This window comes from Pelmatolapia mariae, linkage group LG5 (assembly GCF_036321145.2).
Source record: "Pelmatolapia mariae isolate MD_Pm_ZW linkage group LG5, Pm_UMD_F_2, whole genome shotgun sequence".
NCBI classification, from domain to species: Eukaryota; Metazoa; Chordata; class Actinopteri; order Cichliformes; family Cichlidae; genus Pelmatolapia; species Pelmatolapia mariae.
The window spans coordinates 22046847-22190500 of record NC_086231.1 but is presented as its reverse complement, the minus strand read 5'-3'; the positions used below and the strand labels follow the sequence as shown (position 1 = coordinate 22190500).

General features: G+C 40.5%; 9 protein-coding genes across 12 annotated transcripts in view; 6 read left to right on the top strand and 3 right to left on the bottom strand.

The window, feature by feature from the left end:
• The window catches only part of c1ql4b (complement component 1, q subcomponent-like 4b), a 17722-nt gene extending 4802 nt beyond the window's left edge, over positions 1 to 12920 (top strand). The window contains exon 2 of the mRNA XM_063474218.2: positions 10290 to 12920. Coding sequence (XP_063330288.1) covers positions 10290 to 10469 — 180 coding nt within the window. The 3' untranslated portion in view covers positions 10470 to 12920. The remainder of the gene's footprint in view (positions 1 to 10289) is intronic.
• Positions 12921 to 19739: 6819 nt separating this feature from the next.
• Positions 19740 to 30408, top strand: smarcc2 (SWI/SNF related, matrix associated, actin dependent regulator of chromatin, subfamily c, member 2). 2 transcript variants are annotated; one of them, XM_063474215.1, is made up of 26 exons: positions 19740 to 19870; positions 20498 to 20617; positions 20715 to 20800; positions 20928 to 21003; positions 21531 to 21623; positions 21718 to 21787; positions 21874 to 21943; positions 22118 to 22193; positions 22674 to 22918; positions 23042 to 23166; positions 23275 to 23328; positions 23506 to 23543; positions 23632 to 23762; positions 23930 to 24001; positions 24087 to 24200; positions 24289 to 24442; positions 24522 to 24638; positions 24756 to 24818; positions 24937 to 25195; positions 25601 to 25762; positions 25889 to 25950; positions 26140 to 26260; positions 26348 to 26511; positions 26619 to 26753; positions 26878 to 27241; positions 27931 to 30408. In XM_063474215.1, the coding sequence occupies exons 1-26, from the start codon at positions 19760 to 19762 to the stop codon at positions 27993 to 27995; spliced, it is 3147 nt and encodes a 1048-aa protein (XP_063330285.1). In that variant the 5' UTR covers positions 19740 to 19759; the 3' UTR covers positions 27996 to 30408. The 2 variants fall into 2 exon arrangements, with proteins under 2 accessions (XP_063330285.1, XP_063330284.1); XM_063474214.1 differs by having other exon boundaries at positions 20922 to 21003.
• Positions 30336 to 35011, bottom strand: myl6 (myosin, light chain 6, alkali, smooth muscle and non-muscle). The gene is made up of 6 exons (XM_063474216.1): positions 34748 to 35011; positions 34453 to 34480; positions 33382 to 33525; positions 32508 to 32681; positions 32268 to 32345; positions 30336 to 30629 (listed from the first exon to the last, which is right to left on the bottom strand). Exons 1-6 carry the CDS (start codon positions 34748 to 34750, stop codon positions 30601 to 30603), a joined length of 456 nt encoding a protein of 151 aa, XP_063330286.1. The 5' UTR covers positions 34751 to 35011; the 3' UTR covers positions 30336 to 30600.
• A 1466-nt stretch (positions 35012 to 36477) lies between these two features.
• On the bottom strand, positions 36478 to 42159 carry tsfm (Ts translation elongation factor, mitochondrial). 2 transcript variants are annotated; one of them, XM_063473074.1, is made up of 6 exons: positions 42042 to 42159; positions 41614 to 41766; positions 41383 to 41511; positions 41146 to 41268; positions 39668 to 39749; positions 36478 to 37092 (listed from the first exon to the last, which is right to left on the bottom strand). In XM_063473074.1, the coding sequence occupies exons 1-6, from the start codon at positions 42087 to 42089 to the stop codon at positions 36701 to 36703; spliced, it is 927 nt and encodes a 308-aa protein (XP_063329144.1). In that variant the 5' UTR covers positions 42090 to 42159; the 3' UTR covers positions 36478 to 36700. The 2 variants fall into 2 exon arrangements, with proteins under 2 accessions (XP_063329144.1, XP_063329145.1); XM_063473075.1 differs by having other exon boundaries at positions 42035 to 42143.
• Positions 42160 to 73574: 31415 nt separating this feature from the next.
• LOC134627814 (neurogenic differentiation factor 4-like) lies at positions 73575 to 77617 on the top strand. Its single transcript, XM_063474211.1, has 2 exons — positions 73575 to 73786; positions 75813 to 77617. The coding sequence occupies exon 2, from the start codon at positions 75819 to 75821 to the stop codon at positions 76806 to 76808; it is 990 nt and encodes a 329-aa protein (XP_063330281.1). The 5' UTR covers positions 73575 to 73786; positions 75813 to 75818; the 3' UTR covers positions 76809 to 77617.
• A 7163-nt stretch (positions 77618 to 84780) lies between these two features.
• On the top strand, positions 84781 to 113288 carry LOC134627139 (zinc finger protein 385A-like). 2 transcript variants are annotated; one of them, XM_063473072.1, is made up of 8 exons: positions 84781 to 85256; positions 100738 to 100883; positions 104807 to 104917; positions 109944 to 110124; positions 110306 to 110635; positions 111142 to 111329; positions 111421 to 111507; positions 111627 to 113288. In XM_063473072.1, the coding sequence occupies exons 1-8, from the start codon at positions 85244 to 85246 to the stop codon at positions 111858 to 111860; spliced, it is 1290 nt and encodes a 429-aa protein (XP_063329142.1). In that variant the 5' UTR covers positions 84781 to 85243; the 3' UTR covers positions 111861 to 113288. The 2 variants fall into 2 exon arrangements, with proteins under 2 accessions (XP_063329142.1, XP_063329143.1); XM_063473073.1 differs by lacking the exon at positions 84781 to 85256 and adding an exon at positions 89112 to 89498.
• A 784-nt stretch (positions 113289 to 114072) lies between these two features.
• On the top strand, positions 114073 to 115266 carry LOC134628210 (G-protein coupled receptor 84-like). The gene has a single exon (XM_063474980.1). It carries the CDS (start codon positions 114073 to 114075, stop codon positions 115264 to 115266), a length of 1194 nt encoding a protein of 397 aa, XP_063331050.1.
• An 11136-nt stretch (positions 115267 to 126402) lies between these two features.
• LOC134627138 (G-protein coupled receptor 84-like) lies at positions 126403 to 128664 on the top strand. Its single transcript, XM_063473071.1, has 2 exons — positions 126403 to 126459; positions 127330 to 128664. The coding sequence occupies exon 2, from the start codon at positions 127341 to 127343 to the stop codon at positions 128562 to 128564; it is 1224 nt and encodes a 407-aa protein (XP_063329141.1). The 5' UTR covers positions 126403 to 126459; positions 127330 to 127340; the 3' UTR covers positions 128565 to 128664.
• A 3240-nt stretch (positions 128665 to 131904) lies between these two features.
• On the bottom strand, positions 131905 to 141605 carry stat2 (signal transducer and activator of transcription 2). Its single transcript, XM_063474210.1, has 24 exons — positions 141437 to 141605; positions 140949 to 141080; positions 140717 to 140861; positions 140217 to 140312; positions 139537 to 139629; positions 139371 to 139449; positions 139132 to 139211; positions 138901 to 139052; positions 138632 to 138790; positions 138443 to 138532; positions 137631 to 137690; positions 137473 to 137493; positions 137283 to 137376; positions 136982 to 137029; positions 136802 to 136885; positions 136550 to 136648; positions 136292 to 136427; positions 136048 to 136100; positions 135763 to 135848; positions 134992 to 135128; positions 134691 to 134879; positions 134554 to 134608; positions 134275 to 134366; positions 131905 to 132693 (listed from the first exon to the last, which is right to left on the bottom strand). Exons 2-24 carry the CDS (start codon positions 141077 to 141079, stop codon positions 132464 to 132466), a joined length of 2409 nt encoding a protein of 802 aa, XP_063330280.1. The 5' UTR covers position 141080; positions 141437 to 141605; the 3' UTR covers positions 131905 to 132463.
• Positions 141606 to 143654: the final 2049 nt, after the last annotated feature.

Sequence of the window (143654 nt, the reverse complement as noted above, 5' to 3'; positions counted from 1 at the left end):
TGGTTTGTCACATGTTGTTCTCTAAATGGAACCAGTATTTTCATGCTATAGTTAAAAAGACCTAAAACTAGAGATGAGATGATCGTTGATCATAAACTCATTAAGAAAGTGTTTACTGAGGTTATAATTCAAATAAACAGTAGTGTATTGACTTCTATACAGCCTGACATGTTTTTTAGCCTGAAAATCTGTCCCCCCTTGTCAGTTAAAAAGAACATAAGGTTGAGGCTTTTTATTTAAGCTTTACTTTCCAGAGGCTACTTTCTTTAAACCAGCATTATTACTGAGTAATAAGTAGAAAAAGTGACTGAAGTGTTTTTACTTTGCTCGGCTCTGTTTTTAAAGCCCATCAAAACCCATTTGTGGGTAAGGCCATGTATCACTGATGAATATACTTATCCATTTTTATTAAAGTGTGCTTCAGCTATAACCCCATAACTTCAGCTATAATGAAGCTATAACGTCATTAGCATCAGGCGTCCTATAGACACTCTGCACTTGCAATTTGTCTCTAGTCATTGTTTACAGAGCATCACACAATACATTTGGTTAAAGTAGACATTTATACATTTTATTCAGATGTTTTGCAGATTTTTGTTTTTACTCTGTGCTAATTGAACACTTTAAAAAAACAGATAAAATCTGATCTCACTGGCAGCTGGGTCCAACTGCATCCTTGCTGTACTGAAGGGGAAAAAAATGCATTTCCTTTAAAGTCTGCCTTTAACATATTTCACAGCATGAGGTGACTTGTGTGCGTGCGTATGTGTATGTGTGCGCGCATGGGCCTACGACAATCGTCAGACTGACGGGCACAGTGTTGATCCACTTCTTGTCAAAGGGAGCAGAGCACAAGACACATCCTGGGGAGAGATCACTGCAGAGCAAGACAGAACACAGACGAGCGGGCTGACAGGGAGACAGAGATGGATGGATATTCACAGGAGAATGGACAGAGGTTCTCTAAATTAAGACATGAGCTGAAGACTAACCACAAAGCAATGCAGTCAGCCAGACAGTATATGACAAAAAAATATCAGACCGGTTCTTCATCTCAAACAATGGCTAATGAATTATGTAGCTGATAAGCTTACGCCACGTTTGCAGAGATTAAGCACTCAGTGCAAAGAATCTTCTTCCCTCGCTGCGTCCCATAACTCATCAAGAGATTGGTGTTGAGGTAGATGACCTTTTCAATGGATATATAATTCACCACCAATATGTTCTTTGCCCTTTCAGTGATGAGCATGGAGTGGGAGTATGAATATTTATAGCTGGTCCAGTATGGTGGAATCAGGGTTGGTCAGTTGGTCAGTCTGTGGTTCTGATTGCATCTGTGTAGTTGTTGCGTTTCACTTTCTCAGACAACCTCGCTTTGGTAGTGCCACTGGTTGCATCTATGAGGCTGGTGGACAAACTGGACCCTTATAAAGCTGAAGTGTAAGGCTGAGAAACTGATTAAAAGTTGTCCCTAACCTTTGGATTAAAAGATTAAAGTTTCATTTCAGTTTCAAGCTTTTAAAGAAAGGTCTTGATTTAAAAAATAAATAAATAAAAGCTAGGCTTGTCCTTAAGCGTAAAGCACCAAAGATATTTTTTCAAATGCTTTTCATTTTGATTCTCATAAACATCCCACGCCCCCAATACTTTTTTTAATTATTATTTTTTTAAATCTTCTTGAAACGCCCAGCTAAAGTGTGTCTATAATGAGGTCTGTGAGCTAACTTGTTAATTAAATAATACAGTTAAAAGTCATGATTATGACAAACTTGGACTCAATTAGGAGAAAGATGAACTCGCCTCCAGTAGGTAGGTGTGATGTGGCTGCTGTGAGAAGAGGAAGCTGCTAATTACAGTAAGCCAGACAAGGTGTCAATATGAGGCTCATGTAGGACTTCATTAAGCACTTTTAATTTTATTTTATTTTGGCACACTGGCATGCTGTTTTCTTCCTCCTCCAACAGTTGTGCATGTCTTGATAGAATCATTAATAAACATTTTCTCCTGTGTTTTGAATTGCATTAGTGTCACAACGGCCCGACATTTTAATGGGGAACATTTTGCGATAAAGGATGAAAGTCCATCTTTTCAGACAGATTCCTTGTAGAGCAAACTTAAAGAATTTGTCCTATATACCCTGCAGCTTTTCTTGCTTTTTTTTCTCTTCTTCTTGTCTTTTCTTCTATGTATTTATGCACTTGTCCATGTGCACGGCCATTATTTAACTATATGTTTCTTGTTGTAATGGCCGAGGCCATTATATTCCAAAGACTAAAAGGACTTGGCTGGTTGTTACTGTGTTTGGCCGTGCCTTTGTTGTGGTTTCCTTTTGCCTTCCCATTATATCATTATTCCTCCTCATCAAGGAAACTGTATTTTGTCTCTTTCATAAGCAGCAGTGTGCTACAGTGTTTCTGCTTTCATAACTAACAGGAACAATTCTGAAATGTCCCTGGGTTATTATCATTTTTAGAGGTTAGAGCAGAATTATCAGAATGGGCTAATCTGTGATCCAGGGTTTGCATGGTGAATTAGTGTTTAGTTGTTTTCTATTTCTGAGTATAAGAGAGTTTTTTTTTTTTCAGTTAATGCAAGATAGTAAACACTGGTTTTAAAAACAGAAAAAACATCAGCTCCCTCAGCTCTGGCATTAAATAATGCCAGAGCTGAGGGAGCTGATGTGCTTCAGGTAGACCATCAAGAGAACACATTTATATCCAATTAAGCTATCCCCTCTACTGTCAAAGGTTTCAGTCTAGAGCCAATTAGAGACTTTCTAATCAACATCTTGACACCTTGGGTCCTGAGTGTCATGGCGAAATATTAGCATTTTGTATGCCAATTAGTGTCTGAGTCTGCAGTGCAGGAGAGGGGTTACGCGTCGACCTGCATAATAGAAACAAGAAACCTCAGGCTGGTACACATGGGTGGAGGTTGAGAGAAAACAGACGCTTTTATGAAAAAAAAGGCCAATTCAATTGCCCTTCTTCTCTCTCCCTGTTCACCTTTAGAGGTCCCTCAGGTAAGTTTAAGAGACCCCGTCTCAATCGCTCGCTCCGCTCTGAGAGGTCTGTACATCACAGTGAATGAATCCTGTCAGTTTTATTACCAAAGGATCAAGGCACCACTGCGAAACAAAACAAAACTGAGAAAAAAATAACACACTACATGGACAGCACACCTCCCAAACCTCATTTATAGCCCCCCTTCTCCTCTAAAACAGGCATGCTTGATCAGTTTGTTATCCAACATCCTCCCTCTCCATCACTCAAGGCCTCCCTCAACTTTGGCTTCCTTTACTCGCATCCTGTGCTCGGACTACTAAAGTGCACGCAGCTGCTTACTCGTCTGTGCGACCTAATCCAAATTTCTGCTCTCACACCCACCTTTTCATTACGCACACTTCTCTTCTCCTTGCCCCATGCCCTCCTTACATCAATTTTCTCAGACATTTTATGAACGCCTCTATAAAAATGGTGAATACGTTATGGCTAAATAAATGTGAAATACATGTGTCAGCCCTTAAAAAAATGTCACATGAATGAGTGGCACACAGCTGAAAATGCAGATTTTATTGAGCATTTAGGACTGTCGGTGAATTATTTCCATGCTGTCAGCTTCCTCACTCTCTCTCCTCCTACCACCGCTCTCTGCCTCTCTTTCCACATTTAATGTTGCCCCAATGAAAAGTGTAGGCAGTGTAATCTTCTCTATTGTCCCTTGGGTCTTCCTTCTTCCCAACAGCAGCAGATCACGTCAGAACAGCGTTGGGCCAACAGACAGAAATTCACTCCCTTGTCGCTATCAATCTCCGCCGCTGTTGACAATAATCCTGATCTGCCTTTCCTTCTTGTTTTCACTCCCAAAGCCCCAGTGCCTCCTGCCCACTTTAGGAAAACAAGGTTTCACTGTGATTGTTACTGACAGCTGAACCTGCAGACTCATCTGTGCCGGTTTCAGTGTCACAACACAATACGATCTTAGTATGGCCCAATGGGGGAAAAATAAAGCCCTTTTAGTGGTGGAATAAAAATTCAATATTCAGATAATTAGGAGGGAAATTAACAATTCAATTAATGCAGCACATATCTACAAAGCTTGGACAGGGCAATATAAGCATGTGGCTATGGACTGTATGGAGACCAGTGGGTTAGAGTAAGTGTTTTCTTCATACTTAGTTGTTATATTGGGAATACATGCGTGTGGTTTGGCATTGCATGATTAAAAAAGCCAGGAAAAAACATCATCTGCAGCATAAGTTGTTCGAAAGATGCAAAAATTACCTGTTCCGTGTGGATTAATGCACCCCAATACCATCACTGATGCTGGCTTTTAAACTATAACGACCTGGGTGATCCTTCTCCTGTTTAGAATTTCACATTTTCAATGTTCAGTTTTTAAATTCACATCAATTTGATTTATTCCTACTTTTCTTTTCCAATGATTTACAGTCGGTGATGACACACTACCTAATTTGAAGTGTGACTTTATTGCCACAAGGTGCCAGAAGCGGCATTAGTGAAATAGCAGTGACACACAAAGGTAGCCTAGGTAAAGCTTTTCCTGGAAATTTTAAGTAAATGTAGAACAGAAGTGAAAAACACCAACTAAAGTAATTTAAGCTTGAAACTTTTCAAGAGATGCACGATATCGTCACATAAATTGAAATTGAACAATATATTTCCCCCTGGGATGTTGTATCTTATGTTGAGCATTTTAATCAGCTGCTCATAGCTCTTCTTTACAACCACGTTATCACATTGCTACTTTCCAGCTGGCTTTTCCTGTAATATGGAGCACAACTAGCAAGTACTCCAACAATCCTTGATGAAGTCATTTGTTTACTTTTGGGTAAAACATGATCAGCTCCTAGTAACTCTGTTTTTAGGTATTTAATCATCACTGGATGCTAACACGCGACTCTTGCTGTCAGACATGTTTGGGTTTATGCTCATTAATTGTCCTAGGGAACATAAATGCATAGCATTGCTATATCATTAATATGGAGAAATCACACTTCTTTTAAATTATGTAAATTATTGTGGATGTCATGATATGGCACAGACCCAGTTTTTCACTACATAATCCTGCATTTCTAATGCAGTGCCGCTTGACCTTGTTCTTTGCATACAGAGATTTCTCTGAATTGTCTGAATGTTTTAATGATGCAACATAAGAAAAAAACCCATTAAGAAATGCTTTTCTTTAATTGGTGAGCTGTTGTATTTGTCGACATTTCCTCACCAGTGTCTTTGGGGTATATTACTGAACCCCATTCATGTCTCCAGTAAGTCTAATAAGTTGGTGTTTTACAGGCATTACAAAACTTTATCTTTTGTTTTCCCTGTTGGGGACAGATACAGCTTTAGTGCCTGAAAGATTTTGTTCCTGACACAAAAACAAATATATATTTTTGTTTAAATTAAGTAGAAATTCTAAAATTAAAAATTAAAACTTATATATGGAGAGTGAGAAATTAATTCTTTTTTTAATGTGGAAGAATAAACATTCAATAAACTCCAGTTTTTAAAAAAATATATATATATTTTGCAATCATCTCATGGTTCAGGTTTTACAAGTCACAGAGTAAAATAGGTCACACATTTCATCATGTGATGTCAGAGTTCAACTTACATGCAGATATATTTGTTCGTTTGTTGTTATGAATGTAACATATAATTCGTGAAGCAGCTTATGCTTATCCATGAATTACTTCTACTGTCAATCGTATTAATATTGATAATATTTAAAAGGTCACACTCTTGTAAATATGTAGATAAATGTACAAAGATGCGTCGTGTCCACTAGTTTACTGTATATAGGAGGGGAAAGGGAGCCATGAATTAATCATAAACATAGCACATTAAATGTCAGCATCTCCACTGTCTGAGTAGAGGCTAAGTAAACCTACGTGCCTCATAAAGAAGTCAACCATAAAAAGCCATAAATAACAGTGTGTCCTTTTGGCTGGCAAATATAATTAGCTGGTGTTCATTTAAAAGGCCATTTCAATGAGGTGGTGTGAATATCACTGCTGCAACTTTTGTTGTGACCCTTAAATGCTGATTCAGGTAAACATCATTTTATTTCAAGCATGGTTTAGGTTTGCTTATGATAATATTGTCAATGTACATGCAGAGGTAAACTCACTTTAGCTGTAATTTTACGCAGCAAAACAGTTCGCCCACTTCTGCTTAATGTGCTATTGGTCTGTCACTACCCTAAAAACAGTTCCGAGAGCTAGACGCTCCTACAGGGTGTAGACTTCAGGAGCAGGCCGCACCTTTTCCAGCACATCCCCTGCTCCTTGAACATGTAGGTACATTTACATTTTCTCCGATCAGCCCTCCGGCTACAACAAGGTAAAGGTGCTTCAGTCTTTACTCATTAATCCAGTGGTGAAAAACTGAAGAAAACTGACCTTCACATGCACAGTTTTTATGAGACAATCCTTATTCCCTCCATTTTTGAGTGGTCATAATGTTTTCTGCTCACTGGTGTACTATACAGCAATCCTCACAGCAGCCTGCCAGCCTCTACCTCAGCTGACAGTATACTGTCAGGGGAATCTTACTGTTCAACCATGTAGACAGATGTTGGATGTACAAGATGTAACAATCCCTCTACTATAATATTTCTCCTAAACCTACTTGTTCTCCTCAGGGGAGACATTCAGTCCCTTCAGAGCAAACCAGCCTAGCACTGTAAAGTAACAAAATGTCTTCCGTTGTTCTTGTTCTTTCCTTAGCTGTTCACCTGAGATTCACAAAACAAAAACGGAGGAGATGTGAGGTTATCAAGACGCATAGAGAGGGCAGGGTGGCTTGTGAATGTGCCATATTGTATCCTGACCTCCTGCTAGTATTTGGTGGGCCCGTTTGACCACTCTAGCCTATCCTGTGCCCCCATTTATTGTGATTGTATGGAGTTATTGAGGAGTTGGACCTATTCGGCGGGGAGCTGCCATAGCTGTCTGCCTACCAATTACTAGCCAGCAGCTATGTACAGCCTGCCCCGAGGTAAGGAGGGGTAGGGGATGTTGTAAGAGGTTGTGGGGGAAGGATATAAGTGGGGTTGGGGATGCTGGGTAGGGGTTCTCAGGAGACCTGCCACAGCAGCACGTCGTTAATCAATCCGATTTAGACCGGACAGGGACACACTTAGACGCTGCTCCCGCCAACACTGCCATGGCAGGGGAGAGAAAGTGTGTGCGTGACCTGCATCTTATTCCAGTATGCGGACACAAAAAGATGGATAGATGGGTCCAGAATGAAGAGAAAGGAATGGGGTGGCAAATGAGAGAGGGATGATGGAAGGGGCATGAGGTGTGGAGGGAGAGACAACAATTAATGGAGTGATGTGAGTTGAATTAAAACAAAGGAAAGATATTGATTCATTTCTGTCCTAAGGAGGGGAGTAAAAATGTTCACCTTCTTGATGTGAAAGAAAACCCCACAGAGAGAAATGTATTTGATAAAATTGATGAAAGGGGCAAAATAAAAATGTTGGATGGAGGAGGAGAAAGGGGGAAGTTTAGTCTGATTTGATTTGTCTTTGTGATCACAAGACATCAGTGGAGTTTGATGACTGGCGGAGATGATGGACCATATCCTTAGTCAGACCCACAGGAGGAGACAAGGATAGAGTTAGGGCGTCCTATTTGCATTCATTAATATGTATGCACATGTGCACTTTATTTTCCACTATTAAATGGATTGTCTGCTTGAATAGTTTGTTACCCAGCCAGTGATAGTGCAATTTATTATAAGGAGATTTGCTTACCGAGTGCGAAAACAACTCAGATTTTACCGAGAGCGGATGAAATAACAGGCACATTTAACAACATCATAAATAAAGACGCTCCTTTGTCACCAGAAAAGCTGCTCAACTAAATCCTGGGATACTGGATTGGTCTTCGAGAATTAGGTACACAACATTAAGTCTGGTAATTGTGCTCCCTTCTGCAACATGTATGGGATCATTGCCATCGTGTAATATAAGGGCAGTGCTAAGTGGTTGCATATTAGTATGCATGTAAACATGTATCGTTAGATGTAATGACTTCTTCCTAAATGACTGGTCATATCATTACAGACCGAGCATCATGTGGATTGCATTTCCTTCTCCAATCACAAAGCTGTCCAGATGTTGAAAGAAGAGTAAATAATGCCTCATCTGAGCAGATTTACTTTTTTAAATTGTGCAAGGCTCCATGGTTTGCAGCCTTCACACCGGATAATGTGTTAGCTCTGTATACCAGCAGTTAGTGGGTGGCAGAGTTTTGTCTTACAGGAGTGTTGATAAGATTGTTTAGTGATTCTGAGGCTGCAGTGTGCTGACGTTCAAATGTCCTTGGCTATGCCTTTTATTCATATCTGACGCCAAACAGGGATGACATTATTCTTTTGAATGTTTTCATCAAAACATCAGACATTTTCATCATCTCGCTTGTCTTGAAACTATGGTTTTATCGTGTTTCCTTGAGTTAGTGTCTTAAAGCCAAGTGATAATTACTTTCGGTGCATTCAATTCAATTATATTTTATTTTTATAGTGCCAAATCAAGTAAGGTAAACACCCTAAAATAACAGAGTGAAAACCCAAACAATGAAGCGACCCCTATGAGCAAGCACTTGGTGACAGTGGGAAGGAAAAACTCCCAACAGGAAGAAATCTCCAGCAGAACCAGGCTCAGAGACAAGCAGCTATCTGTTGCATTATGGCTAAGGTAAAGATAAGGGGTAAGAGAGATGGGACAAAAATTTAAAGTTACAGCTCCTGTCATGCACCTTTAAGCCTCATGCAATACATATTTTGGCAAACTCTCAAGACTGTCATCACTGATGACTCTGGGTTATTTCTTTTGTTTGCTTGTTTTTTTTTAGCAGTACCAAACAGCATTAGGGATTGATGAGTTGAGCTTTTAGCAAATAATGGTTTTAGTGGGTAGTGGAGATAGCTACTGGATTTGTAAATAGACAAGTTCACCACGCCAACTTGAAAGGTCACAATAAGCCAATGTGGTTTGTCTATGATACCTTTCTTGTGATGAGAGCAGCACTGTCCTCTGACACAAACTGTCAATGCATGAAAAGCAAAGACAAAAAAAAGGTAAATAAAACTGAAAGCTGTATGCAGCTAATGATTCTGACATGGATGAGCAATAGCAAACACATATAGCAGTGATCAGAATGTGTGAACCTTCATTGTGTTTTCTGTGTTTGTGTGAAAAAATGAACTGATGTGTTCCTTGACACCTTTCTGCTAATCTCCCATCAAACTGTCCTCAGCAACAGGTGGAACAGGTGTGACAGCAACAATCCTCTGGAAAAAAAATAAAAAATTGATGGCGACTAAAAAAGCTGGTGGTCTGAGATGGAAGTGTGAGGCCAAAGATCACTGCACATCTCATTTATCTACCCAGTGGACAGGAAGGCATCAGCACTGATTACATTACACCACGATCACAGAGTGAAACAGGAAATAAAACAGCAGTAGTGAACAAACTGGTTGTAGGTGAGATAATGTGGTGAAAAAGATAAATGTGTTAAAGGGAAAATGTAAAAAAAATAGAGGAATTTCAGTTATTGTCAACAACGAATTTAAATATAAAAAAAGTAAAAAAAAAAAAAAAAAAGTAAATGCATTCTTAACATGTTGGATTAGATAACTGGACTGTATAACACATTTTTGACTAGTGTGAAGTCCATAGTTCTGTCATGCTGACTAGTTAATTAACATTTAGATGGCAGTGGTGAACATGTCTCCCCTGCAGGCGATAATTAGTGTTTGAAGGCTATAAGAGGAGACCTCCAATTAAAAAGAGAGATTTGTAGAAACTTGTAGGTGAGACTGGATACTGAAGATGAAATATTAAAAAATAGCCATTGAAAATCACCTTTGGTGTCTATAAGTAGGTTTATGATTATATACATAAAAGCTGTTAGAAAAACAGAAAATATATTTAATAGTAATTTTTTTTATTTACACAAATGTTCAGGTAATGGATGTGCAGCATAGTTACATTTTAGCTAATACTAATCTTTAATTTCTCTGAAAAAAGCAGGTTGTGTCAGCATGAAAGAAGAGTTGCTGTTTCCTGCCTTGTTGAGAGTGCGTGCAGACCATTGTCGCCCACGAAAACATGATTCAGCCTCACCGCAGACAACAACATGTCTGCAAAACACACTCGTGACATCAAACGTCTGCTTTCCACATGGCATTTCCTTCTTTAATGGTCTTTTTTCAATCTTGGCCGCCTATCAATTTCTTACTTGTGCTTTTTTGCAGGTGAGGGCCAGTGCAATCGCTCAAGACGCAGATCAGAACTACGACTACGCCTCCAACAGTGTTATCCTGCACCTGGACGTGGGGGATGAAGTGTGCGTGCAGCTGGACGGGGGCAAAGTTCACGGGGGAAACACCAACAAATACAGCACTTTCTCCGGCTTCCTCATCTACCCTGACTGACAATGTCCTCACATTCCTATACTCCCCCTCTGTAATCAAGCAAAAAGTTTCATCTCCTTTCTTCATCTAACACTGCCATAATGTAATTTGTCATTTAACTGCCCTTCAGTAAATGAAACATTGTAATAATATGACCACGGCTAATAGATAGAGCTTGAAGAGAATTTGTGTAAAAATGAGTATAATATTGTACATATTACCAGATAACATTTACTCAATATAATACACTTGTGTGATCACTATTATGTGCCATGTACAGTATGTGTAAGCATGGCTAAAACACAATTTAAATACATCTTTTTCATATGCACACGTTTGCCTGTACACACGCGAGTGTCCACACATTAAGTGAAATTTACTTGTTGTTCTGAGAGAGGATGATCGTGCCGGCCACCGCTCTGAAATCGACTGGAATGATATCTGAATGTAGACTGTCAACCGAAGTGTGCGTATTCGGCTGCGGCCTTTCGCCTTTACCGTGAAATGGATTTTCAATACGGCCGTAGACGTCAAACAAGAAAAGTCATGAATATATTGATCAGAGCTGATAATAGAGCCAACTTCATGGTCATAATCCGGTGTGTTGTATGTCTGTGTTGATGCCGCATACACGCCTGTGCTTGCCCTTTATTTTGTGCTGAGGTGTAAAAGCATCATGTTACTAATGGTATGACTTGCACAGTCTCTGACTCCTGCAAGAGGGAGGAGGGGGGGTTTTGAGATGTTGATAACAGACCTTTAACAAACCCAATATGTCAATACTGAGATTTAGCTTCGAGATTTATCCTGACACCACCTCATCATATCTTGCTAATGAGCTGAGGCTTCTTCTACAGCCTCACCTGTTGGGCGACACACAAATCTTTCCTCTTTAAATAGTGATAGTTTGGGAAATATGGTGATTTTTCAATAAGAAGATCATGGAATGCAGTCGAATAGCTGAAGTAGTTAGTTTGACATGCTATCTGACCACCTTAAATGTTGAGATTGATGGATTGTGTTAAAAGCTGGCTGTCATAGGGAGGTTTAGAATTGATATTATTTATTTTTAGAGAGTCTCACATGGAAGGCTTCCATAATGTTCTACCCACTTCTTCAGTCATGGCCACTAAATTCGAAAGATTGTGTTTTTTCTATCTGCAGAAATGTTTTTTGTGTGGCATGGCTTTGCCGAGAAATCAGTCTCTCCACCCTTCAACTCACATATGTGGAAAGCGTAAAGCAGGGAGAGCAGCAGGAAGACCCTCATACAGAACAGAGCAGGCATCAGTAACAACAGATAGGACACTGATGCATGACGGGATGAGAGGTGGGTGGCAAAGCGGCTTGCAGATGAGCAAGCTAAAGCAGCATATACAACACTATCAGTTGATGCTGACCGGCACCGAGATCAGCTGATGTGTCAGGACTGCAGCTGAGCTTGACTTCATGGCCTGCCTGAGCTAATGCTCTGCTGAAATTGCGCAATGGATTTAAAAAAAGAGAGAGCCTCCCTACCTCCTCACAGCAGGCCAATCACAAGAGTGAAGCGGTTGTAAATGTGTGATTGCAAGAAAAACAGTTTCCCAGTCTAGTTCCCAAAATGTGAAACTTTTTTCTTTTTAATTTTAATGTGAATGTATCCATGTGAAAAATCTCTTGATGTTACTGCCATGTGCCATACCTATAGGTTCTCTGTGCCTTATACTATCAATTTATTTTTATTTTTTATGCATGAGATGGTTTTCCCTTGTTAAGCTAAGTGAAGAAGATGGTCCACGTCATGCAAATAGAAGTCAGACACACTACTTATAAGAGGGGCTGTCTTTACAATGTTAGTGCATACTCACTTAATGAAATGCACACGTTTATGTTGCAAATAGTGACTACGAATCTTTGTGTGTAACTGGATGTTACTGACCCTTGTAAATAAAAGGCCACAAAACTGAGACCAAGATTAATTCTGTATGGTGGGAATCAATGACAGCAGCATGACACGGTGTAATTGAAACTCTGCATCCACAAAAATTGTAATATTTCAATGGATCCGAATTTTCACGTTTAATTTTTTAACATTTTCTAATAATATACCTTGAACGTAAAACTCTTTTTAACACATTTGTTAGAGTTTAGTGCCGTGCAAGTAGAGGGCTTCATTTTAAAACGTGTGAAGGAGACGTTATTATTGAGGTAGCATGACCATACCCAGATATTTGGATGTGGATTATTCTTACTCTTTTCATTCTTGTGGTGAAATTGAAAAAAAAAACCCCATCTTAATGTCGTATATTGTACACAGACATCCCCCATGTGTAGCTTCATTTAACCTCTGCGCCACGATGCATCCTACTGTGTGTGTTTTCTGGCGCTGCTACCTCTGTTCCCAGTAAAGATCCATTGCTCTTACTGTTCTTTGCGAGCTGAGACCATGAAATACAATTAAAAAAAAGAAGATTCAGGATGATTTTACTGTCAGGCAGAACCAGTGCTTTCTTTATTCTTTATTGCTTTTATTCTGTCTTCTTTCCACAGGAAAACGAAGAAGCTGTTGCAGACGGTTATGATAAAGTGTCTTTGAAGTTTTCAGGGTGTTTTTTATATGTTAAAAAAACGATTTTTTCCTTTTTTTTTTGCAGCACTGAGGTCTAACACATTTTTCAGGTTCAGTTATTTGCTCACATAATATTGCAACAGTTGCCTTGAGATGCACAGCTCTCTCAAAATGCTGAACAACAATGTGTGTGTGTGTGTGTGTGTGTGTGTGTGTGTGTGTGTGTGCGTGTGTGTGTGTGTGTGTGTGTGTGTGTGTGTGTGTCTGCTTGACTGCATTATATGCAGAGGCTTTCTTGCACTGTCTTGCACTTTTTGTATATAAATATGAAAAAGAAGAACAGCAAATCTATATATATATTTATTGTATATTTAAAAATATACAACCCTAACTCCAAAAAAAATGGTACGCTCCTTTCTGAAGGCACAAAATAGAGAGAGGAGAATCTTTAAAACAAGCAAACTGGTTTCCTAATGCTTACTGGTATTTGCATCAATAATAATAATCTGTCTACACCTGTGTTTAAAATACAGCTTTGCAACTTTTTAAAATCACCTGTAAAACTAACTACACCTATGAGCACTATTTAATTTTCTCTGTTTAGCAAATCTGCCCAGTGAAAAATATTAGCTCATTTTGAATTTGATAGTAGTAAGATATCTCAGTTGGGGGGGGGGGGGGATGCAAAAGGCTGGAAAAGTAGGTGGTAATTAAAAAAAGTTAATTAGATTGGAGTAATAAAACTTATTAGTTCATCTGTTACATGATTGGGTATAAAAAGAACATTTTATAGTGGCACAGTTTCTCAGAAGTAAAAATAGGCAAATGTTCATCAATCTGCAACAAAAACCCAAAACGGTATCTACAAACTGCTGAACAATTTTAGGACAATGGTCCTAAACATAAAAGTTTGAAGACTGAATATCTCTTCAATATCATCTACATTGCATAATGTCAAAAAATTCAGAGAATCTGTAGAAATCTCTGTGTGCAATTTCTGTGAAATCACTGGCCCTGTGGCAGCACTGCATTAAAAACAGGCATAGAAATCACTGCACGAGCTGAGGAACAGTTCCAGAAATCATTTTCTGTGAACACAGTTTGCTGTGCCATACACAAATGCAGATTAAAGCTTCAACATGATCCTCAAACACCACCATCATCTCTGAGATCTGGACTGAGACAAAGTGGAGAACTGGTCTGTGTACAGACAAATCTCTTTGGAAAACATGGAGAACAGATCTTGTCTAAAGAAGAGAGGGACCATTCTGCATCTTTGATGGTACGGGGATGCATCATTTTCTGTTGAATTGGCAGCTGGCACAACTGGAATGGCACCAAAAATGCTGAAACGTATTTATAGGTTTTAGAACAACATGTGCTCCCACCAGGATGGGAAGGCCTATAATATTTCAGCAAGACAATTCTAACCTGCATCTAATAAGTTCTCTGTGTTCTATTGTGAATAAATTATGGGTTTATGAGCTTTACAAATCATCGTGCAAATGTGGAAAATTAAATTTAACTGAGTTTACATTTCTGGCAATGTGCAAATTGGTCAGGATAATAAGCACTGTAAAGGTGGAATTGCAATACGTTGTATGTGTGCAAAAACATTGATTTTACTGTAAACTACATGTATTTGTGGACATTTTTAGCTGCGTGTTTCTCTTTGTAGGATTTTAGTGGCAGTAAATCCCCAAAACAAGACATACACAAGAATAAGGTATTCCAAATTTAGTGAGTTGGTTAAGCAGGATCATGTCAGCCACAGGCATCCATAGCCACACAATGTTGCCAAATGGGCACATATTTGATATTCTGATCTATTCTGTTCTGTAAAAAAAAAATAAAATTACCATATCTTTAACAGGCAGTATTTCTTTACGTAGACATGTTTCTTTCTACAATATTCTGATTTTTTTAAAGTGTTGCTTTGACCTGAATGCTAACTTTAACATCCAAACAGGCTTAGAATGCTGACATGTTGATGTTTTGAAGGTTTTTCCGTCCATGTTAGCATGCTAACAGTTTTGTACTAAGCACAAAACTCAACTATTGACCAATAATAATATGAATAAGAAAAATGCGCTGTGGTTTGTACATGGTTGCTTTTGCACTGCCTACAAACATCCAGTGTAGACAGAGGAGCCTGCATATAAAATTTAATTACATCAAACAATGCCTGGTGAATACCTTTGTTTCAGGTTTATAATTAAAAAGCTTGATGCCTAAAATTCTTCATGAGTGAGCTGAACGTACTAGTGTTGCAAATAGCTATTGAAATGTCAAAGATTTGTCTTAATTGCTGCTACAGCAACCTGTTTGAAGAGAGCTTTCCCATTATCAGACTTGTTTCTTCACCTGCTGCTGCTTCTGGCCCTTTCCGAAGCCACCCACTGAAAGTGAAACATTGAAACATGAAAGGGAGTCTCACCTCCCTGGAATAAAAACAAGGAGATGGATCTTTAATTAAAGGTGAGAGCTAATACTATTCAGAACGAGGAGGTTCTTGCTGAATGTGGACAGTAGGTAAGGGGAATGCTGCACGGGGGGGGGGGAGTTGTTGGGCATGTATCTCGGCAGTGTCTCCCTCCCTCTGAGTCCCAGCACTCCCTCCTTGCAGATTCCAGCGTTAAGTTAATTGGACAGGGAGAGGAGAGGGTTGAAGAGGGAAGCGTTCAGCCCCATTAGCAATCCCCCTGTGGAAGGCTGAGCCGAGAGGATCACAGACTCACAAATAGGAGGATTAAAATAATCAATAGGCTTCACTCTCTCTCCCTCAGCACAGGCAGCCCTGTGTACAACGCTCACACACACAAACACGCACCATTACAAAGATATGCACACGCACGCACGCTCCTGAGCAAATACAAACACACCAAGAGTCTGAGGAATACTAGTTCAAGGAGCGCTACTCTGCTCAGTGGTGTCTGTGGACTTTCACAAATTAGTCTGGGTCAGGCAACATTCACACACACGCACGCACGCACACACACACACACACACACACACACACACACACACACACACACACACACACACACACACACACACACACACACACCTATTCTTTGTTAATGAAGGTTAATTCAGCCTCTGACTAAACGAGGACCAGTTTAAAGGTCAGGAACATGAAAACAGTCTGACATATCTATATTTTGCTCAGTTATTTCTGAACTGTAATGGCTGCTGAATTTGCTCTCACATAAAAGACATATATGTATGTATGTATATATATATATATATATATATATATATATATATACATACATATATAAAAAAATACATACATACATGCATATACATATATATACATATATACATACATACAGTCAGGTCCATAAATATTGGGACATCGACACAATTCTAACATTTTTGGCTCTATACACAACCACAATGGATTCCAAATGAAACGAACAAGACATGCTGTAACTGCAGACTGTCAGCTTTTATTTGAGGGTATTTACATCCAAATCAGGTGAACAGTATAGGAATTATGACAGTTTGTATATGTGCCTCCCACTTCTTAAGGGACCAAAAGTAATGGGACAATTGGCTTCTCAGCTGTTCCATGGCCAGGTGTGTGTTATTCCCTCATTACCCCAATTACAATGAACAAATAAAAGGTCCAGAGTTCATTTCAAGTGTGCTGTTTGCTTTTTGAACCTGTTGCTGTCAACTGCCAGGATGAGATCCAAAGAGCTGTCACTACCAGTGAAGCAAGCCATCATTAGGCTGAAAAAACAAAACAAACCCATCAGAGAGATTGCAAAAACATCAGGCGTGGCCAAAACAACTGTTTAGAACATTCCCAAAAAGAAGGAACGCACTGGTGAGCTCAGCAACACCAAAAAACTAGGAAGACCACGGGACACAACTGTGGTGGATGACCAAAGAATCCTTTCCCTGGTGAAGAAAACACCCTTCACAACAGTTGGCCAGATCAAGAACACTCTCTAGGAGGTAGGTGTATGTGCGTCAGAGTCAACAATCAAGAGAAGACTCCACCAGTGTGAATACAGAGGGTTCACCACAAGATGTAAACCTTTGGTGAGCCCCAAAAACAGGCAGGCCAGATTAGAGTTTGCCAAACGACATCTGAAAAAGCCGTCGCAGTTCTGGAACAACATCCTATGGACAGATAAGACCAACATCAACTTGTACCAGAGTGATGGGAAGAGAAGAGTATGGAGAAGGAAAGGAACTGCTCATGATCCTAAGCATACCACCTCATCAGTGAAGCATTGTGGTGGAAGTGTCATGGCGTGGGCATGTATGGCTGCCAGTGGAACTTGTTCTCTTGTATTTATTGATGATGTGACTGCTGACAAAAGCAGCACAATGAATTCTGAAGTGTTTCGGGCAATATTATCTGCTCATATTCAGACAAATGCTTCAAAACTCATTGGACGGCGCTTCACAGTGCAGGTGGACAACGACCCAAAGCATACTGCAAAAGCAACCAAAGAGTTTTTGAAGGGAAAGAAGTGGACTGTTTTGCAATGGCCAAGTCAATCACCTGACCTGAATCCGATTGAGCATGTATTTCACTTGCTGAAGACAAAACTGAAGGGAAAATGCCCCAAGAACAAGCAGGAACTGAAGACTGTTGCAGTAGAGGCCTGGCAGAGCATCACCAGGGATGAAACCCGGCGTCTGGTGATGTCTATGTGTTCCAGACTTAAGGCTGTGATTGACTGTAAAGGATTTGCAACCAAGTATTAAAAAATGAATGTTTGATTTATGGTTCTTATTCTGTCCCATTACTTTTGGTCCCTCAAGAAGTGGGAGGCACATTTGCAAACTGTTGTAATTCCTACACCGTTCACCTGATTTGGATGTAAATGCCCTCAAATAAAAGCTGACACTCTGCAGTTAAAGCATGTCTTGTTCGTTTCATTTGGAATCCATTGTGGTGGTGTATAGAGCCAAAAATGTTAGAATTGTGTCGATGTCCCAATATTTATGGACCTGACTGTATATACATATATACATACATATATACATATATGTACTGAATATGTTGTGTAATTAAAAGTCTTGTATCCATACAACATTAAACTTGTGACATGTGTGCAATTTTTAGTTCTTTTACTGCAGCAATTTAACTGAACACATATTTACATATGTATTTTTGATTTAAAACAAGTACTTTATAAGAAGAAATAAAAGGTGAACAGAGGAAAATATTAAAGTGTTCAACATAATAGGGAATAGCAGAAAAAAATATCTACTCTGGCACTTAGCTGAACCAAATCTGGAATCTAATTTGAACTTTCAAATTCTGATAATGCTCACCACCTTTTTCCCACATGACCTTTTTAAATGAAGCACTGCACAGTTGAGACTCCTCATGCGGTACATACAGAATACTGCTCGACTTTACCACACAGTGAGTTTATATAAGATTGTTCATTTGAGTAGTTTTTGGAGGATTGAAAGAAAAAACTTCCTACTAAACACACACAAAGATGAAAAAAAGGACAACAAACAGACAAAGTTAGAATATTTTTATTTTTATAGATAATTGAAAATCCATTGAGAGATCCTAACCCCCAAGTTAAGATAAAACCTCCAAACGCATTTCCTGTAGTTATCGCCAGGCTGAGGAGGGGAATTGATTTGATTTGTCCACAATCACATAACAACACATGATATACATCATTTCTTTAGAGACTATTAAAGTATTCTGATTCTGATGACACTGAAAACTAGAGGTTAAATAGAGACTGGACACCTGCTGAGACATGTAAGTGCTTTCGTGATTTAAGTTAAAATCATTGACTTAAACACATATCCGATTCATGTGAATTACCATCAAATAGCAGGATTTACTCACTTTTTGTTGCACTAAATCAGAAATTGTCGTTTTCCATTTTTATTTTTCACAGTTCAATAAAAGATTTTTTTTAAAAAACCCAATACCACTTGCCTGCCTTCTTTCTTGAGTGTCTCGTGAGCACTTTTACTGACATCCTGTTGCAGGAGGTCATTTAATTGCTAAGGAGGCCAATCACTGCCATTTCATTTTTTCCCCACACACATTTACAGGTAAGTGCTTTATTTTAGACTCACCCTGTAGCCCATTCAGGGCACTGGCATAATGAGCCTCCTCATCCCTTCTAGAGTGGATGCATAAGGTGAATTTTACAAACAGGCACACATACGCCTGGGGATTTGTTCATTAGTGTGTTCCACATTTGTTGAGCTTCTACACATTTTACTCACACAAAAAAAAAAACAGACTGGCTTCAGTATAACTTAAAGATCTGCTGAAGTTTGCTTTTGATGACCTAAGGATCCACCTGACTCCCTTCAAATACTGACAGCCGAATTGCGAAATGATCCATTACCGGACATGATTTTTTTTTAAAGTCACCTTATTAATTGGTCTCAATTTAATTGCTGACTGTTTGACGAAAGTATGATAAAATCAAATTCTCCATTTTACTAAATTACTCATTTTTTTGTACAAATAAAACAGCAGTTAGTTACCAGATCAGCTCCAGATCACCAAACTGCAATATTAAAGCACTGATAAAGCCATCTATCTATCTATCTGTCTGTCTGTGTGTTCTGAGAGGGTAGCATAAACATTTTTATAATAGTATTGTTGGAGGACAAAAAACATTATCTACACCGCTGCGCCCCCTGTTGTACTTTGGTTGTCACTACAGTCTGTGCTGTCCTGGAGCTGCAGTTTCGCGCTGTTGTCGCTGGGCGGCAGGCAACTTCGACTAGTTGTCTGCAGGCAAAGATGGCGGTGCGGAAGAAAGACGGCGGCCCGAATGTAAAATATTTCGAAGCGTCTGATACCGTTTCTCAGTTTGATAATGTCCGCGTCTGGCTGGGAAAGAATTACAAAAAGGTACCGACCGCATGTTTTGCTATCCTACAGAGAGACCTTCCATTTTTCACGTTGAAATATGGCCACTTACCTATTGGGCAGAGGCAGTGACAAAGAGAGGAGGGAGGGTGCTGCTGAGCGTCCAGCTGTTTGATTCACTCGAGCCGGGATACAAAAGGATGCTGAGCCAACAGCTGCATCAGATGCAGCCACTAACGGCAGCTTCTCTGAGCACTGTTGTAGTTAAACCGATCTAAAACAAGCACATAGTCTGACCTCAGAGGATGGATTTTTGTTGAAGGGTGACTTTAGCCGGCCAGCCCGCTAGCTAGCTAGTAAGCTAATGGGCTAACGGTGAGGCAGCTCGGATCCAGATGTTGGCTCTGTGGCGCGCCGCGCTGACTGAAGCAATGTCCGGTGTTGAATAACACTGAGCGCTGCGCTGGTGTTTAAACACAATAATCGAATAAAAAAAAATCATTTTTAGTAAACAGTGATAAAAATGAAAGGTTAGCGATATTTGTGACTCCATCCCCTCCCCATTTACCAATCCGTGTCGCAGTTTTCACTGAAATTTCTTTCCTTTGAGATATCCGATAAAGGCATCCAGCAGCACAGTTGAGTTTATTTTCATGTGTTTGCGCACAGTACATCCAGGCCGAGCCCCCCACCAACAAATCTCTGTCCAGCCTGGTGGTCCAGCTGCTCCAGTTCCAGGAGGAGGTGTTCGGTCGACATGTCAGTAACCCTCCGCTCACCAAGCTGCCGGTACGTGTCTTAAACATCTGTATATCTGTTACATTCAAACATAGATACCTAATTTAAACTGCTGTTATTCTGAATGTGTTGAGTTGTATCCCTGCAGATGAAATGCTTCTTGGACTTTAAGTCAGGAGGGGCTCTCTGCCACATCCTGGCTGCAGCCTACAAGTTCAAAAGTGACCAAGGATGGTAAGACTTTCTTTCTAGCTGAGTTTAGGCGTCTGGGCTAGTGGCTGTTAAGTTACGGTGCTCAGTTGGATATTGGCTATGTTGCCGTTTCGTGTGTAACTCCAGTCTAAACTCCTGGTAGGCGCAGGTTTGACTTCCAGAATCCGTCGAGGATGGACCGAAATGTGGAGATGTTCATGACGATTGAGAAGTCCTTAGTGCAGGTGAGTTTTGCAGCAGTGCTTTTATGGTTGTCAATGGACAGTAGAAAATTTCAGGCCATATTTTGATTAATTTATCTAACAGGAGTAAATTTTTGATGGTTTTTCCTACTGCAGGCATTAAATTTAAATGATAGCAAAGTGAACACCGTGTCCTAAATTTCAAAAGAGTCTGGGAATCAAGCTGCCTGATCATTACACATAGATGTACTGAAAGACATCCACAGAAATCCTACTTAATCAGTCCTGCAGTTTTCCAAGATCATCTAGATTTCTTCATCTGCTGTGGCATGGTGATTTCTACTTTTAATCAGGTTCGTAGGACAAGTACTGGGCAATTAATATTCCAAAGAGGGCACATGAGAAACTGGGACTGTTATGGGAGACTGCACCAATAAGCTTATAGCAAAACTAATATTGGGCAGAACTGAGTTTAGATTATTGTATTGTTTTGTGATTCTTCTTGATTATTTGAATCAATCCTTGCAAATGTAGTTGTGTAAGTGATGTATCTGCTCCAATTCTTCCAGAACAACTGTCTGACTAGGCCCGTCATCTACCTGAGTCCTGACATAGAGCCAAAGCTGTTGGGGAAACTGAAAGACATCATCAAAAGACATCAGGTGTGTTTTAAAGGAGCCTTTCAGGCAGATCATTTACTACAGACAGATTTAATTTACATTCAAATGGTTCTACTCATGTTTTCTTGTGTTGCAGGGCTCAGTAACCGAAGACAAGGCCTCCAGCTCCCACGTTGTTGTGCCTATTCCTGCCAGTCTGGAGGAAGGTGAGGTTTTGTCTCGGTAGGCATTGTTACAAGTTTTACTGCACGAGTCAGATTTGCGCTAACATCGTCCGATCTTCTTGGTCCAGAGGAGTGGGTTCGTCCTGTGATGAAGAGAGACAAGCAAGTGCTGCTTCACTGGGGATATTTTCCTGACAGGTTTGTTCTGAGCACTGTGCAGCTCACTTTTATCTACTTGTCTTATTTTCTCAATACTTCTTTGGTTTTTAGAAGGTTAAGCTGACATTACCCCTCCTGCTGTGGTGTTACATGGCCAAACATGTGCTTTTCCCACCTAATGCGAGCTTCAACATCATTTCCTTCACTGTTTAGTTACGATACCTGGATCGCAGCCAGTGAAATTGAGGCTGCGGTAGAAGATCCTCCCTCCCCAGAAAAGCCCAGGAAGGTATTTGTTGTTGCTTTTTTTCTGTCTGTGTCAGTCTGTATGAATTTAAGCAGCAGATTTTCTAATACTCCCTGAGTTTAATCAAGTATTTGACCCCTTTATTAATGGTACATGATACTTGCAGTATTTAAATTCAAGGATCTTTTTTTTTATTTGTCCACTGTGCAGCACTTAAATGTTACAGATACATCTGTATGTTTTTGGAAACCTTTTTGATTTCAGCTTGAATTTTAATTTGTTCTTGTTCTTTTCTGCAAAATGAAGTCTTTAATAACAGAGGTTAATATCATGAGTTTCAGTCTTTTATTATAATGTTTATTATAACTTTATTATAACTTTTTTATAACTCAGTTTAGGTCTTCCTTCTTCCACCTCCTCCTCTACCATCCTGGTGGTTGACATGATTGCTGAAAATATTTCACTTCTGGGCAGATAATAATTGGTTTATTTATTTATCATTTATTTATTATTTATTTACAGGTCCATGCAAAGTGGATTTTAGATCTAGACCAGTACAATGAGTGGATGAACGAGGAGGACTATGAGGTTGGAGAGGGCTGTCCTAAGAGGAAGAGGATCTCCGCCAAGACCCTGACAGATGAGGTGACCACACCAGACGAGCGGAGGGACAAGAAACCTGGCAGCGCCAAGAAGAGGAAGCGCTCGCCATCACCCTCCCCAACCCCACCACCTCAGGAGAGCAAGAAGAAGAACACCAAAAAAGGGTTTGTTAAGAGTCACGTCCTGATGCATGATGATGTTCTTCGACTCCCTGTTGGAGAAAAAAAACAGAGGGTTATGAGAAATAATGCAATACACATTTGTTTCCTTTGTGTGCGTGTCAACAGACCAACGACCCCGTACACCAAGTCTAAACGGGGTCAGAGGGAGGAGGAACAGGAGGACCTGTCCAAGGATTTGGATGAAGCTTCACCTGTTCCAGCATCTGAAGAGGGAAACCCAGCAAAGACAAGTATACAAGTCTACATATATTTTGAAAACACATCATATATATATATATAGATATTAATGGGTCCTCTTTTAAAATATTAATAATCAAGCCAATTCTGTCTCCCTGCAGATAACACCAAGAAGGACTCTGATTCCACCCCAGTTAAAGGAGGGACAGATTTGGGTGAGCTTCACCTACACAATCATATTTAACCACCGCCAACCAGTTTAATAAATGCTTCACCAAAAATGGCAAAGGCTTGTTGTGTTCGGCTGTTATTCATCAATAATTTCCAGTAATAAAGCACTGATTAATCTATTGACCCTTTCACACACGCGTCTCTTTTGTGTGATTTAACAGATGAGCAAGAAGACGAGTCCATGGAAACAACAGGAAAGGTACTTTAACAATTAATAGTACATATGACAAAATCATGGCTGTAATTCTGTGTTGGTGAGCCCGACTGTATGTTTGTATGAACAACAGGAAGAGGAGGAAGGCTCCCCGAGTGTGAAGGGCGAGCCGGTGAAAGGCTCAGACCTCCACGAGGACAATGTGACTGAGCAAACCCATCACATCATCATTCCGAGCTACGCAGCCTGGTTTGACTATAACAGGTAAGAATAAAAATGGTTTTTTCCCATGTGAGAACAGAATGAGGAAAAGAAAAGTGAACTGGTTGAAATGAAAAGCAGCGCCACACGACGTAGTATTAGACTGTTTTAAGGGTCATCCATGAGTGAGTGAAATTTGTGTTGCATACTTGCATCTGTTTTTCTTCCAGTGTTCATGCCATTGAGCGCCGAGCCCTGCCAGAGTTTTTCAATGGGAAGAACAAATCCAAAACGCCTGAGATGTAAGTGTTTGATCAGTGCACAACACAGTGCTCAATGATTTATATCTGTTTATCTGTCAGATATTTAAAAGCCTCTTTGTTTCAGTTATCTAGCATACAGGAACTTCATGATTGACACCTACAGACTGAATCCTCAGGAGTACCTGACCTCCACTGCCTGCCGTAGGAATCTGGCAGGAGATGTGTGTGCAATCATGAGGTAAGGGGAGGATAGGTGTTTCTAACCAGTGTTTGCAAAATCTCTCACTGCCTGCGATGAATACGCCGGACATTTTCTCCCCCCACAGAGTCCACGCCTTTCTGGAGCAGTGGGGGTTGATCAACTACCAGGTGGACTCTGAGAGCCGGCCCACACCCATGGGTCCTCCCCCCACCTCGCACTTCCACGTCCTGGCAGACACTCCATCCAGCCTGGTGCCCCTGCAGCCCAAGACAGCTCAGGTTTGTATACACACACGCATGGACACGTGCGCACACATCTTCAAGGTTGTTTTACATATGTTCCTTTTTGACCCTGTAGACCCCTGCCACCCAGCAGATGATGTCATTCCCTGACAAAGTGAAGGAGAAGCCAGCAGATCTGCAAAACTTTGGGCTGCGGACTGACATGTACAGCAAGAAGACAAGCTCTGCAAAGGTACAAGTCCAGGAGGGTGAATAACAGAATGACTGTTTCTCTGTAATTTCTATTTACTCACCATAATATCGGTGGTTTAATTGTGTTAACAAGGTGATGGTGATGTTTTGTGTGCAGAGCAAGAGTGCAGCCAGCTCCATGAGGGAGTGGACAGAGCAAGAAACACTACTACTACTTGAGGTACACTCAGTCAGTGTTTTAAACATGATCAGAGAGTGTAAAAGCAGCCACAGTAATACCACACTGGGAAATGTCATCATGGAAAGATGGAGCTAAATGTAGGTTTTACTTCCCTCAGGGTTTGGAAATGTATAAGGACGACTGGAACAAAGTGTCCGAACACGTGGGCAGCCGTACGCAGGATGAGTGTATCCTGCACTTCCTGCGGTTGCCCATTGAAGACCCGTACTTGGAGGACAGCTCCTCTTCTCTGGGCCCGCTTGCCTACCAGCCGGTACCTTTCAGCCAAGCAGGAAACCCTGTCATGAGCACCGTGGCCTTCCTCGCCTCTGTAGTCGACCCACGTGTGGCCTCGGCCGCAGCCAAGTCTGCTCTGGGTGAGAAGTAACTCCATTTGAAATTTCCCAACTCTGTAGAAAACAAAAATGGTCTCTTTGTGTTGTTACAGTTTGAGCTAATAGTAAGTGCCTGAATGGGAAAAAGAGGAAGCAACAGGGCACTGAAAACATCAACCAGTAAATAATCCAATAGGATAAAAATTAAGACAGCAAAATACATTTTAATTTTCTACAGTGAGACCATTAAATGTTAAACAACACCTTTCCAACACTTGACCAAATCCTGTATCATTGAAGCTCCAAATGTCTGTACATGCCATTCATAAAACCGCTTTTGTTCAGGCAACAATTTTGTTCATTTTCAATCTACTAAAGGTGACTAATCCATCAGTGTCCTTGTTTTTGCTTCACATCATTAATTATGATTTATCGCTCCCTGCTCAGAGGAGTTTTCGCGTATGAAGGAGGAGGTTCCAGCTGCTCTTGTGGAGGCTCATGTGCGGCGGGTGGAGGAAGCAGCGAGGGTCAGCGGCAGACAGGACCCTCTGTATGGCCTGGAAGGCAGTGGCATCGCAGGGACCGGCCTGGAGGAGGGAGAGAGGCCTGGTAGGATAAATGCACACAGCACAAATTTTGGAACGCTGCATTACAAAGAAAATTAAAAATAATGATTTTAAAAGTTGAGTAGTCGGAAAAAGCACATTGAAAGGTTGTGGCTTGCCTTCTCTACAGATGAAAGCAGTGATGAAAGCAAGAGTGACAACCATTCTAATGAGGAGAAGCGAGAGGCCAAGGTATGATGAGAGTTCACTGTAACATAATAGAATGTCATTTTATAAACATGTATATATATATATATATATATATATATATATATATATATATATATATATATATATATATATATATATATATATATATATATATTATCTCTGCTGTAAAAGTTCTGTGGATCATATTGTGCTGTTTACTTTGCCACACAGGAGAGTAAAGATGGAGCGAATGAGGAAGAGGAAAAGCAGGCAGAGAATGGGAAGAAGGAAGAAGAAAGAGGAAGAGAACCTGAAGTAGAGAGGGAGGCAGACAAAACAGAGTCTGAGATGGGTACAAAAGGGTTTTGTCTTCATAAGATGTTGCAGGCATAAAGGTTTTGGTCAACAGTGAAAAACATTAAACTTTTGTTTCTCGTAGGTGATGGGGAGAAGGAGAAGGATGGAAAAGAGGGAACAGAGGAGGGACAGAGGGAAGGGGAGAGTGAAGGAGAAAGGAAAGCTAAGGTGGAGCGTGATGTGGGAGAGGGGAACCTGGCCACTGCTGCTGCCTCCGCTCTAGCAGCTGCTGCTGTCAAGGCCAAGGTACAATTAATTGAGTCAAGGTCTTAACTTGTCGTATCTTCAATCTTCACCTTTTTTGGTTTTTATTTTTTCTGATTTGAGATTCTTCTTCTTCTTTCTCCTCACAGCATTTGGCTGCAGTGGAAGAGAGGAAGATCAAATCTCTGGTGGCTCTGCTTGTGGAGACTCAAATGAAGAAGCTTGAGATTAAACTGCGACACTTTGAGGAGCTGGAAACCATCATGGACAGAGAGCGGGAGGCTGTGAGTGGGGAATTTAAGGATATGTAGCATTAAAATAAGAAAATTCTTAAGTTACATTCAATGTAGTGTGTATAGTATGCTGTTTTCCTAAATCATAGACATGTCTGTCTGTCTCTGTGAGCAGCTGGAGTACCAGCGGCAGCAACTGCTGGCTGACCGTCAGTCCTTCCACATGGAGCAGCTGAAATACGCTGAGATGAGGGCTCGCCAGCAGCACTTCCAGCAGATTCAGCACCAGCAACATAGCCAGGCAGGGGGCCCTCACTCCACCCAGGCCACCTCGGCCCCGGCACCTCAAGGCCTGACCGCAAATCAGCAAGCTCCCAGCACACCAGCGCCACAGCCAGCCCCCAGCCCCGCACCACCAGCCGCTTCAGTCCCAGCTCCCGAGTCCCAGCCACCACCAAGCGCTCACACCTCGCCACCTTGTCCCCCGGGGCAGACCCCAGCTGCTCACTCCAGCTCCAACACTACATCTGTACTCCATGGTGAGGTAGCAGCTTTAATAGTAGTTAATACATTTACGTTTGCTGTCAGTTCCTCGTACATCGTAGTTGTAATATTTATTTATAATTATTACATTCATTAGTTATGGACATGTTCACAGACATGTTTATTCCTGAAGCAAACTCAATAATATGAATGTGTGTGAAATACATGAAATTGTGCAGTGGTGCAGTAACGACAATTAAAAGCTGCACAGTTTATCTTATCTTTGTCAACATGTTATTAACTAAGACCAAAAAGCTGAAACAGAGTTCACTCATTAAAATAGGACTTCTCACTCTCTTGATTGTGAGATACTGTTGGCATGATGCAAATGATCAAACAATACCAAACATTTCATGCCAACATGACTTGGGATGGCTTGTAATGTTCTGAAACCTAGCTTTGAAACAACACTCGTCTCAGTCTTGAGTTATTTCTGAATTGAAGAATCTAAGGTTGACACGGAGAAGATCAATCATTCTTTTATTTCACAAGTACACATCAGTGTTATAGTATTGTTTGGACTACGACTCTAGTCTAGTATTATAATATATCATGATTATATCATAGATTCTAATATATCATGCATAATTCACGTTTTGTGAATATAAATGACTAAATTTAATAAATTAATGATACTATGTTACAAATCGTACCTAACATTTTTCTCCTGTTTGCCCCCTCACAGAGCCCACCGCCCCTCTCCCCGGAGAGACGCTCCACCCCTCAGCTCCGGTCCCTCCTCCACAGTGAGAAAAAGCAAATTTCCTGAGAATCTGAATGACTCTGACCACTTTGAATCCTGCCTGTATTATCTAAAATGAAGAAGTCATCAACCGAAGGAAGAGAACTCATTTTACATTTTCTATTCTTTTTTTTGTTTGCTTGTGTGTTTTCAAGAGGACAATTGATTTGAGAAAGAAAAAAAAAACGCCGATATCAATCCGCCTTTGTTTTGACTCTATGTTAGAAAAGAAGTCCTTTTTCAAATTGAACCGACTAATGAAGAAAATAGATTTTCATCCTGCGTGTTCGACTGCATCTCACTTTGGAATTTTAAGCTTGACACCAGGAGATCTGGTAAGCTTAGATGGTCTTATCAACATGCTGGCACTCAGTGAGAAGAAGAGAAAAGACTCATCTCATGTTTTCAGTGTTTTGGAAATTGTTGCATTTATTTTCCTGCAACAGTTTGTCACAGCTAGTGAAGTCTCGTACTTCCTACGCTCTCTAGCGTCCCCCTCCCCCCTCGTACTGTAGGTACTGATTAAAATATATGTAAGACAAAAGCACTTTTAATATGTTTCTGTAGGTCGCATTGAAAGACTTGAAGCAACCCTGAAATTGAACTTGAGCACTTATATTATCCCTTTCTTGTCTTAAATACAGTTTTGGAAAGCTAATTGGGGAAATGAATTTTTTTTCTCTATTTTCAATTGTGTCATGTTTCTAAAACCCGTCTGAAAGGAATGAAGACGATTCTAATCAAAAGATGCCACACTGAAATTTAACGCAGAGTGGATGCAGTTTGGGAAAAGTGTACTGTAAACTGGATTTTCTGTTACAAACACCTCTCTTGTTACACTCTAATGATAATATGGGAACTATTTGAAAGTAATGACAACCTGAGGTCTTGAAAAGGCCTCTTTTTGTTATAGGAGGTTACTCCCTCCCACATTTCAACAGCACTTAGAGAAAAACGTGACCGTGGCGCTTTGTGTTTTGCAAGTGCAAATGAACTTGAAGCATCCGGGCTGTGGTTTTTGTGAGGAATGTAATTCTGTTTGAAAAGAAAGTCTGGGATTAATACCGTTAGCGACCACGCACGCGTTTATTTGGATTTGGACTTTGTGTAAACTGCTAAGCCAAAATGTTTTTTTCTAATCATGTTTATCTCACATTTATTCAGTGAGTTTCATTGTGGTTTCTTGGTGAGTGAGGAGGATGTTTTTTAGCAGCTTGGTGCATTTCGCTTTAAAGATGTAAGAAATGCTGACGCTGTAAAAACACAAGGGAGCACCTTAAACAGCTGACAATGGAGAATCGTGTCCTTAATATTTGCAACAATATCCTCACTTTGTATCCTATACATTTATATATTTTTTACTCTCTTTTTTGCCATCTTCTTTCTTTGATATGTCAACATTGTAACTGTATATTACCTTTGTAACTGATATTTACCCTCTCCATAGTTGTGTGTGATTTGGACAGGACTGCCGGATCTGTCTGAGATGTGACTGTGAGCATGTGTGTATGTGAACGCATGCCATTAGGATCTGTAAACCATGTTACCGTTCAGTTTTATTTTGTTTTGGGTTTTTTTTTTACAATTTTTTCCAGTGCCATCTGTTGTTTGAAGAATTTACGAGAAGAAACGTGTTGTTCTGCACATCATGTCAGTATCATGAAATATAATCCAGTCAGATGGTGAAACTTTACAGTCGATGTCCGTCAAGCCAGTATTGCAGTCCTCACCACAGTTGTGAGCATAAATGGACTTCTTTTATCTGTGTTATTATTACATTGTGTGGATTTTGTGATATGAAATAAGTGTCCGTTCAGTTTCTATATGTTTTTCACTATGCCGAAGGTAGCAGCAGTTCCATTGATTATTATACAGTAGAAAAGTTTCCTCTGTAAATCATCACATTAGTGCTGACAGTTATTCTGGCAGTTTGTATTAAAAAAATGTCAAAACTGGTTTTAATTACAAAATGTTTGGGAAAAAATAAAGATGTGAAGAGGAGACATTGTTCAGAGTGGTTTGTTGACTTGCTAACTTAAAGTATCTGATGACGAACGACTGCACAGTATTTCCTGGTGGACCTTGAGGAGGCATCGCCTGGCTGATGCTCTTTATTTGGATGTATCTAATTAGCTAATCAGCCAATTATCTCCAACTGATTTTTATTTTTGCTCAATGTGTAAACCTAACATCACTAATTCATATAGCTCAGGACACGACACACAGAAATCATCTGATATCCACTTAAATGATTGTGAAATATTTTTCATCATGCTTGTAATGCGACTTTAACCAGACTCACAGGCCTGATGACACTTTGTAAAACAGCATTTTTATTTCAAACTTTCAGAAATCCCATTATTATTTCCATTCACAAGAAAACTGCTGACAAGACAGATAAAGATGACAAAAGTTAAACAATCCGGGGGGATAATACTACTGATTGTGCCTGCAGGTGAATGTTTGCAAATTGAGGTGAAAGTGTCTCTTCACATTTGACAGAAAAGGCACAAAAATGTCACAGAAACAAAACAGACTTATTGGGGAAGGGATGACATGGATAGAAGGGCAAGACAACAGAGAAAATAATCTGGAAGTGGTCCTCGGAAGTTCTCAACCGCTCAGCACCATCCGGACGAGCTCTGTGTGGAGAGTGATGGAGAAAAATCAGCATTTCAGAGTACAGACACAAGGTCAGGTATAAGCCATTTCCTAACCAGGCATATCAGCAAATAGGATCAAAAGCCTGGATTTATTTAGAATAGTCAGATTTATGAAAAAAGGCAAACAGCTAGGGAAGAATAGTGTTAAAAGAAAAAAAAAAATGTGTGGTAGAAATGTTTGAGCTCTGCAGACAAATTAAAATAAACAATTTGTGTCTGTTTGCAGCATTTTAGCTCATGTTTACACTTGGTGCACCCTGATATCCCCCCCCCCTCAAAATCGTTAGCTTTAAACATGGGACCAGCCTTCAGGTGTGCATGGATGCTACATGCAGGCCACATTTAGGTGGGGCTGGGGAGCACCGCAGGAGAGAAAGGTTAAAGGTCAGAGAACACCATCAGTGCTTAATATCTACAGACTAACATCACAATTCATTTAAAAAAAAAAAAGAAAGAAAAAAAAAAGGTTAATTCACTACCCTCTGTTCAACCAGATATAATATGATAGACAAAAGCAATGAGACAGGAGTCAGTGAGCATGAGGCAGTCGCACAACTACGCAACTACACTGCAAAAGTGCACAAAACAAGACAGAACTGTGTCTGGGGAGACATTAACAATATGCAGAATATGCAATGTGTTTTATGATTCATATATATTCATATAACACTATTAGCCGTTTACTGCTAGCTTCTCACTCCTCTCAATTCTGCTTGCTGGCATTTCAGTGTTGCAGTGTGTTTGACCTCTCAGGGCCTCCATAGACAGAAAAACACTGTGTACAGAGGCCCTATATACATCCAATGCAGCCTGAAATCTATTCTAGGCAATACCCAGCAAAGCTGCAACTGAGAACTCAAATGTCCAACTCTGATGGAATGAATATCACACAGTTTTTAGCCCGACACAAGGCTGCGCGAAGTCCCACTAAGATTATGTGACAATAAAGCAGGTAAATATGTGTAGCTGGCACCACAGCACATCTAAACCAAACACTCTGTAAAACAATCTCCTGTGCTACTTGTGAGAAATTTACAAAAGCTACTGAAACTTGAACTTGACTTTGAGATTTGATTTCATCTAAGATTTTTAATTGATGAACCTATGGTATAATTTCAAAATTCTATGTCGCCTCATTATTAAGTTACCGAATTCACAAACTTGGGTGTCCATGCAAGGGGGGCAACTTTTATGTCCTTAAAAGCTGTCCCCCCATAATAGTGTTTTTGTGGACATTTTGTTGACTCCATTTATGCATAGGGGACTTTCACATACTTCACTGAAGAGGAATGTGCCACCCTGCCTGGACCTCTTGCCCCTCCTTTGCCCCCCTATGTAAACTTTTCTAGATCCGCCACTGGTCCATGCCGCCTGCCTGCCCAGCGGGGTAATGACAATACCCCATCAGCCTTTTACTGCTCAGGGGTAAAAATCAATGGCAGTAGTGTTATTTTTCCTGATATAATCTGGTTCTTATTTGTCATTTGTCACTGAAGAAGTCACTTGGATGAGTGACGAAACGTTACTCCCACTGAAAATGCTACGTCCAGATGAACAGAATCAACTTTTGGAGATTCTTATTTGTTGTTAAGAAGGTTTTTATGCACAATGATCTACCTTCATAGTTAATGCAGCCATTGGCGTCTTCATGTCCCGCTAAAAGAGTCTCCACCTCTTCTTCTGTCATCTTTTCACCTGGAAGATAAAGAAGAACATATTAGCACTGAGGCACAGAATTAAGAAATAGACATTTTAAAGAAGCAGAAAGCACAGCCTTTACACAGATAACTACTTGAACGCAGGCCAACTGTGATTTATAGATCGTGACTAATACTTCATGTATTCTGCAGGTCTTACCTAATGTGGTGAGGACATGACGCAGCTCAGCTCCCATCACTGTGCCATTTCCCTCCTTGTCAAAGACGCGCAGGCCTTCAACAATGTCGTCAAAGGAGCACTGGTCCTTGTTCTTAGCAATGGCCTGATACATGGGCAGGAACTGCTCAAAATCCAGCATCTTGGTGTTCATTTCTGCAGGGGGACAAACAACAGTGAGCCTTCAATGTTGAAGGTGGCGTGAATAAGTTTGAGATAATGTGAGTTTTGGGGTTGAATTTAGTAGAATTTTGTGATGTTTTTCTGTGAGGCTTTTGTTTCTTGCCCGTTCATGGTGATGATTCAGAGTTCAGTCACATGGATGTGGGTGATGATATTTAAGGCTGACACAAATAACCTGTTTATCTGCATGCTGAGCTGGTAAATGTATGTTTTTCCTGCTGCCACTTTCTTTGGACCTGCTGTGGTGACCCTTTGGGCAAGGGAACAGCCAACAGTAGCATCAGATAAATAATGTTTTGTGCACATTGTTATTATGATCAAAACTCGTTTTGATTGCATGTGAGAAAATCTAGACATTTTCTCAAGATTTAGAGTTTCTCTAGTGATGTGAGGGACATTGGAGCCCGTTTACCAAGTGTTAGATTGTCCAGAACAGTTTGCACACAGCAGTAAATTTAGTCTGCAGATAAAGACGTGTTTTAGTTCAGGTGTGACTCTTACAAGTTACACTGACAAAGTAAGCCACTAAGCAGTGACTTATCACCTGTACTGCTTTGCAGAGGTTATAACGAGACCTTGTAATTGTACACCTAACCACACTCTTAACCAAAACAAACTAATGCTGCAGTGATAGTCATCTGCTTTTGTTGTGAGTAGTGAATCAGATACTAGCCTTCCAGCTTGGGGTTTCCCAGGACTTTGAGTACTTCAGCATTGACCGGGTTCTGTCCCAGAGCTCGGATAACATCGCCACACTGGCTGTAGGTGATCTTCCCCTCGCCCGTCCGGTCAAACAAAAGGAAGGCCTCTTTAAACTCTAGTGACAAGGAAAGCAAATGCAGAACTCCAGTTCAGCTGCAGAGTATGTTAGGTTCCCAAAAATTACAGACAGGCCTTCATGACACAGGTAATGACGTATGCACCAAAGCTTTACTGATACTCTGTATGTGGGAAGGAAAACATGATTTTTCATACGTTGTTTTGACAGTAAACACTAGCAGCTTCTGTGCATGCAGTTTCATTTCAAAAAAGCAAGAGGTTAGCAGGTGGGCCAATAAAATTCTCACGTGGTAAAAACGCTTGTTTGCAATCAATGGTGCTTTTACACTAAAGATGATACACGGCACTTCATTACTATAAAATACACAATGTAGTTTTTTCCACTGGAATCAAAAACTGACACGCTTCACATAAACCAAGTCTTCTCCTCACTGTCAGTGGGTGAGTGTGCGGCACAAAATTTAAAAAGCATGAAAAGCATTTCTGTTCTGTTAAAAAAAACAAAAACACCACTACAAAGCAAACGTACCATGGCAAACAATGTAAACTGTGTTTCAGTGCCGTTTGACACACCTACACCCGCACCAGAAAAATGTGAGTCGTTATTATGTCTGCTAGCACATCACACATTTAAAAAGCTCAAGCATGCAAACAAATCAACATGTTTCGCCCAAGTCCTGTTTTGCAGGTTAGCACTAGTGATGAACTCAGAGTTAAACGCTTGTCCAGTTTGAGTCGTGAGGCGCCTTCAGGTTTCCCACACAGTGAATGCCATTCAGTGAGGTGAGTTAAATTTAGCTCACTTTCACATTGCAGTTCTCATTTACCTGCAGCGATCCTACACAAGTACAGGGCCAGAAGTCAGATCTTTCTTTCTTCTTTTCTAAATATGTACTGGTTACATCAATCCGATGAATGTTATGGATAATAAACCCCTTTAACCCCTTTTCATAATGAGACTCACCCATGATCTGGTCCTCCGTTAGGTCGGACTGGTTGAGGCACAGTTCAGAGAGAGGGGAGAAACAGTTAGATGAGACAAAACGACAGAGACTTCAGTGAGATTTACAAATGAGTTAATCCCGCAATGGCATCAATTACAGGCAAGAAACGGCTCGGAGCTAAAGGCTCGAGTGAGTGAAGCAGGCTAGCAGATTCGCATTTAGCGTTACCTAGGCTGGATTAGGAGATGGTGAAATCATTTTCCATAAATACAGCAAAATGCTGATATTTCCATAATTTTTTTTTCTTTGACTTACCATGTTTGGGTTTTTTTTAGAGGGTTTAGATGACAGATGGCTCAAGCTGCTGGACCTCCTCTGAGCTCCGAGGACTCAAACGGCTCCTGCTTGGTACATCCCCGGTGATGTCACCGTTGCTTTGGCAGCAACAGCCAATCACATGCCTCCATTTCACAGCTGCATTTCTCGCATAGTTGCAGGGTTGCAGCTCGTTTGTGGTGCAGCACGGTGCTGCAGAGCGATAACCTGCACGCATGCTACACACCCCCTTCCGGTTTTCTGAAAAAATAAGATGCGACACATTAACACACAAATGTAAAGCAAAGCTACTGCGTGAACGCTGTAATATCGAATATTTTTAAGGTGGAATTCCCATCGTTGAGTCCTGCTATAGCCACACATTAATGGTATAAAGCTGTGACAGATGACGCTATTCTTTAGACTTAACCTAACACCGCCTGCTTTTTAATCCCGGGCTCAGTGAAGAGCCAATAATCAGGCAGCTTGACAGCTTTGTGCCTACATTGCATCTGCTTACCCTGACAATAGGTTATCAAATGGTTGAAATTCCTCAGTTCTATTTTTATTGAAGCAACAGCACTTAACGCATGTATAGCTTTTTCTATTAACAGGAACCTCTGTAAACGTTTCTGTAAATTAATAAAAACTTTATATTTTGAACTGCCAGAGCTTTTCCCCCCAGTTTTGCAAATTCATCATGTAGTTTCACTGGTGCAGCCCACTTACGATCAGTGTGGGCTGCATGTGGACCACAATAACATGACTTTGACATGATTTATAGGGTGATCTAGGCTTGTTTTTGATTAGGCATTTGATATACTGTGTGCACAGAGCACTTCTTCACTGAAGCATATCAAATGTGTTTTTTTATTTTCTTCAGTCTGTGTTTGGCCCCATCATCTCAATCACCAACCAGTCGCAGTTGGCTGCCCCTCCCTCAGCCTGGTTCTGCTTGAGGTGTTTATTCCTGTCAAAAGTGAGTTCTTCCTTCCCCCCGTCTTCACGTGCTTGCTAGTAAGGGGGGTTGTTTGTTAGGGTTTTCTCCACAATACTGTACTGGCTTTAACTTGCAGTATAAAGCACCTTGAGATGACTGTTGTTGTGATTTGGTACTATATCAATTAACCTAAATTTAGTGATAAGGTTTAAAGTGGTTTTGCTAAAAATGTTGTTCTTTGCAATGAGGATGCATAACAGGTTGGGTAATTTGTCAGGAACGAGATCACAGATACAAGTGGTGAAAATGAGCTTTCTGTGAAGGGTGGCTGGCCTCTCCCTTAGAGATAGTGCAAGACGTTCAGCCATTCGAGAGGGGCTCAGAGTAGAGCCACTGCTCCTGCACATTGAAAGGAGCCATTTGAGGTGGTTCGAGCCTCTGACAAGTATGCCTCCTGGGTAAGGTGTTCCAGGCATGTCCCATCGGGAGGAGGCCCTGGAGCAGACCCAGGACATGCTGGAGGTAATATCTCTTGGTTGGTCTGGGAACGCCATGGTGTTCACCCGGACAAGCTGGAGTTGGCGGCTTGGGATAGAGAGGTCTGGGCTTCTCTGCTTAGGCTGCTGCCCCCGCGACCTGGCCCCGGATAAGCGGGAGAAGATGGATGGATGGTAAGTTCAGTTAGGTTACAAAGCAAGAGGTTCGTCATCTATAAAGATAACTTTTGAAAATAATTACCACTAAACCTTTTCATTAAAAATTTTTTTATATTTGTGTGTTAAAATACAGAGTAGTGTATAAAATGAAATACTTAGATATTCAGGAAAAAGACTTTATTGTTCAATTGGTCATTTCATCAGGTACCAGTGTTTGCGGGCACACATACTCTTTCAAATTCATGATGCTGTGTGACTGTGATGCCTCAGTCTTACAGAGTACACAAAAACCTGAATTATATTCACACATGAAATGAAGACATGTCAAATTCAGCTGGATGAACAATTTCCCTCTCTTCATTCTGCGTCTTCAGTCGTCTCGCCGCACTGAAATCGGACAAAGTCTAGCACTCGAGCCTGCTGACCTCTGAGGAACTGTGCCACAGTCCTGCTGGGGTCTGCCAGGAAGGTCTGAGGCAGCAGGCGTGTCTCACTTTCACCACAGGGCAGGTCATCCATGTTACCCAGAGACAAAGGGGACTCTCCCACTATATGCTGTCCCAGTTTACGACCTAGCATTTCCTGCTCTCCTTCCTTTCCACCCTGAAACACAACCAGGGCTCCATAACGGCCCATGGCTACCTCGGTCTGGGTGCTGATGCCGCCGTGTACATATGAACCAATTTTCCACTCAGCAGGGATGCCCACCGTCACTGCCCGCTTCAAAGACATGTTCTCACCAAGGCGACCTGAGGAGTAAGAGGCACTGATATAAAAACCAAAGCCTGCTGCAACAGACTGTTCATTTTCATGCTATTAAGCAACAATTCAAAAACTTGACAATTTCAATTTTGTTTCCGCTCTATTTCTATTTATTTACATTTGTTTCAAACCAAAACAGCTAAATTTATTCAACTTTCAGATGTGCACTCCTTCCTGACAATCTGACAGCATCTAAACATGTCAGCTTCACACTTGAATGAACAACCTAGCAACTTTTCTGCAAAACTTTAACTGCCTAATAACATCCAGCCTACTGCATTAGTTTAACAGCCAAAGTCTGAATGTATAGAGTTACAATATTTCATACACTGCTCAAAAAAAGTTAAAGGAACACTTTTTAATCAGAGTATATTATTGATCTGGTCAGTGAAGTAGCAGAGGGGGTTGTTAATCAGTTTCAGCTGCTTGGTGTTCATTAAATTAACATGGTAATATGAGGCAATATCTGGACCCTATAGAGGTTACACAGGTAGTTCAGCTCGTCTATGATGGTACATTTGTATGTGTCATTGCCAGAAGGACCGCTGGGTGGCAGCACAGCCTCAAGAGCATGGAGGAGATTCCAGGAGACAAGCAGTTACTCTAGGAGGGTTGGCTAGGGCCGCAGAAGGTCCTTTAACCCATCAGCAGGACCGGTCTCCACTCCTTTGTGCAAGGAGGAACTTGAGCACTGCCAGAGCTACAAAATGACCTCCAGTGGGCCACTGGTGTAAATGTTAATGTGTCTGAGCAATCAGAGATAGACTTCATGAGGGTGGCCTGAGAGCCCAACGTTCCCTAGCTGGCTCTATGCTCACTGCCCAGTACTGTGGAGCTCAATTGTCATTAGCCAAAGAGTACCAGAATTGGCAGGTCCACCACTGGCACCTTGTACTTTTCAAAGATTAGAACAGGTTCCCCCTGAGCACAGACTTGTGTGATGGATGCCAAAGGGTCTGTTGAAGCCATGGAGAATGTTATGCTGGCTGCAACATTGTTCAGCATGATTGGTTTGGTGGTGGGTCAGTGATGGTATACAAAGGCTAGGGAATGCCACCCTGACTGCCATTAGCTATCCTTGAAATCCTTGGATCCATTGTCAGACCCTACACTGGAGCAGTGGATCCTGGGTTTATCCTAGTGCATGAAAATGGCCGGTGTCATGTTGCGAGAGTTAGCAGACAGTTCCTGGAGGATGAAGGATTTGATACAGTTGACCATCCCCCCACACTCGCCTGATCTAAATTTAATAGAACACATCTGGGACATTATGTTTCGGTCCATCCGACCTCACCAGCCTGCACCTCAGACTGTCCAGGAGCTCAGTGATACTGTGGTCCAGATCTGGGAGGAGATCCCCCAGGACTCCTAATGCCGGGCTCACACTGTGCGATTTTTGGCCCATTTTGAGCCGATTTTTGAGTCGTGCGACCGTTTTGGTGATCGGCCCGAGTTTGTCCTTCATCGTGCGTCGTGCATCGTGTAGTGTACGTGGGGTAACGAGAAACGATTAACACCTCACGACCAGCTCCCGATCATCAATCGCTTGGTCGGGAGGATTTCAAACATGTTTGAAATCCTCCCGACCGTCGGGAGGGTGTCACTGCAGCTTCTCACACTGCGCACGCGCAAACACAAATGTCAGCGAAAAAGACGGCGCAGCACGGCAGTGCAGCGTGTGATCTGGACACAAGCGATGGAGGCACAACTTGTAGAACTTTGGGAGCCTTTTCGATGTGGCCTCACAAAATTATCACGACCACAACAACCGTGAAAATAGTTGGATTTACATTGCTGCTCAATCACAGCTGCCTGATCAATGTTTTTCATAAAGTTGATGGTGGTGGTGCGTGTCTGTGTGAGTGAAAGACACAGAGGGAGAGCGAGCGACAGATTTTCTGTTATAACCTTCATTTTTATGGACGCACAGTGTGAGCACTCAGGTCGCATCAGAGCATCGGGCCGTATAGTGTGAGACCCTGCATCGTGACCTATGAACTTCTAACCCCTGCGAGTCAATCGTACAGTTTGAGCAGGAGCTGAATCGCGCGACTGAAAAAAAAAATCGCACAGTGTGAGCCCGGCATAATTAGGAGCATGCCCCGACGTTATCAGGTATGCAATACAAGCACATGGGAGCCATTCAAACTAGTGAGTACCATTCTGAGTTGCTGCAATAAAATTTTGGTAAGACAGACTAGCCTGTCACATAATGTTTTCACTTTGATTTTAAGGGCATCTTTAAATTCAGCCCTCTGCAGGCTGCTAATTTTCCTTTCCATCAAAGAATTTGGCATCCTTATTGATACATAGATATCCAGCATGATCCCCCCCCCCCAATTGAGATCTGATGTGTTTTTAACATATTCCTTTATTTTTTTGAGCAGTTTACTTTATGTGTGTACCACATTTCTCTCCATCTTATATTTCTATTAAGCTGTGAGCATAAAAGTGAAATGCCTGAATAACAGAAAACCATAATTTTAACAGACTGCAGTGTTATATGTCCCATGTGTGAAAAGTGCTTTACAATGAGCAGTGTCCCTTAAGCAAAGTACTGACCTATAGTGAGAGCCACCTGATCAGCTAGTGAGGTTCCTTCACCCACGCTGAGTTTGCTTAAGTCATCGCTTGACAGGACACTCTGGAAAGAAAAGCCAGTTTGTTAGTGTAAGGACTGCTAAACAAGGCTAATGTGTAGTTTTGCTTTTCTTCAGGAGTGTCTAAGTGACTAGAGCAGTGATTCCCAAAGTGTGGGCGGGGGCCCCCTGGTGGGCTATGAAGGTTCTGCAGGTGGGCCGCAGTAATGACAGAAATTCAGTTTGAAATTACTCACAAGTATGTACAGTTACCTATTTATATAAAATTTATTTATTTATAAAAAAAGGGAATTTAAACTGGTAATGGGATGTGGTTACTTTGCAATATTACTCATTACTCTGACTTAAATTTACTGCTCTTGTATTAAAGTTGGTGTCCCAGTGGCAGGTGGGTCATCCATTAGCCTAATGCTTTGCATATGACTGGGTAGCATAAAAAAAAAAATTATAGCCAAAGGCCTGTGAGGTTGCTCTTTTTTTTTTTTTTTTTAATACAATTGTTCTTAAAGGAAATGCAACATTTTAGCTCATATTTTGATTAGATTGAAGATTTAAGGTTGGACCACAGAAAATGTATGCAACACTGTAGTAAAAAAAAACAAACAAAACACCCAAAAAAACCAAACACCCCCCCCCCCCAAGAACAAAAAACAAAAAAAACAAACCCCACACCAACAACACCACCACCAAAACCCAAAACACTGAAGTAGTAATGCACTTTTAACCTACCAAACCCAGTGAACGACTAATAACACTGTTAAAGCATGCACTGCCATAATTTCTGTAATCTGTGCGTTTCATTTCACCTTTGGTGGGACATATGGTTATGCAGCTTCAGGTTGACCTGGTCAAGAGGAAACAGAACTAGCTAATAAAGGAAATGGGTAACAACATCATCATCATCGTTTCCCAGGTTCCCTGAAGCATTCTTAAAGGAAGCTGCAATTCTCATCTGGTACGTGTCATAAGTGTTACTCTGTCAGCATTGACACATAAAAACTCTGGTGTATCAAAAAGTTGTTGCACAAATCAGTTTTAAGAGTTCAAGTACTTGTGTGGCATAACAGGATGTTCAAAACACCAGTTTCAGTTTAAATGAACAACTAGTAGTGTTTGGTCATGGCTGTACACAGCTCATGTTTCCCTGAAGCTGCATGACCAATTGCTATGCTCGTCCCTGTAGGTGCCCCATTGGTTGGTGTGCATGTTGATGTACCTTGTTGCTGATGTATTGCTGTGCATTCTTTCTGGTTCATACCTACACTATTATGTTTTGTCTGAAGGCCACATGCTAAATCACGTTTTAGTTTAGATTTCCATGCACCTTAGAGGTAGGTGAAGTTGTGACACAATCCACTGATCTGTTTCCATTAACATTTATGAAATTAAAAAACAAACAAACATTTATTTCTACTCCCAAGCCTCAGCATGCATCTTTACCTTTACATATCCCGACTGACTTTGAGTTTTATTTCTGTAGTGGGCCAAGGTGGCAAATGTCACATCCTTAACCAGCTGCTGGAACTTCTCATTGCGTGCCACAAAGTCTGTCTCACAGTTCACCTGCATCAAAAAGAACAGAGACAAAAGACCAAATTGCTGAGAAAAAGAAAAAAAAAAGGAAAAGGGAGAAGAACTAGGAGGAGATGGCTAATGAATCCGCACCAGTGGGCTTACCTCAACCATTACTGCAGCTTTGTCCCCTACAAACACGCCAATCAGGCCCTCTTTGGCTTTGCGACCTTCGAGCTTGTTTGCTTTGCTCCAGCCCTCCTTCTGGGCCTGCTCATGCAGCCATGTCTCTGCCTGAACATTTGCCAAATTACATTAAAAACAGTCCCAAAGCTCATTAGTTTCAAAGACGTAACAACGCTGAACAGCACCTGACAGATTAGGAAAGGTCCTCACCTGTGCTACGTCATTATCGAACTTCTCCAGGGCTTTCTTACAGTTAATAAAAGTGTAGCCGGTGCTTTTCCGCAGTTTCATGAGGAGGGCTTTCTCTGCTGCCAGCAGCTGACATCCCGTGTGTAAAGACTGCACATGCCGGCCAACACTGACCTGAGAGACACAGATGAGGAGCACACACCACAACTTCAACAAAGCAGCCACATTTATGTATTTGAGGACCAATCCGATGCCATTGGTCACAGTAAATACCAATTTATAGGAAATTTTGCTTCTGCTGTGATATCAAGTGGCTATGAAATGCACGAAATGCGAATGAATTAGCAAAGTCAAGTCACCGAAGATGTCCCACAAACGCAGGAGGCTAACTCAGAGAGACAAACAACACGAGTTTAAAGTTAAACGTCAATCATGCGCTTACCCCTTACCTTTGCGACATCTCTTGTTAATGTTCTGAACAAAAAGGTTAAGGACATCTTCGCATCCAGCAGAAGTGAGCAATCTTATGAAAGCTCAGAATGTCATTGACGTCCACGCTGTGGAAGGAAGCCGTCCAGCGACAAAAGTGTTTAAGTGATTTGCTTATTGCACTTCTGCGCCACCTAGAGTACTGGAGGGCAGCCAGCCCAAGGTTTTGCGGAGCCTTGGGCAGATTTTTGGGCCACCGTCCCCAGCTAGTCCTACTATTAAGGAAAAACACAGAGGGCTCCAAATCAGGCTTGATAAAACAGTGCACAGAAATAAAGAGTTCATTCAAGAGAGAGAGCAACAGGAAATGCTCGAGAAAGGAACGGACTCCAAGCTTGAAGTCTTGGAGGAAAACTACCAAATGCTCCAAATAACTCTTGAGGAAACACTGCTCAAAAATAAAGAGTTGCTTCATGAGAAAGACCAACAGAAAATACAACGAAGAAATGGATTGCAAGCTGAGGAACATCGAGAAACACAAGGAAGGCTTGCAAGTAATACTCGATGAAGCTCTGGAAAGAAATAAAGAGATCCTTCAAGACAAGAAACAACAGCCCGTAGAGCAGAGAGACATGCAGAGCAAACTCCAAGCCATGGAGGAAAAATACAAAGCACTGCAGGTGAAGCACGATAAAACTCTGCACAAAAATCAACAGTTGCTTCATAATAAGAAGCAAATGGAAATGAAACAGAAAGAAATGGACTCCAAGCTTGACGAGATGGAGGAAAAACACAGAGGGCTCCAAATCAGGCTTGATAAAAAAGTGCATGGAAATAAAGAGTTCATTCAAGAGAGAGACCAACAGAAAATACAACAGGAAGAAGAAAAACTTATTCTCCAGAGGAAAAATCAAGAACTCCAAGAATTGTATAATGAAACGAGGTACAAAACAACTGTACTGGAAGGAGAAAAGAAAAAAATGGAAAAACAATGCTCAGTGATGCAGAGTAGCATCAATGAAATGCTGAGAAAAAATACCGAACTTGAGGAACTTTCTAAGAACTTGAAGTACAAAAACACTGAAATCCAGGTGCAAAAGCAAGAACAACAGAAAACACATAAAGACCTGCAGTGTAGACTTCAGGAAATCCAGAAGAGAAACCAGCAGTTGGAAGACATGTACAAGAAAGTAGAATAGAGAAATACAGATGTGCACAAGGCAAACTGAATAGAGGAGGCAACAGTTAAAGAACTGAAAGACAAGCTTGAAGAAAAACAAGAACAATTAGAAGACATGGTGAAAAGATGCAACAAACTTGAGAAAGAAAACACAGAAACAATGGATGAGCTGAAAATCCTCATCATTGAGAAAAAAGTGCTCGTGGAACAGTGTCTGAAAAAGAAGAAAAAACGCTTCCACTGGTTCTGGAGGAGGGACACTGCTGCTTCTCACCTGATGTAACCTCGTCTTCCTCCACCTCTATTCCATCTTCATTTTCACCTCTCCCCTCCCTCCTTTTTCTTTTTTCACCCTCACCCCCCGACCAGTCCCGGCAGTTGACTGCCCCCTCCTGAGCCTGGTTCTGCCATAGGTTTCTCCTTTAGGTTTCTTTCACTTTAAAGGAGTTTTTCCTATCCACTGTTGCCTGGTGCTTGCTCAGAAGGGATTGTTGGGGTTTTCTCTCCTCTCTCTTTCCTTCTTTCTATCCCTCTTTTTACCTCTTTTCCCCCCTTCTACATTTTCCTTTACCCAATAAATACAATTGGCCACATTTTACATGTGTTTGAAAAATGTCTTCATTCAACAATAATTCATCTTAAGTATAAAAACAAGAAATGGGTAATAGCTGCATGTGTGTTTGTGTGTGCATAATATACATACTTAACTTGTATCCCAGAAAGAATTAATACTAGATGGGTAGAGACAGGTTTTAAAGACTAGAAATGAAAACATGTGAGTCCTATAATCTAAGCTCGTTTCACCAATAGGTGATGTTACATTTTACATTAGGCACTTCATTACAGGACTGTCATTGTACCGAGGTACATTAAATAACATGAAAATGGATTTCTTGTGTCTCAGGTGACCTTGCTGTGAAGGTATTAACTTGTTGAATAATTTAGCTCTGCAATAGCAAAGTTATTTCTCACCACAGAGGTGAGGGAATTTCACAAAGTCAAAAAAAATTAAAACTTGCAAACAGGCAATAACTCAACATGCCAACAAGGCATCAAGGAAATAAAGACATCTCAGTATCAGCTCTCTTCATGTCATCTACTGACAGCTAAATGAGCACAATTCTATGGTCTTCTTGGCTTTTGGCATCTATTCCTCAGCTGAAGGTTTATACATCATCATAATCAGGACAGCCAGGCTGGGAGACCGATCCAAAATTCTCAGTCACTGATGAAAATCAAGCTTTTTTAGTTCCATCATATTAAAGCAAATTACATTTTCATTGCCATTTGTCCTGACAGGAAATAGCAGAAAATGCCACATTTTGTTTAAACATGGGCTGAATGCTATGCAGGTTAATATCTAAGCTGATCTCGTGGTACAAAACACAACAAAAATTGTTCCTATTTTCACACGTGAAGTCAAAACTTTCTGGGAAGTTGAGTATATTGGATGTTTAATGGTAGAAACAGACTTTTTAGACTTCTAGAGACTGACTGATGTTAGTTTAAATCAAATCTGAATCCGATGTGCTTATCTGTCTAGTTGTGGTCTGCACAGATGTCAGGTTTTTAAAACTAATTAAAGGGCAATAGTGTGATATTTTGTATTTATTTATTTCCTTTTCTTTGTCCTTCTTTAAGAAATTTGTATTGAAATAAAAACAAGAGCAAGGGCTTTTATTTTGTCCTGATGAAACCCACTTTACTATAATTGACATAATTCTTTTTTTATTTATACAGATATGTAGATATACTACATGTGTAACATTCATTTCATTGTTTAAATGTTTAATAATAAAGTACATGAATAACTTGAGCTTATGGTAAAGTATATTTCCTATTAACTAGGCAGGTCATTCTCTTTCTCTTGACAACGTTGTCTTTAAATAAAAAAAATATATTCCCTATATCCCTATCTATTCCAAACAACGGTAGTAAGTAACAAAGTTTCAAATTTGTCTTTCACTTTGACTCTTAATTTAATAACCATGAACAAGAGGTCAGAGGTCAAATGTGGCATGATACCTTAAATCTTTCTATGACACTTTCTGTATGTGGACCAGAGATGGGCAATAACGCATAATCCGATTACTTTTTTCAAGTAATGAGTAAAATAAGGGAATACTATTGCAAAAAAGGTAATTAGATTACTGTTACTTTCCTGTAAGCACGCTGCGTTACTGCGTTACTAAACCGTGATTTCGTTTGCGAGAGTGTCTCGTGACAATGACATAAGCGTCAATGACGTAATGACGTTCGTGGCAACAGCTGTGTGCAGATCAAAAATGGACAATATAACGAGTGCGGGAGAGAGAACGACCGTGCAGCGTTTAAAGCGTGGAAGTACTGACCTTACTTTGAGTTTGATTCCGTAAAAAGTGACAAAAACATTAGTGTCCGCTGTACACTGCGTGGGAAGAAAACTTCTTTTTACAGCGAAAACCCCCCTAAACTTCCGAGCAAGCACTGAGTACGCTGCCACGGGAATGCGAAATTCACAGAGAAACTCCAAGATTCTTCCACTGACCGCTGTGGCAAACCTCCGCCTGCCTCACTCCTGCTAAGCAGGGGAAAATAGAGCAACAGGACCGCTGAGTCTTTGATTTGATTTGATTTTTTTTCTGCTGTGTTTTACTTGCATCTATTTGAAAGAGTGAGTGTAAACACAAAAAACTATTTTATTTTATGTGCTGGAATATGCAGAAAATAGGTTTAAACGTTAAACAAATTTCTTCCAGTCAGAGAATGTTGCATATGATTTAATTTTTGCTTGATGCATAAAGTTAAAAGATTAAAACTAATAAAACTAGTTTTAAAAAGAGACTTTTTCATTTGATTACATTTTATATGGTGGATTATGCAGAAAAAGTAGAATTGGGCTGAAAGATCTTTTGCTTTATTACCTATTCAGGTTATAAATCATGTTTTTTAAAAAGTAACTAAAAAACTAATTACTTTTGAAAATAAGTAATCAGTAAAGTAACGGGATTACTTTTGGGGGGAAATAATCAGTATTTAGTTACTGATTACTTTTTTCAACTAACTTGACCAACACTGATTGTGATTGCTTTGGTTGCAATCAGATTGCCATGCCAACTACTCACCAAGCGGTGGAAAAAGTTTGGTTTGGTTTAGTTTGGCTTTCATCTTTACTTTTGCGCCCTCCTGTGTCTCATGGTCTAATCAGCCCCTTGTGCATTTATAATCCCTCCTTTCCCTCTGCTTTGCCTCACAAACAGCATGCACACCTGACTTGACTGCAGGATAAAATAAATAAGGTCAGTATAAAAAGAAAAGGAGCAGAGAGAAGAAAACATTTAAAGTCCCCCCATCAAGCAAAGATTTATCAGTAAAACCTGGCTTTTGGCAGCGTTTGGGAAAACAATTCATCCAAAATTAAATCAAAGTATTAAGCATGCAAGCAAGCAATTTATTTATATAGCACTTTCAGAAAAACACAGTTGAACACAAAGTGCGGTACACTTGGCATGCCAAAAATGATACATGAATAAGTTAAAAAAAAAAAGATTTACCCAAAATAAATAAATAAGAATAAATAATAATAAAATGAGCACAAATAGCGCAAAAATAAAAAAGTATAAAATGATAATTAGAATTAAAAACAATAAAGTCAATAAAATCTGTGTCATACAGCATCATATGCCAAGGATTAGAAATTTTCTCACAATCTCATAAAGAATAGTGTCATTTATAGTTACTACCTCTACTCTCTGCGTTTATGTGGTCATTTATATGGAGTGTCATACAAAACCTAAACTGTTTTAGGTTTTCTAGCATCACTTCTGATGCTTTCAATCATTGTTTCCACACAAAATTTGCTTAAATGAATGCATGTGTGCGTCACACTCCTGGTGTTAACGCACAAAACGAGCAGTTCCAGTACTCGCAGGTGTTGACTTGTAATACACAACACCCCTAATGGGTTAAATAAAGAAGCATAAGCAGATATTTACTTGATAAACTGTCTCAGCGATGAACAGAGCTCAACAAATGTTGTGTTTGTGAACACTAGAACCATCGTGCGCTCTATATATGAAGACGTGGATTCTCCTTTTCACTTGTTAGCATGTTGTTTGGCCCACAGCTGTGGCTTACATTACCACAGCTGTCATAAAATGATCAGGAGTACTTCTATGTGCACATTAAGCATCTCCTTTAAGTTTCCTTGTACTTCCTTGCAGGTCTATGTGGGAGGAGGCGAATATGTTCACCTTTGTGTTTATGAGAAACTCCCGGCTTATTGAGGAACGCTCGAGCTGACCAGGCTGCAGCATCCTAACAGTCAACATGACAATATTGAGTACTTCTAATGGGACAATGAACCAGCCAAAAAACTAATGCCTACAGCCTGTACTCTCATATTACGCTTAGGGAGTGAGAACGTGTTACGTTTACATATAATAACATACTGCAGATAATGGAAGTAAGACAAAGTGGATCATGGTTTATACAAAGTGCATAAATAAATGAAGCAGATATTTTTTTTCGGTTGTGGTTTCTGAGTTGTGAAATGTCTGCAGCCCCGGGAGTGGACTGTATTTGATTTGTCACATTGAAAGAGGACCAGAAAATTACATAATCAGTGAAGCCAAACACATGTCTCTTTCCTAATATGGGCAATGTCTTTAGTAAAACTCAGATGTAAGCATGTCTCGAGGCTCTGAATTGAAGGATTTTAGCACACAATTTTATGTGTTTTCAAACTCACAAAATCATATTTTACGTTCTTGTAGCAATAACCACGTGAGACTGAAGTTTAAATACTATTCTTCCCCACATCCCGTGTGCAAAAGTCAATTATAGCATCATTTGGAGAGTTATATTTCATTTAGCATGTTATCCTTTTTGAACGCATATCTGAAGGTGACCTTAAATAAAGCACAGTTCAGTCAGAGGGTCTCTTATTGATTGAAATCTACTTTTCCAGCTTTTAGGAGATAACTGAAAGTACACATGAAAGGTGGTCAGTAGTTTGTCAGCATTATTTTATTAGCAAATTTGACCATTAGTCAGTGTTTCTTTTATCTTGTTACTGACGCTTGTCTTTTTTAATTACATCAATGTGAATTTTGTGGTTTGTTTTGATCGACAAAGTATTGAGTCAGGTGTTGTACTTAGTTTTTTATAGGACAGCACAGAGTTCTGTGAAAAGTTTCTTTTTCACATGAGCTAGAGCTAAAGCAAAAATGTCAGGTTCATATATGTTTTAAAAAGTGAATAAATAATATTATACAATAGTCAGGATGAACTGTAGTACATAAGCAGTTGATGATAGACTTTAAATATTTGACTTTTAGTTGATGATTATTGTTTACCATATAGATCAGACATACTTTATCATTTGAATGACAAACTAAGGAAAAATAAGAAAGAAGTACTGTGTCAGACTAAAAGAGTTGACTTTAGACTTAATTTGCTGTCGTCTGATCTTCAAGCTTACTGTATACCCATGAGGGTGGTGTTTATGTTTTTAATTACATTAAAAACAACAACAAAAATAAATTAATCCACACCATAATATCACACAGTACTCTTTATTGCCCTTAATGATATAAGCAGTAAATGACACTATAAACTGAGTTGATCTTACTTACTGGATATAATATGTTTTGGTCATGAGTCATGCTCTGAGTGCGTGCACCGTGATGGCTCCACTCCGTCAGTCATTAAGAGTGCAAGCCTGGGAATGCTGGGCACCCCGTGGCTGGAATAAGACAGCTGCACACTGTAGTGGGAAATGGCAGATATATGCTGTGATGGTGGTGAGGAAAGTCCAGGACTGCCAGTGTGTGTTCAAATACCTGTAAGTATATTGATTACTGCAGTGTGTGTTATTGATGGTAAGAGTTCTGGTGATGTTGATTATGAACGCAACTGCATCTTGGATTTATTTTATCAGTGTTTTGCGTTTATCTTATAAATGTGAACGCATTGTGACATGTACAGCATTTTGGATAAAGTCGCTGCTCTTTGGACGGCCTCAGTGCTGCATGTGTATAATGTAATTACCGCCATAGTGCTGCGTGCACCAGAATAGTTGCAGCTGTCAACCTTACAGTAAGTTGGTGGCAGAGCAGTGGGGAAGGCTAAAGTAACTGTGCGTGTGTGTGTGCGTGCGTGTGTGTGTAGATTATATAATTTATATGTTCATTTATATAAACTGTATAATCTATTAATCAATTAATGTATTATTTTAAAATTCCCCTCTCGCCCCTGCGGACTGTCTATCCTTCCAGCTCAGGTCCTCCACCAGAGGCCTGGGATCTTGAGGATCCTGTGCAGTATCCTCCTGTTCAGGACAGAGATCTTGGATGTTGTTCCAGGATTTCCTGGATCCACTCGCCTAGCTTGGGAGTCATTGCACCTAGTGCTCCGATTACCACTGGGACCACTGTTACCTTCACCCTCCACATTTCTCGAGCTCTTCTCTGAGCCCTTGGTACTTCTCAAGCTTCTCGTGTTCCCAGTTGTTACAGGATCTAATCTCGATATCTTTCTGCAAAGGGACAAACTCTGCAAAAGCTGTCCTATTGATGCATCAATCAGCATAGCGTCTGTGTCTTTTCCAGACTTTGAGCCTACAGTCCAGCTGCTGAAGGCAGAGTCTGCATTCATTGCTAAACATAAAATTTCTCCTCAGGCTCATGCTTAGTGCACATATCGCTGATGTCAGTGCTAATGGGCCTGATGGATTGTCTGGACAGAGCACCACTGGCCAAATCATCCTGCAAACTTTGACTGCAAATCTGTAGCAGACTGCTTACGGTTTCTAAATGCAGACAGTGTGCGGAAACGGTCTTCTTGTGGTGTATGTTCCTCTGGTGTCAAGTTTGAAGTTGCCCTATAGCACAGGCCCTATCCACATCAGTTAAATGTAGCATGCTTGGAGCATATGATCGCTGCACCAGGGTCCATGCTCACAGAGATACTAAATGGGCACCAATCAGGCACTGGATTGTCAGTACCTGGGGTACCTGAAGCTCAAAACAAGAGTCAATAGCAGAATAAGCTATTTGGCTTTGGCAGAGAAGATCTGGCAATTTTTTATGGGCATAATCCACATACTCACCTCTGCTGCTCAACGCAGGAATACATTTTCCTTACAAACATGGCCCCATTTAAGGGAAAATAAACAGACTTTCCAATAGCATAAGATTTATTGCCAAGAAGTGCGACAGCAAAGAAATGATTGCTCAAATATAAGTTTCCTTACTTTTTCTATGAAGTTTATATGTTTGTAAAAAAATAAAGTAAATCATCTGCTCTAAACAGGTTTAAATAGACTCAAGTTTCCTTTTATAATTTTCTTGAAAACATGTTTTTGGGGTGTTTTGCAAAACTGTAAGTTTCCTCAGTTACACACTTTTTCACTTCACTTAAAAAAAACTTGCAGATCTGGCATATTGATCTCAGGTTTGATAGTTTATCTCTGGATAGTCAGCTTAAAGAAGAATTTGCAAAGTTCATTGTATTTATTTAAGATAATTTTTGACAGCCACAGCTGTGGCACATAATTTTTACAAGACATTTATCACAGACTACAGACTGACAGGACTACGAGAAACACCTTTTAGTTATCGTCCTTTTTAGTCGTCTAAAAAAAAATGTTAATATAAAAGCATAGGTTTATCCGTTTTAAAGACACAGATAATTTAAGACACAATTACACAAGTAGATATTTCAAGAAGACATTGTAAGCAAACATTTAGGGGCTGTCATTTCACATGTTGCTTCTCCTATCATGCATTAGAGTCACCTTCCAGTAAGTTTCCAGGTCACTTACTCAGTATATGTACTTGGACTGGCACCAGTATGTTTGAGACACATAAAGCCAGAAAACTGTCTCCTCTGTTTATTTCAGCAGACTTTCACAATGGATGCCATAAAATGTGGAGGATTCTCGAAGGTGAAAGATGCTGATGAAGAAATTCAGACAATCTGTGATGAGGTGAGCTTCTTCATAACATTCAGACTCACATAACACTCAGACACATCAACTCTGTGCTCTGCATTTTACGTTATGTTTTACGTTTATTTTGTCCATACACAGGTTAAGTGTCAAGTAGAGGAAAAAAGAAATGAAGCATATGCTGCGTTCAAAGCTGTTCAGTACAAGAGTCAAGTGGTGCAAGGAATCAATTATGACATCAAGGTAACTGTGACATCATACATGATAGTGCTTATTAATGGAAGAAAATAAGAAAGTGTGTATGGACTGAGTTACTTGTGAGATCCAGATGAGCTGTTGAACAGATTGAAGAGCTTCAGTGTTCAACAAGTACAAGTTTCCTCTGGTTTGACGGCAGGTTCATGTGGGAGGATCCAGCTACCTTCATCTGCGGGTCTGGAAGAAGCTTCCATGTTATGGAGGAGAAGCTGTAGTTACTGGTGTGGAAGACCATCATGACAAAGATCCCATCCAACCTTTTTAATGAGATCACACTTTGTATTTCAGCTGCCCCCTACCTCCAAGCTGCTGCCTCATGACATGTGCTGTTTTATTATCCTGAAAGAAAAAACTGCAATAATGCGCCTTCAAAAGTTAAAGTTATAATCAATACATTAAAAATCTTTATTTCTAGACATATAGCACTGACTGGAGTTCATAATTTGAAGCATTAAAAGTCGGATTCTGTAACAAAAAAATAAATGATTGTGATTGTTGATTTCTTTATTAACTTTTACCATTGCATTTACCACCATTGCAGCTTCTGATGATTTTTTTGATTTTAATATTTGTCCAGAGCTTCATCTATAATAACTGTAAGGTTAACAGTACTCTTGTCTGAATTATCTCTGTGTGTATGTGTGTGTGTGAGGGAAGACTCTCTAACAGAGTCCCAAAAGTCCAACACATGTTATCCTGTTTTTAGAGACATCATTTGTGCAGCATATACAGAATCTAACCAAACATTAAAGGATTATTCAGGCTTCTAATCTCTCTAATTTATTGTGTTTTAAAATGATGGACATGGTCGTCCATACAGAAGATAATCAGTATTAAGACGTCAGTCACAGCTGAATTTCTTTTTAATCTTGCATTAGTCCCACTTGTCCAGCAGATGTCCTTGTTATGTCTTCTGCACATCTTGCTTGTTTGTACGTCTCAACCATGCTTTGACCAGATCATTCAGCCGTCCTTCTTTTATTTAAAACTATGAACCATTTAATCTAGTAGACCATCTTGTAGTGGCGTTATTGTAGCCTTCAACATGTCATTTTCAGATGGTTGTTTGTTCTGCTTTTTTTCCCCTTTAGCTTGTGTCACTTTGTGGCTGTACCTTCATCTCCCCGTTTTAATTTTTATGCTGTTTGCAGTCAATAAAATAATATCTAAACCACAGAGAGGAGTATACACTAGAGCAGGAGTGTCAAACTCCAGGCTGGTGTCCTGCAAGTTTTAAATATCACCCTGAGTCAACACACCTGAAACAAATGATTAGTTCATTACCAGGCTTCTGGAGAACTTCAAGACATGTTGAGGATGTAAGTTAGCCATTTAAACCAGCTGTGTTAGATCAAGGACACATCTAAAACCTGCAGGACACCTGCCCTCGAGGCCTGGAGTTCAACACCTGTGCACTAGAGGTAGGTGTATCGATACCAACTCTACTATTGGTATCTGTGATGGCTGCAGCCACACATGTAATACACAGCCACACACAGGGGTAATATCCACCACATTAGTGTAGAGGCTTATAAATAACATTGCATTCACATTTGTCTTTCTTTAAATATAGGAATTAATTTACAGGACAATGAATAACTGGCTTGGTTCAGAATTAATTCACATATCCATATAACACTGCATTCTAAAATAAGTGCGCACATTTTAGTTTACACTAGTGATGGCCCGCTTGAAGCTGATGCTCCGGTGCGTGTGTCAAAAAAAATCAACACACTGCTTCAGAAGCACTGTGTCGAAGCTTGATTCGTTTGGCCAGAGTCATGTGATCAGTGACCTCCGAAGCTTCATTTAAAACCTAACTGCTTCGGTATCTGATTCACTGGTTTATAAGGAAGTGAATCATTCGCGGGATTTGTGGAGTGTTTTGATGGTGACAGATAGCAAACCACTGATATTTATACTGAGAGATTTGGAGCCAGCGAGGAATAGAAGAGTTTCTGTCGTGTGGGAGTATTTTGAGTTGATTTTGGTCAATCGGGTGGGTTTTCCAGCTTTGTGTTCTTGTTGTTTGCCTTTGTTTTGTGCGTGTTTATTTTATCTGAAAACGGGAAAAACTTAATGTCAAAAATCTGCTTTTGATAATATAAATATAATTAAATAACTTTAGAAAGACTTCCATTTGACTCTTTACATTTAATGTTATAAAAAGATATATTTTATTTTTTAAATAATCTTAAACTGTTAGTCTGCAAAATGTGCAGCAATGTAATTTATTTATTCTCTTTAGCTGATAGTTTGTGGGGCCCGGGTAGACTGTATAACTGCATCTCTACCAGTTTTTCTGCACTCCAGGCTCTTCTGTTCCATGTGAGGGGATTTTCCTTAAGGCAGGAGAAATTATCTCCACGAAAAGGAACAGGTTCGGCCATCGCACAGTGGAACAAATTTTCTTCTTAAATAAAAATTTCCCTTTCCAGTTCACAATCAATTCTACCCCCAGGTCAAAAATATGTACAGGAAAATTTCCCTAATATAATATTATTTATAAATGTACCCCTCCGGCGATTAACTGAAGTACATGGAGGCGGGACCATACTCCATAATGTGTTGTACATTAGTATATGTATATTATATGTAACGTGGTATTTTTCAATTATTGTATTTACCAACATCAAGAAGTCACAAGTAAAGAAAGACCACACCATGGTGCATCTCCAAAAAGTTGATTCTGTTCATCTGGACGTAGCGTTTTGTGGGAGAAATGTTTCGTCACTCATCCAAGTGACTTCTTCAGTCTCAGCTGACTGCAGGTTTCCCCAATCTTAAAAACAGTACATTTGCATAATGACTGAAACCAGCCCACTGAAGGAACAATGGGCTGGGAGGTCAGTTCCTTAATCTTAATTATGCAAGTTCTCATGACCATTGATCAACAACCACTGACCAAAACCCACTGATCAAAGACCACTGATCAATGGCCATGAGTACCATTCACAGAGAGTTGGGGAATGGCTGCAATCACAGCATTGTAAGATGGCGAAAGATGTACCCTTAGGCCCCCTCCTTGATTCAGAGATGGTCTTTCCCTTTTCACGTAAATGGTCTCCTTGACTCCACGCTCAAACCAGCATTCCTCCCTGTCCAGGATGGGTACATCCTCATCCTTGAAAGAGTGTCCACTGGCCTGTAGGTGTGACTGACAGCAGAGTCCTGGCCTGACGAGGTAGCTCTTCTGTGTTGTGCCATCCGCTTAGCCAAAAGTTGTTTGGTTTCCCCGATGTATAAATCCTGGCAATCCTCCTGGCACTTAACAGCGTGCACTATGTTACTCTGTTTGTAACATAGTGTACTTTCCTTGTTTAAACATGCACCTTGTTTAATAAACATGGTGCATGTTTAAATAAGGAAAGATTACTGGTCAAAATTATTTATTAAAGAAATAAACAACATTTTTTCACCCCCAAAAATACACGTTTAAAGCAACACAACGGTGGCCCAATATCAGACAGAATTCCACTCTGTAGAGTGGGCAATCATAATGAAGCAGTTGGTTTTATTTTATAGATTCAAGCTGCTCTTCATAGTTTTGGCCAGCAGATGTCACCAGAGAGGACTGTGTTGAAAAGCTTCGAGTAATGAACCGTTTTTCTATGGAAGAAATATAGTATCATATGGAGACATGGAAACATGACGTGGAACAACAGACAACCTAACAAAGAATGACCAGAAACACACAGACTAAATACACACAAGGGTGATTAGGGGAAGTGGAAACACATGGGGAAACAGCTGACACTAGTCTGACATAACAAGACAAAGGAAGCAAAGCTGACTACACTGATATAGGACACAGACCTTTTTTTTTTCTTTATTATAGCACTCTGTTTTAATTTTTTAATATACATTTATTATCTTGTTAACAACAAAAGAGTTCATCTCAGTTATTTATTTATTTATTTGCCTGTCCCATTTGGTTCTTTAGCCGTCAGAACTGTTGTCTGAAGGCCAACAAGAATACCCGATGGATTTACTTTACCAAGTGGATCATCACGGCCTTGCCGTATTGGTCCATTTGATCACCCTTTGTTGTTATTATTTATTTTATTTTATTTTCAGTTGTTACAGACGGGACAGACATGACTAGGAGATAGGAAAGGGAGAAAGAAAGATGAAGGAAAAGAAAAACAGAGGGGAAGTGGGACAGTGAGAAAGGGCACTTAAAAAGAGAAAGAGAGAAAAAAAAGGAAAAAGAAAAACTCCTGCATCACCTGTTGAGAGAAAAAGAAGAGAAAATAAGCAAAAAAAGAGAGCAACATAATAAACACAACACCATCACATTAAACTAGCTAAGTGTAAACAGCAGTAAATACTAAATATTGAATGTTGTGGTGCAGCACGCAGGACAGACAGCGCACAATGTGCTTTGAGGTAGCAGCCAAGAAAGGTGTAGTTTATGTCTATGGACAGTGAACACCCATGTGCACACCTATGTGGATCAGCGCGCTTGTATTCAAAAGGTTTCCCCATGTAATGGTCTGCTAGAGGGTGTAGGGAGCCATAGCCCTGTCCCCCAGGGCATGAAGCAGGCATGGAGGAGATCCAGGCCCCAGACATCCAGAGGCCCCAGAGTGCGAGAGCCCAAGGAGGACCACCGGAGGGGCATCTGTGCCACCCTCCTGGGAAGAGCTGAGGAGAGCCCCAGACGAGGGGTCACCCAGCAGCAGAAGCCAGAGGGGGCTGCACTGGCATGCCCGTTGGCTCTGCCGGCAGCCAGCTGTGCCAGAGTGAACCGAGCCACAGGCCGGAGGCCCGAGGGCCCCCTATGCCCCGGAAGAGGCCTGACAGAGCAACAGGCGCCAGGCCCTGCCAAGTAGCCACCGGGAGTGAGCTGGTACATACCTGAGCGCCCAGCCCCGGACACCAAGAACCACCAACGCACTGACCCCTGAGGGCATCAGCCACTGGCAGGGAGTGTGGTGAGGGGAGATAGGCCTCCATGCTATGGAGGGCCTGGGAGTTCCCAGAGAGGTGGAGTGTAAGACCCGACCTGACATATAGACACAGACAAACAGTGTTGGGGAGTAACGGAATACATGTACCGCCGTTACATATTTAAAATACAAAATATGAGTAACTGTATTCCGTTACAGTTACAGTTTAAAAAGGTGGTATTTAGAATACAGTTACTTTGTTGAAATAAATGGATTACACGGCGGTATTTTCCTGTTTCATATTGTCGCGGGTCAGGACTGTTTGGGTTTTGTTTGACAGCTATGTTCTGTTGTTCCAGGCGGCAGCGTTACGGTTGCCATGGTTACAGGGTGACGCTCTCTCTCTGCGTGTTTCCTTGGTGAGAGAGCGCCTTTTTTTTGTTGCTGTTGTTGTGCTAAGCTAATAGGCAGAATGCTACAGCTATAGCTCTAAAGAATGTAGCATCATGGGCAGTGTAGTCCGTGCTGCAGGGAGAATGGACTGCCATACCCGTTATGTGTCTGTGAGCGCGAGGAGGGAGAAAAAGGTGAGTGGAAAAGTACGAGTTGTCATCGAGCAAAAACGGGAGCTGGAAGCATGTAAATATAATAATAACCACTGCAGCCAAGAAGAGTGCCTGACGAGCCCAGTTGTAAGTACGCTATTAAGACTCGACTGTACGCTGTGTTCGTGTTTTCCTCCGAAACATTAAGTTCCGTTGGAGCAGCCTTTCAACGCCTCTCTCTGTCTCTCGCTAGCAAAGTTGACCCAGACAACAAAGTAAAGCTAGTTTTCGGCTACAAGCCCGACACGGAACCCGCCGTGGTTCGGAGCCGCGGACCTTCAGTAACAGTAATAAATCACAGCAATAGTACATTCACGTAGTTGTAAAAAGCATGATAATATATTAAGTAATCTAACGTAACGGAATACGTTACAGAATACATTTTGGGGCATGTATTCTGTAATCTGTAATGGAATACATTTTAAAAGTAACCTTCCCAACACTGCAGACAAACAGGCAAACACAGACACAAACATGCATTCCCACCCTCATGCACACATATACAAATACTCAGCACTCACCCAACATAAAGATAGACACAAATGGACATTGTACACGCAATCACACTCCCCAAACACACTCTATACCCCGGGTCCAGGTACTCTCGCCCCCAGAGGGGGAAACGGCACCTAGACCCAGGAGACGTTACCCTTTCCCCCGGGGTGGAGGCAAGCAGATCGCCCCGGCTCCACAGCAGCAGGGAGGCCCCGCAACCCAGATCCCAGTCGGACGGCCAACACCTCCTCCCAGCCCCCCCGCCCCGATGGCCAGCAGAGAATGGGGGTGTGTGAAGACCCCATACCTCCCTCCTCCCGCTCATGTGTAGTGTTGCTGCGTGTTGTTCTAAAGTGCATTTAAAACATGGGAGGGCATGGTGCTGCTGCCAGAGAACAGCAGGTGTTAGCACGGCCCCTCCCGAGAACCCTCAATGTCTACATGGATTTAAAATTGAGAGGTGGGCACCGGCATCAGAGGTGGGGTTGAATACACAGACCGTCCTCTGGACGCCGAAGGACACAGAACTTTAAAATAAAACAGGAAACATGAGACGCAGACAAGACAATATAAACTTGACAACATAAGACACGCAGCATGAAACATGTAAAGGGCAAAGGGAGACTACAACACAGGGGTAAAAGACACAAGGGGAATCTAAATAAACAAATGGGCCTAGATAACCTAATGAACTTAAAAATAAACCATAAACATCAAAAATAAACTAAAACTTAAAATGCTGGGTCAAAAGACCCAGGATCGTGATACTCTGTTTTCTGTTCGCCATCCAGGGCTGGAGGCCGGGAGGAAGAGCTGGCTGTTTGGTCTACTGCTGTGTGGCCAGGGCAGTTTGATTGTCTCCACCCCAGTGAAGGGAACCATCTCCTGGGTCTGGGGGCTGATTGTCCCTCCAGGGGTGCTGGTGCCTGGACCTGGGAGCAAGGGGAGTGTGAGTGTGTTTATGGCGTTTGTTTTGGTGTCTCTATGTTGGGTGTGTGTGTGAGTGTTTGTGTATGTGTGTGTACTCCATTCCCACAAAACTGCTCAAAGAAGTCCTGCCATTAATTAATGCTTCAATCTTAAATATGACCAACCTATCTCTAATAATCGGCTATGTACCACAGGCCTTCAAGCTGGCAGTAGTTAAACCTTTACTTAAAAAGCCATCTCTAGACCCAGCTGTCTTAGCTAATTATAGGCCAATCTCTAACCTTCCTTTCATATCAAAAATTCTTGAAAGAGTAGTTGTCAAACAGCTAACAGATCATCTGCAGAGGAATGGTTTATTTGAAGAGTTTCAGTCAGATTTCAGAGCTCATCACAGCACAGAAACAGCTTGAGTGAAGGTTAAAAATGATCTTCTTATGGCCTCCAACAGTGGACTCGTCTCTGTGCTTGTCCTGCTAGACCTCAGTGCAGCGTTCGATACTGCTGACCATAATATCCTATTAGAGCGATTAGAGCACGCTGTAGGTATTTCAGATACTGCACTGCAGTGGTTTGTATCATATCTATCTAATAGACTCTAATTTGTTCATGTAAATAGAGAGTCTTCTTCATACACTGAGGCTAATTATCAGTGTTGGGCAAGTTACTTTGAAAAAGTAATTCAATTATAGTTACTAGTTACTTCTTCAAAAAAGCAACTGAGTTAGTAACTGAGTTACAATATTCTAAAAGTAATTAATTACTTGAAAAGTAACTATTGCGTTACTTTAAAAAAAAACAAAAAAAAACGTTTAACCCTCTGGGGTCCAGGGTATAATTGGCCATTTTTTACTACTTTTGATTTTCCCTCCACATTTTACCTTTAAAAACGATTTACTTTGCCTTGTTTGGTATAATCCTTTTCAGCACAACCTCACGTGCCTGAATTTACAGTCATGTTTTCATTTTGACATACTGTTTTAACACAATTGATCTAAAATCAGACAAAATACATAAAATCAGAGTAGAAAAAGTTATATTTTTTTTACTGTAACAACCACAAACATGTTTAATGAATCATATTTCATAACTTTAAATGCAAATATAAATTGTCAATTTTAAAATCCTATGCACAAGTTTTGCAAACAACAAAGTTATTTGGAGCCATTTACCTTTTACCCTTTTGTAAAATAACCATTTCAAACTATTTACAGAACAATCAGTTGTTCTGCATTCAGTAAGATGCCACACAAATTATTTGTGCCACTCCAAAAAAATAATTTAAATAATTTCTGTCCACTATAAAGGAGAACATCACAGCCTGATACCTGCAGGTCTGACAGCAGCAGGTGTATCACTCCTGTTTCTACCTGGAGACAGCAGTCACCTCATTGTTCTGACACACAGCACAAAACTATCCACAACACTACACACTAACTACACAAGACAACACATTAACTACACACTCCAAACACACTAAACATTACAAATCTCTCACATCTCAAAACTCGCTCTCTCTCTTTTTCTGCTCTCTCTCTCTCTCGCCGTCAATCTTAAAACTTCCCTTTTTTTTTTTTTTTTTAGGTCACTCTAGATCGACTTAACAGACGATCTAGAGTGAGAGAGCTGCAATCGATGTGTCAGTGCTAGCGCTAACATGACGAAACTATTGAGGAAAAAACGCCGCGTATATATTGTTTATCATGACTCTGGTTTTACGTGGCCTATCAACACAATTTAAAAACTGGTATATATCACCTTGTTGCTTTGTCTTTAAGTGGTCATGTGATTGGCTTACCACGACTACTTTATTCTTCCTCAGTCAAACAGCAGCACTCATGCGATTGTTTTGCCCCCTTAGCTCCAGGTGTTGTGCTAGACAGTGATCGTGATTACCGTCCGCGGGAGCGCGCAGCTGCTTAAAGCTGTACTTACGTAGTCAGCTACCTCCGTGCAACTGATATAAGATGCGGTAAGCTGAACACAGCTTCAACCGTCTGTTTGTTGAAAAATAGTAACGGACCGCATTTTCTTGTTAGTAACTGTAACGGCGTTGTAACGATAGGAATAGTAATTAGTTAGATTACTCGTTACTGAAAAAAGTAACGCCGTTAGTAACGCCGTTACTTGTAACGCCGTTATTCCCATCACTGCTAATTATGGAGTTCCACAGAGTTCAGTGCTAGGACCAATTCTGTTTACATTATACATGCTTCCCTTAGGCAGTATCATCAGAAGACATAGTATACATTTTCACTGCTATGCTGATGACACCCAGCTCTATCTATCCATGAAGCCAGATAACACACACCAATTAGTTAAACTGCAGGAATGTCTTAAAGACATAAAGACCTGGATGGCTGCTAACTTTCTGCTCCTTAATTCAGATAAAACTGAGGTTATTGTACTTGGCCCTGAAAATCTTAGAAATATGGTATCTAACCAGATTCTTACTCTGGATGGAGTGATTTTTGACCAAGACTTGTGCTTCAATGCACATATTAAACAGATATGTAGGACTGTCTTCTTCCATTTGCGCAACATCTCTAAAATTAGAAATATCCTGTCTCAGAGTGATGTGAAAAAACTCGTTTTGCATTGATTACTTACAGGGTGGACTACTGTAGCTGATTATTATCAGGAAGTCCTAAAACTCCCTGAAAAGCCTTTAATTAATCCAAAATGCTGTAGCAAGAGTACTGACAGGGACTAGAAAGAGAAAGCATATTTCTCCTGTGTTGGCTTCCCTTCATTGGCTCTCTGTTAAATCCAGAATTGGATTCAAAATCCTGCTCCTCACATACAAGGTGAAGTGCGCTCATGCACACAGGTACACACACTATCTTGGGCTGCCTCTAAAAATATCTTGTATTATCAGTACTGTGTGCTGTTCAGTAACATTGCCACTGTTATTTATGCATATGTTGGTTTTTGCTATGGTTTCTCTGCTGTTTTCTTTTTCTTTTTTTATCAATAGGTGCAGAAGCATTTCTCCTCTTTCAGCCTTTCTCTTTCTATCCCTTTCCTTCTCCTCTATTTTTCTCTCCTTCTGTTAACTTTCTCTCGAACTTCACTTTCATCCCCCGGTCTTGTCCATGGCGGTTGTAAGAACTCCCCCCCCCCCCCCCCCCCCCCAAAAAAAAAAATAAAAAATAAAAAATCCTAGCAAAGCTCTAATGAAATATGACTATCAATTGGACCATAATAGTACCTTATATACACTTGTTACAACCAAGGTATACAAGGTATAACCAAGACCACAGAGGGTGCCACTCATGTCTGCTAAAAACAGACAGCTGAGTCTACAATTCCCAAGGGATCAGCAAAATTAGACAGTAGAAGACTGGAAAGTGTTGCCTGGTCTGACATGTCTTCCTGCTGTAAAATTTGGGTAGTAGGGTCAGAATTTGGTATACTGCCAGGTATAATGCTGTTGTTCACACTAGACACTAGACAGCAGACAGGTCAGTAGTCACTGTAAAATCTAATTAGTTCGCAGAACTAAAAAAAACTATGCAAACTCGTTGCCTCGAAAAATTGAGTAAAGCTTACTTAAGACGGCTAATTTAGGGCAACTTATTGATTTTGAGTATGCATTGTGTACTCGGTGACCTTTAGCTTGCTAAATCAAATATGCTAGCTTCATAAGGAATTGAAATCTAATTTTCCACTATAAAATATTATTGTATTAAAGCAACTCAAAACTGCCTAATTTTTTGTTCCTTGTTTCATCATTTTGAAAATTTTCAATATAAATGTTCAAAATCGTGTTGAAAATTTGTTGATCAAATATAACACTGCAGGGCAGGCTATAACACTATAGCACAGGCTACAACAATAACACTACAATATTTTATGTGTTTCTCAAGGGTTAAAAGCCCAAAGGCTAAACAGCAATTTTGTAGTCCTTTCCAGATTTTAAATTTAAAAAAAAATCTGGTTGATCTGGTTGAGAAAATATGCACATAATATGGGCACAAAATATGCACTTATGCAATATAAGTTCTATTTTTTTTTTTTTGGGGTGGGGGGGGGGGGGGGGGGCATGAAACCTCATGTATACTTTTGGGGTAGGAAAATAAAACATTTATATGTCATCAGGCATCCCAAGAAAAATCCAAACTAGTGTTTGTTGCAGAAGTAGTTTTATTTGTAAGTGAACTTCATTTCAAGGCATCAATTTTTCCAGGCTTTAAATCAAGGATGCACTCTCAGTCAGTGTTGCATTTGAGCATGTGATCTCCACATGATGAGAGATACCGAAATGTGTGAGCTATTCTGGGTTATCTCACATAAACCCTGTGAAATACAGCATCTGGTCATTCAGGTGGAAAAATCAGAGAGGGTCCCATAATAATGCATAAATGTACTTCAGATTACTTTGATGGAAATTACATTATTTTTCAAGGCAAATTCCATATACAAAAACAGCTTATAACATATATGTTATGAGCTTTGATGTTTTTTATGTGTTAAAGCTCTGTGTGATAACAAAATGTAGTTTCCATTGAAGAGAAAAAAACTGGAGATGTTTATCCTTAAATAGATTGATACATATTTTTTTAAAAAGGGATTCAAATATAACTTCAATCATATAAATACATAATTAATTAAGATAACACCTCAAAAAGCACACTGGTGTGTTTTGCATAAAAGGTGCAATTGTGATGAAGTGACATGACTTATGGGTCTGGGTAATGTGAGTGCTGCTTTCGGCTTGTTCGAGTGAATTTGTAATATATTATTTTCTTTTAACTGCAAACACACTTAATCAACATAAAGGCTGTGTGCTCCTTTGTGGTATGCCTGGCATTCCTGATAGCACACAACTTACAACAATAAGACAAAAAACTGCTTTCAAACAAGGTCTCACAGCTGGCGTGTCGGTGTATGCCGGGACTGGACTGGTCCCAGCACCACACTCCATAAGGGAAGAAAACTTTAATAATCAATGCACAGCAGCTGTACTAACCACCTCCACTTGGCACTGCTCCCTGAACTCCCTCAGCCACCTCTCTTTATGCAGCTGAGGAAAATTACAGCCCACTACCACATAGGCTCACTGGCTGACTTAGGTTGGGGAACCAGCCTGTTTTGTTGTTGCAGCTCCAAGCTTCAGATAACAGCAAAATTCACAAGGTGTGTAATGTGTAATGCACCAGTCGTAGTGACAGTGTGACTTGAGATAATGAGCTCCAACGCATCACATGTTGACACTTCTTTACACGTCATTTTTCAGCGTGCAGGACAAATGTTTCAAAGAGATGTTGGCTCAAGCCATGGCCATTTTTTAAAAATTTTAACCAAGCAGTTTTCTTGCCTTTCTTCAGATACAGAAGTAATCACTGAGTGACAATAAAGTGGAAAGCATCAGCTTTTAATTTGTCATTTAAAACACCATCTCTCACTCTTATTTTTATTGAGCGTCATTTGCTAACAGGATAATTTGTTCCTATGTTGCAACAGTTAGTGTTTCAATCCAAAGGACACTTTTTTTGGACTGACATGAATCTACAAAGCCGTGAAGCTAGATCCAAGATGAAGCCAGCGGCTGGACTCCTTCATGCAGTGGAGTCACTGCAGTTTGACATGGTCTCAACAGAGGGTGGTACTAGTTTTCATCCTGCATACTAGTACTGCAGAACATTGGTCATCAACCAGATTGGCATGCATAATTTTATGTTATCATCCATCCATCCATCCATCCATCCATCCTTTCATCCATCAGGAACAATAGGTCAGGAGGAGACTGCGAGTGCCTAACCTCAGGAGAGCTGCCGGCCCCGATGGCATCCCAAGGGCTGTGGTTAAAGCCTGCACAGACCAACTGGTAGTGATCCTCACAAGGCTTTTCAACCTCTCCCTGACTCATGCCACAGTTCCCACCTGCCTGAAGGCCTCCACTATCATTCCCGTCCCCCAAAAAACTGGAGAGCCTCAATGACTACAGACCTATAGACCTCACGTCTGCAGTCATGTAGTTCTTCGAGCGGATAGTGTCAGTGTCAGCACATCAGAGACGATCTACCCTACCCCCTCGACCCCCACCAGTTTGCTTACAGAACAAATCAGTCCACGGAGGATGCCATCACCATCACCCTTCACACAGTGCTGAGCCATCTCGAGAACAGGGGGAGCTATGTGCAGATACTCTTTGTGGACTATAGCTCAGCATTCAACACCATAATCCCAGACATCCTCACCAAAAAACTGGACCATCTTCATATTCCCCTTGTCACCTGCTCCTGGATCAAAGACTTCTTCACCAACCAGCCTCAATCAGGCCTACTCAGTCCCCACCTTTCCCCTCCCCTGACACACAGTACCAGATCTACTGCACACTTATGAGTGCACACCAACCCACCCAACAAATGTCATCGTCAAGTATGCTCTTTACATCACCGTGGTTGGGCTCATCTCTGATGGAGATGAGACAGTGTACAGGGCGGAGGTAGAGAACTTGCCCCACTGATGCTCAGAAAATAACCTGAAGCTGAACGTCCTTAAAACAAAAGAGCTCAGGAGGCACAGGTAGGTCCACTCCCCCCTTAATAAAAATTGAAAACGGGTGGAATCTGTCTCCAACTTCAGATTTCTGGGCACCCACATGTCCACCGATCTCACCTAGACCCACAACCCCAAGGCACAGCAGTGGCTGCACTTCCACCGTGTCCTGAGGAAGAACAATCTGGACCAGAAGCTGCTGCTGGCCTTCTACACCTCCTCAGTGGAGAGTGTGCTCTCCTACTGCCTTGGTGTTTGGTACGCAGGGCCCACAACTGAGAGCAGGTTGCACAGAGAGTAATTAACACCAAGTTGTTCACAAGCCAGCCAAGATACAATTGCTCCAGTGACTTATGGGTGTGCCACAGAAAGGCATCCTAATCAGGTGCCCAAACCACCTCAACCACCACCATGCTGCAGTCCATCAGAATCAACATGAAGTGTGTGGAAAACGTGTCCAGCTTCAAGTTCCTGGGTGTGCACATAGACACAGACCTCCAATGAAGCTCAGACACCTCGGCAGTAGTAAAGAAGCCCCGACAGCGTCTCCATTTTCTGAAAATCCTCAGAAAAATGGACCTGAAGAAGGAGCTGCTGATCGTCTTGATTGAAAGTGTGCTGACATACTGCATCTGTGTGTGGTTCTCCAGCTGCACCACGGCACACAAAAAGGCACTTCAGAGGGTATTTAATATGTCCCAAAAAATCATTGGCCATCCTCTTCCCTCCCTGAAGGACCTGCACAGCACTCGCTGTCTCAAGAGGGCACACAGCATCCTACGGGACTGTACACACCCAGGACACTGGGTGTTTAAGCTGCTGCCATCTGGCAGGAGATTCAGGCTGCTGAGGTCCCGGACAAACAGACTCAAGGACAGCTTTTACAACAGGGCAATATCCTCAATCAGTGCTAACAGTTGACCTATTTTTTTTAAATTTTTTAATATAATAATATTAACGTGCAATAAACATTCACTCATTCTTTTATTCATTTATTAAGCCATTCCTATTTTTTGCTCATGCCTTTCTTGCACTTTTAAAAAAATTTAAAAGTTACTGTGTTTTCTTGTGTTTTCTTGTTTTTAGTTGTGCTTGGTGCCGACGTTGGACAGTTTCCAATTTTGTTGTACTATTGTACTAGGTATGCCTGTGCAATGACAATAAAGAGTTATCTTAACTGCCTACTTTCGATGTGGAGAAGCGATGGCTCTACTCTGCACCATTGCGAACGCGAAGCATTTAATCTCCCGGTTTAAATTTCTATATGTCCCACTTTTTTAATGGTCTAGTTAGCATTCATGTGAATTGAATGCAGTTTCCCTCTCAAGTTCAGGACATGATGCTGAAGTTTCCTTCCAGCACCTTGAGAACTTCTCTATAAGAACAAAAATCCAGTGGAGGCCTGGAGCTCCAGCTGTGGGGAGGTGAGGGTACTTTAGTTTAGGGGGTGCCACAGTCCCCCCCTGCCATATCCCCTTGGAGCTCAACCACCTCTAAAGGTGCTGTCAGTTCATTACCAACTGTGTCATCAGCTGCTGACATACATATATGTGCTGCTACTAGTGGGTTCCCATCATCAGGTTAACAACACTATTGTTTTCTCATTTTAAAAGTTGTGTCCTTCACTGTGGTTGGGTATATTTAGCACTTGGGATTACCCAAACAACAATGACCACAGGCTCTTCTTTAAAAACGTGATGCAATTGCTGCCATGTTGATGCCTGCTGGTGTGGTCAAAATGTGTGTGTGACCATCATGTTCCAACAAGTGACTACTTGAGAGAATTAAAGCTGAGTAACCTGTGCATAGGTGCTCTGTCACTTAACTCCACCTCCAATGGTCCCTGAACCAGTATGCCCTACCTCTCTGATGGTAGTTGGGCAAAAACCACACCCCACTTTGATATAAAGGAAAGGCCATAACAGTCAGTTCACCTAGATATCAGGCTGCTGCCAAGCAAAGATGAAGGTCCTTGCTGTCCTTGTACTCTGTGTGACCCTGGTTTTCAGCAGTAAGTCATTTATTTATTTTTTAAACTTTTTTGCTGCTACACTGCATTAAAAGGTAAAGGTACGTGACAGAACCAGACTCTTGATAATATTGATACCAAAAACATGTGCATTTGCTATTATTAGAGTTTGTGGTAAGCTATTAGTATCAGTATTTATTTTCCTTCTAGCTTCCACATCTTGTAAGGGCAGGTGTGGTGAGAGTTACAACTCTCAGAACAAGTGTCACTGTAACTCCCTGTGCCCCCAGTACAACAACTGCTGCAACGACTACAACGAACTCTGTTACAGTAAGACCAAAATATGTGTCGTGAGTAGCTGACCCCACCTCACGTGCCAGATGGTGTCTCTACACTACTAGCTGTTCAGTTTGAGTTCTACAAAATCTTCCACTACCAGCCCCTCTGTTGCAGACACCTGGTTGCTTTCACACGGCTAACGAGTTCCAACAAGCAGCAAGACAGCGGGCTGCAGGGTCCTGTGTCCCAAAATCGGAATTTCTCAAACTATTCTTTGTGTCAGTAACATCATAGCTAGATCACTAATTAGATTTTTATAATTGTGGGGCTCTTTGAATTCATAAGAGTTCTACCAAAAGTGGATACTCTGCTACTTTTATTAATTAATTTAATTTATTATCTGTCATAGATAAATAAATAAATAGCAAATTTTATCTCTGAAACTCTCTCATAAGTCATCTCAACGCCCTTTTATTTATCTTGGAGGGCCGACCGTTAGGTTGGGGACCTCTGGAATAAACAACAAACTTTATGTAAATTATTTAAGTGGAACTGTGCTTTGACCAGTTATATTTTAGAGTAAATTTTCTTTTATAAATTGACACATTCAGAGTCATGAAGCTTTTTATCGTGATCCAGATGCAGAATGAGAACTAATTTTCTTTATAATTTCTTAATTTCTTTCTTTTGACATATTATAGTTGTAATGTAGTATTTTTATATTGTGCCACACATCCATATTGTGCTTTTGCTACTTTTTTTTTTGCCTAAAATAATCTAAACACTTTTTATTGGCTTGTGGTGCCAGCAACTCATGGGCAAAGCTTTTTTTTTTTTTAGTATATGTCCAGCAGGTGTCATTGTTGGGCTAGTCCATATAATGAACGGAGATTAAAAAGGCTCATTTTGTTCTTTCCCTAACTGCATTTGTTGCCTCTATGTTGAGTATAATCCAGTGGTGGAAGATGTATTTTGATACATGAAAGTAATACTAGAGTACAAATATACTCCAGTTCTCATTGTGGAAAGTTGATGTCTGATGTGATGTCTGACTCAAGCAGAGTTAAGTTGGAGTATTTCACACACTGTTTTTAACTTAACTTAGACTTATTTACTTTCCTGTTATCTGTACTCTGACGTCTCCAATAACACACATATGTGCATGTATTTTGTAGATGTGGATGGTGCGGTAACTGATGCAGAGATCAAGTCTATCTCTGAGAGACTTTATTCTCTGGACTCAAACAAGGCTTCAGCCTCAGTCTTGGTCATTGACCCTCAGGCTCTAGTGGCCAACTCTCAGACCAGCTCTGAGACAGATCGCTCCTCGAAGCCGTGAGAAAAGCCATTTTATCAGCACAGCAATCTCTCGCTACATAGCAGTTTTTCTATGTCCTAAATCTTTTTTTTTCTGCTTTCAGCTTGTTCAGCTACCTGAATGAGAATGCTCTCTTTTCCAAGCCCACCTACGCTGCTCTGCTGTCTGTGCTGGACAATTACAACAGGATGACCGGACAGGCGGAGAACTTCAGCTCTCAGCAGCTGGCTGAGCAGGACAAGTTTGTCAGGGAAACTATGTCCAACACTCAGCTGGGACGGGAGCTGTTTGCTTTTCTCTACAACAAGGGTAAAACATTTCTATGCATAATATTTCACCTTCACGCATCCTCAGCAATACTTGAAGGTTGGGTACGGTTATCCTCATGTGTTTTCAATGTCTGTGTTTATACTTTAAGGCATTTACAAATCAGAGGAAGACTTCATTCAGGACCTGAAGATGATGTGGTTTGGTCTGTACTCTCGCAACAACAACCAGCTGGACTCCAGCGGCTTTGAGCACATCTTTGCAGGTTTGGACAGAGCAGATTTCTTTTGAACATCTCATTTATTTGAAAACATATTCTCTTTTTTTACTATTTTAAAACCACATTCTCTAACAGGAGAGGTCAAGGGAGGGAAGGTCTCCGGTTTCCACAACTGGATCCGTTTTTATCTTCTTGAAAAAAGTGGAAAGCTAAACTACTACAGCCACAGCTTCAATGGGCCTGTAAGCACTGATGATAAAAATCCTAAAATACTCTTTTAATTTACGAAGGGCACTATATTCATTTTTTTTTTCTTGCTTCAGTGGACTACATTTCCTGATGTCTTGGGGATGCAGTTCATGTGGGACGGCTACTACAAGCAGGTTGGCTCTGCGGTCATTGGCTGCAGCCCGGAATTTGACTTTGCTATTTACAGCCTCTGCTACATCACTCGTCCTGGAAAACAGTGAGTAAATGTTCACATCCTGTGACGCCTTATCGCATGTGGATCTGTTCTGACTTCTGCTGTCTATCCATCATCCTCAGGTGTCATCTGAGCGTGGGAGGGAACACGCTCATTATTCAGACTTACACCTGGGATAATTCCTCCTACGGAGATGGGAAGAAGTTCATTGGCTCGGCCTATCCTGCTACCCCTTAAGGACTGACATTTCCCCCTAAACAATAAACAAATTGCAGAGCTGCCTGCAAGTGTTTCATTACACTCATTATATAATTGTTTTGAAATCATTTTCCCAATAGTAGCACTTAAGTTCAAGTTCCCAAATTGAAAGATGTAATGTGATGTAAATTTGTCACAACATTCCCTACATCCTGTATTAAAACAATACAGAGCAATAAATAAAAAAAATACTTTATCTCCTAATGATGGTTTCTTTCTGACTATCTACTTGCATAAACAAAACTGTAAACCAGCAATTAATCTGCAGTGAAACCTTTCAGAGAAGTCTCTCGGAGCATGAGAATGTGGCGATCTCCCAGGGGCACGATCAAGCTGTGCCTAATGGGGCAAAAAATGGGCGTTTACACACCGTGAGAGGGCACAACGCTGACACTAACCTTTCAGTCATAAGAGCGTGTGCACACTTGACACAATTGCTTATTGTCTTATGTAAGAGCAAAACAAAAAAACAGAAAACAAAATGCAGTCTTTTGCAGTATGAACTATAGAAACAAAGAGACATTAACAGATCTTGTTCTGCTTGACCTGCTCTGAACAGTAACCACCAGCTAAACCTGTTCTTATCAGCTGTCCATAAAGCTGCCAGTGTGTATAACTCCCCAGTGTGTGGGGTTAAGAATGTGTGTGTGTGTGTGTGTGTGTGTGTGTGTGTGTGTGTGTGTGTGTGTGTGTGTGTGTGTGTGTGTGTGTGTGCGTTTCTGCCTTTATAAATGGATGTGTATGTGTGTGTCCAGCTGGTATGGGGGTTGATTTTACTCTTTCACTCATCTAGGGTGACTAACAGGATAAATTCTGGTCTGCCGACAGAACAGGGGGGACACACTTGCTGCCCTGTTTAAAGAAAGTATTACAGGAGGTGGATCTGCCACTGATCCCATTGTCCACCAGTCTGTGTGCATTCATGCAAAACAAGAGCACAAGACCAGTCAGTCCGCAGGAAAACTCAGCCTTCAGCAATTCATCTGATTTAGGCCTCACATGCAGTCAAAGTGCTGCAGCAACATGACAATAAAGTTCGCCCAGGGAAGAATTTCTCTTGCTATTTTGTCAGGCCATATTACATTTTCTTTGCTGGTGGCTCTGGAAATTAGAAGAGTAAATCTCCTCTCTTTTCACTCTGCCCTCTTTTTTAAGCCCCAGTGGAATCAAATTAAATCACAGTGGGGCAAATAAAAGGGGGAGAAAAAAAAGATTCAATTGTTTCTTTTGTCACTCACACAACTTCATAATCAAATTATAGCTGGCCACCCGCCAGCGTGTCCTCGCATCTCCCTCAAATGGGCTTCTCCTGGCAGATCTCGTGAGCCACCTGACTTTTGTTTTGTAATTATATTATCCCGCTCTCTCTTTCGCGTGTTGCGGCTAATGGCTGAGCAGGCTAGCCCAGCTGCACACGCAGAAACAAAGCTGCTTATGGGGGCCAGACAATGGGCCTGTGGAAAAGGGACGCCTGAAGGCGGTCAGCCAATGAGCACGCTCAACAGGGGGCCAGCAGGGGGTTTAGGAAAGGGTTAAGGGGGTTTAGGGTTCAGCCACAGGGAGAGAAGGAGGAGGTGGAGGAGGAGGGGAGGGGCGTCTATTTTACCCAGTTGTGGGGTCCATCAGTGAGATGGTTAGTAGAAAGACACATGGTCACCATCACCCCTGTCTCCCCAGGGTCGATCCTGGGCTGGAGGGAGGTTCAAGTTTGGCTTAGAAGACTGGCCATTTCTAAAGTTGATGGGGGACCATGAAATACAGAGCAACGTTCATTCTCTGGTGTTGTTTTGTACGCTTTCCAAACAATTTGAAGACCGTATTGTTATTGCTGTTACCGGTGGTATAGATGTTGAAATGGATACTGACATGTGCAAAGTGAGAGATACAATCTCAGTGCACCAATACAACCTACGGCAATATCAAATTACATGCGAGGCTACTGCTCATATGGAGAAAAAAAACTTTTTAAAGGCTACACATGGGCTCTATCCTCATCCCCAAACATGAGAACACACACAAACACAAACACACACTGTCTTTATGCTGTGGCGCTGGCATCTCTCTAAGGAATTCCAGTATGACAGATGGACAAAACCCACTTTCCCCACTGTCACACACAGAAACACTGGGGATTCAGAGGAAGGTCATGTTTGTGTGTGTACTGAAGTGAAGTTTTATCTGTCCTTCTTTTTTTTATTATAACAAATTCCCGTCTCATACCTAGAGAAGGTGAGGAGTCCTCTGAGCATGTGAACATGCTGAGTGGGCTGAGCAGCCAGTGGAGAATAGATGAGCATCTGAGCCACAGACTGTTAAAATATGAGATATGTTCAAGCAAAGACCATCTGCAGCAGGACTTCATCATGTGTGGCCAGCACACAGGGATCAGGGGACATCATGGCATACATACGAGCACCACTTGTCGAACATAAAGATCGGATAAAAACTGCAAGTAGGTCGCATTTAAATAGAATTATTATTAGAAAAGAGAGAGGTTTTTCAAGTTTGGATCAAAGCTCTTAGAAGAATAATGAATAAAATTTATTCTGCTAGGTTGTTACAAAATGTTTTACAAGCATATGCAATGGGGACACGAGGCCTCAGCTATCATATTCCCCTGCCGGTTCCACTCTGGGGATGTAAGAGACCCAGCTCTGCTATTCCCATCTCAGGCTGCAGGTGTGGAATAGGACAGGAAAAGACGCAGGGGGAGGAGCATGGGGCAAGGTGGTCGACTTGGGAATGAATATAAAGTGAAAGCACATAGTTTGGAATTGCAGATTACCCTGTAAACTATGTTAAGCCCCTCTGTTAGAGCATGTGGTGCTCTTTTCCTAAATTGCATATACAGCATTCCCAATCTCACGCTCTCTCTTTTCTCCAGTTTAAAAAAATGACAACAATCAGCAAGACAATTTGTCATCCTCACTTTTTGGAGAACTTTGGATGGTTATGAGCATGCGCCTATTTACATCTGGATTGCTAACATTTTCTTTCCTTGAAATAATCTGACTTTAAATCATTGTGTGAAATTTGCCACCTACTTGACGTTACCTGTATATTAGTCGAATAAAATGTCAAATGTACAGTCACAAGTGTTTTAGTTGTAATTCTTAGTCAGCTGAAAAGTTAATGTAATCTGTATAATCATTATTAATCTAATCATTAGTATACCTTTTATACAAGCAAATATTTTATAACAGCCGGTTATTCAAACAAATCTCATCATCATATTCCCTTGTCTTTAAGACTTTCAGCCATGTTTCATGGTCCTCATCACTTAATAGAGGGATGTGGCTGAAGCGCTCCTACAGCAGGTTCTGCGCTCAACACTGAATAGAGCTAGCATTCATATAGTTTTTTGTTTTTTGAGCAAATCAGAGTGAAAACTGTGTTGCAATTTGCTCAAACTACTGACATAAAAGTTCAATGCAATAAAAAAACATTACTGGACTTTTCAAATTCAAGGTTAACTTACAGCTATTGAATAATCCTGATAAGCGAAGACATTCATTCATTGTCAGTGATTGTGGGTTATGGTGCTAAGCCTCAATATTCAGACACCCATGTCCCGCAGAGAGGGCGAGGGGGGCTGGAGCGAGTCTCGAAGTCACATTGCTCATTTAAGCGCACACCTCAGGAGACCAAACTTACCCCTTCTGGTCAGAGCGGCCTCTCAGTTGAGGTGAACTTGTTTAACAGCCTCATCTCCACAGCGCAAAGGGTCTATGCTGGACGAGGGGAATGGCTCAAACACCTGCTCACACGCAACTCCGAGCTGTCACATACAGTTAGGCTCACGCGACCGAGCGCGTCTCCCCTCCGTTCACTGACACCGTGCTGCGGATTTGGCGGCCGCCCTCGCGCCTCAACAAAGGCCCGGGCCTCCCCTGTTTGTCTCGACTATTTCAGTGAGCTTATGCACATCTCTCACACGCGCGCTCGCGTGCGCGCAAGTCTTTGAGCTCCAGGGGCTACAGCCACGGGCCGGCCACGCGCGAGCTGAAGCGCGTCAACAGGAATTGGATGGGAGTGGGAGGAGGAGCTTTAACGTGAAGGTTAAAACCCGGAGCCCCCTCAGAGTGACCCGCACTGAGAGGCTGAACAGCTCCGCACAAGGAGACGCCACGGAACTTCAGCGCTGCTTGATGGACGGTGTGACCGAGCTGTGATCCGTGGAGAAAGGACAAATATCATCTGACAGACTTCCTGAGGCGGTCCCGGGACACATCAGCACTGGTATGTTTCATAGCGCAGCCGAGAGAGACTCTGCGGGTCTCACATGTGAGTGAGTCAGTGTGGACACACTGTTTACACGTAATTTACATTTTAATGTATCTTACAGGCAACTTGCTTTCAGTTTAGAGAACCAGATTTTTTGGCATAGGGATTTAATTTTGAACTAAAGCAACTGCACGTAAAGTCAACAAGAAATTAATATATCTAATGAAAAAAGTACAAAAGGCTTATCTTAATATACTTCAGCAATAACTGCTTAGGCACGCAATTTGTGGGGAGACATTAATATTTCTGCCTTTGAAAATGTCTATTTGAATTCAGACTGAGCCCTCTGTCAGGCTACTGATCTGCGGGATGTCGATCTTTCATTTAATCCCATGGTCGTTGCTTCATCCACGGAGTAAATCCTGTGATGGCCCAGATTAAAGTCCTGTCGGTGACTTGCTGGGGCATTACCAGTTCACAAGTTGACCGGGATTACCCAAAGAACAAGAGAAGGGGAGAAGACGGGTAAAGCAGATAATACATATAGGGGAAAATTCATGTAGCTATAAAGGCATTAAAAGCCATCACCTCTCTCTGCAGCTGTAATGTTTGGCCAATCAGAAGTACATGAGGCTGAGGAGCGCGCATCAGGAACTGTCCGGTGCTGAAACCGTCGGCCCGTTTGAGGACTTATTTGTGCAAAAATAATGGTTTTAATGGTTATTGATGTTTATTCCTTGTGACTTAAGACTTGTATTTACTAACCCCAGGTTACCACGGCCATCAGACTCCTTATTTCACCCCTTAACCTTCCCCAACCTTAACATCGTCTAATCTTTCTGGGAAGTAAGTTTAGTTATGTTTCTAGATGAAGAATCTTAAAATGCTGAAACCTACAGCCTATATAAAATACCACTTTGTGTTATTTGTTCTAAAATAAAACTTCCTGCAGGAGGGCAAAACAGAGAAAATGGCTGTAATGGGAAAAAGAACAGGAAAAGTATTTTTTTCGCTAATCGAAAGATCTTACAGCAAAGAGAAGCAAACAGGGACAGAAAGACACTAGATTTTTATACTTGCTTAATTTCTTTCATTTAATTTGTAAACTTTAGATTTTTTTATTTCCACTTCCGTTGGTGAGGTTTAGGAACCAAACAGTGTTGGTTAGGGTTAGGAGATGATGCTAAAATATCCTTGAACAGTATTAACCACCTACTACATTTTGTAGTCATACATGATTAAAACAACAGTCAGAAAGTAGTAACATTAGTGGCAATGTCATTACAAAATTATTTTATGATGCATTAAAAACATGATCCAAAAGAGATTACATGTTCCTTGAAAAACAAACGATAATGCTGTTGAGCATTTGTAGGAGGTGGGGCTGTTAATTATGGGTAACACACCCTTATTATGAAGCCAGGAAAGATAAACTGCTGATCACCTGCTGATTTATGAAGAGCTGCTTAATCCACTGGAACACTTATAATCTGAGACAGGTCCAGAACCACCAAGTTCAGTCCAAACAAAAGCTGCTAAGTATTCCTCTTTAGTGGTGGTAAAAAAATTAAATAAATAAAATAAAAGTTAAAAGGAGCAAATTCACGTGTGAAAAGGCTCTGATCAAAATATTACAGAAATAAATATATTACAGTGCATTATAAATTATTCAGAATTAAGGTAATACTTATGTAGGATGACCTCACTGACCAATAACCTAAAATATACATTCCAGTTTAATGCAATACTTTCAACAGCACATGAATTTAGGAAAAGAAAAACAATATTTTGTATTATCATATGTTTAGGATAAACAGATAACATTCATAGAATTACAAAACAAATCCTAGTGTAAGTACAGTCACTGTATTACAGTACTGGTGTTGAATGCACTGCTTTATATAAAAGAAGAAGCTGGAAACCAACAACAAAGAATTTGACAATGATGAATCTGAGACCAAGGTCTAATAAACAATACTGTCTGTTATTATTACAGCATGTATGTCACAAAGATGTCCTTTATTCTCCATTTTTTTGGCAGATTGCTATGATGATAAAGCCATATGTTAGACAAGGGGAGGGTGAGGAGGTCGTCAGCCCTCTGCAGTGGATGGACGGAAACATGAGCTCACCTGATGGGGATCCATCGGCCCCATCGCACAGCTACAGAACAGGTGACGTGATCCAACAGGCCAGAGAGATGGGGAGTGAGGATGCAGAGGAAGATGAGGAGGATGGAGAGGAAGGACCAGAGGATGAATCAAAACGACGAGGGCCTAAGAGAAAGAGGATGACCAAGGCCCGGCAGGAGCGTTTCCGTGCAAGGCGAGTAAAAGCGAATGCCAGGGAGCGCTCGCGTATGCACGGCCTAAATGATGCACTTGAAAACCTGCGCAGCATCATGCCCTGTCACTCCAAAACACAGAAGCTGTCCAAGATCGAGACATTACGGCTGGCCCGCAACTACATCTGTGCTCTGTCTGAGGCCCTGGAGGGGGGCCTGTCCACAGAAAGCAGGGCTTTCATGGAAACGCTGTGTAAGGGACTGTCACAGCCCACGACCAACCTGGTTGCCGGCTGCTTACAGATGGGACCAGCTCCGGGTCCTGGGATGAGGCCTGAAGACAGACATGGAGGTCGGCCACCACCTACTCTTGGTGGCATGGTGAGCTACTCCTCTCCAGGACTGCCAAGTCCCCCATATGGCACATTTGACTCAGCTCACCTGCTTCACTTGAGGGCGATGAAGGGAAGACCCTATGAGAATCACTCACCAAACGAGTACAACGCTGGTGGCGTGGGAACCCCTCCATATGACGGCCCGCCTACACCACCTCTCAGCATCAGTAGCAACCTGGTGCCCAAACAGGAGCCTTCACCTCACTACCCACCTTCCCACCACTACTCTCCCACCCCTGTGGAGCAGGTGCTGTATCATACACAGACCGGATATGATGTACACTTAGAGGGGCCATATGACTCCTATCATCCACCGCACATGCCCCCCCGACAGATTACATCTGTCTACAGAGACTAAGAAGGATCGGGAGAGTCGGTTCCACATCAGCCTTCAGTACGACTTGAAGGATGGAGTCCCGTCCTTCACAAACACTCAGGCTGATTTAAAGACGCTGGCTCTTTCTCAGTAGACAGACTGGTAGTCAAGCACTGTAGAATAGTTTGTTTTTTAACACTTGTGGAACATTTGCACAGTAGATTAGCACTACTCAGCATTGCTAGTATTAGAAAATACTTGACTTAAACCAATAAATTGTTTTCCAAAACTCATTTACCAAATGATATAAGGACACAGCAGGCTGCTGCTGTCCAGCTGCCCGGGTACTGTAAAATAAGCACTTCTAATTAAGCTTTGGTAACACCAGATATTATTCCACATAAAGTATTTTTAATTTATTCATTAATTTAAGACGGTGTAAATTAATTTTTTTCTGATGTGTGTTTTTGTTTTTTTGTTTTTATTTGTACATATTTGTAGTCCAAGCTTTTCTTTGTCACTTAGACTCATCCATCTAATCTCTTATCCTTGTTTTGTGTCCAGTTTTTTTGTTCCATTATATTCAAGTTTCAAACTTGAAACCATTCATTTGTGGGGATCAAGCTGATCTTCTGTGGGTAATGACAGAAGAGAGAGATATTTGTTTGTTTGTCTTTATTTTCAAATTTTCTGTAATGTGGAGGTTTGCAAAGGGGATCGCGGAGAAGCAAAAATTGTAATTCTCAGGTTAAAATTGTAAAGAAACTGCAACATATGACTGTTTTTCTTTTCAGTCTTGTTTCCTTTGGGACAATTGATGTTATTAAAATACTGAAAGTTCAATTAAGTCTGTTTTTTCTTTTGTTTAATTTACTATTTGATGAAATGTTTTATTTTTAAGCATATATATTCATCAAAATCCATCGTTTAAACACTACCAACATTAACACGCCTTGTTTACTTGCTACTTTGTTTCTCATTTTTCTCTCCAGATCTCTGTGGTTTAGCGGCACTAATCCCCGGTGCCGTCTTTTAATGAAGGCCGAATGTGCGAGGCAGGATTGCAAGATAAAGATTTATGATTAACATGGCTGACCGCCTGCTTAGGCTTTCTACTTCTCTGACATTGCGTTGGCATAATCCTGCCCTGACATCCACCCAGGCTGCAACTTAACACTTGTATTATACACATGTAATAAATACATTTCCTTACAGTTCTTATATTATTGACGTTTCATGTTCACACACAAACATTCAAAAAACATTTGAAATGCCGGAATCAAATTTTAAAAGCCTGGAAATAAACAGCCAGAGTGAGAAAATGATGAAGATAAAAGCAAAAACAAGAGAGATCTGATCTGAGAGCAGCTACTTGTGATGCTTTATAGTCCTTGCTGGTCACTTTAAGGGCCACCCACTGAGAGGTCAGGGAGAGGGGTCAAGAGGTCATGGGTCAGTGGTGGGAATGGTCACTGAAGGAACACTGGTGACCAGTTGCATCATCACGTTGCCGGTCATCTTTCTGCGTGTTTCTGCCCTGCCTTCATCTTTTCATTCAGAGCAGCGAGCGTTAAGTATGACGTTAGAGGTTATATTATGGCTGAAATGCTCCTAATCCCGATAAACACGCTGATGAACATCCCACGCATGACCTGCACTGGGAAAAAATATATCGCTTTGTTTTCACGAGGATTAGTATAAGCCTGTGTGTGTATTTGTAATGCATTTGCACTACTAACCAGGAAAACCAGGGACTAACTTTGAGGGGGCAGGATGAATAACAAATAGCTGGACATCTCTCTGCTTGTTGGAGACACAGACGATCCCCAGACAATTAACATGCGGAGTGTTCCTACATGATAAATGATGGACGGCTGATCGACCAGTGTCTTGAAAAAGAAAAAGAAAAAAAAAGTTTTGTCATTTAAAAAGGACACTTCTGCACACAGGAGAAAGAAAGGACTGCATTCACCCTTAACCTTTTGACCTTTGACCCCTCTGACATTTAATATCAATGATGCCTTTTATTGAATAAATGCAGAAAATGTTCACAGTGCCTCATTTACATTTAATGTTTTGAATAATTTCCCAATTATGTCAATTTTCCCAAAGGAAACTTGCGGCTTGGCAACATTTATATGAAAAAATTAGACAAATGCAACAATTCAAGCACAGTTTAAATCAAGCGCCATCAAGCCTTAGTAGTTAAGGGAATAGAAAAGGGCTTCAGTCATATTTATGAAACCAATAAAGTTTTAAGAACAATAAGTGTATATATTTGTGTCACTCTAACATCATATGGGACAGCAGCTTCCTGCTGCCTGAATATAAGTACCAAATTATCTAAAGAATACGTGCTCACTTATGTGAATCCACAGTTTGTGCGTCTGTGAGAGAGCTCACGTCACGTGTGGATGGTGGTTGTGTTATTTGGGATGAAACAGTATTAAGCAGCTGATCAGAGCTCAGTGACTGAATGGTGTCATTTACTCGTTAATCCAGAGGAGAGAGGGGCAGTCAGTGCAGCAGCTCTTCTTCTCCACTTGCTGCGCAACAGTATGCAGCTGCAGCGCGCTTACTCAGCTCAGCATCTAATGCATGGTTAAAGAGATCCTGTTTTGGAAGAAGTTGAAGAAAAATGAGTATTCTGTTGTGCATATACTCATTTTTATTTGTATTTTATTAATTATTATTATGTTAGATGACAAGAGGTCAGAACAAAATCTATAATGAAGGTGGGAGGAATCGCACTGCCACCTAGTGGTAGAAGTTCATTCCTGCAATATCTGTATCAGCTGCATGAGATATAAGCATTTGGCCACTAGGTGTCAACATTACACAACTTCTACAGTCTTGATCTTGACTGAAGTCTGTATTAATAAAAATACAACAACCGTTTGACAAAGACACATTTGGCATCGAGTGACTGGCATTTGTTTACCCCTCAGACGATGGAGATGAGATATTTTCTCAAATACTTCCATTGCGATGACTGTGAAGGTAGACACATAACAAAAGAGACATTTGGTGAGAACTCCTCTGTTAAACACAGTGATCCAGCAGAGTGAGCAGGGAGTGGGAATAGAATTAACCTATTTACAAGTAAACTGGTTGATGGAGTGTGTTTGGATGAGAATAATCAGGCTAATGAAGATACCTGGGGACTCTGCTCTATCAGAGAACTGCATGCTGTCCTCTCCATCCAGCAAGTGATCATATCAGAGTCTAATTATTTACCGTGAAAGGACATGAAAAAGGATTAATCAAGGAAATCTGACTGATTAAATCTTCAAAGCCAGCACTGAAGTGCATCGGCTATTAGGAAAGAAGGTTGTGGTTGGGGCCTTTATCCTTGAGGGGGGAAAATGAATGATCAAAAAAAGAAAAAGAAAGAAAAACAGTGCTCTCCAGGACTGTTGGCATACTGAGTAAAGGAGAGGAAAGAAACAAAAAAACATGGCTAGAAAAACAACACAGCTGGCACGATTTGAAGCAAAAGTGTTTTTTGATGCTTTTTTAAAATGCTTTTTGGTAAACTTACCTTTGACTTTATGTGATAAGATTTTCAGACTTAATGAGGCAAACAATGTGTTTTGTTTCTGATGAAAGTGGAAGCTAAATATAGAAACAAACACACTATTTGATTAGTTAGATAATTAAAGCACTCCCAGATGGCAGTAGTCTCTCCTTGCAGGACAATGCACACGTCAAAGAAAAATCTCAGGAACACCAGAAGGAACATCACTGGGAGCCTTATAGCACTGAGCTGGTCTCTAAATTCCTGAGAATGTGATATGATTAAGCATATTTAGGACTCAGTGGAATAAGCATGACAGACTGGAGCCCTACAACCCACAGCCCACTGGACCTGTATAATGTACTACCAGCACCCTGGTGTCAGACCTAATAGGACGCCGCCATGAGGGCTCACACGTCAGAGCAGATTTAAGAAGGTAATATTAAATTATACAGCTGACTGCTGTACAAACACATTATAAAGTGTTTTCAACCAGTTTTTAAAGATTTACCTTTGCACGTCATACATAAACATTCAAGAAATACTTTATATTTGTTTAACAATAAATGTGTACAGATACAAATACAGTACTTAACAAATTTGTCAGACCATCTGCCATAAAAACAAGAAAACAAACATTTTTGAAATCTGAAACTCATTTAAAACTAAACATTGTGTTGTTAGTTTTATGGTTATGTTGTTATGTTATTCAAAAATATAATTTTAATTAAAACACTTAATTGCGTTACTGTCATTATCATTACAGAAACATAAAAACTGATTTTGGTATTTACCAAATCTGTTGATTTAGGGCAGCTGTGGCATTAATTTGTTAAGCGCCGTATTTGTGTGTACATATAAAACTATAATTGAGGTATATATTTATACTAGTATAGTTTACTAATTATAATTTTGCACTTTTACCTAAGAAATAATTTTTTTTAAATTAATCTTAAATGGATAACTTCTACATGTAATTGAATATTTTTCCTGTTTCCTGTATTTATTTAAGTTTATAAATATTTTTTAAGCCGAATTAAAATGAATTTGTTTCAGTATAGTTCCAGTGGTCAGTGGTGTGGGAGAGAGGTTAGCCAAACCACATCTTTCTGCTCAAGCAAAAGTTTGTGGGTTGAAGAAGAAGTTGCGTCAAACTAACCTGCTGCACACATGAAAGGAGAACAGAGACTTGAGCAAACACTGAAAATCCATATATAGATCACTGAGAGAGGAATGCAATGCACTGCATTACTCTGCAGGATGTTATGGTGAGCCATCTTATAAAAGTTTTATGACAGAGAGAGATTAGTTAAAGAGCAAAGGACAGGGCAGTAAGAAAAGGGCTATATGTGCTTGTTTTACTCACGTTGTGAGGACATACATTTGTTTACATAGCCATATTGTGGGGACCTTGAGTGCCTTTATTGACAGCATATTATAAGTTGTTAAACTGTAGAAAGGGGATGTGGTTTAAAGGTTAGCATTAAGTAAGTGGTGGTTATGGTTAGGGTAAGTAACCAGGAAATGAACATAATGTCCTCTGAAGTGATGTAAACTCAACTTTGTGTGTGTGTGTGTGTGCGTGTGTGTGTGTAACTGTATCCGCTGATGAAATGTGCTTACTGCTCCAGTTTGTCATCCTTCCTCACTGTCCCTCGACCTAACCCCTTATCTGGCATGGTGCCAGAAGCTGTTGGTGTGTTGCTTTGTCCATAATAAACATGCAAATGAAATAAAAGTGAATATGTCTGCCTTAAATTAAACTGGGATATAAGTTTACATGAGCACATCCTTAGAAGAGTCATAAAGTGACCCTGCCAAGACTGACTGGACGCTACCATTAAGGCTTTTACAGCTTGCATTAAACACTTGGTGTTTTTAAACGGCCTGTCTCATTTACACAAGAGCACTTCACACACTCAGTGTCTTTAAACTGTTCACATCATTTTAATAGACTGTAGTTAGCCACGCATTTATTCCCCATATTCCTCAGGTGACTACTTGGAGCGCACAAGGCAGACTAGAGCTCAGGCCGTTTAGCGTATCAGAATTAGACTGACATTTACTCGACATTGGGCCATGCGTCAATCTCACCTCAGCCCTTGCCTCCTTCTGCTCCACCTAATACTCCCCTACCTCTCCAAAATGACACTCGCAAGCACATTTAGGACATCCGATCTGAATCTACACCTTAACTGGCAGAAAGCAGGAAGCAACATGGTAGTGCACAGGAGTCCCACAGTATCATGTTTGTAAATTCTGTGTGACTATCTTCATCTCGCAGCCATCCACATTTAATTTCACCATCTCAGCTATACCAGTGCTTCGCTTTAGATGTTTCAGTAGGTGAGAAATGGAACTGGGTGGCAGAGAGGCTGAGAGTGTTTTGGATTTGCAGTGGATCAGCATTTTAAAGAAGGCCACCTAGTGTAAAATTTACCTCCTGATGTTCGGTGCGTGATGTGAGTGAAAAAACAGAGCGTGGCACCAGGAGGCTGATGTCCTCAGGAAGTTGCACAAGTGGAGACAATCAGTGCTTTGTCATCCCCACTATACTTCAGTGATTACTGACAAATCCGAACTTTTAATATCCTGATTAAAAGTTTGGAATGATGGAGACGGGACAAAAAAGAAATATTAAAACTAAAGTGCACCAGTTAAACTGGTCATTATGCAGTATTTAAAGCTGCACCAGTTAATGTTTTGATAAAAATGTTGGTATAACCTCTGCAGATCTTACTGTCTGTGATTTTGCAGCTGTTTCTGTTCACTTCTTGCCGCTCTGACTGGATTATTTCCAGTAGATACTGATGGGTGTTTTCAGCTCTGATGAATTCAGAATTGATACTCTGGTAACTACAATTAATTCCTGCACAATCAAAGAACACAAGCAGAGCAAAAACAGAGCTCTTCCACAGTGTGTCTTCTGTGCTGTCTCCCTCCCCTCACCCCCAATGGCAGATGGCTGCCCCTCCCTGAGCCTGGTTTCTTCCTGTTAAAAGGGCGTTTTTCCTTTCCACTGCCGCCAAGTGCTTGCTCATAGTGAGTTGGCTGATTGTTTGGGTTTTTCTCTCTACTATAGTAGGGTCTTGAATTGAGCTGAATTGAATCAAACTGAATTAAAAGAGAAACCAAATGAATGAATGTATGAATGCTTATGGTGGTATCTCACAGTCATACACTATATATAAAAGATGGAAGTTGCTATAGTTTTTTATTATGTTTTTGAAAACTTAACTTGATTGTTAACTTTTTTTGTTTCCCAAACCATATGTTGTAAGTAAAGTTGTTGCACTTTTCTATTGCACTCTTGTGTCTGTATCATTCTGTTCTGTCTGTTGTTGCACTGCCTCTGTTTTGTTTGAGTTTTTTTTTTTTTTTTGCAATTTTTGCGATTTTTCCCAACTTGCACTTTATGTAGTGCTGTGTTGATTGTCTGTTATATGTTAAATGTAGCATCATGGTCTTGTAGAAACGTTGTACTGTACCAATGCGTATGATTGAAATGACAATAAAGCCACTTGACGTCACTTAACTTAACGTCACCACTTTTTGCAGCTAGAGGAGTCGCCCCCTGCTGGCTATCAATAAGAATCAAGAATTAAGACACTACCCCACACTTTGGTTTCAGTTTCTGCAGTCTGTCTTTAGAACAGCTTTTTAATGGCCCTTTTAAGTGAACAGACTGTCACTTAATGCAGATTTAAGATAATTTGCACAAAATCATTTATGGATAAAATGACAACAACTTAAATGCCTGCTTACTGGCTGAAATAAATATAAAACGAGATTATTCATAATACTGATCTAAAGCATTTAATAGGGGTCTCACTTTTGCAAAAGTGCCCAAATTGAGGGCTGTTCAAAGATAATGATGTGAAGCTAAAATGTTGTAAATCTTCATAAAGTTTCTAGCAACTTAAATTCTTACATATTGTCCATCTGTAATATATATAAGCCTTTCTGACACATTTGTCAAACTGAAATTCTTCAGCTTGTGGATAACAGGGATTAAACCGATAAGCAGAATCATCAAGCACATGTGGATAGGGCAGGATTTGAGCAAAGGCTTTTGACGATTGTGTAAATAACTCAGGGTTTGCTCATAACTCATTATAACAACCCGGTCATTCAACAAATGAGCGAAAAAACCCTGTGGGGCAGAGCCATTTGTGTGGGAACCTGTTTCAAGATCAAACAAGCAAAAAGAATACACAGTTTATCTGTCCATAAGCCATCTGTTTCATCCACCAATTACACTTCCCTTTGCTTCACCATGTCAACAACTTCTTTCAAGTTTCAGTGACTTTCCACCATCTTCAAAACACACACACCCACACACACACACGCAGACTTCAGTCCTTATTTCCTCTGATCTGCCATCCGTTGCTGGGTCTCCCTTCCTCTCTCCTGCCCCTCCTTTTCCGTACACACACTCCCTCTCTGCCTGTATCTCCCTCCTTCCACAGTTGTCCTCACATATTAGGTTCCCCCGTCCTAAGAAGCAGAATTAGCCACTGGAATCTTGTGCACTTGTTTCCTTCAATCCTGGCAAAGAGGTGACAGCATGAAAGGAAAACACAGAGAAAATACAGAGAGACACAGAGTATTACAAGCTTTTTGAAACGAAGAGGATAAAGAGAGCGAGAGAACCGAAGATGAAGAAGCTGAACATCAAGATGCTTGTCGTTTGATGCAGCCACACTGTGGGCATGTGGCTGCCTGCACCGAGCATTTCCCTCTTCACTCCCCAGCTGACTAGTGCCAGTTCTGCGCTCACAACGCTGAGTGTTTATTTATTTATATTTCTACAATAATGTGAGCATACTTTTTTTTTATTCCACTCAAAAAGGACGGTATCTCTGTGGTACTTTACGCTGGCTGACACACTGACCTCCGGACTCTCTACTGGTCAAAGGAGCTGGATTGCATTGAGCATCGCGAAGCGCAGAAGCAACCAATGTGGGGCTCAGGTAAGATCATAACAGACTACTGAGCAATGCAAAAACACCCACCAGCCTGAGTTTGCTTCCTTTGATCAGCTTAAGAAGAACTGAGAGGCTGGGTAAGCCGGGATACCCTCATTACTGCAATATTCTGAGCAGAAATAAAGAGCGAGTGACAGTGGCTACACGAGGCTTTGAAGGTTTCTCTCTTTGATGAAAGTTAGGCCAGTCTCCTGCAAACATCAGCACGCAGGGTCAGATAAGACTTTGCACTCGCACCTGGTGTGACCCTCAGCCTTTTACATGCTTCACTGATATGATGCAGGAAATGGATGATGGAAGAAGGAAGGTGTATAGAAGGAGGAGAAAGAAAGAGAGCAACCTTTGGCATGAATAGATAGAACAGAATACTTTTTTGTTTTCCCTGACATTCTTAAACAAATTGATAAGCAGAACGGAAGAGCTCGTGGACACGCAAAAGATATCAGTAATGTTTGTTATTAAAGTGAAGACATTTTGCCCGAGGAAAGGCTAGTCACAGCTAGAGCTGTGTGGGGGTAATTCTTGTGTGCCCAATGTCAGCATATTCTGATTCTGATTCTTTATATATACAGCAGTTAAAATGCATCTGGACTTAAAACACTTTAAAGTAAAAAAAAAAAAAAAACACTTTGTTTTATGTTTGAGAATGAATTGATCACCACAGTTAAGCTGTATGTTGTAGTAAAAAAGAATTGTTCAATTGCTTCTTATAAATTTGAATTTTTGATGTAAAATCTGCTAATATTATTCGACTCAACACAACTGATGTAGTAAACAGAATCTAAAGCACTCTGGCATATCGGTTAATAGCTTGTGAAGTATAAGACACCAATTTTTGGGTGCTCACATAGAGGGAACTGATTGCACATCTGGCCTCTGCTCACATTATCCTTAGTTGAATCTCCATAACCTTCCATCATAGTTATTCCAAGTCTTTGTCTTCACAGATGTGGTTAAAAAATCTGGTTAAAAATTTAGTAAGTGCAAATGAAATTATTTGTTTATGATCACATAAAAAATGCTTTAATAACACTAAAATATTAACATATATATATTGCCCCTTCCCCATCAGAGGGCACTGTAATGTACAACACACGTGCTGATGAAGTGCCCTCTACCCCTTTACTCTACACAGACCTGTGTTTAGTCCAGTGTGTGTCCTTGTGTGTGCCTGTTTGTGTGTATTTATATACAGTGCATGTTAGTCATTTAGTTAATTCAAGCGATGCCTATTTTAACCTCCACGGTGCAGTAAATTCAGCAGATCTTCTCTCATCACGTCAGAGCAGAAATACACTTTACATTATATAGCTTTATAACTAAGCGTAGCTCAAGTTACTATGTAGTTCATATGTAGAACAAAAAGAACAAACAAACAAATAGACACTTATGCTGAGTGTGACATAATTTGCATTTACTTCATCTGCATTGTCTGTTTGGCACAATAGCCTGTATTGGGTTACCAAGCATATGCTTATGGCTATTCTAATGTTATCTGAGGAGGGCTGGGAGAACACTTCAGGGCTCACCGCTAAAGATTAAACCTAAATTGGACTTTTCGACAAATCTGTCGATACAGTTAAGGCCACCTGGGACAGTATGCAGTACACAGGACTACTGAATGTACAGTATGCAACTAAACACTGATCAAAACTTTAATACTTTATTCTAAACATAATGGGAGCCGTGCGAGTCGTGTAAAAGACTAAGTACACCCTTCCTGCTACCATAGAAATTCACAGGGTAAGTAGAAGCTAATCAAACTTCATTAACTGATCATCAGCAAGTGTGAGCACCTCTGTACAAGTTGGTACTAAGGCAGTTTGCTGGTTTGCCACAATGCTACAATCCTACAATCTTCCCAGGATTGGACATCCCAGGAAACTCACCCCATGGTCAGACTGTGCTATGCTCAGAGAAACAGCTCAAAACCCAAGAGCCACACCTCAGATTCTACAGGTTAAAGCTAAAGCTTCACTGAAACTGGTTCATGCAACAGAAGAATGATGCCAAGCACAGCAACAAATGTTACAACACAAAGGCTGAAAAAGAGAAAAATCAAGGAGCTGCAACAGTCCAGTCACATGCCAGACTTAGAGTCCAACAGGTGCATAAATGAATGCCTGGGAACCTCATTGAAATGACGCAGCACTGTAAAGAAAAGTGGGCCAAAATTCCTCCACAACGACGTGATAAAATTATACAGAAAATAAAGTTATTGCTGCTAAAAGTGGTTCTACAAGCTACTGAATCATGGAGTGACTACGTAGAGTCCTGTGAAAACCTTCTTCATAAATGTACAAGAAATATTTTAATAATGATTAAAAATTACTTTAAATGATCCGTTTGGGTTGTCATTAAATCCACTGTATAATTGATCAATTCAGCAAAGATATTCTTTCACACTGACAGAACTTTTTGTTCTCCGAAAACCAGAAAGGCTCTTTATTAAGTAAACAAGGCAAAGACTTAGCATAAATCCCCAAGGACACACACGCACAGACACACACATACACAGATGGGATGGTTCGTCACATGAGCTCTGAGGTCCGATTTCTTTTTCCCATGGTGACATCCATTAAAGTCATGCTGTGTCTGACCCTCCACCCTCAGACAGCCATATTAGCACCTGGCCCATTGGCCACAACAATACACCTGCCTGCATTATTCAGGTTGACTCTACTAATGAGGAAACCTTATCTCACACACACACACACACACACACACACACACACACACACACACACACACACACACACACACACACACACACACACACACACACACTCTACCCTGGGTTCAAGCAAACTTAAACACAAACAGACTGACACGCAGCATTATTTGACTTACTTTAGGATGACTGTTTAATTATGTAAAAATGGACCAGATCGTGTTGCCTAAAACCCGAACAAAAGAGTTCATGTGACAGCCCGATCTTGTGGGAAAGTGTTTGACGAAGGCTCGCACATCCATTAGCACAGCATACACTTTAAATTCATTGTTCTGGTAAATGTTGGTATAGGAGTGCGTGCAGTGAGCTTAGTATTTAAGCTCATTCAGCACTCTCTGCCGCTACCTGTCAAACAGCTGTCAGCTCCCTCCTTCATCCTGCTGTTTCACCATATCTTCCACATTTCCTCACCTTACACTTTCATCCCCGAGTCAGTCTGCATTAACCTCAATTTCTCCTCCCCTCCCCACAATGCTCCATCGAGCCTCTCAAGCTGTCAGTCTCTACTGCGCCTCTGCGCCCGCTCTTCTTTTTGTCTCTTCGCACACTTGTCTGCAACAACACCGTGAACTCGGTCAGCATTTTCCAAAATGTACTGCTGATTTTTGTGTATACACCTAACAGACAACAGACAGGTAGAGGGAGAGAGCAGAGGAAAATCTCAGGGGGAAATTGTCAGAGCACAAAGACATATTTCAGATTTCAGATGTTGTCGATGAGAGTGAAAGTGAGACGAGGAGAGGTGTGTGTGTGTGTGTGTGTGTGTGTGTGCTGGGGGGGGGGGGGGGGTCGTCAATAGTAAACAGGAGACAAAGGGAGACGGAGAGAAGGAGAGAGCAGAATCGACAGCAGCATTATCAGTCTGCGTCCTGATTCAAACACCCCAAGAAAATGTTCAGTTCCAGCTGCTCTCATTGGCTAAACCTCCAACCAATCACAGCTTAGAAATGCAAGGTGCCTTTAGGTTATACCCAACCCCAAAAATATGGTCGAGAGAGAGGGAGCAAAAGTAAGAGAGAGAGAGAGAGAGAGAGAGAGAGAGAGAGAGAGAGAGAGAGAGAGGCATGCTGTAGTGCAGAGGTTCCTCCTGTGAGGCAAGCCTCCATCTCTCTGGTGTTCCTCCTGCTGGAGTGAATATATAACAGTGAATAAATTACAGGCTTCATTGCAGTAGATTGAGTGCATGCTGTGTTGCAGTCAAGGCTGCTGTGTTTCTCCTCTGGCAACAGCTGCCTGAGACGTGTACCGAGACCTGAAGGAGAAGAAGAAGGAGAACTATCTAATGTGGATGAGGGACACTGAGCGGGAGGGAAGACACAGTGTAGAGAACCAAAGTGAAGGTTGTGATGTTGGATGTCTTTTCCACATTGAGTTTTGAGAACCAGAGAGGGGGGTGCTTAAGATTTGAGTCATCCTTGTAGCTGATCAAAGAGGAGAGGAGTCAAGCAGGAAGATAACGTGGGAAAGAGAAGTGGGAGAATACAGCATGATCTTGGGTAAGACAGCATTAGAGGGCTTTTTCCTCCTCCGTGCTCTCATTGATCTGATTGATTTTGTTTTTCTTCTACACAGTTAGATTTCTGTTCTGATGAGATGATCTCTTGTGTATGGTGCAAACTTTTTATATGCATTTATGTGATGTTTTCTTTGACATGCGTGATCAATGTGTCACCCTGTGTGAAAGAAATCTGTAGGGTCTTGTGAGCAGGCTCGCTTTGCTCCAGTTCATTTGACTTTGTGTGAGAACTTGACTCTCACACTCACCAAGCTTGTGTACATTAGATGATTTTAGTCAGTTCCAGAGGAAATAAGGACATGCTGTCTTAAAAAAAATATGTATCCCACAAAAAACATGAATATTGCAAAATGAATTAGAGAAGAGACCTTTAACCACATTAAGGCGATTAAGGAAATATTCCAAATTCCTATGAAAATGTATTCATTTTAAGTAGTCTAACATGACCCTAAGCTGAGGTAGTCCTTCATTATAAAAGAACTTAGTGCATTATGTGATCAATTATCTCAGTTTCTCTTGGCCTAAGGCATAAAAGCACTCACCACTGACAGGGTGCAAGACGGCATGTCATTCATCAGTCTAATCCTCCGCCTCGCCAGCAAGCTTCATTACGGAACAGATTCTGGAAACTGGAGATCTGGCTTTTAGATTCAGTTTTCAAAGGAGAATTTTTAAGATCAACAACAATGCTGGCTCACTTCCCTGTGGTCGGTACGTACATTACTCCAACATAATGCTCAAAGGTGTCAGGGGACAAATCAGCATTAAGAAGAAGTATAAAAAGGTCAAGAAAGCATTGTGTCATAAAGCCACAGAGTGCTATTTTTTGTGCAACAGAATAATGAACTCCAACTTCAGTCTATATAAAGGCTGTTTTGTATGCTTGTACACAAATTGAGTTTGGATTATGTTTGTGAAACGCATTTACTGCAGTCAGTTGAGTTATGCTGATGTTTTGCAATCTGCAGAATATTACAGTAGCTCCTCAATGCCCCATCCAATAATGTCATGCACTGCACTTTTATTTAAAGGCTAAAACAATCATCCTTTAGACACAATCATGTGAGGCAGAGGCGTATAATTTAGAAACATATAATTTAGATGATGTTTTCCAGTTCCAGCCTTTTATCTTGTTCCGTTTATCAACACTAACCCATCTTTCCTCACAGTAGATTTGATTAACCACTGTGACCTTGTCCTATGTACGTGTGCGCTGACTAAATATTTGACTACTTTATTTTTGTTTGCTTGCTCTTACCCCTGCTCGGGTCTTCCTGTGATCTGAGTGTGAGCTTGTGGTAATCCTTTTCCCAGTGCAGAAGCTTTAACTCCGCATGCATTAGACACTAAACGCGCTGACACATGATCACAACAACATGGGCTGATAGGATTTTATAAACTGTATTAGTTTCCTTTTCGAGAGACAGAAGTAGCTCCAGATACTGAAATAGCAACCATGAAAGGCAAAGGCAGGAACAGCAAAGATGGAGGGGATGAACAGGGAGAGCCTCCACCGATCTACAATCCCGTGTCTCCCTTTGCTCTGTCTCTACGTCCATCATTTACACCTAGTTTTAATGTCTTTTGATGAAAGGAGGAAAATCAAACATGTTGACACAGTGAGCCTCGCAGACTAGAAGAACTGTGCCGAACCTGGCTCATCTCCCTCGATGCAGAGCAGTGGAGAACACAGTTTAGTAACTCTTGTGTAATTTTTGTGATGAATATTTCAGTCCCAGAGGTTTTTATTTATTTAAAAGTGAGCCAAGGCTTCCTCTAGTCTGATGCAAAGACCTCAGTCAGCACTATATAAAAGTTCACGTCTTGCATCACACCTAGACACACATAGACGAATTTTCCCCGCTCATCCACAGCCTCCAAAGGAATCACAGGTGCACGTTGACCCCGATAAACAACATGACCTTTAAATCCAGGCAATGCAATGAAGGGTGAAAAGTATTGGCATTTTAAATGGAGACAGAGGGCTGCCACTCTGTGTTCAACAACCTGACACACATTTCATATGCTTAAGAAGCCTGAAACTCTTGCAGAGGAGAGCGGATTGAGAACTGCAGGACTATACGGGGTTATATGCTGACAGTAAATGCAGCAGAGCTCAGACAGGACATCAACAACTACCTTTTATCACCCAAGGAGCTCATGCAGTCCAGAATTACATTTTGTTTATCTAAATTACAGTGAGATAACAGTAAAACCGCTGCAGTAAGTGGCATATTGTTTCTGAATGTATCGTTGTTATTTGTTTATATAAACTGCTCGAGGAGGATTGCGCACAAATGACCCATAACTCTTCCTAACCTTACGCTAGTCCAAACTGGCATAAATGGGTCACTGGACAGTGAAATCAGAGTGTGTCATTTCGGGGAACACCAGCATCTGTGGTATCGTATGATGTCACAGCAAAAATGCTCATCACCACTGCTTTTTGCACGCTGAGTCTGACAGCGTGTCATGTGATGCTGGGCCACAATAGCCTTGTTTACCCACCTGTAAGTACTGCAAAATGAAAGAGGAGTGATGGTGGAACTGTGAGAGGGGACCAGAAGTGTGGACCCAGGAAACGAGGTAGAAAACCGTGATCACAGTTTGGTATATAAACTGTGATTAATGTTACTGAAAATCCCCAAATTGACCAATTTTCATTTTTGCAAAGAAGCTTCTCATGCCTAAAGTCTGTAAACCTGCAGCAAAAGTAATGATAGGTGATGTTGCTGTTAGATCAGGAAATCTCATATGTCATTTTGGAAGGCAATAACACATTTGTCATTAAGTTTGGAGCTCTTGTTGACCATAATTATACAGTTAAATGCTCTGAAATCTACAGCACAAAACAGTAATGTCTATCATTTACTGATTTAAGGACTCCAAAAGTAGCATGAGAACATAGGCTGATCATACAGTTGTTTATTGTTTATTGTTCTGAAGTTATGCACACTATGTGCGCCACCCGCCTCAATTTTACCCTTGCGTATTGCTTTATGGCCATGCTATAGCATAAAACCACACTCTCCCTTTTAGACTGCAATCAAATCCCAAAATACAACTGGTCATTTCTGCTTCTGTGGAATAAAACCTGTGCTGTATGTATTTCAGCTGTATACCACACAATCCTACTTTGTTCTCTGTGACTTTTCTATGCATTGAAGATCAAGTATTCCTTTCTTTTGTCTGTTTTCTTTTTTATAAAATGATGATGCATCTGGCTGCTGTTTGTCTGATGCCATTGTGCATGTGCATTTTTACTGAACGTGTTTGCTTTGGATGCTCTTGTGTGTTCTGTGTACTTTTGGTTCTCGGGTTTCTGTGTGTCTGTATCTACAGTAGTGTATTATTCCACCACCCAGCAGGTGTGTAAATGATTTGAGGAAAAAAAGGGATAATAATGTGGGGCAGGGCTGCTGTTCATGTTGTCCTGGTGGATCTCTTAATGGCCCTCACTTTGCTCTGTGTAGCTTTGTGCTGCAGAGCCCTGTTAGAGCCTCAATGGTGCGACATCATGCGACACAATGAAAGACAAAGTTGGCAGTTGGATTCGGGCTGTTCCAGCAACTCCCCAAAGAGCTGAAGCCTGACACGAGCTGAAGAACAGGCAGATGTTTACCAGTCTTTTTAGGAAACAAATCTCTTCAGGATGCAGCATGTTGACATCCACACAACCACGCAAAAGACTGAATACACTGATGCAGTTTTAACATTAAAAAGCTTATAGTTTAAAAGGAAATATCTGTATCAGTCAACTTTGTAGGTGGTAAAAGGGAAACTTGTGAAAAGGCCAAGGTGCTGTTAATTGGAGAAGTGGACCTTCTAATTGACATACAGATGCTTTTTTATGTCATCACATAAATAGTAATGCCTCTTCTGTTTCCAGTTTGTTAAGTAGACTTTGGTTTACTTTATTACTATTATAACTCTTTGTGTGTCTTTCATGGAAACATAGTAGATAAAACTACTAATGCTGTTGTTTTTCTTAGAATCTTGAAATGTTGCAATTTTGGCCACAATAGGCTTAATGGGAGAATTTCCTAAACACATGGACACAAAAGGAGATTGAGTTTCTTGGCTGACATCTAGCAAACTCGAACACTTCCAGTGAAAAGACTGCAAAAAAAAAAAAAGAAAGCCTGTCATAGTCAGTAGCAAGTGAGACAATAAACATATATTACTAATATTCTTAAGGTTCATTTATTAGTATTTGGTGATTTGGTTTCTGTGGAAGTTTGTTTCCACCACCACAAAAATTTGTAAGTCAAAATTTTAGGTCAGTATAAACTTAGTAACTTCAAACTGAAGTTATGGATCTGGAGATTTTGGCTTACCCAGAAGTCTGACTGGCAAGCTGTTTTTTCAGTGGTAGCTTCTGTAGATTTTTACTGGCAGAAAGGAGAAAGCTTTCAGCAATATTACAGGTGCGTACAAGCTGAAAATCGGGCTTCAAAAAGAATTCATCAGGAAGTCCTTGTCCCTTGGTGCAGGCTCTAAGAATACACCCCAGACATGAGGGCATGGGTCTCTGATGTAAAACATGTTTATTAATGTTAAAAAAGAAGTTATGAAAGAATCTTGATGGGTGACTTTCCCGTAAAGTCAACTGCACAGTGAAGGGCCATTTTTGTGATGTTGGTGCCTTTTGGGCCATTTTAACTAGCACTCTAGTGATCTAATACCAAGTCTGCACAGGGCCAGGATTGCCAATATCAATACCGATACTGATACTTCTAACCTATAGAGGTAGCTTTTGTAGGAAAGGCCAGTGTGCCATGATATGTGATAGTTAATACAAAAAAACACACCTTTCAGGCTATAAATAAAACAGATGTGACTGTCAACACAAAAAGATTCAGATAGCGGATATTTCAGGTATATTTTTTCATTTCCTAATAATAATAATAATATTTTATTTAATACAGTTCACTGGGCTACATATTGAACTTAGAGAATGGAAACAAAGTATTGATCCTGTCGCACTAGTTTTTATCAAATGCCAATGCCAGCATTGGTATCGATACTATCAATAATCAATATTTGGACCGATCCACCCTCCTCTAATTTTAATAGTCACATGACAAATAATTGGCTCGCTGTGTGGTGAATTTTACCATCAAAAGTTCTGAGCTCCAGTTTTAGTGAATGAAATTATAGTATTAAGCAGATATCTTTGCTATTAGCTGATCTTGCAGCATTAGCTGATAAATTAGCATCTCACCTTTTTCTCCATATATTGTCACTTCTGGCTCTAAGATAAACTTCCCAAAAACAATATGGATGCAGTCCTTGTTGAGGCTTCACAAACTGTTGTCAACAAAGAATTGAGTGATGTCACAGACCTACATCATATTTACTGTATACTCTTTGGGGTAAGCTTTAAGCAGATTGCGCAGACACCTCACAGGAGACACTTTGTACTCTGATACACAGTTAAACTGACTTCTACCAAAAACAAGTCATGGCATGTAGCTGACCCACTAGAAGAGACATAGCATGAAATTGCTCATCCATGTACGCTTTGCATGTGACTTGCAGAGGTTAACCCTTTGCAACAGCTGTAGCCTACTTGACTTGACTCCTTTCAGTATTTTTAAAGCAATGTTTTTAACCAGCATGTTCCACGCTGTGGTTCAGCTGCATGGAGTACGACTGCTTCCTTGAGGTAGCAGATGGCCTTTGTTCTGTACATTAACCTGCAGGTCGACATGGCTCTTTACCTCCTCTGGTCACCTTGGACTCACCTCAAAACATGCGGCTCCTTCCCCCCACAACCCCCACCCCCTCCTCTGATGCCTTCCTTTCGCCTCCTTGTCCAGACCTCCTTTTCTCGCTCAATCGACTCGAACCACTCAGCCCAGTGCCATTAGTTCTCAGCTTATCATCTCCAGTACCTTGATAATCACTTTTTTCGTAACCTCTTCATGGGGAAAGACTGTGAAAAGACTTGAGAAATTATTTACAGGCAAATATCCAGACAAAGCAATGTCCTGCATCATTACATAATAATTTTTAATTTTAATGAGAGCAGTGAAAAATCTGCAGAGGAAGAAAAAAAAAAGTCTTTGGTAATTACAAACACTGCATCAAATCAGAGACTGGAGCTGCAGAAGGACTAAGGAATCTCAAGAGCACTGCATAACAGGCATACACACACACACACACACACACATACACACACACACACACACACACACACACACACACACACACACGTTTCCACTGAAAGAGGACTTCAGAGAGTTCTCTGGGAGGCGGCATTTAAGCTTGGCCACTGGGGCGCAAAGCATCTATCATTAAAACAAAGTGCAGACTGAAATCAAATGTGTTCTCCTTCTCAACCACTTGACTCTCCTCTTCGCTGTGTCCTTTCCAGATCTCACACAGACCAACACAACATTAATCAGAACCCAGTCCATAAATTACCCTTTTTTTTTAGAGCATCATCTATTCAGACTACAAAGGTTTGTGTGCGAATGCGAATGTGTGTACCGTCGTCTGTCCCCCCGCTTAGGTTGAAATAGCTGCCTTTGACTTGAGGGTAAGCTGAGCCGCAGTAAATTGGATTTCATGCTCAGTCCTTCACAGCAGCAGTATGCGACACTAAGACAGACCCATCTTCCCTCTACATTCACGACAAAGTTAGCACTGTGGTTCTTTAAAGGTTGGAGCTTTAAACACAGTTGCATGACTTTCTTTTCTAGGGTTGGTTTTAATGTCAGCTCTGCCAAAGTGTGGCAATTACCAACTCAGCATTTCAGCTACAAAACTGAAAATGTTAGTCGTAAATCACAGACACACCAATGGTGTCATCTGCGACCAAATGTTGGATCAGCTCTGTCTCGCATTCCTTTGTACTTTAACCTGAGGGAGAAAGCCAAACCCAAATGCAGTGAGCCCAGTGGTTTTCTGGTTATTAGACACCCTTCCACCACGCGGTTGCCTCTGTCTCTGCTGCAGTGACAGCAAGAGGGTTTTTGTCAGGAGGCAGGCTGGTTAATCCACCACAGACGCTCATTTCAGAATTATCTGTGCACAGCAGGCCATTTAGATGCAGATGTGACACGGCTGGCATCGTGTGCCGGTCCTCTTGAGCGTGGAGCTAACGGGCCTGGATAAAGGTTTCTTTCTTTGGTGGGAGCCTGCAGTGTCTTTGCCTCTCATCAGACTTCATTCTGGCAGACAGCATGTCACACAGTCTCCTGTCCCCTTCCCTCCTGGTCCCATCATGGAGCACGAAGATGGAAGCAAGCAGGGAATACAGAGAGACTCCTGCGACGCCACTGACATTGACATTACCTCTATGATCATTAAACCTAAATTGGCTAAATGAATTGCCAATTTGAGAAGCCTTAGTCACAGCATATTGGTGTGTGCACCGCACGCCTGTGTGTGCACCTAACGGGGGAGAAAAGATTCCATCTCTGGTTGTCTGTTTTCCTTTTTCTTTTCTTTTTTTGTCCCTCCTCTGCTTCTCTTCATTTCTGTCCAACTACCTCTCTCGCACAATCTACACAAAAATTCAATAAGCTATTACACAGACATTGATCTCTTTCTCACACAAACATTTGCATGGGGGGGAAAAAAAGGTAGTAAAGCAGTGAGATGACGGTGCTGTCTGTTCATTTCAGTGGAGAAAAGGAGCTGTAGATGGCGAGAACTGGATTTATGGAGTTTGGCAACATTTTAACACTTTAATGCTCCTCAGAATGTGTCCAATCAATGCTCTCTCCCCCTGCGTGGTCGTGGCATTCTCTTATCTGATGTCACTGTATATCACTCAGGAGCTGGGTAGGTCAGGGGATGATGCTGCTACGCTCACGCCGAATTGGTTGGTGCAGAATGTGGCACTAAAAGCAATGAGCAGCATTGTTTTAATGCATCACTCTACTGTGTCTGCACTGTAAATACAGATTTATAATAGAAGACGTTCTTTGACCTTTAAATTGTAATATAGCGTAAAATGAGCTGTGGATTTACCAGAAACGTGCCGGGAATACATTTCACCAGCCAAAGAGGAAACACAGTGATGATGTCTCTCCATCGCTCCACACAGCTGAGACACTATTGTCCTATTATTTGCTTGGTGGGGAATTAAACTGTGCTTAATTGCATTCAATTTAGTTTCTACTTTTTTTTAATTCACCCTTTTGATCAAATAAAGAACAAACAGAATTTTAAGTGTAATAGGAAGAAGGAGAGTGGTGAACTGATGCTTGAAATAAGTATTATTTACAGTATGCTGCATGTAACCCTAACCCTAGCACCCGCCCACTAAAATAGCTTGGTGGTATGTTCATGAACATTTTTCTCATTTACGCAAACACAGTCCTGTGGTTGTGAATACATCCTGCTGCCTCGTGTTAATCCATGTCTGAAAATAGTTCTCAAAAAGCTACTAATGCTTCTGCTTTGGGTGCAGCCACTTGGACACCTCCCACTGGTTTATGAGCTCTTGCTTCAACTCGATGATTTTTTCATCCATCATTTTGTTTTTTTCTCTTTTTATTAAACCAGATACTACAAGTGGAAGGGAATTCTCACTGAGAAACCAAAGACACCACATGGTCATACAGCAGCAGCTGGTCAATCACCAAGTAGACTTGGCTCAAGGCATTCCCTGATTCATTTTCCATGTGACTAATAAATTGGACCATATTTCACAAACGGAACATCATGCTGTAAACTAGTGAATGAGAACCAAAAGGGTCACACACTCATGGCCACAGACAGTCTCTTTCCTGTGCAGCCACGCAACCAGTAATGACCTTGTAATACAGTGACAGGTCTGTCCCATCTACACTCACCAGCCACTTCATTAGGTACACGTAACCTTCATGAAAGCACATCTAATCAGCTAGTCGCATGGTCGAGACATGGTTGAGACGACCTGCTGAAGTGTGAATTGAATGACAATGTGGAAGAAAGGTGATATAAGTAATTTTAAACATGGCATGGTTGTTGGTGTCAGATCCAGTGAGCAGCCTAGGAAGGAAACAGTAACTGAAATAACTGCAGAAGAGCACCACATGTTAAATCCTGTAGAAGATGGCATATAGCAGCAGAAGACCACACCGAATCCTGCTTCCTGTCACCTAAGAACAGGAAACTGAGGCTCACCAAAATTGTAAAATTGAAGACTGGAAAATCATTGTCTGGTCTGATGAGTCTAAAGTTCTGCTGCAATATTCAGATGGCAGCGTCACAATTTAACATAATCGGCTTCAAACCATGGATCCATCCCTGCCCTGGTTAACGTCTAATTCTGCAACTTTTTGCATATTTGGGCCTCCCAGTACCAGTTGAGCATCATTTAAACAGCCTACTGAGAATTGTTGCTAAGAAAGAAGTAGGAAAGGAAGGAAGATAGCTAGCTAGCTAGCTAGATATATAAAGAGAGATAGATGTTTATATTCCTTCTCTCAATATCTGTTGTTGGGCAGTCACTCATGCCTTCCTGATGGTATGTCGTCTGAAATGAGATGTGTCACTCCAGTTTTTTTTATCCTTCACAAATCTTGCTGCGTTTGTTTTAAAGAGGTGATAATGGCCGCCATTTGAACTGTGGGCTGTATGTCTGAAGGACATTTAAACTGCAACCTGTAGCCTTACACCTAATTTTTTTTCCATAATATCAAACACTATCCTTCTCATGCAGCACATGTAAAAGTATTCCCACATGATTAACAATAGCTACAGCTGAGCTTTACCTGTCACAGCCTCCCAAGGACGCTGAAACACCCTGAAGCGGAATGCCAAAAGGAAAGACTTTCCCCTCCATCTATTTCTGATCCTGACAGTAAATCCTTTATGTCTCCCCTGTTGTCAGAGACGGGAGCCTCCTCTGATACCAAAATAGTCTTTTCTTCCCCTCGTTTTGACAAGTGACCAATTTTCTTTTCAAAACTAACAAAACTGTTAAGGAGCCTAGTCATCACAAAGAGGCAGCAATAAAGGGAGATGACTGCATATAATCTCAAGAGAAAAGATTATACAAATTCTCTCTGGGTAGCTAGATTGGGCCTGAAGTGTCCTGCTGGTTTTACACTGGAGAAGAATAAGTAGTGGAAGCATAAGTGGAAAACAGAAAGAGGATGATGATGAGAAGGAGGAATGGAAGAACTGGTGCTGGAGTGAGAAGAAGTACAGATGAGGGATAGAGAGCCAGGCAAACAGAATAAGAGACCATGAAATAAGGATAGAAAACTGTGCTTGGTGCGAGAGACAGAGAGACACTGGGAGAAATGGAGAAAAGACAGATATCTGCAGCACCCGAGCTGCGAGGCTTAAGGAGCTTAGCTCTCCTGCCCATCACAGAAAAGTCTTCAAGTGCAGGCATTCAGTGCTGCTGAGCTACTACTGAGAGAAAAGTGAGCAGCAAAAGCAAAGAGAGGAGAGGTTTGGGTGATGAGTGGGGTTCAAATGTGAAAAAAGGCACAGAGGATGAGGGAAGCACCGGATTTTGTTTTGATACAGTGAAAGAAAAGATGTGTTAGAACTTGTTGTAAGATTGTTGGATATGTTTTGACATTTCTGGAAAAAAAACAGCTCAGAGTTCAGAGTTATATACAGAGTTCCTTCCCTGCTTTGATTTTAATGGCGGCACCCGTCCAACATGATATCATTTCAAAAACTCATTAATGAAGTGTCATAATATTAATTCTTGGCCCAGATCTGGTATTGATGATGACGTCAGACCACTAAAGAGTCCCTGTTTTTTTTTTCTTCCTGCCTTGACGTTTGAGCAAGCATCAAGAAACTTTAACGAGCATTTACTGTGAATTAACAAAAACGTTCTTTTATAATAAAAGGACAGTGTGGGCAACGAGCTACACATTTATTTCTTACACTTTAAGAGTACTACTTACAGTTTTATTTTATACAAGAGCATTTGTTAAAAAATTAGACATACTATTAAGACTTTACTTCTTTTTCTTATCTTAAGATATTACAGGGATTAACTGTGTAGTTAAACTTCCTTACAGTGACAGAAAGGGGGAATTTCACAAGTCCAGCCCACTTAGGATCAAAGTGGGCTGTATGTAGCCCACCACCACACCAGGGATGTCAAATTAGTTTGACATCCCTGGTGTAAGCTCGTTTTCCAAACGGTCAAACTGCTCCTTTAAGAAGAACGCTTTATGGTTGCTGTCTTTTACTAGAATATGTAATTATTTATAGGTTTTTTAATATCATTGTTTGCATATCTACCGCAGGAGGTGTAAACCGCCCAGGGCCTGTCCCTGCCTTCCTCAGGAGCCCACCTGTCATCCCACCTCCACTGGATATGAAGCCGTTCCTCCAGTTCTCCCTGGAATCGCCTCACCCAGCCAGCATCGGCCTCTTCCACAACTTTAACACAGTGAGTGCTCACAGACATTCCTGTGCATATGCACACAGACGGCGCTTGGGATTTGTTATCACTTTGTTTCACTTAACAGGAGACAGAGTTGGTATTCAGTTGTGGCTCCGGAGCCTCGCGAGTGAAGACAAATGATAAACTGATAATGGATTTATAGTGTCTAATACAAAATAATAAGGTGACAGCTGTTTGCTTTTTATTCAGCACAGTGAGTTTCAGTATAATTGAGAAAATGCCCAAGCAAGTGGTTTACAGCAATAAAATGAGTTACAGCTAATCAATCGTATAAGAGGCACGGGCTGTTCTCCACAGTCAGCATTTTCTCCAACTCCCTCACATTTCTAGATTGGGTTTCATGTGAAGGTCATTGTGGTGACAAAAGGGGACGGGCGAGCGCCACCCACAGACACACACACACACACACACAATCAGTCAACTCGGGCAGAATGACCCTTGTGCAGGTTTATGATTCATCCTTTATCATCAAGGGCATTGAGTGTGGCCACTAATTCCACAGCACTTTCATGCAAATCATTCTCTGTCTGCACAGTAAAAATTTATACAAGTCTGCAATACTAAAACACTCTGTGTGAGTCACTTTAACATCTACTGTCATCATATAAGATAAGAGGCTGCGGGAGCTTAAAGGACACAGTGAAAGGCAAACTGACAAAAACAGCTGATTACAGTGATTATTGCTTCAAACTGAATTATGGTCCTGTTTGGAGTCAGGTCAACCTCACCAGGTTTACAGGCAATTTCCAAATACTTAACATTCTGCAGAGCCTACAGTAGGTCCAGCCTTCTTGCACTGAGACTGCACAGTACTGCGCTGTGTGGTAAGAGCTCTTTAAACTGCTCTTTAGAGCCACGCAGTCCTAGGTCATTACTCCAAAACAATTCAGGCAGTTTTACAAAAATGAAGACTGCCTTATTTTACACACTTCAGCGGGTAAAAAATACACATTTCCATGGTAACAATCTGCCGTTCCCATTCAATTCACATAATTATGTTAATAATAGGGTCCAAACAATGACAAAAAAAAGTTAATTTAGGCATAAAAATGCTACTGTTCATCTGGGCGCCTGGCTTTGAATTTCTCAAACTAGCTGCTGGGACATTTTCAAAAGGAGTGAATAGAGCAGAGTTGCTGAGGCTCTGAAGAGGTGGCACAGCTGGCTTTTTTTAGTTTTTTGGGGAAAATGAATTCTTAGCAAATTTGTGCTACAGTACATAAGAGAGTCAAGAGCTACACAGCTCTGCACAAGAAATAAAAACAGATGTTGACGTACACTGACTATCAAGCTGTTTTTACACATGCGCTGCACCCTCACACTTCTCTAGACATTAGCCAGCACAGGTGCATGTGAGAACACAAATGTCTAACAGAGTCTTTGTAATGTTCACGTGTGAAAGCGACTTTTGTTAGATCCAACTCCTTAGTCCTCCTGTTGTTATGGGAGGAAGAGTGCTGTGTTCAGAAACATTTTATAACTTGTTAACAGCAAAGCCAGTTTTGTGTTATGCAACATAGAGGACAAGAGCCACATCCAGGCAATGTATTTATATTTTATAAAAGCTTGTTTAATACTGTAGAAAACAACCTTCAGCCAGGAGTTCAGTATTCCCATGTCAGACAGCCTTGTTGACTGCCGGGAGCTCAATAATTAGACTTCAAGTGCAAATTTGGTTTCACTTCATAATTCAGTCTGACATCATGTTCTTGTTTAACTGCGTTCAGTTTGGAAGGGGACGTTCGTTTACACTAAGAAGTCAACAGCAGGTGACATATCTGTTCCTCAATTTCCATCAACATTAAGCTGTGGCAGCTGATGATTTCAGTGTTATCCTCCCTCAATGATGACTTGCAAAAGCCCCTGTAGCAGAAATTAAATTTTTTGCTGCACTGATGAGCAAAGCAGAAAAGCAGGACACAATTTGGAGGACAAGAATGTACCTAGCTGTCTTCTTTAGTTTTCTTGATTAAAGCAACGAAACACCAGGGATCCACAGACAAAATCTAAAAACCTTTGCACGGCTACTTAACCAGTTTTGGTGAAGTTGGTTCGTAAAGTGTTTTTGATGCTCCCATTACATACTGAAGATATATTTTTGAATAGAACTCTGTGACCTATAATGTAAAACATCACCTCTTTCAACAAAGATGCTTTGCAATCCTATCATGAAACGCTTCCAGCCTTTTATTATGAAATATTATCTAAATCAACTTTAATGTGCATGCTTCTACCACTCTATTTGCTGTTGATTGCAATTAAAGATTCTTTAAGCTCTCTGTCAGCTAAGCTTTATGGTTATGTGGTGCATCCAAAGCAAAGGTTTATATGCAGCCAGATATGTGGGAAGCATCTATAAAGTGTGAATTACTGGTGCAGAAAAAGCTCGACTACACGAGGAGAGTTAGAGTGAAAGAGAAGATGAAAAGTGGAGTAATAGGTTAATGAGGTCATAAGAGTTGGGACAGAGAAAGAGATCCTGATGAGAACAGGTGGTCAAAGAAAGGCAGCGAATGACACGCAGTGATGGGAGACTACAGAGAAAGACACAACACACACGCACACATTAAAAGGCCCCAGATACATACCCACATGCACAACAGACAGGTAGCGCTGAGCTCACCCAGACGCAGCGCTGGCACACGGACAACTGAGCAGATGAAAACAAAACAAATTTGGAGGTGCTGCAGGTCTTCACATGAAAAGCACAAAACAGTCGAAAGATAAACCGAAGAGCTGACGTCACAGGCAAGAGGGGGAAAGACGTTTAAGTCTGTAAATATTTCTAACAATAGATTTACACCCAGTTTAAGTCCTCAGACCAATTACACCATTTCCCCTGGTGCCTGCAGCTTCACAGTGTAAACAGTCTCTCATTTGGCAGCATGCATCCAGTCTGAGAAGGAGATGAGAGATGGAGTAAAACCACAGTGGAGTTTTGGCTGCTTAATGAGGGCAACACCCAGCACTGCGGTTTCCAAACCCTGCCAAAGGGTCAGAGAGCTCACACGAGTCCAATGCAGTTGTCTAAAAATGAGGCAGTAAAGAGTGTGACATGGCATATTTTTCCTTGATCTGGAAATGACAAACATGGGTATTATATATATATGCATGTCTTGATGCATGCTCAATCATCCAGGTAAGTAAATCTCCAAAAGTTGGAGAAATAGTCGAAAGATAGAGACTGAAGAAGTCACTTGGATGAGTGACGAAACGTTTCTCCCACTGAAAACGCTACATCCAGATGAACAGAATAAACTTTTGGATATATATATTCATATTTTTTTAAGTTAAGAGTCATATTTTTATTATTTTGGAACTCATCACGTCTGCCTGTAGCTATGATATTAATGTCTCATCTTGTGGTAACCCCTTAACCCTTTTACTCCGCTGTTATTTGCTTAAAAAACAATCATCTAAAATGCAGCAAAATCCAAAGAAATCTTTTCAGAGAAATTACTGCTTCTTCTAATACACTGGTATGTAGGTTTAAAAAAAGGAGCTTTTTTTTCTGCACACATAGCAGTGTAAAATTCTTGGAGATTGCGAGTCTGTAATTAGGCCCCTCTAACCCTAACATGAATTAAAGCGTTTGAACGGCACCCAAGAACTCAGGCACAGACAGCAGCACCAGCTGCTGCAGAGAAAACACACACCTTCCTGTCTGCATCAATCACTGCTCCCTCTTCACTTCCCTCTTCCCCAACTCTATTTTATCTCTCAGCCTTTCTTCCCCTTCAGAGGCTGTCATTCACCTGCACTTTTTCTTCAGCGCCTCTCTCTCTCTCTCTCATCCACATTCACTTGGCTGAACCTTTGAGTGCACTGCAGTTAGGAGAAGCACTGGCCTCTGAATTTCTCCTGTGGTGCTGAATCTTTGATGTGACCTCTGGGCTGTCTCTCCTCAGATGGACCCTGTCCAAAAGGCTGTGATGACGCACACCTTTGGGCCACCTATGATGAAGACAAAGCGGCCAATCATCTCCTGCAACGTCTGTCAAATACGCTTCAACTCAGAGGTATGGCAGCTTAAGCAGTTCCAGAACAGGGTTTGCTTTCATGGCCATAAAAATCCTACTAACTGACCACTTGTAAAATTCACAACACAAACAGCAGCTTTTTTTTCTAATAGCTTAGCTTAGGTGAGCAGGATGCTGGAGAAAAAGTGACACTCAAACGCAAAAGCATCCTAGTTTTACCTGGATTATTAATCAAGTTCCTCAACCCGCTACATCAGCACTTGTGTGTCCTTTTATGCAGAGACCTTTAGATTCAATAGCTAAAAGCTTAAGTCTGTGGTGGCTGTTCAAGATTTGCACATCCACTGTAGAGTGCTTTACCACACTGTGGAAACCAGTGCTGAATGCTTCTATAATAAAATTTAGTCTTATGTTAACACCTCTGCTTCTAGTTTTTATTGGATTTGGGAAAGTTTTGCATGCCAGGCTTGTTAGCCCATTATTTCAGAAGGTTTGCTTCAAGAATTTTGAGTAGTGTTGCTGCAGGATTTTAAAGTTTGGCGGGTGTAGCAGTTAATAAAAGGATGGGGTTAATAGAAACTTAGTTGGTTAAAGACATCATGTTAAAATAATGAATATCAGAATTACTTTAATCCAGAATTGAACTTGTACTCACTGCACATGACCTAAAAAGTCTGCAGTCTGGACTTGAAGTTGGTTGGTGATTGACTGCACAGCTGGAGAAGGTGAAAACTTAGTTCACACTTTAGCAGCTCCATTTTTAGCTTGTCGACCAAAAAGTGTGGGGGGAGGAAGGGAGAGAAATACCTGCTTGCTTCACTTCTGCTGGAATTCTCACACACATAGTAGTATTAAAGTTTCAAAGGAATGTTGCCTCAGATAAGTTCCCGATTATCCAAAAACTTGTCTTTTTAACTTGTGCAAACAGATTTTGATGAACTTTGAAGTCTAAAAAACATTTCTTAGCTGTTGACAGCAAGCTTGTGACTATAACTGTTCTTTATCCCACTCTGACAAGGCTGTAATTGACATTTGTGCGACGTGTTTGCTGATTACAGTAAAGCAGGAGGATGGAGTCCTAGAAGTTTCTGTATTGCTGATGGAGCACATTTGTGGCACGTTATGACTAACAGTCGGCGCCTATGCCAACGCAAGGAAAGGGGGGCTGAAATAAAAGAGGCCTGAAGTGATGAAACTTTAGAGGAAAGATTGGAGTGTCCCCCATTAAGGAGGCAGTAGTGTTAACTGAAGTTGAAAAGCAAATCATTCATAATGTGGGCAGCTACTGGATGACATGACCGACGAGTCTGCGCCTGTCTACTGCCGGGTCTGTTACAGCGAGTGAGCACAGGGAATACATTTTAATGATATAGAACTTTCTTTGCATGGAAAAATATGTATTTGGACAGACCATTTCTTGGTGAGCACACTTCTTCTCAAGCTGTATCTCTACATTTTTGTATTTATTTAACACCAATATATGTGCAAAAAGTGAAATAATGCCAGAAAAAAAAACACGTCAGTTCAAGACGCAAATATCTTGTCTTGCCAACAAAACGCTGGGGCTGCATTTGAATGATTGATGCATTCGACACTGACAGAGCTTTCAAGGATGGAAAAATCCTGGTGTTTATGACTTGCAGCTGTAACCTCTAACCTAAAACATGAGCAGAAATCAAACAAAAGCCTGATATACAAGCCTGGCTAAAAATATGATTGGATTGCAGGGACCAAGTGCTAAATACTTGCACTCTAAATGCAGTGGTGTGTAAAGGACACAGGCAGGGAGGGAGTCATGTGAAACTTGTGTAACACTGCCCTGTTCTCTCTGCGAGGGGCCGCTTAATTATATCTCCCCTGCTCAAACCTTGCGTGTTCTCACATGGTCGACATTATCATTATTATTATGGGGGTGGGATATGTGTAATAGGGAAGTGTTTTAATTCTCTCCACCATGTTCTCATTTGCATACCTGTGTGTTCACTGAAATGTGCATGTATGAAAATGCTCGTGCAGGTGTGTGCGTGGCTTATGACTTACTTCTAATTCTGAGCCACCTGTTTGTCCAGCCTGCTGCTTTACTCATGAGCTGGCAGCGTGCATCTGCTCTGCTGCAGCTCTACAACACTTTCCAGAGTAACCTGAGAGTCTGGGAGCTTAAAGCATAGTGGACATTCTTTAATAATGAAGGAATACTCTACTTACAGTGCCGTACTTGGCTTACTCATGCTGTCTGGTCTGTGCCGTGGCTCTTAAGGGAATACGAAGCGAAAGCAAATTGTTGATGGTGGTCACTGGGAGTCAGGTGCCTATCACTGCTGCTCCACTGTAGTCCCACACGCTGTAATTATAACACCGCAATTCATTTGAGGCCACAGAGGACAGATTAGCCTGCCAGTGTGTTCAGCTCAGCTCTGCTGCAAGGTTGACGTCACACCATGCTGCATTAGCCATCGTCACCACTGCTGTAACATGCTGGACACCTCTCTCTCCCTTTCCCCATCTCTCCTTGTCCTCCTCGAGCAGATACAAAATCATGTTTCATTACTGTCTCCCATCCGTCTGGCAACTTTTGTCTTTTCTTTTTCCTCATCGGTTTTCATGTTTCCACTTCTCCCTGTGTGGGGGTATACTCTATACCGTGTCTTTCTCTTCACCTCTCAAGCCTCTTTCCACCCCCTCTTCCTGTCACTGCTGTCTGTCCTCAGTAGATTTGGCTGCTAGACCAGCTCTATCTGCTTTCAGTGCCTTTTGTCGGTTTATAGATAAAACATCAAAGCACATCCTGCTTAGAGAGAAAAAGGATTTTAGGGACATTCACTTGCTCTCATTTTCTCCTTAAATCCCATTCCCACTTCTTCATTCATCTAAATTCTCCTTTCCGTTGGCTCTCACTCAGCTTCTCTCCATCCATTTTACCTGCTATGCCCGACATAATTTCTGTTTTATCATATGCTGTATTATTTACCTTCTTCTTACATAAAAACCCCTCATTGACATTAATTGCTTTGGATCCTGTAATGTACTGTGCCCCCACTTCTGATGCTGTCAGGATTTTTTTGTGCATGAATGGATGGCAGCCCTTCATTGATTTCTTGAAATTGAAGGTCATTAGGACAGTGAAAGTATCAAAGCACAAGCAGCAAGAAAACTGTTGGGTTGCAGAAAAAGATAGAAAACAAAACAAAACAAAACAAAAAAAAACATGAAGGCCGGCAGCACAGAGCCTGGGTTACAACAAGAGAGGCCACTGGGTATTTCAGCTCTCTGCTGTCCTTTGTTTGTCGAGTTGTAGGCCCCTCATCTCCTGCCTAATTGCAGGGAAGCACCAGCTGGGGGAGTATAGTTACACAGGCAGAGCTATATCTGCCTTTCTGTCATCACCAATCAGGATGAGGGCTATATGGGTAACTATCATTGGCAGTTAATACCACAGGCTTACAGAGGCACGCTGGACACGTCCCAGTCGACCCTTTGCCTCAGAGCCCCAACATGTACCTGGCACACGCTTCATGGGGGTTTCTCAGCCTTTCTATTGACATAATGAAACAGATCTAATTCCAGAAGGTGTTTGCATGAGCATACACATGCACATAGAGTCACACACACAGTGTCATATTACTGTATTAATAAGGAGCTTACAGGAACTATATTTGTACCCTAACACCTCACCCTTTCCTTTGATTTCACTTGATAGTGACATGGACATGAATATCTGAACTTGGAGGCTTACACTGATTTCCGTATCAGCGGGGAATATTTTCGGATGTAAATCATGCACCACATGATTTACATCAAATGCCAAAGTTAAATACCAGCACAGCAAACCTTTTGTGTAATGAGGCAGAAAGTAAGGGCATTGAGGTTAGTGCCCAGTGGACATATTTGTAATAATTGTAACCGCAAACCTTAACCTCTATCAAAAAAAAGAGTGTTTATGAATATGCAGAATCTGTAGAGAGGTTTCTAGTACAGGAACTTGTACAGTTGGAAGACAGAACAGGAAGCTATGGTCTGAATAGCTGCCGGTTACACTGAAAGCTCAAAAGAATAAGCTGTGACTTCAATGCTCTAAAAAATAAACAATTACAACTAAAATAAGTACGGCTAATGTAGAAAGTGGTAAGCTCATGAAATATTGTCTTTTCAGTGACTTTTTAGCAATAAAAGCCTCAGTGATGAAGCCATATAACTGACATATAAAATGTGTGTAAAAGGAACCTTAATGCAGCTCTGATATGGCTCCGAAAGTGCACACATTACACGTTAAATCCGTGTGTTTTCCAGGGAATCCTTCACTTCGTAGGTGGGAGGAAATGGCAGACTTATAATACATAACTTGTCTCCTGTTGCATCCTGAAAACTGAAACGTAAAATCCGACATCCCCACAGTAGATCTTTAAATGCCCATACCTCTTTATGCTCCCTTGGAGGATCAGCTTGGAACTGATCCTCTTAAGTGCACACTCGTGGATGCAAACTTTTCGCCCAGCAACTGACTGTCAACTGTCACACCTCACCCACATCCCCCCAGCCCATTTCAGATTATCCCACCGCTCAATAATCATCATCAGCTCAGCAGGCCAGTGCTGTGATTACAGCAGTGCTGAAGGAAGACAAGAATATTCTGGAGACTAATCTTTGCTGACTGCCTCATCAGTGGTGCACCATCACCCGTCGCAAAAGACAGCTCAACAGACGTTGCATTACTCCTTCAGCCTCAAACTATGCATGTTTCTGCACTTATACAGAAACTTGAAAGAAGATCAAGACAAACATGTTTCTAGTCTCCATACCAAAGATTTAAATGGGGTACAAGATTGCATGATGGTAAATAACATTTAATAAGCCTATATGAAGATGCCAAATGCATGCAACACGTTCTTATTTTGTTTGATTAGGGTTTACTATGTGTGTGTTACTATTTGTAGACACCTCATTTGATGATCTATTAGAGTCTGCTTAGTTCAATATGGAGAACAGACAACCAAGGTGGTGGGCATTTGGAAATAAGGACATGAACATGCCATGTTAAAGTGCCATGTGCTTTACTCTTGTTTTTCAGAGCCAGGCAGAAGCCCACTATAAAGGGAACCGTCATGCTCGAAGGGTGAAGGGTATCGAGACTTCCAAAACAACCCGTCTCCAAGATGGTGACAAGCAACACCATCCCCCTCCTGCTTCACCCTCCCCGCCAGGCCCTTTACCATCCAGCCCTGAGCCTGATCCTAACAATAATAAACAGGGTGAGCATCGCCTCTCAAATACAGGAACCTGTCATGAAATGTAAAGTGAAAGTACTGGCAAACTGGTTTATCTAAAAAAAATATATTTTCACATCAGGAGAGTCTGAAGGTTCATTTTATTGCTGATTTTGTTTTTTTCCCTAAATTATTCACTAACAAGAGATCTTTGTGCTGTTTTCAGATGACAATCAGTCCTGTCCCAACTCTAAAGAGTCCCCGTCAACCCCTAGCTGCCTTCCTACTTCCACACCAAGCTCAGCAGATACAGAGTGCCCCCTCTTGCCTTCTGTCAACACGCCTTTGCCACCGTCTCCTTCCCCTTCTGCAGCCCTCAGTACACCCTCTGCAGATTCTGCAGCACCAGCAGCAGCTGGTCTTCTTGACACCCCGTCCCCAGCACCCAGCCCATCTTCAGGAGAGTCGGAGGAAGAGAAAGCCAAAAAGCTTCTCTACTGCTCCCTTTGCAAAGTGGCTGTTAATTCCCTCTCACAACTGGAGGCACACAACAAAGGTTAGTCCCAGGGGAAGTGGACAAATTGTACAGCTTTCAGAAGCGTCTTCAGAAACACTGAAGCGTGCCTCTTTAGAAGTTATTCTTCACTTGTTCTGAGTGTCATGTTTGAAGACGTGAAGCAGCTGCGTTACTGCCACTTAGTGGTGAGAATGTCAGGTTAAAACATGGTAAATGGCAATTGATAAAAACCTTAACACACAGCACCTACACTTAATATTTTCTCACTCAATTCTCTATCATAAAGTCCATTTACTGGCTGTTCTGGAGTTTTTAGTCTTGTTACATAATCCTTTGGAAGTTTAAAAAGCTGGTGTTCAGATTTCTGTCGTTTTTTATTCATTTATTTATTTATTTCAACCACTTGAACAACTTCTTATCCATATGGGAGACTCTTGCTCTTGGAAACATCAGACAAACAACAACAAAGAGGCAACAGAGAAAAATATTGGAGGGGAAAAAATCCTGGAAGATGCTCACTCTAGTATTCTTTTTGTTGTTCCCAGGTACCAAACACAAAACTATTCTGGAGGCTCGAAGTGGACTGGGACCGATTAAAGCTTACCCACGCTTGGGTCCTAAACCCAGCCCTGAGCAGGGAGGGGAGCTCTCCTCCGACCCTAACACTCAGGAACGCACCTTCCACTGTGAGATCTGCAACGTCAGAGTCAACTCTGAGCTGCAGCTTAAACAGGTGAGGAAAAAACCTCAAAATAGATCCTGAGTGAATTATATGACGAGAAATCCCATATCTGATTTTTTTTTTTTTTAATTTAATGTTCCAGCATATATCTAGCCGGAGGCACCGCGATGGAGTCGCAGGGAAACCTAATCCTCTTCTCAGTCGGCACAAGAAGCGCACAGACTTTATGGTACATGCTCATTTTTATTTACATGCAGCACTTCTCCCTCATAAATTCATCCTCATTTAGGTTTAATCTTAAAAGGATCAACAGCTGAAGTTGTTTCTCTATTTGTTTGTTTTTTAAAGGAACTTCCAAAAACCCTAGGGGCTGGACTTTTACCAAATCCTCTGGCTGTTGCTGCAGCAATGGCAGCAGCAGCGTCCTCAAATCAGCTGGCACTACGTCCTCCCGGCCCAGCCTCCCATCCTCATCCTCACCCTCATCACCACCTCCTACAGGGAACACCCCTCAGCCTGCTGAGGCCAGCCCCAGGACCCATCCGCACCACACACGGGCCAATCCTCTTCACTCCTTATTAATGCTGAAAGAGCGAGAACAAATCAGGAAGAAGCACACTGTGAATCGGAGGCCGGCAACCGCGTGCCATCAAGAGCCAAACCAGCTGGTGTTTCTTCAGCTGGTTTTTCAGGATGATAAAAACATGAACATGGCTCTTAATGGCACATCGTGTAGCAAAATATATGTTTCCATCCTCTCCAGTTTCCATCAAGCATGGACTTCTTTCAGCATCCTCCAGTCTGCAGCTGACTAAATACCTGCATCTGTCGTAAGATCCACTACATTGGACTGAAAACCCTACCTCTCTTAAGTTTATGGTTCATCTGCAAGGATTCATCACATATCCAAACGTTAACAAACATGCCCGCTGCAGTTAGGTGTAGTAGTTGCCTCTGATGTTAGCTGGTATCCATACTGTAGCTGTAAAAGTATAGTGGATTGTACCACTGTAATTTTTTCTATTTTTATTTTTTTGCTTTTGTAGCCTATGAAGGGAAAAAGGTGCCCACAGTGTTGATACAATGTCTGCAGTTTCTGACAAACATTTTCACAGCTGGCTTTTGTCTGTATTGTGTCAGGTTTACAGAAATAAGGAGTGATATGAAGAACAGGAAATACATAGTTCTTACAGGAAGTCTTAAAGCAGAAGTAATGGTAATCATAGATCATTGGCTACTGATGCACTATGCAGCTCTTGGTGTTTATTCTTAGGGTTTTAAGAGGAAACACAAACTTAGACTTTATAAGAAACAGAGAACAAGAGGAAATACCCGTGCTAAGTCTGTTAAATCCCCTAAACTGTTTTTCTGATGATCCTCTGATTATCCCCAAGTCATCACAGATCGTGTATATAAAAGTCTCACAAAGCACACAAGCGGTGAGAAATATAAGTGAAAATGTCTTCATTATTTTATCATCTACACAACACTGTGCAAAACAGAAAATTTTCAGTGTCTTAATGGACTGACTTTCACATGCCGAGCACAGCAGGACAGTCGTTGACTCATGGCTTCTATTGCAGTTTGTGCACATTAAAAAGACTGCATTTTACCACTATCTGAATGAAGTGGAAACAGTGTGATGAAAGACACCAGCATTGAAGCAAAAAGGACCACATGCACAGATGAGAAGTTGTATGCAAAAAAAAGTTTTTGACAGTGTTGCAGGTTTGTGTTGGGATAAAAATGTTTTGTTTGTCTGCTCTGCCTCGTGTGCTCCAATCTGCATCACCCAAAGTATCCCAGTGAAAACTGTTGGCTTGCGAAACTTTAGAGGGAAGCTTTAGGAAATGGAAACTGTAGCAATACTTTAAGCACTCCTGCTAACTTTTCTTGTCAACTGCAATAAAAAATGTCTTCAAATGTGATAAATGTTATTTAGGATTAGGGTACTGAAACGTTGCTGTAAACGTAGATTAATAAAAAAAAATAATAATAAATGGTTCAAGTCTGGGATTCCTAAATGTTGAATCTAAGTAAAATTATATATATTAAAAAAATCATTAAAATGAATTCATGGTTGTAACGTGTGGTGACTGGTGTTTTGTTTTCCAGTTATTTTAAGTGTGCTGCAACACATAAACAGGAAATCTCACAATTAGAAGGCAAGACAACTAAAGAGAATAACACCCCCCCAATCACCATATGAAAAGAAAGGTGGAAGTCATCAACTTTACGGTGAGAAAATTTAACTGCTTTTCATTAGAACTGTTGGAAAGTCTTAATTTTGAAAATATCACCTAGGTTAGAGCTCTTATGAAACTAAACCTTAATTAGTTTATCAACTTTCTGTTAAGTTAAAATGAAAGTAAACGCTGATTGTTGGTTTTGTCTATTTTGTTACTGCATTTTGTTGAGGCAGATATTCCTTTAATAACCTATTATTAATAATAATTTTAAGTATTATTACAATATTTAACCATCTGTTCCTGAATAAGCTGGTAACTAGTCATTTCCTCTAGCAAAAACAGAAGGATTTTTTTAGTTGAGAACTTTGTTTGAAAGCCAGAACAGTTTCACTGCAGATAGTTGAACTGTTTTGTTTACAATTGTTCATAATTATTTTTCTTTACTAACCATCAAAAACCAATGATTACATTTGTTCACTTCACTGTACTGCCTGAAACCTCGAGGATTAGCTGACATTGAAAATTTTTGAGGTGAGGGCAGGCAACAGGATTTTGTTTACTTATATTCTGATTCCTATCTTCTGTTTATATTAGTTGACAGAATAATGATGAATCAAACAAACCACACCAAGGACGTTCTCTCCTGCTACAGTCCTTCTGTTGAAATCTACCGGTACTTTGCTGTGCTGTGGGGATGTGCTGTAACCATCACAGGTACGGTGGGGAACCTGATGACTATTCTGGCTTTTGCCTTTGACCCACGTCTGAGGACTCGCTTCAATGTGCTCATTGTCAACTTGGCTGCATCTGATCTCTTGTACTGCACCATCCTGCAGCCCTTCTCCATCGACTCCTATCTACACCTCAGGTGGCGCAGCAGTGAGCTGTGGTGCAGAGTCTTCGGCCTGCTCGTCTGCCTCTCCAACTCTGTTTCCATTTTCACTCTCTGCCTGATTGCATTGAGTAGATATCTCCTGGTTGCAAAGAGAGTTATGTTTGACCGTGTTTTTTCTAAACGTGGTCTTGTTTTACTCCTTGTCTCTGCGTGGACATTCAGCCTGGTCAGCTTTGGTCCACTCTGGTCTGTCTATGTATTTGTGCCACAGGTGTGCACATGCAGCTTCCATCGTACCCGGGGTCATCCTTACACCACCATCCTGCTAGTTTTCAGCTTTCTTGTTGGCCTGAGCTTTGTTGGTGCATTCTACCTGCTCATTTACAAACATGTCCTGGTGGCAACACAAGCTCTGCTCCGTTACAGGTTCAGCCAACAGTCATCCAGGAGGAAACCAACACCAGATCAAGAGACTGACGATAGTAGTGTAAATTCTGTCATAACAAACACGTGCAGCCAGACAGAACTGGTTCAGGGTATAGAGGCAGCTGGTGAAAAGTCCTGCCAGTCTGCTCAAAGTTCACTTAAGACCTTAAAAACTGAGCCCCCATCTGAAGCTGACCTTGCACCACCTACTCCCACAAATGCAATGCTCGCATCACACTTGACAGTTGCAGTGGATAAAAAGGAAATTAAGCACATAACACGGATGTGCTTAACTGTTTTTCTGTGCTTTGTGTTCTGCTATGTCCCCTTTGTGCTGCTGAACACAGCCGACAAACCGAACCACGCCCCTCAGGTACTATACATGTTCTTTACCAACCTCACCTGGCTCAACAGCTGCATCAACCCCGTGCTCTATGCTGTCATGAATCGTGGGTTTCGACAGGCTTATCACATGCTGCTCACCAAGGCTGCTGAACCTTTCACCCACCTGTGTATCCGTCACACAGATCAGCGTTGATAAAACTTAAAGCAGACATTATAAGATGGGAGACGTGCTAATAATGTTGAGCTGAAATCAATGGAAGAATTTCAAAACAGCAAAAATATCATCATCAATTTCTCTTCAGGGTGGGAAAAAACTTTTTAAAACTTTATTTTGGGGAGGTGACAGCATTTTTTTGAAATCTTGTCTCTATTCTGCACATAAGGTTTTTGACAGGGCATTTTCACTGTCTTGCAGGACAAAAATATGTGTAGTTCAAATTTTCCTCATTTTAAATGCCATAAAATATTGAAAATTTAAATAAACAATTTGCTCTTAATGGACTTGACTTTATTTTGAATTGTTGAAAACTGTCAGGGTTTCTGGGTCGTTGACCCAGTATTTTCAGTTCATGTTCACTGTTTATCTACTGCCTGTTCCACTTCCTGTTTTATTGTGTTAACCTTGGTCTGTGTGCATTATGTTCAGTCCTCTTCCCATTTATCATTAGTTCATTATGTTCAGCTGTTCACTCACCTGTCACCTATCAGTCATTATTCAGCCAGTATACTTAAGTCCTCAGCTCTCTCCTGGTCTTTGTCGTGTCATTGATGTTATGTTGTCGTTCCCGTTAGTCCTCAGTTATTCAGTCTTTCAGTCAGCTAGTCAGTCCTACCGTTCCTGCTTTGTTCATTCACCCGCTCCAATAAACCCTCATCATTTCTGCACCGTGAGTCCTGCGTTTGGGTCATCTCTTCCACGCCTCCACACACAACCCCTGACAAAAACTTTGTACCAGATCTCGCAATTGCCCGTTGTGTGATTGTCTCAGCCATAGTTTAATAACTACTAACTTTTAGAAAGAAAAAAATGATAAACACACCTGGCATAATTGTATGTCTGTTATAATAACAGGCAGAGAATTGTTCCAGTAAAAGATAATTTCTTTCTTTCTGTATGTATGTATGTATGTATAAAAAATTCTAAAAATTTGGAAATGTAATATTATTTATAAAAAATTTTTTAAGCAATTAAGAAATGGCTGTTAATGGTGTGACAATTTTAAATTAGGCAATTCCAATTGGACAGCTATATTTAGCTAAAGGGCCCCATTCAAGGTCATGTAGCTGAGGGGCCACGTGAATCCCATGACACTCATACAGATTAAGTTTTGTTGACCTTATGTTTAAAATGTATATTTCTCAACATAATTACAAAGCGTTGTGTAAATGTATCTTACCAAATGATGTAACTTAAGTTATTAGTGCCATGGTTATAAACTGTGCACAAGTGTGATGAGTGCGTAACTTATTTGGAGAAGAAAGAACTGAAGGAGAAATGAGTAGAAGAGACTATAAAGAAGTGATAGAGAGCAAATTAGGATCCAAGCAGAATATAAGAGAAAGTGAATCAACTGGAAATGTTGCATTAAAATAGAAATTAAAAATATCACTCAGGTATCTTGATGACTTTAGTTTGAGTACCAGCTCTACTGAATGTCTACCCACTATTAAGTATTAGGATAGGCTGCTGCTGGGCTTACCTATTAAAACTATTATTAGTTTTAATAGGTAAGCCCAGATAATTAGGCTAATTGCTAACTGCAACAACAATACGTTGTTTAAGTGGAACAGCAAAGCCCAAGTAGGAAAGCCAAGGGGTTGTCACATGATTCGGAAGGCATTGTGGGCATTGTAGGCATTCTGGGCTCAGCCAATCAGAGCCAGCGGATTTCGTTACGCGGGCATTTTGCCGTAACAGGGGCAGAAATATTGCCGTTAAGTGCCTTCGTAACTTGAATTTTTCGTTAAATGGGGTATTCGTAAGTCGGGGTTCCACTGTATTCGTTTAAAAGAATAATAACTCAGTAATTTAAAAAACAATAATAATCCTTAATCATCTTTACTTTGGTAATTTATTACATTGACATTAACCTATTGTCTACCATTTTCCAAAGAAGTATCATGAAAAGAAGGCTGAAGGAAACTGGAAAGTGTGTTAACTGTTTAATTAATAACAGCTCTAAAAGCATATTTTTAACTAAGATTATATTCATTAATGTTTTGCATATTTCTTAAAGTAAAATTAAAATGCATTTTCCAAAGATGTTAAAGAACATGGATGTAATCAAGAGACTGAGTGCATGAGCTGCGAAGAATCAAAGTTTTTTCTGAAATTTAGGTTTCATACAATAAGTAAAAGTTTATTTGTTGCGTTCAGTACATTTGATTGATGTATTGTTGATGCAAAGAATTGATTGATTGATTGATTGATTTTATTGATTAGCATTCAAATATCTTAGTGAATACAGAATACAAAATAAATATTACCACAAAGCAAAAATCATGAGACAAGGCTAATCAAAAGGTATTGGCTGAAGCATTTGCTTATTATGCCAACCCTTTTAACAAAAAATCTTTTGCATGCAGCTCCTGTACACAGGGCTCGAAGCAAAGAATAAAACAAAGCAAAGCAAAAACAAACAAACAAACAAACAAACAAACAAACAAAAAACTTTCCACCTTAGATAACTACATCAAAGCAAAACAATCAAGAGTTTCAGAATTATTATTTTTGCTCTTTTCATTCTTGATTAATATATTTTTCTAATACTCTATTTTTAAACATGTTTTTAAACAAGGAAAATGAACTACACCTTTTTAAATCACTGTCATAACTATTCCACAGGTTAACTCCTCTAACACAAACACATCTTTGCTTTATGTTTGTCTTTATCTTGTTTTTTTTAAAGACATCTGTTCCCCTTAAGTCATATTGACTCTCTCTGACTTTAAACAGCTTCTGAATACTGCGGCAAAGCAAGTTATTTTGTGCTTTATACATTATCTGTGCCATTTTATATTCGACTAAATCATAAAATTTTAGGGTATTCAGATTAATAAACAAAATGTTAGTTGGTTCTATATAGTTTGATTGATTTATAATTCTTATAGCTCTTTTTTGTAACTTGAAAATAGGAAGAGTATTTGTTTTATATGCATTACCCCATATCTCCAGACAATAAGTCATATATGGATACAACAGAGAACAATAAAGTGTGTATAATGATTTTTTGTTCAGGACATGCTTTGTTTTGTAGAAAATAGCAATGGTTTTTGACATTTTTGTTGTCACATGATTTATATGAGACTTCCAGCTCAGCTTATCATCAATTATCACTCCAAGAAATTTATTTTCATACACTCTTTCAATTTCAATTCCATTAACCCTGATTTTAGATACATTTTTCATTTGTCTAGTGCCAAAAATAATCAATTTTGTTTTCTTTATATTTAACGATAACTTATTTACATCAAACCAGTTTTTTAATATATTTAACTCCTTTTCCGCTGTAGTCAGAAGCTGTTCTAGGTCTTTACCTGAGCAATACAGAGTGGTATCATCAGCGAACAATACACATTTTAACAGTTTGGAAACACTACATATGTCATTTATATATAATATGAATAATTTAGGGCCCAGCACAGAGCCCTGAGGAACACCACAAGTTACCTTCAACTGATTAGATTTTACATTATTGATTTCAACATATTGATATCTGTCATCCAGGTAACTTTTCATCCACTTATATGCTATCCCTCTTATGCCATATCTCTCTAGTTTATTCATTAATATAGAATGATCAATTGTATCAAACGCCTTTTGTAAGTCTATAAAAACACCAACAGTATATTCCTTATTATCTGTTGCATTAGATATCCCTTCTACAAGTTCCATCACTGCCATCGAAGTGGACCTTTTCACTCTAAAGCCATATTGGTAATCACTTAGGAGATTATGCTTCTCTATATATTTATCAAGTCTATTAACAAATAACTTTTCTAAAATTTTTGAGAACTGTGGGAGTAGTGATATTGGCCTGTAATTGGTAAACTGACATCTCTCTCCGTTTTTATGGATTGGAATAACTTTTGCTATTTTCATTTGACTTTTGCTATTTTCATTATTTTCAAGAATGACTTTCTCTATCAACGTTTAAATAAATACTTCACATATTTGGGCCATCAGCACCATTTCTGTCCCTTAGTATCTGCCTCAGGGCAGATACACATGGAGACACAACCAGGTCGTCAGGTGTCTAGCCGAGAAAATTGAGTGTAAAAGAAAATCCATCAACGCTCAACCTTTCACGAACCAAGAGGAGCGTCAGTTTTCATCAACATTTGTCTGAGAGGGAGAAAAGCCGAGGACGAACCCCTCAACCCCGGACCTGGGCCCGCTGAAGGTTGCCAGGGATTGGCAGATGCAAGTGGACTTGGATCAGAGGCTAATTTTTCCCACAGAGATTGTAACAACTACTCTGCGACCAGACCTCGTCCTTTGGTCTAACTCCCCAAAACTTGCATACGTCATTGAACTGACGGTACCATGGGGGGAAGCAATTGAGGAAGCATTTGAGTGTAAGAAGCTGCGGTATGCCAGTTTGGCAGCTAAGGCAGAGGACAGAGGCTGGAAGATCAAGGTGCGCCTGGTGAAAGTGGGGTGCAGGGGCTTTGTTGTCAGTACAGCAGCAAAACTGCTTAGAGATATTGGGATCAGAGAACAGGCGCAACGGCAGGCTATAGTTGAATTGGCTAACACTGCTGAGAGGACCAGTCACTGGCTATGGCTAAAGAGGGCTGACATTACTTGGGCAGCTAAGGCAGTCAGCTAACCGCGAGACACACGCCCAGGATTGATCGACCCGTGGTGGGCCTGCCTAATCAGGGGGTGTCAAAAGGGTAAAACATAACATTAGAAATTTTGCTGATTGACTGATACAGTGGTCTCAGGGCCTCCTGCAGGGGACTGTGCAGTTAATCTCATGGTAGTGAAACTAAAAGGAGGAATGAAAGAATAGGAAAGAAAAATGTTCCGCTCTTCTCCCCTCTGCTCTTCTTCCCTTTTCTGGGAGGCAGTGGGGAGGTAGAGCGTACAGCCCGATCCGGCGAGGAGGTGTGAGAAGCAGGGGCGGATCTAGAGAAATTTTCTTAGGGTGGCATGAGGGTGGCAAAGAAATCAAATGGGGGGGGGGGGCAAAATCAAAGCCTTTTTTTTTTTTAAACACATATGCAGGTGGTTACATATGGTTAAAATGAGTCAAATGCTGTAAGTACACATGTTTTTCCATTTTACCCTCAAATTGTTTCATTTTATTTTTTTTCCCCTTGCCTTGTTTGGCATCATTCTTTTCAGCTCAACTGAATTTAGTTGTTTTTTCACTGACATACTGCATTAGTATTTCTGATCTGAAATCACACAAAGAACTTAAAATCCTAGTAGTATTTTTTACTGTAAAAAAACCACAGACATGTTGAGTAAATTTTTATAACTTGAAATACAAATGTAAATTGTACATTTTGTAAACATATACAACTATTTATCTAAAAATGCAGCCAATACACCTGCCACTTTTTTCATTTTGTACAACCATTTAAAAATATTACTAAAACTAAAATGAGAGAACAATCAGGTGTCGCAATAAGAAGCCCAACAAATTATGTGTGCCAGTAAAAAAAGAAAAAGTTTTTCCACCAAAAGACAGAGGAGAAGAGCACAGGGATAAACCTGCAGGTCTGACAACAGGAGGTGTATCACTCCGCTGGTTTTCTACTTAGTGACAGTGTTTACATTGCAAATGTGCCTTTGTGACATGCATTAGTGCCCTCACTGACACACAAAACAAAACTACTACAGAACAGCTACACAAGACAACACAACACACTAAGTATACACTCCACACTAAACGTCACAAATCTCCCACATCTAAAAACTCTCTCTCTCTCTCTCTCTCTCTCTCTCTCTCACTCGCTTGCTCTGTCTCGCTCACTCCCTTCCCCTCTTCCTAAACAACCAAATCCCACGTGTTGACGTTTTTTTTAAATTGGTCGACATGGTACATTTTTCCACCGATAGGAAATAAGTGGCTTTTTTCCTTTCTTTACTGTTTTCACGCTGTCCTTAGAAAACGCTTAAAACACACACAGACACACACACACACAAACTTGACGACAGCATTTAGAAAAAAGCATGGCTTATATATATTATCATAACTCTGGATTTACTGGCCTGTAATTAAAATTTAAAAACCTTGAAGTCCGAACTTTCAATATGGGCTGAAATAGAGACTCAGCGTGGCTGCAGCTTGTTGCTATGTCAGCTTAAATCAGTCATGTGATTTGGAGGTGCAGTGTCTGTGGACCACGGAGGGTTAATAACACTCACCTTCCTTCCTTGTCTTACTCCTCTCTATCACCTTTTCTGTCCCTTTGAAGAAATGAGGCTCCATAAATGTTAAAGAGGTAAGTATTTCTCAGTTGCAGTGAATAGATAGAATAAACTGTAGAAAACTAAACAGCAGAAAGAAGAAGAAAAATAACAATTTTAACATAAACCAGTGACACACTCCAGGGCCTGATCAACCCTGGTAGGGCCTCCTTGGATGAGGGTGTCTAGTGATAATGGCCGAAACACCCGATGAATCCAAGATCCACTACTGACGATGTGTCCCAAATTTTAATATGATCATTTAGATCAGATCTCTAATCCCTAAACCTAACCAAGGAAAAAGGGCAGATTAACCTGGGTAAAAGAACAAAAGCTGAGGCACACAACGATGTGTGCCGCTGATAAAGTTTCTGGGCTGCTTTTCCTCATAACAGCCATCCCCAAGATTTTCTCCATTTAAAGCAATGCATTGTGAGGGAATGTAACATCTAGTCCTTTTACTGAATTCTAACTTTCGTTTTAATGATTTGGGACAGAATTTCAAAATCATCTTGTAGGTTACAAAACTAGATAAATGTTATTAAACGTTCATCAATCAGAATATCATCTCTGTCTCATCCTTTATTTTATTAAATAAAAGATGGCAATATTTCCAAGGTGGAAAAAAGTTATATTTCGTTTTAGTGTCCCCTAATTCATAAACTTTGGTATTAGCTTACTTTTATTCACACTGAAGTAGTGAGAGACCTAACATCTCTTGCCCTTGTTAAATTTGAACATTCAAAGCCAGTAAACAATGTCTCCCATTTCATGGGTTGGCATTTGGATTTGCTTGTCTTCTTGTCACAGGTTTAGGACATGCTCAGAGAGCAGTTCTGCTGTTCCCACCTGTTAGTGAAGCCTCCACCTCCCCCTGGTGGTCATCTTCAAGAAGAGTTAACCTGTCAACTGTGCTGATGAGCTTTGCGACAAGTCATATTACTTAGCAGACTGCTTGTAAAAGCTTTTCACATCTACAGCAGAAAATGCAGAGTAGTGGACTTTTGTGACACCGAAAGAGTCCACTCCCCACCCACTAATACTCGTGTACATGTATTTATACAACTTAGTTTCACTTCATATATTTCCCTTTGTAGTCCACACCCCACATGTAGTACTTTGCTACCCACCAGTGGGGCCTGCCCCTAAGTCTGAGAACGACCGTTGTAGTGGTTTCTGCTCCTAATTTTACCCACTTTCACCTTGCTTAGTCTTCTGGGAGAGGTGGTGGGCACACTGGGTTTCATTTGATTCTGGTTTTAAACTTAGGGAGGACTTTTCTTCACTTCTCCAAAACTGAAATGACCAACATTCGGTTGCTTCCGTCTCTTCCATCTTGTTCAAATGTATGACTCAAAGTAGGTTTAGGTCAACAGAACCTGCAACCCTCAAAAAATATTTTCACAGAGCAGAAAATGTCAGAAAACAGCGACAAAGCCAAGTGCTCACTGTCAAAAGGCACATCTGTCCACTTTGATCAAATAATGAATAGAATTTCATTTGAAACTAAAGGTTTTATTAATCAGTCATGCGTCTTCGGTCAGGTTTCAAACAATCAACACAACACACCAAACGTGATTTCACGTGTGCTTTACACATTGTTTTCACTCGAGTATTTTTTTTTTTTTTTTGCTGCTGCTACTGCTGCTGCTGCAGCAGACACGGGGCATGAGACGGACACTAGCTCAGATACAAACTCAGGACAGTGAATCAGAGGCTTCTGAAGCATGCAGTGCTTCTAAAGTGTTAACTTTTACATGTGCTGCCACACTGAGCCAGAAATTCACACACTTTGCACACTCCATCACATGCCTATTTTCTCGTGTAAGCTGAACTGTCAGACAAATTAACTAATAACAAAGTTACAGGAACATCAGGGGGGCAACAAGAAATAGGTTATTATATCCCTCTAAAATCAAGGCTGTGCTCAAATACTGAAACCTAGTTAAAAAAAAATATACTGCATGTGTATGTGTGTATTACTGCTGTAAACTTAATAACACTGACATCATTCCATAGCAAATAATATGTGCACTGTGTCACTGATGTTATTTCAGAAGTGAAAAATGAACCCTTCTCCTGACTGCATTTGGTGTAACTTCCCTGTTCATGTTTTTTTGTGCTTTTCAAAGATATGCATGGCTAGCATTCGGTGCATCTGTCACGGCGAGTGAGATGAGCCGTGTGGAAAAGGTAAAGGAGGATCCAAACGCAGGCAGTCGTGAAGGTGTGAAGGTGATTTATTGAACACGAAATAAAAACAGACAAACGGTAACCGGAGAACTAAACTATACTGGGACAACTAAACTACTGAGCTTGAACAAGGACACGAACCTGAACATGAAGGAAGGGAGACGATGGAACATGATGATAATAGCAGGGAAACACACAGAATGAAGCAGGGTGAATACACAGACGGACCAGCAACAACAATGACTAAAGACGTGACTTAAATACACACAGAGAAACACAGGGAGATTACACACAGGTGGTGGACACAGCTGGGAGTAATTAACAAGACGAGACAGAGGTAAAACTGAACACACTCACATGAGACGCAGACCTTCACAATAAAACAGGAAACAAGAACACTACACCAAGACGCAGACCTGACACTGAGAAACAGACAGAAAATGACACATGGAACTTGAACTAAACTAAACGTGAGATACAACCGAGAACAATTCCTTAAACACAAATAAACAGAAACATGAAACTCTAATAATAGACATCATCATAATCATCACCACAACAAGAGAACAATAAAACAATCCCAGATGCAAAATAAACCAAAGCATAATAAACTCAAAATACTGGGTCCAACGGACCCAGAACCGTGACAGCATCCCATGAAGAAGACAATAGAGGTTAATGTATTCTGTTATGTTCCATTTGATACTGCTATTCTAAAACCACTCTGTAAAGTGTAAAATAAATACAATGTAGATAAATACAATGCAATGACAAAAACACTGTAAAAGGAGAGTGATCATTAAAAAATAAAATACTGCGAGGAGAGGTGGAGAATGAACTTAACCTGGGTGTCTATTGTCTTGTGTAGTCCGGGAGATGATTGGATGATGGGATGGTTGCAGTTTTCTCTGCGGTGGGGTCGGGTGGGCCGCCCCGGGATCTGTGGGGCTGGGCGGTGCTGCTGCCCCGATCCAGATGGGCCTGGGCATCCCTGCTGCTGCAGCGCTGGGTGCGGTCTGCTTGTCTGCACCCCAGGGAAAAGGGTAACATCTCCTGGGTCTAGGTGCGGTTTTCCCCACTGGGGGCAAGGGTACCTGAACCTGGGTATAGAGCATGTTTGGGGAGTGTGATTGTGTGTACAGGGCATAATGCTTGACATTTTATATTCATTTAAAAGGTGTTGTTATTAAAAGACAAAAGTCAAAATACAAAAGATTTCAGGGCTGCACAAAGCCCCTGGTGTTTCATTATGCACTTTGTAACATTGGTGTTAAGGACTTAAGACAATTAATGTTTGTTAGTATTATAATAAGTAGGTAAAGTTAATTTATTAAGCATTTTCACAGACAAACAGTCACAAAGTGCTGCACACAAAAAAGCATAAAATAAACAAGAGCATTACCTGGCATAACAGCCAGTTAAAAAAGATACAATTAGACACAATAAATGATCTAATAAAATCTTTCAATAGAAATCCTGTTTTAAAAAAAGTCATAGAAATAGCATAGTTACAGCTGTTCCAATGCTTCTGTCAGAGATCTGAGGTGAATAGAAAAACTGTCTCGAGGACATAGTATTGAAAGGTGTCAGACTTAATTTTCGTACTGCCAGGTCAAAACCATGTTTCATGTGAAATAAACACAAGCTTTCGGGAACCCTCTGTGGTGCGCAGTGGAAACAATATTCAGAAACTCTCCTTTCTGTCCTTTTGTCCTTTTACTGCCACACAGTGGAAAAGTCTAACTTAGGAAACAGAATTTGCTTAATAATACATGTCATATATGTTAAAAACATCCTCTGTATTAACTGCCACAGCTTTTTTCCCCCACAACTTTGTTGCAATTCTGTACTCAAAGAGACAAGAAAAGACGTCAATGAAAATTTCAGTAGTTGTTCTGCATTTTCTTGTGACTCACTGCTTACTGCTCTGTGTGTATGTTGCATTTGAGACCTCATAAAATGGTCTCTATTTACAGAAACAGGAAACTATAAAGGGACAAATTTGTGGTTTGGCGGTAACACTTTTATCTGCCTGTTACTAACCTGCAGATGCAAAGGAGATGCATTTGTCAGTATGCAGCTTTTGATATTTATGTTTCCTGTCCAAAGCAAATGAGAAAATTAATTTAAATACTTCAGATTGGACTAGACTATTTAGGACTTAGATTGTTATACATTTTTCACAGGATTCCATTTTCACTACTTGGATCAAATGCTGTTTCCTCCCTTGAGTTGCTCTGTCATGCCTTTACTGAAGTCACCATCAGTTGCTGCCTGTTTTTGGTTCTTACCATCTTTTGTCTGTTTCAGTTGTCATGAAATGACAAGGGAGCGACTCACCTGATCATTAAACTCTACATCGGTCAACTGTCCGATTAATCTTCTAAAAGCAGACAGCTGTGTATAAAAATGTAATCCATAAAATAATGCAGTACCTTTTGACTGAAGTACTGTACAAATACTGTGATAACGATCAAAATATTTCATGCCATGCACACATAACTCATAGATAGATGAGAAACTTTTTTGGACATCTAATTATTACATCAGAAATTAGGAAAAGGGAAAAATACACTCAATCTTGCTTCCCAAATTTAGACAGTGGAAATTCCCTGCTTCATATCACTTCACAGTGTAACGGGTACTTAAGCAACACAGAGGAGACACATGCTCACAGTGGCATCAGCAGAAAGAGAAACATTCAGTGTGGCGGTGCATTGCAGAGAATTACTCAGCTACAGTCAGAACGGGGACCACAAGTATTTTAAGGTGAGAACTTTTTTCTTTTAATTGGTCATGATTTTCCTTGATTATTGGTAATGACTGTTTATGATCATCTTTAACTACTGAAGTGTTTTTTATATTAAGTCTTATTTTTGGTTCAGTTACATTTTAGCTTAATCAAATGCAGTGTTTCCGCCATAACCTCTAAGTAGAAGTTTTAAATTTGAGTTCAGCTGAAAGGCAATTTAAGGGTTGCATTAAGTAAGCTGAATATGACTAACAGAAAAACAAAAACAGTTTCCACTTCATTGTGGTTAACACTGTGGACATTTTCAGGTGACAGCGTTAGATTAAATCAGCCACAGCAGTAAATTATGTTTACTAAATTGATTGATGATTAAATGAAAGATTTTCCTAAAACTACAAAGATCAAAGAACAAGAAATATAATCACACAGTGACACAAATGAATGACTAAAACAGAAACTCAAAGTTTTCATGTTGTAAACGACTTGCTCTTTTGCCCTGTAACAGGGTGGACACTGAGCTATACATAACCACTACTGAAAGTACAGGAAGTGGTAAGGTGACACTAATTCACGCTGTTATGTAAAGAACAAATTAACTGACACTATAACAGCACACTGCATGTACCTGAAAAGCGCACACCTGCACTCACTCATATAAAATATCTTTGCTCAAGTGTTCCTGCATTTTGTTGCCTTGTACTTGTGACATGCGCAATGACAATAAAGTTGAATTCTATTCTATTCTATTCCTGCTCTTCACAAAAAAGTATATGAGCGGTGTTTCTAAAAAAGGAAGTGGTTAACTGTGTAATCCACCTGTAGCTTCCCTTTTAACTTTCAGTAAGCACAGTGCAAAGACATTAACCAGTGTTTTAATTCCTGTTTAGTTCACAGAATAATGATGAATCAAACAAACCACACCGAGGATGTCTTCTCCTGCTACAGTCCTTCTGTTGAAATCTACCGGTACTTCGCTGTGCTGTGGGGATGTGCTGTAACCATCACAGGTACGGTCGGGAACCTGATGACTGTTCTGGCTTTCGCTTTAGACCCACGTCTGAGGACTCGCTTCAATGTGCTCATTGTCAACCTGGCTGTCGCTGATCTCTTGTACTGCACCATCCTGCAGCCCATCTCCATCGACTCCTATCTACACCTCAGGTGGCGCAGTGGTCATCTGTGGTGCAGAATCTTCGGCCTGCTCCTCTTCCTCTCCAACTCTGTCTCCATCATTACCCTCTGCCTGGTAGCAGTGGGCAGATATCTCCTGGTTGCAAAGAGAGCTGTGTTTGACCGTGTTTTTTCTAACCACGGTCTTACTTTACTCATCATCTTTGCGTGGGCGCTCGGCCTGGTCAGCTTTGGTCCACTCTGGTCTGTCTATGTGTTTGTGCCACAGGTGTGCACATGCAGCTTCCATCGTACCGAGGGTCGTCCTTACACCACCATCCTGCTATTTTTCTACTTTTTTATTGGTCTGGGCTTTGTTGGTGCATTCTACCTGCTAATTTACAAAAAAGTTCAGGCTGCATCACAGGCTCTGCTCCGCTACAGACTCAGCCGCCGGTCATCCAAGACAAAACCAGCATCTTCAGTTCAAGGGACTGATGACAGCGGTGTGGAGAGCGGCATAAAGACATGCACCTCTGATCTGAGCAGCCATGAAATATCCCAAAACATGGATGTGAAAAATCAAGATGTGACCTGTGAAAAGTCTTCCTTTTTCACCACAAGCAATGACACAGCCTTAAATTCATCAGCAGCAAAGAAGCCTTCCACTGATATCATCGAAAAACCACCTACAACCACACCTGCTAAAACAGCCCACTCATCGCATTCTGCAACCTCAGGGGACGACAGTGAATTCAAGCGTGTGACACGGATGTGTTTCACTGTTTTCCTCTGTTTTGTGTTCTGCTTTGTCCCATTTCTGTTGCTAAACATAGCCGACAAACAGAACCGCGCCCCACAGGTATTGCACATGTTCTGTGCCAATCTCACCTGGCTCAACAGCTGCATTAACCCTGTGCTGTATGCCATCATGAACCGCCAGTTTCGACAGGCCTATCATGTGGTGCTCAGTAAGATGGCGGCTCCTTTTACCCGCCTCTACGGCAGGTAAAACATATCGCTACTAGATCCTGATTCCTTGGAACTGAAACTTGCCCGACATACAAAACTGCTTTTGTGATTCTTCTTATTCATGTTACATTACAGCTCTTTAATACGCACAAAAATCGTAATTATTATATTTTTATATGTTGTCATTTTTAAATGGATGCTGTTGTACTTTGTATATACCCAAACCAGAAAATGTTTTGTTATGTAATAAATTATATTTTGTGATACATTGTTGTATTTGTATATGTTACACATCATTATCTTGTGTCACTTACATCATACTAAAAAAACCCTCCAGGATTACAAAATCAGCACTGGATGTTGCTTTTCACTGCAACACGCCTTATTTCAGCAACTCAGGAACTTAGGACTCTACGCTGTGTCTCAATTCTGTACTGCCTTTGCTGATAGTGACTAATGGTAAGAATAGGTCAGGTCATGCAGCCTTTAGGGTAATATGTGGGTGAAACGTGCATGTACAAACATGTTCGGGTTATCAGTATTTTACTCACTTCGGCACAAAGGAAGTTGATGGAAAAAGTGCCAGAAGCAGCAATGGTTAATTACAATGTGAAAGTTGTGACACAGCATAAGTCAAAGCATAAAAGCAGTGTATGTGGTGCTTTCCTTGGAAATTATAAGTATAGTATAAAGTATAAACTGCTTAACATGTTTAAGCTTAACAGTAAGCAACTTAACCTTGTAGATCTTATCTTGAGTCAGCCTTGTCGTCCAGCTGCTGAAAGTAAGTAAAGCCTGGTTGTAATCTGTGGTGAAAAAGTTTGCTGTTTCCACCTTTAGTGGGAGCAGTTTTCTTGCATATTGTGCAAACTACTTTTGATATTGAAGTGTTTTTTTCTGTGAGAAGGAAACCATTAACATGGCTCTTGCTCTTGGACATGCTTAACCTTGTCTCCTTGTTAGAGGTGGGTGAATCAATCTAAAATACCAACGCTGCTATTGGTATTGGATACTAGAGACAGATTTTTTGCAGATCTATTTATTACATCAGAATTTAGGAAAATGGAAAAATACACTCAGTCTTGTTTCCCCAAATTTAGACAGCAGAAATCCCCTGCTTCAAATCACTTCACAGTGTAACGGGTACTTAAGGAACACAGAGGAGACACATACACACAGTAACATCAGCAGAAAGAGAAACATTCAGTGTTGCAGTGCACGGCAAAGAATTACTCAGCTACATGTTAACAGTCAGAACAAGGACCACAAGGTCCTTTTAAGGTGAGAATTTTATTTATTTATTTTTTTTTTTGTGGTAATGTTTTTCCTTGATTACTTGTTTACAATCATCTTTAACTCCTGAAGTGTTTTTTTTAAAGTAAGACTTTCTTTGGCTCACTTACATTACAGCTTCATCAAATGCAGTGTTTCACTAACAGACAGCCAGTGGAAGTTTTAAATTTCAGTTCAGTTGAAAGGCAGTTTAAGGGTTGCATTAAAAAACACACTGATTCTGAATTTTTAGTAAATTGAACAGTAAAACAAAACCAGTTTCTACTTCAACGCATTTGCAGGTGACAGGGTTGGATTAAATCAGCCATGGGAGTAAATCATTTTTAATAAATTGATTGATGATTAAGTGAAAGATTATTCTAAAACTACAAAAATCTAAGCACAAAAAATATAGTGTCACACTATATTCATTAACCACAACGAATGACTAAAACAGAAACCCAAAGCTTTCATGTTGTAAACAACTTGCCCTTTTCCCCTGTAACAGGGTGGACACTGAGCTATACAGAACTACTATTGAAAGTACAGGAAGTAGCAGGGTGACACTAATTCATGCCATTTCTTTCTTTTGTTAAACAAAAATATATAATCTATTATTACTAGACATAGCTTGTAAAGCTTATCTGGAGTCAGCCTTTTGAACCAGCCTTTGTTTCTAACCTCTAAGTTCAGTATGCAGCCCACTAAATTGTGTTAAATAAATTTCCCTTAGTTATTTTGGAAAATTCACTACACAAAAACATTCAAAATGAAAAATGTCGCGACTATTTTATTTATTGCTTTGACCAGTTATGGATTTATTAAGAAAATTACTCACCTATAATTAAATTATCAGCTCCATTCCTGATTTTATCTTTCAGCTTTATTAGTGAACTTTTTCTCTCTCTCTCCCTTACTCTATGTGCAGTCAATGGATCACAGCTGTGATCTGTGAAATAACCCAAATACAACCAAAAACAACCCAAAACACCTTGAAATTATCACAAGGGGAACAGAAACATAGTAAACAGTTTCACTTATTGGTAGCAGGCACGTGCTGCTAGTGGTGACCTATATTGAGCCTCTTTGCTGAGGTTTGCACCAGTTTTGCCCTTAAACAAGTTATGCACTGTTATGCAACAATCTGTGGCACCTGGGACTAACCAAGCAACCTGGGGGAGGGTTTCAACCACTGAGTATGAGTCTTAAGATGACAATCAGAAAGGTAAATTTGGTATTAGCATCCTTAAAATCTCTCCAGCAAAATAATGAAAAATGACATCTCAACAAGGACATGTTTCTTTAAGCATTAAGCGATCAACTCAGTCACATTTGAGGTTTACTAATGGGAAAGTAGAAAAGAAAATAATATTTCAATGTGACACTTGCAGTTCTCAAGAAGTAAATTTTCATCCTCTTTTTTGGGATATTTCATGGTTGATTGGCCATGTAGCTAATTTTGAACTTTGCAACCTGAAATTAGGAAAAACGAGTATTCGCTGACCTTTCTCCTTTGTTTCGGGGCTTTCTGTCATTGAAATATCTGTTTCTTAAGTCAACTAGCTTCCTACTTACTACAAAAGGCAGCCTCATAGGTGAAAGCTAAAGCCAACCCTGTGCCACATACTGCAGCTCCTCTAGCTGCCTCTAGATTGTAAGCTATTCCAGAGAAAGTGACTTTTTCATATTCCTCCTCCTCATATTCATGAGTCTCTCTTAATTAGCCAAAATGTGTCTATATATTGTTTACAGAGAATTGGTGAATTGCATAAACAGACAGCCAAACAATTCTGTGCTCTAGTGATTAAAATTTAAGTACCAATTAGCAGGCATGTGTGATGCAACTAAAAGCCAGCTAATGACTGAGCGCTCCACCCATTGTTCAAATATGGCTGCAACAAACTAACATGACAGCATGACTTTCATGTCCAGCCTGTTTCTATGCTAAAAAAAAGTTATATCAGCAGAAAATCATCATAATAGTCAAAATATTAGTTCTAGTCCACAATTTTTACAGGTAATGAGGTGCAGGCTAAAAATATAAAACCAGTTTCCTACATTTGTCAATGTACAATTTGTATTAATAATCAGACCACACATTTCTTCTTTACTTGTGCTTTTATTGTGATTTAAATGACAGTGTTACTATAAAAGGACAAACTAAAACAGGAAGTGGGATGTTTACACGTTGTAGGTGCCAATATTAAAACAATAACAAAAGGGTTCAAAATAAACAACGATATAATAAATTATGTGCAGTCTATGCAGTAATAGCTCATACAAACCTTTCCTGCCTCCTTACCTGGTCAGTTTTTAAGCATGATTTAGACTTTATGCCTAATCTTAAAATAATAAAGTATGGACTGATATGAGTCCGGCTCATTCAATGTTCTTACGTGTATCTCTTCATAAAGCAGTAACAATAGTTTAGGATTCACAGGGATGCTCTATAAATTTATACAGTGCACAAAAACATCAGTTATGTGTGATTTTCAGGGTCATCAGATGGGCTGTCGAGCATTTCACATGAAAACGGAATTAAAAGCAAACTATTTCATTTATGCTGGATTTGCCACGTGTGCCACATTTTTCTGATATAAATGCTGTACTGTGTGTAAAGCTAACAAGTGCATTATGTACAGTGATATGGTTGAATACAAACAGAAGCTAAGGGAAGCTGCCACAGGACTGTGGGAGCAGACAGTTAAATCCTTGAAGGCTGAAATCAGGCAGAGATTGGTCATCTTGCAGGAGGTCGTTGTCAAAAAGGTTTGGATTGTTGAGATACATCAGCAGATCCTGCGGCGGCTCTGGGTCTTCAACAGAGCCATTCATCATGGGATCAGGGTCATAAGATTCCAGTGGTGGCGTCAGAGGATAAAGATCCCCGTCTTGTTCTAAGAGTGAAGAAGGAAAAAAAAAAAAAAGCTGAATCTGTTGTCATCGCTGTGTAGTTTATTTATGCTCTTGCTAGGGAAATGAAACTGAAAAAACATGTGATGTGCTGTTCAAGCCCAAAGCAGAAAATAGAGAATCACAGGAGCTGATTTTGTACAGAACATTTAAACGATGTCTAATTTAGTATGTTTGCTGTCTTTTAAGCTCAATAATTTACATGTTACTGAATAAATAATTTACCCTGTACATAAAAATCCTACACGTGACTAAATCTGACTACTACTACACCCTCACCCCCGTATTTTTCCGTCATAAAACTCAGACGTGCATAGAAAATACTGTTAATATTATTTTCCCTGTGAACCCAGAATCACGGAAATATTAAAATCCGAGAACATCAAGTCACTCAATGAGTGCAAAACCTCAGAAACTGTGAGAGCTTGACTGCAGCCATGAACAAAGCATATGAATAAAACTAAATTGAACTGAATTGTTCTATATTACAGCACACACACATTTTCATATCTTAGTCCAGACATCTCATTTACATTACGCTTTCCCTAGCCGCTTAGCCTAAACCTAACTATAACCTAAATGTAACCCTGACATTAAAAAACACATTTTGTACCTCAAAAATGCCTTCAAACTCGTGGGGACGGGCGTTTTATTAAATTTATTTTATTTTATTTTTTTAAAAATCCAAATTATGATTCAACCTCATAGCTGTTTGCCTTCGCTCAAGGCTTAAGTCTTTCTCTAAGGATTTTCTGACGTGTCAATAGAGAAAACAAATGGAAAATTCGTTCTGAAAGCGGAGTCATTAAAAAAGTGGGCAGTCCCTGTTGCACTCTACAGTTCTCTATGACTTTAACCTTTAAAGCTTGAAGAGATCCAGCATGCATGCAGATGAACAATTGCAAGTGATGAGAACAGGACTTGTAAGGATCAATGCAAGCAGGGCAAAAGCACTTTGAGCAGTGCGGAGGACAGCAGAGAAGGTGACCTCAAAGAGGAGATCGCAAAGATTTAAATCAGGTATGATTTTTGCTTGTTATGAATGGGATCAAGCAAGGTTTTGATTTGAAAAAAAAAAAGTCAAACATAACATACTGTAAACATTTTTGTAGTAATTAAATGAAGAAAATATCATTTAATTGTGAGTTTTAGAGGTGCAAGTATGTATATTACTTCAGTAGTAATTTTAATAGCGACTCCAAGAATGTATTTTAATGTAAAAGGACCAAAAAGCAGCGTGAAAAGGCAGGATAATAAAACGTGTTAGCGATTGTATTGCTTGGCCAGAACAAGGCTTTATGTTCACTGCACCATGCTACGGCACATGTGCATGCAGTAAAAGCAGCCAACATTCCCACAAAAGTTCAATTCGAGGATAAAAAATAAATAAATCTTTTAAAAAGCTGTCACCTGACATCTACTGTATTCAGACAGCATGCTACCCATTGATTTCATGCACTGCAAGACCATAACAGGGATGGTGACAGAGATTTTTGATGAAAGGTGAGTAATTTGTTTGACAAGGTCTTAAGCTGGATTGGACAGCAAGGAGAGGCATGACTCACCAGCTGCCTCTCCACACAGGCCATTCATTGGCTCCAGGCCTTCACCCTGTGCCATGTCAGAGGGCATGGGTGACCTAGCCTCCAGTGTGTTCCTACATGACCAATGATAAACAGTCATTACAACCATTAGCTCATGACATAAAAAAGGGTGTGGGTACACCACTTTTTAAGTGAAGTGCATTTAAGTTTGTTGTATTAATGGGATGGGTCTTTTTTTCTTTAATTCCAACAAGCAAGACACTATAAATCAGCCTGAATGTATATGGACCGCATACTTACTCCTTGGAAACAAACACCAGCTTGGTTTTGATGTACTTTATGTATGGACTGTCCTCTGAAACAAAAAGAAAGAGAAATTGGATTTAATGGGTCATCTGCAGGACTAACTTCAATAATATTTTAAATGGTGGCCTTACCTCCACTCTTCTCAGTGTAATACTTTCCAAAAGCCTCATATTTCGGGGTGTCCGGATACAGGTAGAGTAGAGGATTTTCTGGGACATTTTCAGCTTCTAAGATCTGGAAATTTCGAATGATTTCATGGAAGGGAATCTGGGAAAGGTCAACTTTGGTGAAGGGCTGGACTGTCTTTACATCAGGCTCACCTAAACAGACAGTGGATGATGTATTAAACAGGTTACCCCGGCCACTGTGAAATGCAGCTTAGTTGTATTTCTTTCAGACACACAAGCAAAAAAAAACCCAAAACACTCTCACCAGTCACAGTGATTTCCACCCAGGAGAAGGTAATTCCCCCAATGACGCTTTCACTGAAACGCAACAAGAACGTGCCTCTCTTTTTCTTCTTCAAGAGAGACTTCTCTTTGCCTTTGGTAACAAAACCCATGATGAGCCTGAAGCACAAAAGGAATTTTATTTTAAAAGGCAAACATTTCAGGTTTCACGGACACTGAAGTTATGAGCTAAACTGGACCATGCATATTAGTAACAGAGTTATCCAGATTACAATACTGACAGTTTGGCATGTGGCTGGATTCTTTTAATCTGCTTAAACATTAACCTGACACTGCTGTCAAGTTTTCAAATACAGATGCTTACTTTTCTTTACTTAAAACAGAAATTTGTTGATACCTTTTGGAGGACAACCTGCAGATTTTTCCAAAAAATTATTATCCAATATAGTTGTCACGAGTTAAGTTACAATAATAAGAGGTACCTATTTGTTCTGTGTGACGTACAAATAATATGCAAGGTACAGTACTGTGCAGAAGTCTTGAGCCACATCTCATTCATTTAGAAAGTCAAAATCCCTTGTTATTTTGTAATTGTGTAAGCTGTCTTGAGCAATAGTTCTCCAGGCTTTAATGAAGGTCTTTCAAAATTTTTATTTGGACACTGGTTTGTTTTTCAGTCATTCTCAGTCCAGTCCTTAGAGCTAACCATGTTCAGAGGAATGTTTGTTTTGTTTAACCCATTAAAACTGACCTATCAGTCATTCAAGCTTCTAAGAATGTATAACAATCATACCCATCTCTCCAAAGGTCCTCAAGGTATGTTTTCACCATCATCAAAATGCCATCAAACCACACCCAGAAAGTGTCAGGAGTATTCTCCTGCAACACAAACAGCAGAAAATGTCATCTGGACACACCTACAGACCAATGTTCTCTGTAACGAAATGCTCAGATATATTTAGATGAAATGTAATTATTGTTTTTAGTGGTAAAGCTTAAGGTTAAATTCATCAAGCCTTGCAAAGTATGGCTCGAGGGATTACAAAATAAAAAAAACAGTAGCTTTTAGGACTCTTACCTTGGTAAATTTTGACCACGGTACTGTGCAGCTGTCATAGTTTGGCTTTTTGCCTGGAGATTAAAACAAACGATGGACAATCACAAGCATGCTTACAAGCCACAAAGGACAACGAATTATGTCAGTCTTGTGCTACTATCTATAAATGTAAAGTTTGCAAAATCAAGATACATTTTAACAGTACATGAAAGTAGGTGTTGTCAACAATGAGCAGAATGAAGCAGAACACGGTGGAAGAATTTACCAAAGAGCTTGTTTGCGATCATTTCCAGCTGAGTGTCATCCAGGCCACGTTTTGTGGCCGAGAGAAACTGCCAGCTCAACATCTCTCCAAACTGAGGCCAAGTAGCTGCAGGAGTGTTGGCGAAGAACATAACATCCTGGAAAAAGCAGCATATGTGCATGATATGTACACGATTAATTTAGTCTGGCCCGTAATTGTATTACAAGGGAACTTGACTGCAAAAGGACAGCATGTCTGCCAGTAGCAGTGACTTATCACCTTGGGATCCTGACTGAGCATGTTGAACCAGAGGACAGATGCCCAGGCACTTTGCTGCTGGCTGGAGTTTGAGATGATGACCACAGGGAGGGTGGAGGCCTACAAGTGTGTGTGCCATAAAAATTATAGCTTCTACTTAGGTCATAGTTCTGTCACCAAAGCTGCAAATTAATGATTAATTTTTAAACTGAACTAATGTTCTTTATCTGTGATGGCAGCCATATAACATGAAAAACACAGAAGAAACTCCACCTGCAGCTCAACAGAGAAGCCTTTCAGCTCAAATACAGTGTTGAAGTAGATGATATGCAGCTCCTCTGTAACACTCAGAGAAATCTATAAACAAGAAAGTAACACACAGATCATTATTCCTTTATTATAATGTAACATTAAGAAGAGATGGTATCAGCAGGGTTACCGATATTAACTCACATCACTGACTCCTTTGCCACCACCTCCTGATTTCTGCTCCTTCAGAGTCTACAGACAAATAGTATTTATGAATTAACTAGTAAGAACGCACACACAGTCACTCCCAAATAACATATAAAAATTCTCACCTGCAAATAAAGGCTGTATATTGATATAAATTTTATTTTTTGAATTACTTGAGTGTAGCTGATGTGTTACATGTTAAATACGTTGTTAAATATTTGGTTTTAAACCATTTTTGTGTCACAGTTGTATAGAAGTCTTTGTATCTAATTGCTTATGAATTCATTATTGAATATACCAGATGTCTGAAGTCTGCCACCATGCCTCCATTTGTGCTCTCAGCCATGTTCAAGGCCTTAATTTTAGTCCCCAGGACATTGAAACGTCGATACCTACAAAAAACAGGAGGTTTACTAAAAACAAGTTCACAGCAAATGTCAAAGTTCAACGTGGCTTCTGAAACTTAGATGTAAATGAAAAAAACTTGCCCTTTGATCTGAGGAGCCTCCCTATATTCAAAGGTGAGAAAAAAACCACAGCAGCAGTGATCACAGGGAGGAATTAGACATCTTTCTCTAATGTTAAATGCTGGAAGTTTGTTTTAAGGGTAATGAAAACAACTAAAGGTCTGAAAGAGAAAACTTACTTGTCCATGGATACATCCACTTTCATGGAGTGGTTCAGTTCCGGAAACTTCACAAGAAGTCTGAAATGGTTACGTCAGGTGCAAAATGTTAGAGCTTGAGAAATATGAAGATGATGAAGACAAAAATGTAAAAAAACAGGAAACCAGGAACGCTCTCAAGATCACAGCATGGAAGACAGCCAAAGACATACTTGGGAAGAAGATGAGATGGCTCTGCAGGAATGCAACAAACTTTCAGACTTACTCGCATTATTTCACAATTGATTCTTTGTTTACATGGTGGAAATAAAGGCCAACAAAACCACTCTCTATACGAGTCTGTTTCTATAAAGATACAGCAGCTTGATATGCACATTATCCTAATAAGTACAGCATAGTACAGTAAGATAAGGGGGGCACAATGTCAAACATATATTTTTACTTTGTGTAATATGCTGAGATATTTATAATTTTTAATTAATTATTTTTTTGTAACTTTGTAATATACTGTATTATTTAATTTGGTTTAGTTAGTAAATGTTCTTACTGTCTTGGAGCAGAATAAAGTATTCTGATTCTGATATTATTTACTGTAAGCTCATTAGTGGCTCTACGGGTTTAAACATTTTCCTAAAAAGCAAAAGATCCAAGTTCAATCCCAGGAGGAGACACAAATCCCTCTGGGGTTGTGCCAGCCAGGACACCCAGTGTAAACAAAATCTGCCAAATCAAACATTTGGATTAGGGAGCAGCTGGAAGTAGCTCTCTTATTAAATGCAGATAAGTCCATCGAAACACTGCACTGCACGCTGATTTCTGTGCTGGGCACTGACCTGGCTTTGACAGAGAACTGGACATTTGTGCGGAGAACCAAAGATCCTTTCCCCTGAGGCATGGACGGCTGAGTTTCAACCACAAAGGAGCTAAATGTAAAAGTAAAAGAAAAAAGGGAAAGTCATTTAATTACCTAAAGAATACATAAAAGTGAAAGAGAACATCATAGAGTGTCCTAAAATAAATACCTCTTGAGTAAGTCTCTTAGAAGAGTGTCCACTCTCTTCTGCAGTGTGGGGTTTTGGGCCTTCACAGGGTCATTTTCATAGGACACTTTTCCTACTAGCTCCTCCAACTTAGTAAGAAACTCCCACACCTGGAACAGACACACTGCCACACAGCTGAACCTAGAGAATCACAAAGAGAAGAGTATTTATTTTAATTTCATGCAGATTTTAGAGAATGGGGGGATGGACTTTGGAAATGCAAATTCATCTCAAAGAGAGAATAAACATACCACTTTTCCAGCTGATCCAGGCAAACATTGTCTGGAGCACCAATGCATGCTTTCTGCTGCCTCCTCTGCCACTCCACCAGCTCCTTCTTCACAAGCACATCAATGATGTCCTGAGTCCTGTCCAGAATATTATTCAGGCCTGACAAAGTGCTCTGAAAAAAGAATGTAAATAATTAAACAACTACAATAAAACATTTAAGAATATATTTAGGAATATTACTGACTCCATACCTTCCTGCAGTCATTCAACTTGTTGACAAGCAACTGAAGCGCTCTAATCTGTTCGTTTTTCCTGGCCTCCTCTACCACAGCTGTGTAAAAGTTTCCATGGTGGGATGAAAATTTCCACATAACAAAGACCAAAACAAAAGAGTACATGTAGCTCTGATTTAAATCTGTTTTAGATTTATTGCTCATTCTCACAGACATTAAAGCATGCAAATATAACCAGAATGTTTTCATTTGTTTACCTTCCAACTTATGGGTTTGGTATTTAAAATCAAACTCATCTTGCTGCTCCTCCAGACATATGATTGTATGTTCCATACACTATAGCACAAAAAAAGGAAATGAAAGAACTGCGACATGTTTTATCCATATAATACGAATAATAACACAAAGCAACATAATCTCCACCTGCACTTCATTCCTCAAGCCAGCCAGTTTACGTTCAAGGTCCTGCTGACTGCTTGTCTCCATTGCCTCTGGCTCAACTTGCAAAAGCTGGACCTAAGAATAAACAAAGGAGGAGCGAATACCAAAATCTTATTGTCTTTCAGATGTAATACTGGGTGAAGCTGTCACAAAGGAAATAGTAAGTGAGAGTGTAGTGTAAAAACTGCTGGGGGAAAAATCTTCATGTTTTAGCCCACACAATGAGTTTCGTGGTTCTATTTCGCACACGCAGCTCTTTTTGAAAAACTGAATGGAAAAAACTAAAACAGGATAAAAATTTACACTAGGCTCCTTAAAAGTTTGCATTTAATTTTAAACTTAAAAGCTGAATTGCAATACTACAAACACTACAGCTAACAATGGAGTCATAACAGAAAAAAGCCAAAACATGACAATGCACCAATAGATCATATGATATAATGTTTTCCTGTAAAAAAATACCACATACAGGTATATCCAAGTGTGCAAGTGTAGTGTTGGGGCACTATTTTTAGCAGAGCATTACCATTTTACAGAGCATGCTAAATACCTAATGCTTTTTCTGGGTTTATTTCTTTTCTTAAGGCACTTAGCTACATTGTTATCCAAAGTGGCAATACACAAAGTTTATTTTAATTACCACAATGAGACATTACACCAACCTTTTCAGCCAGTTCAGCGCTCTCCAGGATTTCCTTCTCTTTTTCCAAAAACCAAAGGATGGTGGTTGCCAAAGCGCACGGATCATCCACATACCTCTGTAAGAGAGAAATGGCAGAGGCTGGGAGTCACATGTGTTAAAGTATATTATGTTACACTGATACAGTATATAGATCAATCAACTGTGCAGACTTACTGGAGGACATTAAAAGGCTTTTTTTACTTTTGCCACTTTTTATAAACCTTTACTGTCATATTATCATTTCTCATCAGCCAATAAAGGATTAATAACAGGTTAATGTTTTCCTATGTCTAAATATCTCTCACTTGGCTTATTTTACAAGCTAAAATACTCTGAGGACTAAACAGGAAATTCCGAGCATGTAAACACATAAGCAAATCATGGTAAACGGAGTGGTTGCTCTTAAGATACTATTATTCAAAATCTGCTTTTCCATTTTAAACCAGAGACGTCACTGGGTTGCTCCTTTACTGGACACACCTGAAAGTTCTGCTTATAGCGCCTAATGTTGTGCTGCAGTAAAAATGACTCCTCCTGGACAAAGCGGCTGTGTTGGATGTCCAGATTCTCAAGCAGGACCTGGAACAGCACCATAGCAAAGGCATGGTCCCGTGCTGCCCGCTGCCTGCAGAAAAAGACATAATAAAAGCTTTTCACAGCCATACTCACTTACAGTAATCATTGAAGCTCGTTGAATCACAGGGTTCCTTACCACTCCTGCTTCTCTATCCAAGGGGCCAGGTAGTGCCGAACATCCATGGGCAAAGCATCTCTGTCATAGAGCTCGTGTAACTGCTGTCGGTACGCACTAGGAAGCTGTCTCAATCTGTCCCACTGTGCCATCCTAAGGCACACAAACAGCCAGCAATCACATTAAAGGCTGGATTCAAGTCAACAGCAACGAATGTGTATCTATGCCGGGTGTTAACTTGTCATCCTAGAGTGCGACTACTTTACAAACAGTGCCATAAAGAGTAAAGTGGGCGAGTTTGTACCAGTATGAAATCAACAGCTGAGCGAACAACAGATGACCGTAGACCAAGTCCTTACTGTATGACGTGAAATCCGTACACTTTGTTTTAAAGCGATACTGAAAACTTAAACTTTACTTTATCTGCAGGTTAGCTAGCTGGCGGAAAAAGTGCCAAGACCACAAATACCCGTCGATAATGACCCGTCGATAATAACACATTTACTCACCTCAGTGCAAGATGTCAGTGCGAATCCACTTAGTATACCTTATTAGCTTTCCGCTAGATTAAGACAATGTGCATATCTAGCTCTTCCGTCGAGCTACTTTTGAACGCTGGTAAAACAAAACAACTGTCAAGAGCAAGCAAGCGTGTAAACTGTTTCCTCGTCGAGGCTTTATTTTACTGCTTTTTCATTGGATAACTACTTGTCCCGCCCAAGAAGACCATGACGACTAAACTCCCGACGCCATTTTGGCTCTGAAAGAATTTCCACCAAAGGCAGTTAAAGAGCCGAAATGTCGCGACAAGACTCGCAGATTCCTCGTGAGTTCAGACTTAACGCCTGATTGGTCAGTCCGTGGACAGGACCACGAGCGCTGCTGGTTAATGCATCTGTCAATCTCTCGCGTTGCATGGCACTGAGCAAAATAGAAACTTACGGCCGTGTAACCAAGAGATTTCCCGAGAAATGACGTCTCGAAAGTGACAAAGCCAAAGAGGAGCATGTGACTCACAACAAACCTCAAAACAGGTTGTGTGTCTTCGTAGAATCATCTGAGAAGAAAGCGTTTTTTATTGTATTCCCACGTCGCTTTTATTGTATTCCTTTATGCAAACACAATGAACATGAAAAAAAAGTACCTTTACGTTTATTGGAGTAAAATTTGAAAAGCATGACGTTTTATCCTTCACACCCAGGGGCGGATCTAGACAAACTTTCTTAGGGTGGCATGAGGGTGGCAAAGAAATCAAATGGGGGGGGGGCAAAATCAAAGCCTTTTTTTTCAAACACATATGCAGGTGGTTACATATGGTTAAAATGAGTCAAATGCAGTAAGTACACACATTTTTCATATAAATATAGTCTATAACTTAATTAAACACTTTAGTTACAGAAAACAAGTGAGTTTTGATTTTATGTACTGTATAACCTGTATAATAAATAAATATGTACCCCAATAAGTATAAAATCCAGAAAGCTACACAACTTTACAAACACAAGTCTAACTTAAGTTTCACACTGTTTTTTGTTAGAAAACAATCACATTGTTACATGCTTAAATTACACAAAATGTCAGAAATCTGCACTGTCACGAACAAACATTTAAATCTAATTTTTCATGATTTGTTCAATTAACCCACAGAGGTCTGAAATACAACTGGCCATTTTTGACTCCTTTTGAGTTTACATTTGTATTTTACCCTCAAATTGTTTCATTTTATTTTTTCCCCTTGCCTTGTTTGGTATCATTCTTTTCAGCTCAACTGAATTTAGTTGTTTTTTCACTGACATACTGCATTAGTATTACTGATCTGAAATCACACAAAGAACTTATTTTTAACTTATTTTATAACTTGAAATGCAAATGTAAATTGTACATTTTGTAAACATATACAACTATTTATCTAAAAATGCAGCCAATACACCTGCCACTTTTTTCATTTTGTACAACCATTTAAAAATATTACTAAAACTAAAATGAGAGAACAATCTGGTGTCGCAATAAGATGCCCAACAAATTATGTGTGCCAGTAAAAAAAAGAAAAGAAAGTTTTTCCACCAAAAGACAGAGGAGAACAGCACAGGGATAAACCTGCAGGTCTGACAACAGGAGGTGTATCACTCTGCTGGTTTTCTACTTAGGGACAGTGTTTACATTGCAAATGTGCCTTTGTGACATGCATTAGTGCAATCACTGACACACAAAACAAAACGACTACAGAACAGAACAACTACACAAGACAACACAACACACTAAGTATACACTCCACACTAAACGTCACAAATCTCCCACATCTAAAAACTCTCTCTCTCTCTCTCTCTCACTGGCTTGCTCTGTCTTGCTGCCGTTACTGTCACTCCCTTCCCCTCTTCCTAAACAACCAAATCCCACATGTTGACTTTTTTTTTTTTTAAATTGGTCGACATGGTACATTTTTCCACCAATAGGAAATAGGTGGCTTTTTTCCTTTCTTTACTGTTTTCGCGCTGTCCTTAGAAAACACTTGAAACGCACACACACACACAAACGTGACGACAGTATTTAGAAAAAAGCATGGCTTATATATATTATCATAACTCTGGATTTACTGGCCTGTAATTAAAATTTAAAAACCTTGAAGTCCGAACTTTCAATGTGGGCTGAAATAGAGACTCAGCGTGGCTGCAGCTTGTTGCTATGACAGCTTACATCAGTCATGTGATTTGGAGGTGCAGCGTGTCC

Excerpts from the sequence above, each read along its gene's own strand:
- tsfm (XM_063473074.1), bottom strand. The coding sequence starts at position 42,089 with ATGTCCTTAACCTTTTTGTTCAGAACATTAACAAGAGATGTCGCAAAG. Across the intron at positions 41,767-42,041 it reads TAACAAGAGATGTCGCAAAG|GTCAGTGTTGGCCGGCATGT; the intron begins GTAAGGGGTAAG and ends TGTGTCTCTCAG. Across the intron at positions 39,750-41,145 it reads GTCAGTCGGGATATGTAAAG|AGTGTCCTGTCAAGCGATGA; the intron begins GTAAAGATGCAT and ends TTTTCTTTCCAG.
- LOC134627139 (XM_063473072.1), top strand. Across the intron at positions 110,636-111,141 it reads ACTGGAGGCACACAACAAAG|GTACCAAACACAAAACTATT; the intron begins GTTAGTCCCAGG and ends TGTTGTTCCCAG. Across the intron at positions 111,508-111,626 it reads AGAAGCGCACAGACTTTATG|GAACTTCCAAAAACCCTAGG; the intron begins GTACATGCTCAT and ends TGTTTTTTAAAG.
- LOC134627138 (XM_063473071.1), top strand. The coding sequence starts at position 127,341 with ATGATGAATCAAACAAACCACACCGAGGATGTCTTCTCCTGCTACAGT.
- LOC134628210 (XM_063474980.1), top strand. The coding sequence starts at position 114,073 with ATGATGAATCAAACAAACCACACCAAGGACGTTCTCTCCTGCTACAGT.
- stat2 (XM_063474210.1), bottom strand. The coding sequence starts at position 141,079 with ATGGCACAGTGGGACAGATTGAGACAGCTTCCTAGTGCGTACCGACAG. Across the intron at positions 138,791-138,900 it reads CTGGATCAGCTGGAAAAGTG|GTTCAGCTGTGTGGCAGTGT; the intron begins GTATGTTTATTC and ends GTGATTCTCTAG. Across the intron at positions 134,609-134,690 it reads TTACACTGAGAAGAGTGGAG|AGGACAGTCCATACATAAAG; the intron begins GTAAGGCCACCA and ends TTTTTGTTTCAG.
- myl6 (XM_063474216.1), bottom strand. Across the intron at positions 32,682-33,381 it reads GGGAAACCCCAAGCTGGAAG|AAATGAACACCAAGATGCTG; the intron begins GCTAGTATCTGA and ends GTCCCCCTGCAG. Across the intron at positions 32,346-32,507 it reads TCATGTCCTCACCACATTAG|GTGAAAAGATGACAGAAGAA; the intron begins GTAAGACCTGCA and ends TTTATCTTCCAG.
- LOC134627814 (XM_063474211.1), top strand. The coding sequence starts at position 75,819 with ATGATGATAAAGCCATATGTTAGACAAGGGGAGGGTGAGGAGGTCGTC.
- smarcc2 (XM_063474214.1), top strand. The coding sequence starts at position 19,760 with ATGGCGGTGCGGAAGAAAGACGGCGGCCCGAATGTAAAATATTTCGAA. Across the intron at positions 21,624-21,717 it reads ACATCATCAAAAGACATCAG|GGCTCAGTAACCGAAGACAA; the intron begins GTGTGTTTTAAA and ends CTTGTGTTGCAG. Across the intron at positions 23,167-23,274 it reads GGGAAACCCAGCAAAGACAA|ATAACACCAAGAAGGACTCT; the intron begins GTATACAAGTCT and ends GTCTCCCTGCAG.